Raw genomic sequence first — 144179 nt, 5'->3', positions numbered from 1 at the left:
CTTATAGTTCTTAAATTCCGCTTTTCACGCATTTTTTTTTTTGCTAGTTGTTTTACGTCTCTCCGACACAGATAGGTCTTATGGCGACTATGGGACAGGAAAGGGCTAGGAGTGGGAAGGAAGCGGCCATGGCCTTAATTAAAGTACAGCCTGGTGTGAAAATGGGAAACCACGGAAAACCATTTTCAGGGCTGCCGACAGTGGGTTCGAACCTACTATCTCCCGAATACTGGATACTGGCCGCACTTAAGTGTCTGCAGCTATCGAGCTCGGTCACACACATTTTAACCACATAGGAGCAGAGAGTTAAATACCAGTGCTGACACACACACACATTCCAGTTCGTACTTTCAATGACATCAAGTTGAGGAATGTTATGAAAACCATAAAAATTTTCAAAGTAAAATGTAAGGTAAGGTAAGGTAAGGTAAGTTATGTAATGTATGTATGTATGTATGTATGTATGTATGTAAGGACGAAGTTGAGAGCTGAATACGTAGGCTGGTGATTTGCAGTGACGAAATAGTTATTCATGTAGCAGTGTAGAGCCTCCGTTGCTTAGGCGGCAGTGCACTGGCGTCGCTCTGCTGGGTTCCGTGATTCAAATCACGGTCACCTCATGTGCGATTTGTGCTGGACAAAGCGGAGGTGGGGTATTCTTTTCCTCAGGGTATTTAGACTTTCCCTGTCGCTTTTCATCCCAGCAAACGCTCTCCAATATCATTTAATTTAATTTGTCAGACATTAATCATTGCCCCAGAGGAGTGTGACAGGCTTCGGCAACCGACACAATTCCTATCCTCGCCGCCATTCCTGACCAAGTCGAAAAACTGGAAGCAGGCTGTGGATGTTCATTTTCTTCTGTACCAGTGCATGTGCTGTATAGTGTGCGTCCCATCCTTAGTCGTAGAAATATCCTACTTCCATACTGGCATTATTACTTATATTCTCAACGTTTCACTATCTTTTAATTGTCCTTCCTCCAATATAGCCAGTGGTGAGACTCAGGTAATTTTCTTGTTCAATATGAAAGTGTGCCAACGGCCGTAGCCGTGTTGAAACACCGGATACCGTGAGATCTCCGAAGTTGAGCAACATTGGGCGTGGTCAGGAGTTGGATGGTTTGCCACGCGCTGTTGGTGGGGGGTAAGGGAATGGAGGAGCGGAAAGGAACTGGCCACCCTACCGCACGTAAACTCTGGCTCAGGAACACCTCTGCGGAGGTTCGGACCTGCCTTCGGCCAGAATAACCCTTACCTACCTATGAAAGTGTCATAATAGCATTGCAGTAGCCTTGCAAGGGTAAGTTGAGAGATGATATTTGGTGTTGTAGTCCTGGAGCGTAGTCATGTTAAAAGTTCTGGGACTTTTCTGGTTATGTAAACAAAATTTTAATCATCACAAAATATCATTCTGCTTGGCTCAGGGTTGAATATTCTAATTGTGCGTAGGAATTTCCTGGATTTGTAATCTGAGAATATTCCAACAACGTTAGAACCCGCTGAGTATTATAATCTCTTGGTCTCTTTATTTCAGTGTGTTTTCCGTAGGTTAAAAACTCTTAAGAAGGAGTTCGTATTTCCCAGTGGGAACTCCCCTCCCCATCATACATACCCGCAATACGTTCCATTATATTAAGTTGCACCTGAGATGAAACTTGTCCTAACTTTCTCGCTTGAAGTGCCCTCCCGTGTTTGGTGAAGATTAAGGCTGCACAAGGACATAACTACAATGGGCGTTAAGCACTTGACATTGTTTACAATTACACTTTCCACATTGCCTTGACGTAGCAAGGAGAATTTCTTCAGACACGTATCAAGGAATACAAAGGAGAGATTTTTCCGAAAATTATTGAGCGTTTTGTGTAATCTCGAGTATCATTTATGTAACGTGACCTCCTTTCTGAAGCTATTCACTTCTTGAACTCCAAGATCATAGTACGGTATTCAATGATTAAAAAGGAAAGTTTAGAAAGTCTCTGGTAAATATGGGCAGCAGCGGCGATTGGGGTTAGAAGTGGGAGGGCACAAAATTTTATAGACAATAAAAAATACCCGGTTTTGAGGGATATAATGGGCGGCGGGGGGAGTGGTATGGATAAAAATATATAAATTTAAAAATATTAGAAATTAAAAAAATGGCATATGAGGGAATAGCCGCAGTTACATTATAGGCCGGATGTGTGGCGCCATTTCGCTTGCCCAGGTTTAAAGATAGTTCCACGTGTCAAGGTCATCTTATGATGAAATGGAAAGCATTGGAATATTCCATGAGGTGTGATGACCAAAGTCACCAGATTTAAGTTGGCAACATTTTCAGGCAGCGAATCGCAGCAGAGCAGGTTTTGGAATGATGGGGGTAAATTAAAGATGGGTGCCACATAAATGACTTCTAAAATAATTAAATCCACCAGGGGATAAGGTGAAAACAAGATTAAACCATTTTGAGAACAATAATTAAAGACGGCGTATTTGCAACAATTTATTGGAATAAATAATCGCAGGCATATGTGACGGGATGTTACATCATTGTTAATGGGGTTCCCCGAGCTCCGTATCCAGAATCCGGCGTGCATGGAGAGGACGCGAGCCGCTAAGAACAGACACTCTGCTACGGAAATTTGAACGTGTCGGACGTACGTGTATGTGGTTCACGAGAACCCTAATCTAGAGCATTTCCTATCAAATAACTAGCTGTCGAAGATACTACGGGTCCGATAGACTTTGCATTTAACTCAATAATGACCGAAATTTTTGTAAATTCAAGAAGGTGAATTTTTACAACATTAACTGGAAAATTAGGATCGGAGCGAGATCAAACAAGGACGCGTCGCAGTGCCACGTGTAAACTCGCGGAAAGCAGAGACAAAGTGTATATTACAATTGTGAATAAGTGTATGTGCTAGAATAATTTAACTATATCTGTGTTTTTTTTATATGTATTTTAGTGTAGTAGGAAGTGATGAGCGTGTGATTTCATGAAAGCAACAAGAGTGAAGACCATGGTTGTGGAGAATGGTATGGGTTCAGGTTTTGAGGCCGTTAGCATGATGGCTTAAGTACATCATGGGGCCGACCTGAAACCATGAGGCCGTGGAGCTGAGTATGGAGCGTCGCCGAGTCGATAAGTACCCTGATTCATTATCTAGCATGTGCATGATTAGCTGTTAACTGTAAATAAATTAATGCATGATTATTCGTTTATTTTCCATTTTTAAGTACTGTAGCAAGGATAGTTAGGTTTTTTTTTTTAGGTTTTATTTTATGCTGATGCCTAGGGGGGTGTACATATTGTGATATTAGCGTGTGTTAAAATATGGTCTTCGCGAGTGTGAAAATAATGTGTGTAAATAATGATCTTCCATTACGGGTGTGAAACATGGTTTTTTTTGTTTTCTTCTCAGTGCGTGATCTTCTAGCAAATATTAGCGTGTGCGTGTGTGAATATTTAATGACGTAGGAGGCATCAGTAAGGATTAGTTAGAGGGAATAGATAGATTAACCTGGCATGTCGCATGAAAAGTTCGTCAAGAAAATTTTCACTGACCCAAGTTTCGAACCCGGACTGTCTGGCACATTACAGTGTGATTTTGGAAAATATACGTCATTAGTAAGTAACGTGCACCGTTAATCATGAGAAATTTTGTGCTATAGGGAATAATTGTCATCCTAAAATTTTTCCGAGAAGTAGTTAGCTAGTGTTGAAATAGGGACCTCTAAGACACAAAATGCCGACCGCAAGAGTCGAACCAATGATTGTGTAGCGCCATATATATATGCAAATACCGGCATAATGATATACGTGTTCCTGATAATGGAGTGAGAAATGTAGAATAATACGTGAAATATGAAATGAATAAAATATATTGAGAGTATTATATAATTAGTAACTGTTCGCACAGGCGCATGATATTGTGGAGGAACATATGGCTTCATTTAGAGTAGAGAGAGAGAGAATTTAAGTGGGTGCGAACATGTTAGAATGCCGTGTCAATGAATCATCCGTAAGAAAATTCTGTTTGTGGAACTCAGGACAGCACAATTAGATTAAATAATGATAGCTAGACTTCGTGACAGATCATTGCGGCAAGTGTAATGATAGGTCACTGTAATGGTGCCATGTTGAGGGTCGGAGTTCGATGCCCGGCCGAGCCAGTGTATAATGATTTCCCCTGTGACTATATGATTGAAATTATGTTGTGTTTGTTTATGTTATATGTTCTTCAATATGTGGGCAATGCAAATTTTGATTTTGCAGTTGCAATATTTCTTGTGATGTTGAATTCAGTTCACGGTGGTTGTTTATACTTGCGGCAATGAGGTTCATCCCATTGTCTGTAGAATCAGTGTAGGTTAAGATGTATTTAACATTATAGTATAGGGTTTCTTGCTACAGGGTAGGCATATGTTTTGTGTATGATAAAACAGCTAATTAAGCATATGTGAGATATTTACCATTTTAATGAATCGGTAAATTAATTTAATTTATTTATGTCAGGGTTACTTTTCGATTTCGTGCGTGCGTTCCATATTATCAGCATTATATGAGGGGAGGATGGTACTGAGAAAGAATAAGTTAAATAGTTTCGGACTCAAATAATAATAGGGACTATTTTTTATATAAATTTGTGATGAATAATTTTATGATATATAAAATTTTGGATTGAATTACCAAATCTAACAAACGTGATTGGATAAATTTATGATTTTCAAGGTAACAATTATACCGACATTGATAACTGCGAATTTGTAAATTATAATGAATTTAATGGATTTAATTAATTAAAAGATGAGTTGTGAATTACACGGCGGATGTTGCTTAATGAATTTACACAGCCTCATACATTTCATTTTTAAGAGTGTATTTAAATAAATAATTTGGTATCTAGTGAATGGTAACTACAAGGTTTATAATGGTGAGGAAATAACTTAAAGGCATGGAGAGCAAATACGAATTTGTTATTCAAAGAATGAACGGAAGAAGTTTTGGTTGTATTAACATTTTAAAAAGGTACTTTGACAAATTAACAAAGGTCATGATGATAGATTATTATAATATTTATTATTGAAAATTTTGAAATATGGTGGTACCAAAATATGAGTGGAATGGAATTGGATTAAAATTTTTGAAGTACTGAAGTAGAGTTGATGAATAAGATGAAAGGGAATTGTAATAAAGATGAAGTAATGTGTTTAGAAGGATTTGAAATCTATGAGTCATGAGGTTGATATTTTATAGTCGAGGGTGATAGAGGTTGTGAACAATATTTGGTCCGAAGAGTTTATTGTTTGTATAGAAGTATATTGCTTTGCCAAAGTTTAGCTTTTTCAATAAATTTTGCATTCGTAAATGTTCTCATTCGGATTTTATTTAATTATTTTATTTCTTCTCTTTTATCCTTCCCGCTTGATTAATTTAAGGTTAGTTTATAATATCTGAAGATATCTCTGAGGGTAGTACCCAGTCAGCGACCCTGGGATGTCTCGAGCCGGCGCCACATTTCAAAGGCAGGAAGGGTAGAGGGTTGAGTTGTCGCCCGTGACGTGGGGCACGATTGTGTGTTTACCCATTAAGTGGAACCAAGTTGATCATGGTGATGATAGAAATTTGGAAATTTTTTTTGGAAAAATCCTAAATTTCGGGTTTCACGATTTTTGTTAGATATTTTATGAGTGACATGTAAATGTAGATTATTTTGCGAAACTGAATGAGAACAGATCGTGAGTACCATTGTTATGGACATAGGCTCATGGCAGTCACTTAATAGAAATGCCCAAAAGAATAGAGGGATTGGGTTAAATCCAAACGAGGTTAAAAATGTCTGGTTTATTCTTCAAATAAATTCAGCCAGGGGCAATAGTTTAAGAAATTGTAGATTTTCGTGGAAGGATGAGATGACCTCGGTCTCAAGTTGTGGAAGATGGCAGTAACAAATGTTATGGTGTCAGTTTACGACGATATGGGCCATTGTTTCGGTCATATCCGCCGTAATGCTGAGGGCATGTGTTTGTATACTGGCATGTACTGTATGTGAAGTACTTAATAATTCGAAAGCCCAATGATAGTATCGCGATATTCGGTGGTTCAATGTTAAATTTCTTTGGGGCTGTGTTAATTATTTGTTAGCGAATTTATTTCGGGTTTTGTTTTCTTTGTATAGAACTTTGGCAAAATGTAGATGAAATAGGGACAGCTTCTAGATGGCAATGTTTGGCCAAATTTTTGATTGATATTATCCACGTAACGTAAAGTAAAGAAGCTGGAATTAAATTATATGATAATGATTATGGAGATTTGAACTTATTCTTTCTCATATCCACGGCACATGGTTAGAGGGAAGGCCCGTTTTCTCAGAAAGATAATATGGTAGATGTGGAGGTGATGAAGGGTCTTATGACCGAACTCATGAATGAACTGAGGGAGGACATGAATGAACAATTTAGGGAAGCGAAGGAGAGCACTAATGAACAATTTAGGGAAGCGAAGGAGAGCACTAATGAACAATTTAGGGAAGCGAAGGAGAGCACTAGTGAACAATTTAGGGAAGTTAAGGAGAGTGCAAATGAACAATTTCAAGGTGTTAACCAACAATTTCAAGGTGTCAATGAACAATTTAAAGAAGTTAAGGAGAGTGCAAATGAACAATTTAAAGAAGTTAGGGACCAGATGGTCAGTATCAAAGATCAGCTATCGACAGAGATAACTATAGTTAAAGAGGGCTGCGATAGGAATGCTCAAAGATTAGAGAAGCAGATAGAAGAGGTCCGAATGGAAGCAGTTACCCGCAGTGACAAGTTGGAAGAAAAGATAGATCAGGTCGCTTTAACAGTATCGCAAGTAGATGCCAGGTTGTCGGAGAAACTGAGTCAAGTCGAAATAAACGTCGAGGGTCAACAGAAAGCTGTAAATTCGATCAAGGATAAGATGGTTGATATTGAGGAAGCGATCGTATTGACGGACGCCAAAGTTACCAAGTTACAAATAGAAACACATGAATCGTTTGTTAAGACTGCCGAGGGATTTAATGACCGGTTGTTGCAATTAAGAGATAATGTCCATGGAGAAGTTAAGAAGGTAGAAGACCAACTGAAAGAAGAGATGGCTGAAAATAGGAAGGAACTCTTGGAGGAAATAAATGGAGTGCAAGCGGATCTTCGAGCTGAAGGTTGTGAAGTAACGAAGCAAATTAGTGAATGGGCTCATAAATGCCATAAGACGGAAGTGAAGGTGGACATACATGAAGAATTAATGAAAGAAATGAAAGAGGAGATCGGACAAATCAAGGGACTTAAGGAAGATGTCGAGATATTGAAATTACAGGAGACTAAGGGAGAACTGCTCATGCGATCGATGATAAATAAACAAAACGTCTTAGAGCAAGCAGGAAGCCATTCTAGTAGTGTAGGATTGGGAAATGGAGTAGATCAGACCCGTTTACCTGAAACTACCAACCAACCATTTGAAGAACGAACTTCAACGCCACAGATTATGGGACCAATTCCATATTTTGAATTGATGAGATTATCAGAGGGAAAGCCAAGGAAATTTACTGGTGGACCCGAGATAACACCGAAAAGTTTCCTTAGAGAGATGACAGAATATATTCAGGACAATAGAATTCATCCGGATAGACAGTTGAGGATTGTAGAGCGATTTCTAGATGGACAACCATTGATCTGGTTTAAAGCATTCAAATATTGTTTTGATGACTACGAAGGTTTCAAGCGTGCCTTTTTACAAAAATACTGGGGTCAGGAGGTTCAACAAGGACTCAGACTTGAACTGTATTCACGAAAATACCAGAGCACAGTACCCACGAGATACGCAGACTTTTTCAGTGGGCAACTTTTGAAGCTTAGGGAGTTAGACTGTCCGCCTCCAGAAGAAGAGTTAATCGCATCAATCGAAAGACAGTTACCTGTGGATGTGCAAAGGACATTGATAGCTGCGAACGTGAAAACAGCTGTAGAGGCCGAAGTATTGTTAAGGCAATTAGATCAAACATCGAATTTGTATAATCCTAGGAGTCGGAACATTGAAACAGTCCATACCATTGACTTGACCAAGGAAGAAAATTCAACAGAGAGGAAGACCCAGGGAACCAACACGTACAGCAACAAAAACGATGATAATCAGAATAGAGGGTATCGAGGAGGATACCAGGGAAGAAATTGGAAAGCTCAATCATTTGGAAGAGGACGAGTCAACGACAGAAGTCATGAATCCAATTATAATCAGAATTATGGAGGAAATAGAAGACAAGGGTACCGATATAGATATGGAAGGTTTGGAGAGATGAAAAGACCATATCCACCATATAATAGATCAGGTGATGCAAGAGGTCGACCAAGAAGAGAAGAAAATGACAGAATTGATCTTCAAGAACGCAGGAATGAGTCTAGAAGATATGTTGAGGAGTTGGCCACGAAAGGAGTATCGTCGGACCAGTGGAAGAGTGCGATTCAACAAGGGAATCAGGACAGAAGTCATGGAGCTGAGAGTAGGGAATATCAGGCTCATAGACGTAGAGAGGAATCTGGTGGATTAAATATAAATGCCCCGAGGTTTTCAATGGAGGGAAGTGGAGCTAAAAAAAAAGCCGAAATGTAGTATTCCAAGATAGTGCAACCGCAGGATGTCGCCATCAGGATAATCATGGATGGGCAATTGCAACCATTGATTCTTGGATAGCTAGACCAGAAGATCTTGTAGAGGATAAAGATAGATTTGTAAATAATGAAATAAAGAAGTTACCTGTCATTTATGTCAGAGTTGGGAGTCTGAGGGTCAGGTGTTTGGTGGATACTGGGGCCAGTGTCAGCGTGGTATCACAAGTTTTAATCGATGAATTACAGAGGAAATGTCAAATACCAATTATACCAGTAGCGTCAGTTAAAATTCGAGGCATAATACCAGACAAAGTTACAACATGTAAAAGTCAAGCTTATGTAGATGTAGAAGTTGGGAGTAATATCATGTCTCATCCATTCATTATAATGAACCGAATGGAATTCAACATGATTATAGGGGCTGACTTTCTCCGAGAATTTAAGGCAGTTATTGATATGGAAAAGGATGTAATAAGCTTCAATCTCAGTGATGATCAGTCAGAAATTCAGTTAAACCAACTACCAAACGTTGAGGGAGAAGAAAGAATTTGGTTGGCAGAACAATCGGTGGAAGATATAGTTAGAAACATACATCAAAATCAGGATGCTATTCTAGAAGAATTTGAGGAAATGATTTTCGTATTGGAAAGGGAGACTGAGTTACCAGATTTCGGGGACAAAGTCAAAAATAAAGTATCAGAAGCCATGATAGGAGAAGAAGATAAGTCAAAATTAAAGGGGATTTTAGGCCACCATAAAACAGTATTCGGATCCAAACCGGGGAAGATTCCAAATTATAAATATGAGCTGAAAGTAAATAGTTGGGAACCGTTTAAACAAAGACCTTATCCAGTAGCAGAGAAGTTTTACCCTAAAGTTAAAGAAGTAATCAAGGAAATGGAGGATAACGGTTTAATATCTAAAAAACCTACACCATTTTTGAATCCTTTGGTGATTGTTGAAAAACCTAATGGAAGCATCCGTGTTTGCTTGGACGCAAGGGCCATAAATCAACGACTTGTGCCTGAATACGATAAGGCCCCTCCTATCAAGGAATTGTTGAAAAAATTCCGAGGCAAACGTTATTTTACGACTATTGACTTAACGTCATCGTATCACCATGTTGAGTTGGATGAAGCTACTAAGGTTTTGACAGGATTTTTGTTCGACCAACAGACGTATATCTTTAACCGATTACCTTTTGGTTTGAAGACAGCTGGTTCTGCTTTGATCCGAGCCCTAGATAAGAATTTAACGCAGGAAGTCAAAGATTCTACGGTCAGATACGTAGATGATATCATGATTGCAACGGAGACTTTGGAAGAGCATTTTGATGTATTGCACAAACTTTTGGAAAATTTAAATCGTGCAAATTTTAAAGTAAATCTTGAAAAGTCTCACTTTTGTCAAAGAAGTATTATGTTTTAGGTCATATTGTGGACGGTAATGGCGTCAAACCTAGTCCTGTAAAGATCAGATCAATACAAAATTTCCCCAGACCCATGAGAATCAAACATGTTCGTCAGTTCTTGGGAATGTGTAACTTTTTCTCAGACCATTGTCCTTTGTATACGGAAGTTGTTGCACCTCTTCAGGATTTGTTAAAGAAGGATAAGAAATGGAAATGGGATGAAAATTGTGAAAATGCATTTTTAAAGACGAAGGAATTATTGGCTAATAGTGTGAAATTGGGGTACCCAGATTTCGGAAAACCATTTATAGTTCAGACAGATGCTTCAGCTGTGGGAATTGGAGCGGTCTTATATCAAGAGTCGGAAAACAAAGATCACCAAGCAAATTATTTGGCTTTTATGAGTCGCAAATTGCGGTCTCACGAAATTAAGTACACTACGACGGAGTTGGAGATGCTTGCCATTGTTACAGCATTGGGACATTGGAGGAAGTATATTTATGGCTATCCTATTATCATTCGGACGGATCATAAAGCCTTAACCTTCCTTTTCAAGACAACTATGTCAAGCGAGAGGGTTAGCCGATGGGGCTTATTTGTTCAGCAGTATGATGTTACCCTTGAACATTGTGCTAGCAAGTTAAATGTGATTGCAGATGCGTTGAGTAGAAATACGGAATCTGGAAAAGCAGAAGTAAATTTGATTGAAATTACACAAGAGGATAATCAGTTTTTGGAAAAACTTAGGAACATGTCGGAAGCACAAGAGTTGTGGGATGATACCAAGAAATTGAGGGATTATTTTCAGAAGAAATTGCAGTCGGGAACAGTTGAATATAGAGAAGCAGAAAAACAAGCTATAAATTACAGTTTCTTTAATGGCATACTTCACAAATTCATTGATGAAGAGCACACGAAATTGAGAATTGTTGTACCACCACAGTTGAGATGTGAATTGATCTGGCTTACACATCATTCGATAGGACATGCTGGGATTGATAAGGTGACGGCGACCATTAAGGAAACCTTTATTTGGCCAAATTTGAAAGACATGGTGCGGAAAGTCATAATGACATGTGATATATGTCAGCGAATTAAACCTTGTCCATTTTTAATGAGACAAATTCCTAGGCCAGTGCTACCCTCTAAGCCTAAAGAGTTGTTTGCAATGGATTTCTACGGCCCTTTGCCACGTGCAAGTAGAGGATTAAAATACATTCTGGTATGCGTTGATGTGTTCACAAAATTTGTGACATTATGCCCTATCCAAAGAGCAACTACGAAAGCCGTTATTAGTCAAATAAAGAACAAAATTATACCTCAGATGGGAAAGCCGGAATTTGTACTAACGGATCATGGGACTCAGTTTACGTCCGAAATTTTTAAAAGGGATACTCAGAATTTGGGAATAGGACATGTACTCAGTTCAATTAGAAATCCCCAGTCAAATCCTGCTGAGAGAATTATGAGAGAGATTGGGAAGTTTTGTAGAATTTATTGTCGGAATGAACATTGGAAATGGATCAGAGTATTGCCAATCATAACTGAGAGTATTAATTCAACGATACATGAATCTACAGGCCAGATACCCGCTGTCGTACACCATAATGAGTATCCAAAAAGACCATGGGAAGGTATAATCCCGTTACCAAGTGATCCAAGACCTTCACACGAGCTTTGCGTCCAGAATACATCTCAACATCTCAAGGAACAAGCTGAACGACGTTTACGAAGAATGCGTAATAAGAGGTTCCACCGAAGTTTACGTGTGGGAGAATTGGTGCTCGTGAAGAAACCTGCAGTCTCAAATCCTAGTTCAAAATTTTATCATAAATTTGCTGAACTTTATATTGGGCCATATGAAGTCATACAGGACTATGAGAATAATTCTTATAAAGTCAAAAACTTAGAGACAGGAGTTGAAAGCACTTATAATGCTGGAAATTTGAAATTATATTATCCCACAAGGAGAAATATTGACCAGGAAACAATGGTTGACGAAGACGATCTTGAAGGACATCCTGAAGAAGATGAAGGAGGAGAAGAAGATGGTGGAGAAGACGATGAGATGGAAGATGAAGAAGAAGAAGATGTTATGTTAACCTACGATACTACATACGAGATGCCCAGAGGAGAAATGGATGAAAACGAAAGTTCTGGCGGAGAATGTGCCTGTGAAGAATTAATTGAATTAAGAGGAATGATGGAGAAGGTGGTTACTAAGTTAACAATGAATAATACTCGTCTTAAGGAAGAAAATTTGAGTCTAAAATCTGGATTTGTTAAGTAAATAATGGAAAGACAATGATATATTTGGAAGATGTGTGGTTGGAAAAATCCCTTGTCAGTAATTTTTCCAAAAAGAAAGTGGGGGAAAGATGAGCCCAATTGGCTCATATCATTGTCTTTAAAAATATTAGAAATTAAAAAAATGGCATATGAGGGAATAGCCGCAGTTACATTATAGGCCGGATGTGTGGCGCCATTTCGCTTGCCCAGGTTTAAAGATAGTTCCACGTGTCAAGGTCATCTTATGATGAAATGGAAAGCATTGGAATATTCCATGAGGTGTGATGACCAAAGTCACCAGATTTAAGTTGGCAACATTTTCAGGCAGCGAATCGCAGCAGAGCAGGTTTTGGAATGATGGGGGTAAATTAAAGATGGGTGCCACATAAATGACTTCTAAAATAATTAAATCCACCAGGGGATAAGGTGAAAACAAGATTAAACCATTTTGAGAACAATAATTAAAGACGGCGTATTTGCAACAATTTATTGGAATAAATAATCGCAGGCATATGTGACGGGATGTTACATCATTGTTAATGGGGTTCCCCGAGCTCCGTATCCAGAATCCGGCGTGCATGGAGAGGACGCGAGCCGCTAAGAACAGACACTCTGCTACGGAAATTTGAACGTGTCGGACGTACGTGTATGTGGTTCACGAGAACCCTAATCTAGAGCATTTCCTATCAAATAACTAGCTGTCGAAGATACTACGGGTCCGATAGACTTTGCATTTAACTCAATAATGACCGAAATTTTTGTAAATTCAAGAAGGTGAATTTTTACAACATTAACTGGAAAATTAGGATCGGAGCGAGATCAAACAAGGACGCGTCGCAGTGCCACGTGTAAACTCGCGGAAAGCAGAGACAAAGTGTATATTACAATTGTGAATAAGTGTATGTGCTAGAATAATTTAACTATATCTGTGTTTTTTTTATATGTATTTTAGTGTAGTAGGAAGTGATGAGCGTGTGATTTCATGAAAGCAACAAGAGTGAAGACCATGGTTGTGGAGAATGGTATGGGTTCAGGTTTTGAGGCCGTTAGCATGATGGCTTAAGTACATCATGGGGCCGACCTGAAACCATGAGGCCGTGGAGCTGAGTATGGAGCGTCGCCGAGTCGATAAGTACCCTGATTCATTATCTAGCATGTGCATGATTAGCTGTTAACTGTAAATAAATTAATGCATGATTATTCGTTTATTTTCCATTTTTAAGTACTGTAGCAAGGATAGTTAGGTTTTTTTTTTAGGTTTTATTTTATGCTGATGCCTAGGGGGGTGTACATATTGTGATATTAGCGTGTGTTAAAATATGGTCTTCGCGAGTGTGAAAATAATGTGTGTAAATAATGATCTTCCATTACGGGTGTGAAACATGGTTTTTTTTGTTTTCTTCTCTGTGCGTGATCTTCTAGCAAATATTAGCGTGTGCGTGTGTGAATATTTAATGACGTAGGAGGCATCAGTAAGGATTAGTTAGAGGGAATAGATAGATTAACCTGGCATGTCGCATGAAAAGTTCGTCAAGAAAATTTTCACTGACCCAAGTTTCGAACCCGGACTGTCTGGCACATTACAGTGTGATTTTGGAAAATATACGTCATTAGTAAGTAACGTGCACCGTTAATCATGAGAAATTTTGTGCTATAGGGAATAATTGTCATCCTAAAATTTTTCCGAGAAGTAGTTAGCTAGTGTTGAAATAGGGACCTCTAAGACACAAAATGCCGACCGCAAGAGTCGAACCAATGATTGTGTAGCGCCATATATATATGCAAATACCGGCATAATGATATACGTGTTCCTGATAATGGAGTGAGAAATGTAGAATAATACGTGAAATATGAAATGAATAAAATATATTGAGAGTATTATATAATTAGTAACTGTTCGCACAGGCGCATGATATTGTGGAGGAACATATGGCTTCATTTAGAGTAGAGAGAGAGAGAATTTAAGTGGGTGCGAACATGTTAGAATGCCGTGTCAATGAAATGAGTCGGACGTGAGATAAGGCAGCGGACCAGGACGGCGCGTTGTGTATTAGAGAGGCTATGGCAGCTGTAATAAGGTCTTATAAGTAACAAAATATCGCATTCATCCGTAAGAAAATTCTGTTTGTGGAACTCAGGACAGCACAATTAGATTAAATAATGATAGCTAGACTTCGTGACAGATCATTGCGGCAAGTGTAATGATAGGTCACTGTAATGGTGCCATGTTGAGGGTCGGAGTTCGATGCCCGGCCGAGCCAGTGTATAATGATTTCCCCTGTGACTATATGATTGAAATTATGTTGTGTTTGTTTATGTTATATGTTCTTCAATATGTGGGCAATGCAAATTTTGATTTTGCAGTTGCAATATTTCTTGTGATGTTGAATTCAGTTCACGGTGGTTGTTTATACTTGCGGCAATGAGGTTCATCCCATTGTCTGTAGAATCAGTGTAGGTTAAGATGTATTTAACATTATAGTATAGGGTTTCTTGCTACAGGGTAGGCATATGTTTTGTGTATGATAAAACAGCTAATTAAGCATATGTGAGATATTTACCATTTTAATGAATCGGTAAATTAATTTAATTTATTTATGTCAGGGTTACTTTTCGATTTCGTGCGTGCGTTCCATATTATCAGCATTATATGAGGGGAGGATGGTACTGAGAAAGAATAAGTTAAATAGTTTCGGACTCAAATAATAATAGGGACTATTTTTTATATAAATTTGTGATGAATAATTTTATGATATATAAAATTTTGGATTGAATTACCAAATCTAACAAACGTGATTGGATAAATTTATGATTTTCAAGGTAACAATTATACCGACATTGATAACTGCGAATTTGTAAATTATAATGAATTTAATGGATTTAATTAATTAAAAGATGAGTTGTGAATTACACGGCGGATGTTGCTTAATGAATTTACACAGCCTCATACATTTCATTTTTAAGAGTGTATTTAAATAAATAATTTGGTATCTAGTGAATGGTAACTACAAGGTTTATAATGGTGAGGAAATAACTTAAAGGCATGGAGAGCAAATACGAATTTGTTATTCAAAGAATGAACGGAAGAAGTTTTGGTTGTATTAACATTTTAAAAAGGTACTTTGACAAATTAACAAAGGTCATGATGATAGATTATTATAATATTTATTATTGAAAATTTTGAAATATGGTGGTACCAAAATATGAGTGGAATGGAATTGGATTAAAATTTTTGAAGTACTGAAGTAGAGTTGATGAATAAGATGAAAGGGAATTGTAATAAAGATGAAGTAATGTGTTTAGAAGGATTTGAAATCTATGAGTCATGAGGTTGATATTTTATAGTCGAGGGTGATAGAGGTTGTGAACAATATTTGGTCCGAAGAGTTTATTGTTTGTATAGAAGTATATTGCTTTGCCAAAGTTTAGCTTTTTCAATAAATTTTGCATTCGTAAATGTTCTCATTCGGATTTTATTTAATTATTTTATTTCTTCTCTTTTATCCTTCCCGCTTGATTAATTTAAGGTTAGTTTATAATATCTGAAGATATCTCTGAGGGTAGTACCCAGTCAGCGACCCTGGGATGTCTCGAGCCGGCGCCACATTTCAAAGGCAGGAAGTGTAGAGGGTTGAGTATGCTCTCTGAGAGAATTTCGACAGAGATTTAAAGGTTGACAGTATATCCACGTATGTACGGTAATAATAAGTCTTGATATTTTGATTCAATACTATACAATAAAACTTTCACCAAAAGAACAATAATTACATATGTATTAAAATTTAATAGAAGTACGGTGAGATTGTACAACTAAAAATCATTTAGTATTTGACTACACATGATAAATTATTATTATTACTATTATTATTATTATTATTATTATTATTATTATTATTATTATTATTATTATTATTAACATTATTATTATTAGTATTGTTGTTACCGTGTTTTGGTCGATTGCAGAGGTGTAGGAAGGTGCGGCCTTGAATGGGTGGACATAGAAAAGATGTCAGCATAATTTATATAACTAACATTTTGAAATTTTATTTTCCTTTTTTTACTTAAACTTTGACAAATAGTCTGAATGAGTAACAATAATAACAGTTCAGGAACTTGTCAATTCAGATAACAGGAATGATTTACGTCAAACATCAGGTACACAATAATTTACAAAAATGAGCTAGTAGCTTCAAAGTTACACTATTTGAAAGACCACTTTGCTCCACTCAATTTATACTCCACCGAGCTCGATAGCTGCAGTCGCTTAAGTGCGGCCAGTATCTAGTATTCGGGAGATCGTGGGTTCGAACCCCACTGTCGGCAGCCTTGAAGATGGTTTTCCGTGGTTTCCCATTTTCACACCAGGCAAATGCTGGGGCTGTACCTTAATTAAGGTCACGGACGCTTCCTTCCCACTCCTAGCCCTTCCCTGTCCCATCGTCGCCATAAGACTTATCTGTGTCGGTGCGACGTAAAGCAACTTGAAAAAAAAAATACACTCCAGGAGACAGAGCTCCAAAATTTGCTACAGTCCGGCCTCTCAAAGGCAAAGGTTTCTTATCCAAATGTTACACTACATAAACTTTGACATCAGTGCACACTGTCATTTCAGCTCGATAATCTATTACACACTCATCCAGAATTAATGACGCTTTAAACAGAGACAATAAGTGCCCATTCTAAATGGCCTTAATGGTCAGAAGAAAAGGTTTAAGGAAACGGCAATAAACGAAATTCTAGGAGGCGAAACACTTGCGCTCCTTTTGAAATACACTTTGAAAAACACTGAAAATCCTATATAGGCTTATGGCCCTAAGTTACAGAGGATAAGCCTATACTACAGAGGGTGACTAGGTGGGAAAAAGTTCCGAAACGTTTCGATGAATTTAGAATTTAAGTAAATCTTACTGACCCCCGTACCAAGTTGAATGGGAATTAAAAGAGGATGAACACCCTTTATTCCATAAGTTACATCTTTCCCAGCAGGAATTTGAATGGAGTCCTTAGACTTGCCTGAAAATTACATTTAAACGGTGATATTGAACTTTAGAAATTTACATTCAGAATAAATGTTGAAACCTTCCCCTCAAGTTGACTTTCTGGAGTTGTCACATAGTTAAAAGATGTCTGCCATTATATTGAGCTGGTGGGCCTTCCGACGACGGGCAAGACTGCCTCCGCTAACACCGTATGCACTCGACTGTTCACTCGGGCGACGAGGAAGACAACATGACCCATAAGCTCCGCAGCTTTTATACTAGAGGGGAAAGTTCCAGAACTCTCCATGCCGAATGCTTGTACACCCCCTCCCCCCATTTTAATTCGCTACAAAAATATTTACAAAAATTTCTGATTGGCTAATAACATAAGGAAGGAGGAAGTGATACAAGTGCTGACAACGTTAGCACATAGGAAAACAATTCGAAAACACATAAGGTTTACCAACTTAAGCACTAACAAATTCCCTTAAAAATTAATTGTCTGTCCTCCCACCAGAGGGAGTAGGGACGTCTAAAGATGAAAGGTCCAAACTTCTTCTAATACGTCGTTTCAGACTGATAACACAGATGGCCCTTTAAAAGGCATACCTCCGGTATTATTATTATTATTATTATTATTATTATTATTATTATTATTATTATTATTATTATTATTATTATTACCGTCACATGGGAATTCGTCTTACCGACCACACGACACCTCATAATCTGCAGGTAATCGGTGTGAGCAACGGTCGCATGGAAGGCCAAGGTCATCCGGACTCTCTGCACTCTGCACACAGTGCACTCTGCACTGCAATAGTATTTTGACGCAGAATACAAGTAAAATTATGTAAGTTAATCGGCTTTCATAGTGTTTGGGTACACAGAAGTTAATAAAAACATGCTCCAAAAAATCAGTCACTAGTTATTTTCCTTTACAAAAGAATGTTTTTCCTGTTTGGTTATTATACTCCAGGCTTCGTAGTTTAGAAATAAACGCGGCCTCAGAGCTGGTGAGGAAAACAATGGCAAACTACTTCACTCCTAACCTGGTCTAGTACGCCAAGTTTTGGCACCGCCATTATTTTTATTGTTGTTTCTGTCAATCCAAAAGTTAGCCAACCGGGCGAGTTGGCCGTGCGCGTAGAGGCGCGCGGCTGTGAGCTTGCATCCGGGAGATAGTAGGTTCGAATCCCACTATCGGCAGCCCTGAAGATGGTTCCCGTGGTTTCCCATTTTCACACCAGGCAAATGCTGGGGCTGTACCTTAATTAAGGCCACGGCCGCTTCCTTCCAACTCCTAGGCCTTTCCTATCCCATCGTCGCCATAAGACCTATCTGTGTCGGTGCGACGTAAAGCCCCTAGCAAAAAAAAAAAAAAAAGTTAGCCAATGTGTAGGAGTCCTTGTTCCAATTACTTTGGATTAGCGGGACTATTACTGTATTCCAGAATGTTATTGGAGTGTGTATTAGCATATATGGGTCAGTACAGCAAGAAAGAAAAAAAATCTAATGTTTTCAGCATGGATATCGTTACTTTGCTTCTTAACTCTGGTGTGGAGAAAATATTGCAGAATTCCCGAGTGTCTGGTGGGTGCGCGGAATATGTCAGGAATGCTACAGTTTCCAGTCAACTAGAAAAGCATCTCTCAACAAAATATTCTCATCTGGAAACGGGAGACCTCAAATTTTTCCCTCGATTCTAACTCCAGATCACCAAGAGGGCATCTTGTATTCTGTTTTATCAGTTTATATATCAAGCACATAAATAAATAAATAAATAAATAAATAAATAAATAAATAAATAAATAAATAAATAAATAAATAAATAAATAAATAAATAAATAAATAAATGAATAAATATAAAATAAATAAATAAATATACTTACCGGAAATTTCGCGTGTGTAACTAATGTCAATAAATATTCATTACAGATTGATATGACTTTTAACGTTCAGTCTACAAGCCTGTGTGAATTAACTAAGTGCTTCCACAATCCTCTATTTGCAACTTGAACTGTCTGTCTGTCTGTCTGTCACTCAGTTAGGTGATCCACCCATAGGCTAGTTGGATCCTCAAACATCACCACTAAAGGTTATGAAAATTATATGGAAACAACAATAAAAATAATGGCGGTGCCAAACTAGGCGTACTAGACCAGGTTAGGAGTGAAATAGTTTGCCATTGTTTTCCTCACCAGCTCTGAGGCCTCGTTTATTTCTACAACTCTTATCTTTAAAATATTAGCATGTGAATCAAACCATCGTCACCGTTTTCTCTATTTATCATATTTCCTTGGCCGATTCTCCTAATAATAAATACTAATATTATTTGCTTTACGTCCAGCTAACTACTTTTACGGTCTTTGGAGACGCCGAGGTGCCGGAATTTAGTCCCGCAGGAGTTCTTTTACGTGCCAGTAAATCTACCGACACGAGGCTGTCGTATTTGAGCACCTTCAAATACTACCGGACTGAGCCAGGATCGAACTTGCCAAGTTGGGGTTAGAAGGCCAGTGCCTTAACCGTCTGAGCCACTCAGCCAGGCGCCGATTCTCGTATACTTTATTTGCTTTAAATGAAATCACCACCGAATCTGATTCATAGGCACGGTTTCATCCACCAAATTCATTCCTAACTTTTCCCGTATCTCCTCATGCATGTGCCCTCCTCCCATTTTTTTTTCAGCTGCTTGTTTCGGAAATCATTCCCGCTGTTTTCACGTTCTTTACGTCTTACTAATGAATTAGATGACCAGAGCTCAACCCAGCGTTTACTCCCATGTAAAAAAGTGGACACGGAGAAAGTATAATTTCGTCAGAGCTTTAATAATAATCATAATAATAATAATAATAATAATAATAATAATAATAATAATAATAATAATATGCACTGGACGACGTCTAAGCTGCTTAATATTTTGAAAGAAGTCGCAGTTGTTTACACACTAGAAAATTCTAATAAATGTTATCGGGACTGAAACTTATAAATTGGTTCAAAATAAAGCAATTTATACATTCTACCTGTAATTAAAACTTTCTTAATTATGTGCGGGTAACGAAAGGGCTACGCTGGACCCTGAAAAATCAATCTAAATTTCACATATACCACCGTCAATTGGTATTTTTTTTTTTTAAATTCAGATTATCAGCAGAATCAGTACGATGATGCAAATAAAATTGATGGGTCTAATAACGTTACGCGTCATGCTAAGTTTTTGTGTATATTTTTTTCACTGGAGTAATACATTACTAAGCGATTTAATTTCTTAATTTTTTTTTTTGCTAGTTGCTTTACGTCGCACCGACACAGATAGGTCTTACGGCGACGATGGGACAGGAAAGGGCTAGGAGTGGGAAGGAAGCGGCCGTGGCCTTAATTAAGGTACAGCCCCAGCATTTGCCTGGTGTGAAAATGGGAAACCAGGGAAAACCATTTTCAGGGCTGCCGACAGTGGGGTTCGAACCTACTATCTCCCGAATACCGGATACCGGCCGCACTTAAGCGACTGCAGCTATTGAGCTCGGTAATTTCTTAATCAAAATACTAGACAAACAGGCTGCGTATTACTAAGCTTTTCATTATACTGATATATACTAACGTACAACGCCTCGAAGGAGATGAATATGAACGATCTTATTTGAATATGAACCACTCGAAGACAACTGATAGGATGATTAATGGTGCAGCACCATGAGGAAATCATAAATTGAGTATTTTTCTTAGATTATCTTACAAGGGAGCCCACCGGAATGTGGAATCGGATTCAAAACTAAGACTCTTTGCATCTTAAAGAAGACATCCTCTTGTTATTTCTTTTACGTCGCATCGACGCAGATAGGTCTTACGGCAACGATAGGATAGGAAAGAGCTAGGACTGGGAAGAAATCAGTTAAGGTACAGCCCCAGGATTTGCCTGATCTGAAAATGAGAAACTATGTAAAACCATCTTAAAAGTTGCCGACGTTCAGAATCGAACCCACTATCTCCCTACTCCCTATTACTTCATCCCAAACACGCACCCAACTCATTCGGTGACTGAGGATGTAAAATTGTGTCTATATGAAAAATGTTACCTGCTCAGCACATGGAGGGCTATAATTCTTTTGAGAATTCTGAGAAATGTGAACAGTTCGTGGATTTGGATGAGAAGGGGCGACTATTATGGAGATTCATTTCTTACGAAATTATGACACGGTATATTAATATGCGTAGGCCTGTGTTGATTATTCAGCACGAAGGCTGGTTTGATCCTCAACAGCTCCACCGTCAGCTCCTATATAATGCTTAGACGTCACTGAAGAGGCATACTAGTGAAATGGGGAGTGACGTAGTTCCTTATTGCTTTCCTCACCGAGCCAGAAGTCGCTATTACGTATCAGTGTGGCAGCCCACTGAAATTTACGCACCAATCATCCCTGTGAGCGAAAGTTTTACCCCATTCAACAAAGACTGGCCTGATAAGCAATAGCATTACTAGCATCGATAATACTTCAGTCAACTTCATATGGTGAAAACCAAATTGAGAATGAAACAAGTCAATGAAAGTAACAAATTTGTTATAGCCCATACCAGAAGACACAATTAATTGCGAACACTCGCCGGTAAAGGTATGTAGCAACTTACAAAATGAGAAGTTATATCCGTGTGGTTCGGATTCCACGTGAATCTAGAGGTCCTATAGCTATTATGATATCAAGAGGTATGTAAAGCGACAAGCTTGTACAGTGGGTTGCCAAGTTGTTCGTGGCAGTGAGGTAAAATATATATTCACGTGAAATGGTCTGCAGTCTGTTTTAAACTACAATTTTTCCCGCATTCTTTATTGTCTCTCTAATAAGCAACAATGGCCGTGGAAACAAGGACCTGCGTTAATGAAGCTAACAACGAGCTCTTGAGTGTGAGGATTGTTGTTCAATGTGTTCACCGTTCTATTACAGCTTCAAAGTGAAAAGTAGAAGAATGTTTGTTCTACTGAAGGTAAATAATAGTTTTTTTATTCCTTTTGATACGTATGTGAAGAATAATTAACTACTTTCGGTAATATTCGCTGTGATTTGCTTTCGAGAGTAGAACAATGTGAGCATAACATTGGACCTGACTCCAAGGAAAACTGCAGAACTTACGACACTTTTGCTGAACAGCTCCCATTTCTAGAGGCAAATAGCATGAGTTTTCAAAAGGTTACCAAGTTTTATATGATCAGATTCAAAATGAACTCTCTCACAACAGAAGACTGGTATGTGTGGCAGGAAAAGAGGAAGTCAACACCTTGCACAGATTGTAAGATCAAAGCAATCTGCCGTGCAAATAGGAAGAAGAGCGTTAAATAAAAACAGCTGGAAGACACAGGAATAGTTATTTATAAAATTCCTTTTCAACGGCGGTTAGTTAAAGTAGATTTATTTTGATGCTCAACTGTTACGAAGCCAAGTTTGACAGACGAAGTGAGAAAGAAAAGTGTGGACTGGAGATGTGAACCTCGCCCCCTCGCCTCTGAGGACGGGAACGAGTATGTATGCAGTTTCTATTACTATTTATTAATAAATATTTGTTTTCATCTTCATTTCATTGACTTTTAATGTTTTTTTGTATTCCAGTATTATTTTTCAGATAAATCGGCTTTGATATTTTAATCGAAAAATTACCTTTCTCGCGGCAACGACCAAAGGCTGAAAGGGTGAAATATCCGAATAAAATCATAGTTTCGTCTGCGATAACTTCTAGAGGTGTTGGTAATTGCTATACTGTGAAAGGAACAAGGAACCAGAAAAGTCTTGCTAGACCACCGCTTATCACAGTTCCAGGAATGGTTCGCAAACGGTGAAGAATGTACTTTTATGCATGATTCTTCACCTTGTCCTAAAGCGTCTTAAAGACTCATGCAGTAATATGAATATTTTGCCCTGGCGCGGCAAATCACCCGACTGAATCCTATCGAGAACCTTTCCGACCATACAGAACAACAAGTGTTGAAAAAAGTCGTCACTAATAAGCAACAGAGTGCTGAAGAGGATTTGAAATGACTCATTATGATTTAAATAAACTGCAAGAATATGCTTAGAATGCATGCCACGCCTTTTCGAAGCAGTCATTAATGCAAAAATTTCAGCGACAATTTAATAATGAATAATGCAGAGACATGTCAAGCTCGTTCTGAAAATGGTTTTTTTGAAAGCAGTTGTTTTACAATTTCTTGTTTATATGAGTGTGGTTAAAGAAAAAATAAACTATCTCATATGTTGTATCATCTAAGATAACTGTTTTGTGTTATATATTCCGTAGTCCCTCAAAATCGCAATCATTTCTTGTTCCACTGTCAATATGGCACCCACTGTATGAGCATGTGCTTGGTGGCAGTATTACCTACCATGATGATCGAACTGATGGAAGGAGTATGTCGCATATGTTGATGGTAATTTTTTGTGTCTGAATATTGCGATTGTGGCTAACTGTAGACATTGTCTATACTACTACTGCATAGTTTGTAAGGGTCTACTTTTTGAATGCATTGCTACAAAACTTATTTTCTCTTCTCTATTGTTTCAGGTGAGTTGATAGGCAGTGACTGGCAAGTCTGAAAAATAACGTAAGTAATGGCTCCTAATTTTATGGAAGCACTCAGAGATGTACATGTCAATGATAATATTCTATCTCCGACTAGCTCACTTCTCTCAACATTTTCCTTTACTAACATATAATGTAAAAGAACGTGCTCCTTTAGCAATGAAATGTTGAATATAGAGCAAAGAATAAGTTTGTTGAACCACGTACGTCTCCTAAGACGAATGAATTGAAACCATGACCACTTTGTTGGCTCGAACCAGAATACCCTGCCTCCTGGACGAGTTCGTTATCTGATTTCACAAGGACGACCAATACAAAAGAAAGAAAAAGCGCTTGACAGAATGTCTCCGACCAACTATGCCAGAAAGTGATGTAATCATTTGTAAAATAAAAGGGATGGTTTTAGAGAATTGGTTTTCTTAGATGAGTCGTTACTCTACGACAAAAGAGCTAAAAGTGTAACAGTCATCACACACCCAATACGAAGGTTAAACCATCGTTTTGCGAATTACACCCGACTGGTTCAAAACTGGTGGGACAATGTCTAGAAATGTCGTCACGTACGGGAAAAATGTAACGCATTAAGTTAGGTTTGTGACTGGTATGACATTTTAGACCTGAATCGTTCACTTATTGTTCCCCTGACCTTCATTTTAAATACTATCACTTATCACTCTTTGGCACTGCATTGCCCAAGGAAAAAAAATGGTCACGTCTTTAGTTGTTCCTAACTATATTGTACGAATACATAGTGGGATAGAGATAGATATATTATAGCAATTACATGTCCTGTTTACACAACACTGGCCTCCACTGACATGTTTGGGAGGTGACAGTGTCAGTTGAAAATACGAATAACTCATTTCAAAGTGTGGGTGAAAGTTCCTTTCTGTGTAGTGTAGTGTTTACAAATTATGGTTAATCGTGCAGACCGAGATAAGTAACGGGAGAAACAGTTGTCATCAAATGAAGTCACTCGTGCACTTACACTGCTTCAAGGAGGCTACTCGCAGAGGTACGTTGCCAGAATACTATTTGGTATCTATTTAAACGTTTCCAGGAGACTGGAAGTGTTACCAGACGCTCTCTCTCTCTCTCGGGCCTCCAAAGGTAAACGACCCAAATGAAGGATCGTTTTGTGTGTCCACAAGGTCTTCAGCACCACCAAGTTACAGCACGAGCACTGCTGGTGGATCAACAGCAGGTTGCTGAAGTCTGATTTAGTGATCAAAGAGTCAAGAACAGGCTTTCAGAGGCCATTTTAAGATCCCGGCGACCAACTCAAGTAGCTGCAATGGACATTGTGGAAGGAGACTCGAGTTTGCTAGGGATAAAATGCACGGGTACCTAGCGTCCTGTGCAGTTCTCATATGAATCCCGTTTCAGGTTATATCGTCGCCTGCGAGTCCCGAGAAAACGTGTGGACCACAACCTACCGTCGTTCATGGAGGAGTATCTATTGTGGTGGGGGCAGGCGTATGTCTTGAAATTAAAACCGAACTCTTGATTATTCACAAAGAATTATTACATGCTCGACGGTATATTGCCGAGATCTTAGTGCTGTAGTTGGCAACGATATCTGACGATTGGCTCGTATAATACGTTTTAGATTTCAGCGATTCCTGTAAGTTAATTCCTTAGGCCTACCACAGCAGTTATTGGGTCAAATGCTTCCGTGATATTTCCACATCACATAATGTCAGTAAACAATGGACCTGGGCACGTGTACAGGATTCGCTGATACATGAACGAGTGGGTGACGGCACTTAGAGAGGAACAAACAACATCACCATTGGCCTGTGAAGCAGTGGAAGGCTTCGTGGAGTGAAATGGCGTATGGCTTTTAGTGCCGGGATGTATCCGAGGACTTCGGCTCGCCAGGTGCAGATCTTTTGATTTGACGCCCGTAGCCTGCGCGTCGTGATGAGGATGAAATGATGATGAAGACGACACATAAACCAAGTCCCCGTGTCAGGGAAATTGACCAATTATGGTTAAAATTCCCGACCCTGCCTGGAATCAAACCCGGGACACCTGTGACCAAAGGCCAGCACGCTAACCATTCAGCCAAGGAGCCGGACCATGGAGTGATGACAACGGTAGGCCTAAAAGCTATGGCGCTCAGATTGACATGTGCAAACCTAGCGGATGCTTAGCGAATGGTATTTGGCTGAGTGTGTTGTGGCGACAGTGAAATTTGGAGGTGTGATGGTCTGGGGCTACTTTTCATGGTTTGAGATCGGCCCATTAGTTCTAAGCTTTACAACAATGACCGCAGACATACTTTGACAAAAGTTTGGAATCGGGCTTTTCTTTGTATCAGCATGATAATGCTCCTGCACACAAAGCTAAGTCCATTGCGTTGTGATTCGAAGAAAATCAGGAGGATGCACAGGAATGGCCTGCTCATAGCCCCTACCTGAATCCCATCGAAGGAACTAGAGCATCGACTGCTTACCAGACCAATTATCCCAACAACCCGGCAACAACAATTCACTACGCATTAGGGAGAATGGAAACTAATTTCACCTTCAGTGTATCAGAACTTAGTGGAAAGCCTTCAGCGAAGATTAAATGCTGTAGCATCGTACTCAATATTAGTTAAATGGCTGACGTCTTCGAAACGAGTAACAGGGTTTGTCCAGAGTTTTTTTTTGGTCACCTAGTGAACATGACAAAGACAATTTCATACAGAAGCGCAAGGTAAAGAGCGCCTTAAACACCAACAGCATTAGATTCACCACCAGTGAACTTACATTCATAAACCATAGCTTGACTCCCTACAGGACAGGGGTATTTGCTCCGGCGAGACGAGTAAAGCAGGAAAAATTACGCATATCTCTGAGTAGATAGAGCTGGCAATATACAATTCAAGAAAAAGGAAACTGTCAGATATGTGTATACCTTAAAGTCAATGAAGTATATTAAGAATATCTCTTAATGAATAAAAATAGGAGATATAAACTGTACTTTGCGTATTTACTACCAGAATTTTAGATACAATCGAAATGTATACTGTTACTAATGCAACAGATTTTAACAAAATATTATTAACTGTAACTTGGCTCCACACCGGGGTGTATGATCATGACGTAATTAGTGAAAAATATTAACATATTACGACGTAATCGGAAAGACAGAAGCAGGGGTGGTGGTTTAGTAGCAGTTGGCAAGGACGTGAATAGAACATCTTGAGACACTTTGTATAGGAATCAGGTTATGGTAATTCAGAAGGGGGTATTATATACATTAGTAACCAATTTTTCACCTCATTCTAATAATAATCTCTGCAATGTTTTAATGAACTATTCGATAACAATACAGCGAGGTAACTCAATAACTCTATTAGATTTTGAACTTCATTTACTTTCAGGAAATGATTACCCATGTAATCTGATGCAAGTAGGACGTAATTATACAATCCTTTCACATTTCTTACAATTTTGTAAAATGTCATCAATGGATCACGTTCAGAATTCTCATAATATAACACTGGATATAATTTTAGCCATTTTAAACGAGAGTTTGAAACTGAAAAGGGAATCGAAATCTCTTCCACCGGAAGATCCTTACCATCCTTTTTCGTCTGTTGAATTACATGTGAAACAAATTGCAAAATCAATTAAACCTTAAAGGGTTCATGAAACTTACAATCAGTTATGTGACTAAGATTGCGGTGAATTAGAAATTCTCAAATATCTGAATGAGGCATTCGTTTCCTTTTAGGGGATTTTTGCTTCAGTAATGGATTGAACTGTACCTAAACGAAAATATTTCAAGAAAACAACGTGTACGTGTTGGTTTACAAAGGAAATTATTTCTATAATAAAACTGGAGGAGTATTATAGGAAACACTCCAAATTTTTCTATTTTATTCTAAAGAATCACAAAGAGATATTAGAAGTTACACTAAAGCTTAAAGTATTAAGGCATATAGATCCTATGTTTTAGAATCATAATGAAGTATTTGCAGTAACCCTAAAGCCTTGTGGAACTTTATTAAATGTATAAAGAAAACCAATGTACTGTCAGATCCAATGACGTTAAATGGGGCTATTTTGAATAATAGTAAAGAGATTATAATGAATTTGCTTCATCTTCAAAGGAGTGTATTCTCAACACATTTTTACTCTATTACAGAGTCGGATATGTCATAAACGCCTCATATTTGGCTCCATTTTAATATTGATGAACATTAAAATTCCAAAGCATTAAATAAGCTAAAGCATAGTAATTCAAGTGGCCCCGGTGATATACCACCATATATGAAGGGTTGTGCTCAAGTACTAAGGAAAATTTTATGTATTAATTTAAATCTAAATACTCAAATCTTCCCCGACATTTAGAAACTAAGCAGTTTGTCTGGTCCTCAAGTCAGGAGATAATATCAAAGTTCAGCTTCATAAACTAATGTATATAATTAAATCTCCAGCGAAGGCTTTTGAGCAAATATCATTCTGTAGGATTCTAAGATAGGTTAAAAAATACATTTAACCCCTAAGCAACATGGCTTTTATCCAGAATGGTCCACTGTAACTGGACTTAAACTTTACTCAAGTTATTTGTAATGCACTGGACAGACAGGCAGATATGATCGATTGAGATTCTTCAAAATCCTTTGACAGGCTGGATCATAATATTACCTATATAGCTACGCAAACTATCAAACTATGGATTATAATCCTCCCTTTTGACGCTAATATCCTCTTACTTGGCTTGTAGGCAACATATATTAACGTGCCATCAAACGAAATCGTATGTGTATATTGTTAATTTCGGTGTGCAACAGGTTCCAACGTAGGACCTTTCCTTTTGACGATTTTAATTAAAGACCTCGTTCGGGTTAATAAACATTCAAATTGTCTCCCATATGATGATTTAAGCTAAATCATTACTACTTGCAATCATTAATTGAAGCTGTAAAAATATATTGGCAGTATCTTTATTTGGAAAATCAACAATATAATGTAGTTTAATGATAATAAATTTACAAGGAAAAATACACTGGAATATTATTTGATAATAAAATAAATAATGTAACCCTTCGGAAGACGAACTCGATAAGAGATCGAGGGCTCATAATGCACAGTGATTTTTTTTCAAAACGCACGTTTAAAAGTCGTTATTAACGGATACAAGTCCTTAGATTTCCTAGCACCGAGCTCGATAGCTGCAGTCGCTTAAGTGCGGCCAGTATCCAGTAATCGGGAGATCGTGGGTTCGAGCCCCACTGTCGGCAGCCCTGAAGATGGTTTTCCGTGGTTTCCCATTTTCACACCAGGCAAATGCCGGGGCTGTACCTTAATTAAGGCCACGGCCGCTTCCTTCCACTTTCTAGGCCTTTCCCATCCCATCGTCGCCGTAAGACATCTGTGTCGGTGCGACGTAAAGCAAATAGCAAAAAAAAAAAAAAAAAAAAAAAAAAAAAGATTTCCTAGCAAGGAATTCAAGAGAATTGAAAAGATACGTCCTATGAGCACATCACATAATACATTTGCACGAAGCAAACTTGAATACGGATGCGTTGTGTGGGATCAGTGTTACCAATCTTACAAGAATTATACTGAAAAGTTTCGGAAGAAATTTCTTAGAGTTTGCTGCTATAAAACTCATAACAATTTCGGCTGTAAAGGGAAGAGTCTCTTATAATGACTTACTTTAGTAATGTAAATTTTCTACTCTTATTAATCCAATAATGACGAGATATTACTAGTGAAGGAACCTATAAAGGCCCAGTTAGTAACGGGTTACGATGAGGGATAGTCGTATTTATTGTCTCTGAGGTATTCTTCTCTATGTCCTTTTGCAGTTTTTCCACAGGTACCTATGTACTTGTGTACTTCTATGTACTATTTGTATATAATAGCCGAAATATTATGACTGTTATTGTAGAAAATTATAAAAATGTTTTTCTGGACATTTTCAATATAATTTTTGTGTGATTGGTAACACGGACTCCACACAACGCATCCACATTCAAGTATATTCTCATATAACTTAATATTCCTTCTTGTTATTCCCCGTTTCTTCTCCTGTATTTACTGTAAATGTATTTTCCTTTGTTATTGCCGTTGTTTACTTAAATATGTATTATATAGGATTGCACAGTTTTTATTGTGTATACATTTGTCCTTTGTACATATTTATATATCTTTCGAATTGTAGATTAATATCTATTGTGCATACCTCGGATCTTTGTAACTCGGCGTTGTGCTGTTGCTGATCCTGAATAAATAAATAATAGATGATAGCGATTTGCTTGCTATGATGAACTGGAGTATCAAGTTATCTAATATGAGGACAAGCCAACCATTCTACTGTGAACGTTATATGTCCGTTACTCAAACAATTCGGCACTGATTAGAATATTTGAAGAGTTTAATCAGATAGCCTAAAATGTTAATGATATTGATTGCGCAATGCCAATTCACGAACTTCTGTTCCACATTGGTTTACAATTATCTGGTATGTGAGGTTCCTTTATAGTTAATTTTCTTCTTCTACCGCTTTTCCCATACTTGTGGGGTCACGGGTGCAAACTGCATAGCATATATGGATTTGACCCTCTTTTACGGCCGGATGCCCTTCCTGACGCCTACCGTATATGGAGATATGTAATCACTATTGCGTGTTGCTGTGGTGGTTGGTAGTGTGGTGTGTTGTCTGAATATGAGGATGATAATATTTGGACAGACACAAACACTCAGTCGCGAGCCAGAAGAAATAATCAGAAAATGTTAAAATCTCCGACCCGGCCGGGAATCGAACCCGGGACCCTTTTAATTGAAGAATAGTACGCTGACCAATCAGACAACGAGTCGGACTAACTTTATGGTTAATGAAGAAAATGAAAACCTACAACCTGCTTTTCAGTCAATGACCGGGTCAGGGATGGGATGAATGAAGCCCCCACTTGCGGCGAGGACTTTATGGTTAATATTTAGCTGAATTTACTAAATATAATTGTTTACAGAATAACATATTGTTTATTTGGCTGCATGTCCAATTAACTTGTATATACCTGAACACATGTTTTTCTATTGAGTAGAGTGTTCCTGTTCGCTGTAGTCTTGGTAGTGATAACATTATTTAAATGCGCTAATTTTACTAAATATAATTGCTAACAGGATATTATATCACTGTGTCTTCCTGCATGTCCAATATACCGAAATTCATTAAATATTTTATCTGACGCGCAGAACATTTTTTGTTTATTATAGTTTCGGTTAATATGCAATAATTACATATACTAACTAACGACATAGAATTTGTTAAGAGAATAACAGTCTTTGTTAGCTTGTATGTCCAGTATGTTGCTATATATGACACTTTTTACCGTACATTTTGTCTAATGCCAAGACAATTTCTTATTACTGATAATAATTAATTCACTGATTAGAATTTCAAAATAGATAACGTTTGTATAGTAAGATGATATTTTGGAGGAACGGACTCATTTATTTTGTTCTGTTCTTTTTTGTCAGCCTTTGTGTTATTTGCTAAATTTTCTATGCACGTACTCTAACTGCCTTTTGTAATTGAAGGTAAGCTCTGTAAAGGGCAATATTGAAATAATTAAATAATATATACAAAATTCGATTTGCTGGAAACACCGTTCAGAGTGATTCATTATGAATACTCACTAAAATAAATTTGCCGGGCTTAATTAATGGCGTGCGGCCTTTGAAGAGGCCTGGTCTTTTCGATTTGACGCCGTGTAGGCAACCTTCGCGCCTTTTGAGGATGGGGCTCTACCTATGGTGAATTCTGATTATGAAGGTGGCACCTACACCGAGCCCTCGAGCCATCGGAATTGACCAATCGAAGTTAAAATCCCCGACCCGGCCAGGAATCGAACCGGAGACCCCTGTAATGGTGAGCACGCTAACCATTTAGCCAAGGAGCCGGAGAACTGACGGGCTGAGTGGCTATGACTGTTGAGGCACTGGCCTTCTGACGCCAGCTTGGCAAGCTCGATCCTGGCTCAGTCCGGTGGTATTTGAAGGTGCTCAAATACGCCAGCCTCCTGTCGCTAGATTTACTGGCACATAAAAAACTCCTGTGGGACAAAATTCCGGTACCTCGGCGTCTCCAAAAATGGTAAAAGTAGTAAGCGGGTCGTAAAAACCAATAACAGTATTCTTCTTCTTCTTCTTTTCCTGCCGCTTTTCCCACACCTGTGGGGTCGCGGGTGCGAACTGCGTCGCACATGTGGATTTGGCCCTGTTTTTACGGCCGGATGCCCTTCCTGACACCAACCCTCTATGGAGGGATGTAAGCACTATTGCGTGTTTCTGTGGTGGTTGGTAGTGTAGTATGTTGTGTGAATATGACGAGGAGAGTGTTGGGACGGACATATACACCCAGTCCCCGAGCCAGAAGAATTAATCAGAAGCGATTAAAATCCCCGACCCGGCCGGGAATCGAACCCGGGACCCTCTGAACCGAAGGCCAGTACGCTGACCATTCAGCCAACGAGTCGGACAATAACAGTATTATTATTAAAATAAATCTCCAGCACTTGAGAGGTTTAGGAAACAGATGGCAATTAAAGGAAAAGGAAAAAGAGCAAAGTCATTTCCCTGAATCCCATGGAGGAGTGGGACGTAAAGGCCTCAAACATCCGTACCTTTAAGTGAGATGGAGTAGTTAGCTCTAAGCTCCAGCTACTTTTGCTCCCAGGAACTAAGAGTACTGATTTGTATTGTAGGCAGAACGAACCGTAGGGCCATGTCCCTGTTCTGAAGTAGAAATCCCGTTTCCAAATTTTTCTAGTTTACGGGTAATCGAACCCACGTCCTTCTGGGTGAATCATGATTGAAGATCACATAACGCACCAACTCAGCCAGATATCTTGGTGACGATGAGAATGGAATGAGCTAGGACTAGGAAGGAAATGACCTTAGCCTTAATTCAGGTACAATCCAAAAGTAGGAAATTATGGAAAACCATCCGCAAGGATGCCTATTATAGTGTTTGAGCCCACCGTCTCCCGTATAAAAGCTGACAGTTGCACGGCCCGAACCACGCAGTCAACTTCGTTGAAATTTCAAAATTAGTCAGTTGCCGTCATGTGATCTGTAATCGTTGGTTCGATTGTGTTACTTATATCGAGTTTGAGTAGGTGATCTGGAATCTGAACGGGGAATGATAATTTTGATATCGAACTAGCAGGGGACACAAGTTGTTTTTTGTAAATAAACATGTATAACTCAATTCAACCTCCGTACGTACTCCTCGTAGTTACTGTAGGATGGAAATATATTTCTTGGTCCTCCTCTGTCATTGCAATACACCTGTGATACATATCATCTCATCCAATTACTGGATTATAGGCGGAGCAAATCTCCCCTCTGATTGACGGACACGGATAGTTAAACACGTACAATGGAATATCAGTTGATGTTCAAACCACAGCCATTCACCCGAGCCCTGTACTTAGCTATTTACACTAATCTAGCCTGTGTACTCGGTTGCAGTCATATTATTGCTCCATTTGAGCGGCTGTTGTAATAAGCACAGCTTAACAAGTACAGTAGAACTCAGCGCACCATGCATTGCTTCTTTCTCTCCTTTGTTTGTACAGTAATTAAAAATGTTTTTCAACTTCTAGTTTAGTACGTATATTATACGCCATGAAGCGTGTATCTGGTGCCCCCCCCCCCCGCCCTTTCGTTTTTGCTTTTTGGAAATACGCAACCAAACAAACTCGTATATGATAACCAAACTAAAAATATTTGTACCTGATCCTATATTGTTTTATTACATTTATACCGTTGTTCATGCTCGAAAATATAGATGAAATCATTAGCTCCAATGCTATTTCAATGACGTAAACTAAAATGAATGTTTAAAACGATCACAGCTACGAATAACAATACCTTACGTTTGGAGAGAAGGCGTCTATTTGTACTACGAACAGATACCATACGTGTCAGTCGAGGGTGGATGCTGTTGCGGAGGTGTGATTCGAACATGCCATGTCCCGAATGCAAACTCACAGCTACGCGCCCGTAACCACGCGGCTAACTCGCTCAGTGACCGTTTTTACGTAGCCAGGTTGGACTGCGCGACGATGGTCTGCAGGTAGGTACAGGGATTTGGCGGAAAATTCGTCCACACAAAAAAGTCCATTCTGAAATTTTTTTTTTTTTTTTGCTATGGGCTTTACGTCGCACCGACACAGATAGGTCTTATGGCGACGATGGGATAGGAGAGGCCTAGGAGTTGGAAGGAAGCGGCCGTGGCCTTAATTAAGGTACAGCCCCAGCATTTGCCTGGTGTGAAAATGGGAAACCACGGAAAACCATTTTCAGGGCTGCCGATAGTGGGATTCGAACCTACTATCTCCCGGATGCAAGCTCACAGCCGCGCGCCTCTACACGCACGGCCAACTCGCCCGGTCATTCTGAAATTTGGTCCGCACTGAATAGTCCATAGTTTTGAAAGGTTCATAGATGTAAAACGACCACAGGTTATAAACTTAAATTAAATATGTAAGAGACATGTTCAGAACTGATTAGAAATCGTGTATACATGGATTATTTTTACATATCGTCTTCTTCGTCTTCCAGAGCAGCGGGAATAATTTCAAGCCGATACGCAATTCCCCTTAGGTATACATCAAGTTTGTATTCGTTCTATCTGTTTACGATATGTGTTTGATTTTCCCGGAATCGTCTTGAAGTTGTGTGTTGTATTTGCGTATGATCTCCAAGGGCCTGGGTGATAAGTTGCTCGTTAATTTCTTGTGTTTAATAGAAGAACTCTTATAAATTGCCAAACAGAAGGAAGGTGGACCACTATCAATTTCTGGTATTCATCGTGCCATCCTCTCACTGCTTTGTTTGTTCTGTATTCACCAATCAAAACATTCCAAATATCAGGTGGGAATCCTGAAGTTCCAGGTTGTCTTCTGCCTCTGCTGCGTCTACCACGCATGAACTTTCTCCCAACATAACCAAAGAGATCATCTAAACTTTCTTCTGCTCCCTCAGTGATGAAACCGAATACTTCATTTACCTCATCCAGTCGAGTGAATGAGAGGCCAAACAGCACTGATGAACATTTACAGGTGTTACCTTCAACTGTGATGAACTCGTGGGTTAGGCCTAAAGAATAAATTTTACGCCACAGTGATTGAGAGGAATGGTAAAAGAAACCCATTATTTGTGCCTTTTTAATGTCTTATAGCATTAATGTTTGATATCTTAAAATCTTGCACAGGGTTTATTTCAAAGCTTACTGGATTCGAATCCCACTGTCGGCAGTCCTGAAGATGGTTTTCCGTGGTTCCCCATTTTTTTGCTAGGGGCTTTACGACGCACCGACACAGATAGGTCTTATGGCGACGATGGGATAGGAAAGGCCTAGGAGTTGGAAGGAAGCGGCCGTGGCCTCAATTAAGGTACAGCCCCAGCATTTTCCTGGTGTGAAAATGGGAAACCACGGAAAACCATCTTCAGGGCTGCCGATAGTGGGATTCGAACCTACTATCTCCCGGATGCAAGCTCACAGCCACGCGCCTCTACGCGCACGGCCAACTCGCCCGTTCCCCATATTCACATCAAGGCCACAGCCGCTTCATTCCCACTCAGAGGCCTTTCCCATCCCTTCGACACAATAAGACTTATCTGTGTCGGTGTGACGTAAAAACAAATTGTAAAAAAATGTATCTGCCTCATATATTTGACTGTAAGTATATCATCTACTTTTTTGTAGTGAATGAAAATACTAATGGCAATGTGAAACCGTACACTACTCTATCTACAGTAAATAATCGTGTAAACTGGGTTTGGTGCTGTTTTCGAGGTGCCGTCCGTGAACAGTTTGGCACTCACACTAAAATATCCGATATTTTGACAAAGGCATTCTTGATCGTTGTAACATGTGAGGTGTAACAGCTTGGCATGCCTCAGCGATCAGTTGCTGAAGGTGACCAAGATTTTCAGGCTCCGGCTTTATGTGACCCTATGGGAAAAATTATAGTAGCGTAAGATCGGGCAATCTGCGGCCCAGGGATCGGGTCTTGCCCATCCTATCCATTTATTAGGATATGAAAGGCACTTGAAATGCGACCTGTCATACCAAAGGGAGTTTCCCCGCGCTCCAATAGTGCAACTTGTTCCGATTCACAGTGCCATTCTTGTGAAATATTGATACATCCGTAAGGAGGAAGCAAAGCGAAGCAAAAAGCAAAGCCACCTCAGTACAGGTCATGAAGGCCCTTGGAGGAGTGAAAGGTAAAGGCTTCCACCATTGTTAACCTCGGCACGTGATGGGGTAGAGTGGTTAGCTCTACGCCCGGCCGCCTTTGCCCTCAGGAATTAACCTGGTACTCATCTTTGGTGTAGGCTGAGTGAACCTCAGGGCCATATGCACCTCCGGAAGTGGAAATATCGTTTCTTAAATTTTACGACTTCCTGACGGGCATTCGAACCCACGTCCTTCCGGGAGAACCGAGCACGCCTTTACCGCCTCGGCCAGGTAGGCTCTATCCGTAAACAGGACTCTTGGATAAAGGCTGCATCATTGGTCACACTGCGAAATTCACATTTACAAAATGTTAATCGAGCAATGGAATCACGTCCGTGGAGCTGCTGTATAACTGCAGATGATACGGGTGAAATGTATTGCTGAGCAATATTCGCATAACAGACGACCGGTTGATGTTGGTCTGTCGTGTGCTAATATGAGGATTATTCCGCAGAGCGTTCAAAACAGCCTCTTCATTTGGACCAGACTATATAGGAGCGTCTCTAGCAGGAGGTACCCTTCAACGTGTCCTAGTTGACCGCAATCGTTCAAGGTGTCGGATCATCTTTGTAGACGTCAGTCTTATGTCTCGTATCGCTTGTGATGCAAGCGATGCGACTCTAGTGCATTCTGCCTTATTTCACCATAAGTTAGCAACGTCTGTAATACATCGCGAGTGAAGTGCTGTGATGTGACCTGGTAGGTGTGAACAAACACTGCGTCCCAGTTACAAATGAGGCACGATATGTCGTGCAAAGAGAATGGATTAGGCTAGTTCGAAAAACTACACTACTGATACTCAGACACAACAGGTGAATGGCATATTACCGATTCAGCCATAAGGACAATGTACATGATACTCGCTAGAAGTGTAGCACTGAACTACGGACCTTCAATCATGATTTACGGTGTTCATTTAACTTTAACTTTCTACTATCAATAATTATCATGTGCTATAACCTAATAATTCGACCTATTACGGGTACATGTTTTAGTCGATGGAACAATAAATCGCATGTTTCTACAATGGTCTGTAGGATTGGGTGGGGAAAGTGTACATAGTCGTTTATCCATAACTCATTCCATGGCAAGATGCAGAGCAATATCGACATTAAGGAGAAATTTACTGTTGGTTGGGTTACACAAAACCAAATAATAAGGGTCGGTAGGGATACCCAGTATAAAAAGAAACACAACCTGCAATCACGTATGAAAAATCAACAAAATACGCAACAAAAGCACGAAGTTGGTAATGTGGGATTTTGAACTCAAACTTTTTCGTGCATTGTGTGGCAGATGAATCCCGTGCATAGCCACCTCACGCCCTGATGCAAGTTTTGAACACGAAGAGAGTTATTTAGCACAAAAGAGTCAAATTTGTTTTGAGCCAGATTTTTCCACTCTTGGATAGCATCTCCAGTCAATGAACTGATCGACGTCTGTGGTTCAACGGGCACCAAAATTATCATCCTCTAGTGTAAAGTCCTCGCCCACGGTGGCAGCGAATCCTATAACTACAGGTTGGAGAATGCTAGTTTTATACGCCAGACTTATGTTACCATGGATAGAAAGTAGAGTGGAACTTTAGACACAGGCCTCCTTGATATTAGTCCTCCGTCGTAGAACCGATTTCGCACTTTCTAATCTGACACATTCACTCAGGTGGCCCTCTGAAGATCCTGGCGAAATGACGTGGTAGTAACAGTTGGCCTACAACGTACTGAAAAGTACTAAAGACCGATCCATTCTGCGAGTTGTTTCGGGTGAGCGTCCCGTCCGTTGTCAATCAGCAACCGTTTGTATTTCTCTGAACTTTATATCCAGACTCTGGAGACATAACTCTGACTCACTCAAATAAGAGTGGTGACATCCACTTGCCGAAATCTTAGTTGCATTAATGTACACAACTTGAATGCGTTTAGTAGTAGAAATTGTTTGCCTCGGTCCTACACGTGCTGTCTATACGCTACTGACCTAACAAGTAGGACTAATATTGTTGAACTTACCGACAAGACTAATACCTCCTATCGGGCAAATACCGATCTTGATCTGGTTTTAAGTTACTATACGTCTCGGCCATTGGCCTCCAGTGCATACGGTAGATACAGTTAAGAAAATGGAAATTGCAGCACCATGAAGACTTTGGCCGTTTGTGTTGATTTTCAAGATATGGAACGACGCCATGCAGGTATGTAAACTGTCAAAATTTCAGACCCATTGGATTGTTGCTACAAGTCTCCCCACGTGATTGGTCGCTGAAGAATCAACTCCAGTATACGGACTCTGGTGAAGCGTAGTTGACTTGTAATATGTGCAGTGAAGTGTTCCCCGTCAAACATGCCTCGACGACAGAGAAGAGCACGCTATCAACAACTGTCGCCGTTTGAGAGGGCTCGGATAATTGGACTGTGTGACGCTGGATTATCGCTAAGGACTGTCGCTGCACGTATTGGCCGACAGGCATCTACGGTACAACGTGTATGGCAGCAGTGGTCCAATGAAGGTACCCACACTCGTAGACCAGGCACAGGCCCAGTGAGACAGACAACTGTGAGAGAGTATCGCCGCATCATTCGGATGGCCCGGATGGAACCCCATGCAACAGCAGCGCAAATTCGAGCAGCTGTGGCACCCCACGTTACACAACAAACAGTTGGTAATCGCATGCGTGCAGCTGGCTTATGAGCCCGTGTCCCTACAGGTGTTCCATTGACCCCACAACAGCGACGTGTAAAGCTGGCCTGGTGTCGAGAAAGATAGGCGTGGGTCGACGAATGGCATAGGGTCGTCTTTAGTGATGAATCGCGCTTCTGTCTTGCCCGCAGTGATCGCCGGAATCGTGTGCGCCGACGTACCGGGGAGAGGGGCCGCCCAGATCTTATTGTCGAGAGGCACACAGGGCCAATACCAAGCATTATGGTCTGGGGAGCTATTGGCTTTAATGTGAAATCACAATTAGTGCTTGTTGAGGGTACTATGACTGTTCGACAGTACGTTGATAGGGTACTCAATCCAGTGGTTGATGGCGAACATTACTAATGGGATGTTTCAGCAGGACAATGCCCGGGTTCGCACTGCACGCATCTCCAGAGAAGCTCTCCACGACATCACAACCTTAGAATGGCCCGCCAGATCCGCGGACCTCAGTCGTATTGAGCATGTGTGGGACATGATGGGTCGACAACTGGCCAACCGTCCTCAGCCACCCACATCACTAGAACAACTGACCCGTGCAGTGCAGCAAGCATGGGTCACAATTCCTCAGGAAGCGATCCAGGGCCTTATTGACTCTATGCCTCGACGAATTCATCAATGTATTGCAGCTCGTGGTGGGCAAATCCTCTATTGATTGTCGTCCAAACTTGCAGTCAGAGGGACCTGAAAATGTAATCGTCGAAGCACAACCAAACACTCGTCCTGTATGTTCAATTGCAGCAATGTAGCACTATTCCTTCTGAGTGTTGCAATTTCCATTTCCTTCAGTGTATGTTTGAGGTACCCTGATACATACAGAGTTAAATCTTAGTAAACAAACCTTATTTTGAGCACTTCTTATCTTTATAAAATCATTTTGATTAAAGCAACATTTCACAAACTTTAGAAGTATAATACAGGAGGTCTAAGAGTAATAATAATAATCATAATAATAATAATAATAATAATAATAATAATAATAATAATAATAATAATAATAATAATAATAATAATTGTTTTACGTCCCAACTAACAACACATACGGTTTTCTGAGATGTTGAGGTGCTGGAAATTTGTACCACGGGAGTTTTTCTATGTGCCAGTACAGGCGTACCGGCACGAAGCTGTCGTATTTGAGCTTTTTGGGATACCACCGGACACAGCCGGAATCGAACTCTCCAACTTGAGCACAGAAATTCAGTATTCTACGTTCTGAACTACTCAGCTCACCTGGTATAAAATATTCAAAGTGACCATATCTGGAAATAATGTGTATATCGGGATCGATCCGAGTTCCACACCTCAGTGAACAGTACCAGGTGGCCCGTAAGCGTCGACAGGAAAGTAAATATAAACAACCATTCAAACATCGGAGAGTGTGAAGTGTTTTATGTATTCAAGGGGCAATATCACAGGCGTAATGAGTAGAGCAGTTGCAGAAATCAAACGCGTAACGAGCTTTTAAAACATTTATTTTTACATTCCTGACAGACAGAAAACCACCTAGATATTACAGGATACATTTTTGTTACACATTATATCTCAATTAAACAAGTTTGTACATACGTAAAATTGTTCATATTAAGCTACCTTTTTATGAATAAAACATATGCATACCAAATTTATATTATCCTTCTATGATATCAAAATTACATTCCTGTAACATTTCTTTTCACAATACGTTTCAATTGTATATACATCAATATTTTTACTTTTTACATTTCGATGTTTCACAAATATATTCAAAATGCAAAGCAAAGTCAAGAAGGCCCTGGGAGTGGTGGAAGGTAAAGGCTTCCACTATCCGTAACCTCGGCACTCGGTGGGGTAGAGTGGTCAGCTCCACGCCCGGCCACCTTCACACCCAGGAATTGACCTGAGACTCATCACAAATGTACGCATCAAACACAAACACACCTTTGGTTTTAGCCGCCCTCACCGTAGCGTACTGGCTATGGCGCGATCATGTTACCTCGGAAGTCCGTGTTCAAATACCTCCAGTGGCGAAATTTTATTGATTTCATCAATTCGTGCTCTCGAGCCATTCTTACACCACGTGCAGATTTAGCAAAACCGCTCTGCAAAGCCCATTTTAATTCATCCGCAAAGCGATCTGATTGGCTAACTTCAGCAGAAGATAAAATGACAATTTCAGTTTATGTATCAGTATGACCTTCCCTTTAACTCTTACGTACCCGGTTCACTTTGTTTTCCACCACCTTGTATAATAGCAATTGCATCTGTTGTATGTTCTGGAAAATGAAATTATTGAGCTTCGTGTTATGCAGGACAGTAGAATGCACATTCCACCGCACTTATTGGTATTTTGGAGCCATCAGTATAAATCTTAACAGAGGAAGGAGGCCGGAGATTCAAATCATTTTGACATTTCTGCGCCAGTGTGTGATACCTTTTTTTTTTTTTGTAGACATGTTGGTAATTGATTAACTTAGAGAGTTCATGTACGTAACAATTTGTAACGGGATATGTATTTGATACAGTAAATGCAGGCCTTATCCGTCTGCTTAATGCCGTAACCTTCGGAAAGGTGTAAGGGTTGTCGATCGTTTTAGAGTGCTTCGCTTTATAATGAACTTACCAGAAAGGAAATATGCACGAATATTTAAGGGCACTTCTGCGGCTTCTAATAGAAGTGCATTAGTTGGCGTGGATTCCACACCTCTTAGGCAGATTCTAATGCTCTGAAACTGAAGACTGTCTAGTTTATTTAATAGGCGTTTGTTGCCACTGAAGTAATACATTCTTCCTTATTCCAGCTTTGAGTGAATAACTGTGCGATAGAGCAGTAATAGTATAGGTCGATTATCTCCCCACCAAACTCGTGTTTATGCGGGTAAGAGATTGAGCCCTTGTTCCACTTTTGGGATAATGTGTTGAAAATGACCCGTTACGTGAGACAAGTCCGGAGAATTTGGTTTGTAATTCGACCAAGATAATTTGTGATCCCAGGATGAATTTGTAGATTGTTGGATGAATTATTCTTCTTCTTGTGAACATTACCGTGGACAATTTACCTGCAGAGAAGTCCAAATCACTTGATGCAACCACTGATTCACATGTTTCATAGCATCTGAAAACCTACTCTTGGCAGCAGATCATATCGTCGCTGAAATAAAAATGCAAACGTCGTCATCATACTGAAGAATGAGAAGTCTAGGAGGCAGAATATTCTCCGAGGCTCGGACATATATGGTGTATAGTAGGAGACTAAGCACAGCTCCTTGAGCGAGTTCACCAAGCGAGTTGGCCGTGTGGTTAGGGTCGTGGAGCTGTGAGCTTGAATCCGGGACATAGTAGGTTTGAACCTCACTGTAGGCAGCCCAGAAGATCGATATCCCTGGTTTCCCATTTTAACACCAGGCAAATGCTGGGACTTTACCTTAACTGAGACCATGGCCACGTCCTTTCCACTCCTAGCCCTTCCCTATCCCATCGTCGCTATAAGACATGTATGTGTCAGTGTAATATAAAGCAAAATTGTAAATAATACTAATAATAATAATAATAATAATAATAATAATAATAATAATAATAATAATAATAATAATAATAATAATTAAATGAGCGAGTTCTTTCGTGGATTGTCGTGGTCCAAGAAGGCTATGCTTGTGGCGTAAATAGAGCCGTCTAAGATGTATAAATCTATATATATAAAATAGCTTGTCCTGACTGACTGACTGACTGACTGACTGATTCATCATCGCCGAGCCAAAACTACTGGACATAATGAAATGAAATTTTGGGGATACATTCATATTAACATGTAGGTGCTCGCTAAGAGAGGATTTTTGGATATTCTGTCGCTAAGGGGTTGAAAAGGGGGGTGAATTTTTAAAATGAGTAACTATATCTCAAAACTATTAAAGTTTACAAATGTAAAAATTGGTATTTGGAATCTTCTTTAAAAATAAGGAAACACGTATATTTTGTTTTCAGAAAACCCCAATAGGACGTGTGAAAAAGGGTGAAAAAGTGGTTGAATGCCTTTAATCAGGATACCGGTAATTATATCTCAGAAACTGAAGGTATTACAGACCTGAAAATTGGTACTTTTGATCTCTCTTAAAGAAACACATAATTTTTGGTTTGGGAAAACCCAATTAATGGGAGGGTTAAAAAGGGGGTGAATTTTTAAAATGAGTGTATCTATATCTCAAAACTTTGAAAGTTTACAGATGTAAAAATTGGTATTTAGAATCTTCATTAAAAATAAAGAAAATCCCAATAGGAAAGGTTGAAAGGGGTGAAAAAGGGGTTGAAAGCATTTAATGAGGATACTTATATCTCAGAAACTGAAGATATTACAGACCTGAAAATTGGTGTTTTGGATCTCCGTTAAAGAGAAAGAAAAACGAATTTTTTATCTTGGAAAATCCAATTAATTGGGGGTGAAAAGGGGTTGAATTTTTAAAATGAGTGTATCAATATCACAAAACTTTTAAAGTTTATAGATGTAAAAATCAGTATTTAGAATCTCCTTTAAAAATAAACAACACGTATATTTTTATTTTCGGAAGATCCCAATAGGAAGGGTGGAAAAGGGTGAAAATATGTTGAATGCCTTTAGTGAGGCTAATTATATTTCAGAACCTGAAGATATTACAGACCTGAAAATTGGTATTTGGGATCAACTTTAAAAATAATAAGGAAACAGGTATTTTTCGTTTTCGGAAAATCCAAATAATGGGGGGTGAAAAGGGGGGTGAATTTTTAAAATGGGTGTATCTACATATTAAAATGTTAAAAGTTTACAGTTGTGAAAATTGGTAATTTGAATCTCCTTTAAAAATAAAGAAATATGTATTTTCTGTTTTTGGAAAATCCCAATAGGAGGGGTTTGAAAAAGGGGTTGAATGCCTTTAACGAGGATACTTGAATCTCAGAAACTGAAGATATTACAGACCTGAAAATTGGTATTTGGGATCTCCTTAAAAAATAAAGAAACGCGAATTTTTTGGTTTTTGGAAAATCCAAATAATGGCGGTTAAACAGAAGTGACATATTGGGGCGAATTTTTTGAAAGACTATATCTACATAATATCTGAGAATCGTAGAATGTTACAGACGTAAAAATGATATTTGGAATCTCCTGTGAATGTAATGAATGTAAAGAAACAGTGGCGATTTGTTTTTGGAAACTCCTCTTAAGGGGAACTAAAAAGGGGGTGAAATATTAAAATGAGAATTTATTTAGTATATCTCAAAAAACTTAGCATGTTACAGAAGTGGAAAATGGTATATTTATCTCTATTAAAAATAAAGAAACGTGTATTTTTATTTTTCGGAAATGCCATTTGAGTGGAAGGTGGGGGGGGGGGGAAGTGACTGAAAATGGTGTTCAATTCTTTTAATTAGGCTACTGTTATCTCAAAAATGAAGATGTTACAGACGTGAAATTTGATATTTGGAATCTGCTTTAAAAGTATAGAAACACGTATTCTCGGAAAATCCAATGAATGGGGGGGGGGGGGAGGTGAAAGATTTTTAAAATTAATTGACTTAATTGTATGAAAATACTTACATCTAATAAAAACTAAAGTTATTAGTGCCTACAGACGTGAAAATTGGTATTTGTATCTCCTTAAAAAAAAGAAAAGCCCTTTTGGCGAGATATTCTTGGGAGGTGGGAGTGAAAAGGTATTGAATTCCTTTCATGAGGACACATAAATAAAAAACTGAAGAAATTACAGTCGTGATAATTGGTATTTAGAAGATCCTTTACTATTAAATAAACAAGTAATTTTTGCCGGAAAATTCACTTGGGGGGTGGGGAAGTGTGAAAGTGAAAAAAGTGAATTATTTTAATCTCAAAACTGAAGGTAATAGACGTAAACAATGGTGTTTGGAATCTCCTTCTTTTAGTTTTTTCTTGGGGGGGGGGGGGTAAATAAACTTAACGGCGGTGGGGTGTAAAAGAGATGAGGCCACTTGATTTTACTGTTCATAATGCATTTATAAGGAGCCTCCGTTGCTCAGGCGGCAGCGCGCCGTCCTCTCACAGCTGGGTTCCGTGGTTCAAATCCCGGTCTCTCCATGTGACATTCGTGCTGAACAAAACGGACCGTATACTCCGGATTTCCCTGTCATCATTCATTCCAGCAACACTGTCCAATACAATTTCATTTCATTTGTCATCCATTAACTATTGCCCCAGAGGAGTGCGACAGGTTTCTGCTGCCGGCACAATTCCTATTGTCGCCGCTAGATGGGGGCTTTATTTATTCAATTCCTGACCCTGTCGAATGACTGTGTAAACAGGCGGTAGATTTTCGATGTACTTATTCTGATCATAAACCGATCATTTTTTAATCTTTCCTGTGTTCGTTTTCAAGAGCCATCTCTTCCTTCGGAGAACGTTCTTAGATTACAGTAGACTCTCCTGGAATATAAATAAACATTTAAACACATATGAAATAAACGATAGGAATGAGATTGACCGTCCAATTTTTCGCCTCTATAAGAAAGTCAATAATGCACGGAAGTATGTCATTCGTATGGCCAGAAATCCCCCACACTTGTCTACGCGCGACAATGGTGCTGGTCCCATTCTCAACAATGACAATGGCAGCAGATGTAATTTACCGCCAAGTAGCGGTCTTGCATCTTGCTGTTGGGTCCAGAACATCTATAATAATAATAATAATAATAATAATAATAATAATAATAATAATAATAATAATAATAATAATGTTATGGACCGTCGTCAAATGTGCGGACCGTGCTAGAAACGGGTCCTGGACGGGTAATGACTAAGAATGAAGTCCGGCCGCGGGTTCAGTACCGCCAAGGCACTCAAGACGACACCATGCCGGATCTCCTGAAGGATTTGTTCCATATTAAAAATGCTTATAGGGAAAGTTGGCAAAGTTTTAGGGACCCAAGTGACCGGGTGGAATACCTGGACTTAGCCCGGGAAGTACGAAATCGATTGCTGGAAAGAAAGATTGAATAATGGGAGGAAACTTGCCGTAATCTATTAGAAAAAGAGTCAGATCGCGAATTTTGGCGGATTCTCTCAGAAAAAGAGTCAGATCACGAATTTCGGCGGATAATATATAAATCAATAAGCATTCAAATATAAATTTCAGTATAATACCGTAGCGAAGCACGGGTATCTTGCTAGTCTATATAAAATAACTCGATCTGACTGACTGACTGACTGACTGACTGACTGACTGACTGACTGACTGACTGACTGACTGACTGACTGATTCATCATCACCGAGCCAAAACTACTGGACATACAGAAATGAAATTTTGGGCATAGATTCATATTAAGGTGTAGGTGCTTGCTAAGAGAGGATTTTTGGATATTCCTTTGCTAAGGGGGTGAAAAGGGGGTTGAAATTTTAAAATGAGTATCTATTTCTCAAAACTTTAAAAGTTTACAGACGTAAAAATTGGTATTAGGATCTTCTTTAAAAATAAGGAAACGCGTATTTTTTGTTTTCAGAAAATCCCAATAGGAGGGGTAAAGAAAGGTGAAAAAGGGGTTGAATGCCTTTAATCAGGATACCGGTACTTATATCTCAGAAACTGAAGATATTACAGACCTGAAAATTGATACTTTTGATCTATTTTAAAAATAAAGAAACACGTATTTTTTTGTTTCTGGAAAATCCAATAAATGGGAGGGTGAAAAGGGGGGAGAATTTTTAAAATTAGCGCATCTATATCTCAAAACTTTTAAAGTTTGCAGATGTAAAAATAGGTATTTAGAATTTTCAATAAAAATAAAGAAAGACGTATTTTTTGTTTTCAGAAAATCCCAATAGGAGGGGTGAAAAGGGGTGTAAAATGGGTTGAATGCCTTTAATGAGAATACTTATATCTCAGTAAAGAAGATATTACAGACCTGAAAATTGGTACTTTTTATCTCTCTTAAAAATGAAGAAACACGTATTTTATTGTTTTTGGAATATCCAATTAATGGGAGGGTAAAAAGGTGGGTGAATTTTTAAAATGAGTGCATCTATATCTCAAAACTTTTAAAGTTTACAGATGTAAAAATTGGTATTTAGAATCTTCATAAAAAATAAAGAAACACGTATTTTTTGTTTTCGGAAAAACCCAATAGGAGGGGTGAAAAGGGGTGAAAATAGGTTGAATGACTTTAATGAGGATACTTATATATCAGAAACTGAAGTTATTACAGATCTGAAAATTGGTGTTTGGGATCTCCTTTAAAAATAAAGAAACACTTACTTTTTGTTTTCTGAAAATCCAATTAATGGGGGGGGGGGGTGAAAAGGGGGTGAAGTTTTAAAATGAGAGTATCTATTTCTCAAAACTTTTAAAGTTTATAGATATAAAAATTGGTATTTAGAATCTCCTTTAAAAATAAAGAAACACGTCTTTTTTGTTTTCGGAAAATTCCAATAGGAAGGGTTGAAAAGGGTGAAAATGTGTTGAATGACTTTAATGAGGCTACTTATATTTCAGAACCTGAAAATTGGTATTTGGGATCTCCTTAAAAAAAACGAAACATGTATTTTTTGTTTCTGGAAAATCCAATTAATGGGGGAGGGGTGAAAATTGGGTGAATTTATAAAATGAGTGTATCCATATCTCAAAACTTTTAAAGTTTATATATGTAAAAATTGGTATTTAGAATGTCCTTTAAAAATAAAGAAACACGCATTTTTTTGTTTTCGGAGAATCCCAATGCGAAGTGTGGAAAAGGGGGAAAAAGGTGTTGAATGCCTTTAATGAGGCTACTTATATTTAAGAACCTAAAGGTATTAAAGACCTGAAAATTGGTATTTGGGATCTATTTTAAAAATAAAGAAGCAGGTATTTTTTCGTTTTTGGAAAATCCAAATAAGGGGATTGAAAAAGGGGTGAATTTTTAAAATGTGTGTGTCTACATCTTAAAACTTTAAAAGTTTACAGATCTAAAAATTGGTATTTAGAATCTCCTTTAAAAATAAAGGAACACGTACTTTTTGTTTCCTCTAAATCCCAATAGGAGGGTGTAAAAGGGATTAATGCCTTTAATGAGGATACATATATCTCAGAAACTGAAGATATTACAGAACAGAAAATTTGTATATGGGATCTCCTTTAAAAATAGAGAAACACGTATTTTTTGTTTTTGGAAAATCCAATTATTGGCGGTTAAACAGGAGTGACAAATGGGGGTGAATTTTTCGAAAGACTATGTCTACAGAATATCTGAGAAAGGTAAAATGTTACAGACGTAAAAAGTGGGTATTTGTAAGTTCCTGTAAATGTATAGAAACATAGGTGATTTTTTTTGGAAAATTCCCTTAAGGGGAAATAAAAATTTTAAAATGAGTATTTCTGCAGTATATATCTAAAAACTTAACATTTTACAGAAGTGGAAATGGTATTTTTTATCTCTATCTATATATATATAAAATAGCTTGTCCTGACTGACTGACTAACTGACTGACTGATTCATCATCGCCCAGCCAAAACTACTGGACATAATGAATTGAAATTTTGGAGATTCATTCATATTAAGATGTAGGTGCTCGCTAAGGGAGGATATTTGGATATTCCGTTGCTAAGGGGTGAAAAGGGGGTGAAATTTTAAAATGAGTGTATCTATATCTAAAAACTTTAAAAGTTTACAAATGTAAATATTGGTATTTAGAGTCTTCTTTGAAAATAAGGAAACACGTATTTTTTGGTTTTCAGAAAATCCCAATACGACGGGTGAAAAAGGGTGAAAAAGTGGTTGAATGCCTTTAATCAGGATACCGGTACTTATATCTCAGAAACTGTAGATATTACAGACCTGAAAATTGGTACTTTTGATCTCTTTTAAAAATAAAGAAACACGTATTTTTTTGTTTCTGGAAAATCCAATTAATGGGAGGGATAAAAGGGGGGTGAATTTTTAAAATGAGTGTTTCTATATCTCAAAACTTTGAAAGTTTACAGACGTAAAAATTGGTATTTAGAATCTTCATTAAGAATAAACAAACACTTTTTTTTTTGGTTTTCGGAAAATCCCAATAGGAGGGGTGGAAAGGGGTAAAATGGGTTGAATGCATTTAATGAGGATACTTATATCTCAGAAACTGAAGATATTATAAACCTGAAAATTGGTGTTTTGTATCTCCTTGAAAAATGAAGAAACACGTATTTTTTTGTTTTTGAAAATTCCAATTAATCGGGGGGGTAAAAATGGTTTGAATTTTTCAAATGAGTGTATCTATATCTCAAAACTTTGAAAGAACGTTTACAGATGTAAAAATTGGTATTTAGAATCATCATTAAAAATAAAGAAGCACGTATTTTTTTTGTTTTCCGAAAATCCCAATAGGACGGGTTTAAAAGGGTGTAAAAGAGGTTGAATGCCTTTAATCAGGATACCGGTACTTATATCTCAGAAACTGTAGATATTACAGAGCTGAAAATTGGTACTTTTGATCTCTGTTAAAAATAAAGAAACACGTATTTTTTTGTTTTTGGAAAATCCAATTAATGGGAGGGGGAAAAGGGGGTGAATTTTTAAAATGAGTGTTTCTATATCTCAAAACTTGGAAAGTTTACAGATGTAAAAATTGGTATTTAGAATCTTCATTAAGAATAAACAAACTCGTATTTTTTTGGTTTTCGGAAAATCCCAATAGGAGGGGTGGAAAGGGGTGAAAAAGGGGTTGAATGCATTTAATGAGGATACTTATATCTCAGAAACTGAAGATATTATAAACCTGAAAATTGGTGTTTTGTATCTCCTTTAAAAATACAAGAACATGTATTCCTTGCTTTCTTTAAATCCCAATAGGAGGGGTGTAAAAGGGCGAATAATGGGTTGAATGCCTTTAATGATGATACATATATCTCAGAAACTGAAGATATTACAGAACTGAAAATTTGTATATGGGAGCTCCTTTAAAAATAAAGAAACACGTATTTTTTTGTTTTTGGAAAATCCAATTAATGGCGGTTAAACAGGAGTGACATATTGGGGTGAACTTTTGGAAGACTATATCTACAGAATATCTGAGGAACGTAAAATATTACAGACGTAAAAAGTGGTATTTGGAATCTCCTGTAAATGTAAAGAAAGATTTGTTTTTGGAAACTCCACTTAGGGGTAACTAAAAGGGGGTGAAATTTTAAAATGAGAATTTGTACAGTATATCTCAAAAACTTAACATGTTACAGAAGTTAAAAAATGGTATTATTTATCTCTATTAAAAATAAAGAAACGTGTATTTTTAGTTCTCGGAAATACCACTTGTTTGGAAAGGGGGGCGGGTGTAAAAGTGACTTAAATTGGTATTGAATTATTTTAATTAGGCTACTGATATCTCAAAAATGAAGATATTACAGACGTGAAATTATACACTTGGAATCAGCTTTAAAAGTAAAGAAACACGTAATCTCGGAAAATCGAATGAAGTGTTGGGGGGGGGGGTTGAAAGAATAGACAAATTAATTGACTTAATTGTATGAGAATACATACATCTAATAAAAGCTAAAGTTGTTACGGACGTGAAAATTGGTATTTGAATCTCCTTAAACAAAGAAAAACGCGCTTTGGGGGTGGGGGAACCATCTTGGGGGGCGGGAGTGAAAAGGAGCTGAATTCCTTTCATGAGGACACATAAATCAAAAACTGAACAAGTCAGAGTCGTGATAATTGCTACTTAGAAGATCCTTTACTATTAAAGAAACAAGTATTTTTTGCCGGAAAATTCACTTACGAGGGGGGGGGGGAGGAGTGTGAAAGGAAGTGAAAAAAAGAGAATTATTTTTATGGGGATACCTATGTCCCAAAACTGAAGGTAACAGACGTGAACATTGGTGTTTGGAATCTCCTTTAAACATGAAGAAACACGCCTTCTTTTAATTTTTGTTTGGGGGGGGGGTAAATAAACTTAACGGCGGTGGGGTGTAAAAGGAGGTGTGACCAATTGCTTTTACTGTTCATAATGTACTTATAAGGAGCCTCCGTTGCTCAGGCGGCAGCGCGCCGGCCCCTCACAGCTGGGTTCCGTGGTTCAAATCCCGGTCACTCCATGTGATATTCGTGCTGGACAAAACGGAGGCGGGACAGGTTTTTCTCCGAAGACTCCGGTTTTCCTGTCATCGTTCATTCCAGCAACACTGTCCAATATTTCATTTCATTTGTCATTCATCGATCATTGCCCCAGAGATGTGCTTCGGCAGCCGGCACAATTCATATTGTCGCCGCTAGATGGGGCTTTATTCATTCCATTCCTGACCCTGTCGAATGACTGGAAACAGGCTATATAGTTTCGATGTACCTATTCATAAACCGATCATTTTTAATCCTTCCTGTGTTCGTTTTCGACAGCCATCTTTTCATTCGGAGAACGTTCTTAGATTACAGTAGATTCTCCTGGCATATAAATAAAAATTTAAACACATTTGAAATAAACGATAGGAATGAGATGGACCGTCAAATTGTTCACCTCTATAATAAGGTCAATAATGCACGGAAGTATGTCATTGGTATCGCCAGAAATCCCGCACACTTGCCTACGCGCGACGATGGTGCTGGTCACATTGTAACAATGACACTGGCAGCAGATGTAATTTACCGCCAAGTAGCGTTCTTGCATCTTGCTGTGGGGTCCAGAACATCTAATAATAATAATAATAATAATAATAATAATAATAATAATAATAATAATAATAATAATAATAATAATAATAATGTTCTGGACCGTTGTCAAATGTGCGGACCACCCTGGAAACGGGTCCTGGACGGGTAATGACTAAGAATGCAGTCCGGCCGCGAGTTCATTACCGCCAAGGCACCCAAGACGACACCACGCCGGATCTCCTGAAGGATTTGATCCATATTAAAATGCTTATAGGAAAAGATGGCAAAGATTTAGGGACCCAACTGACCGGGTGGAATACCTGGACATAGCCCGGGAAGTACAAAATCGATTGCTGGAAAGAAAGATTGAAAAATGGGAGGAAACATGCCGTAATCAATTAAAAAACGAGTCAGATCGCGAATTTTGGCGGATTCTCGCAGGAAACGAGTCAGATCGCAAATTTCGGCGGATTATATTTCTAAAACAATAAGCATTAAATTGTAAATTTCAGTATAATACCGTAGCGAAGCACGGGTATCTTGCTAGTTAAAAATAAAGAAACATGTACTTTTAGTTTTCGGATATACCACTTGGGTGAGGAGGGGGTAAAAGTGACTGAAAATGGTGTTGATTTCTTTTAATTAGGCTACTGATATCTCAAAAATGAAGATGTTACAGACATGTAATTTGATATTTGGAATCTGTTTTAAAAGTAAAGAAACACGTATTTTTGGAAAATCCAATGAACGGGGGGGGGGGGGGGGGTTGAAAGAATTGAAAAATTAATTGACTTAATTGTATGAGAATACATACATCTAAGAAATAAACGCGTTTAGGGAGGAAGCCATCTCGCGGGGCGGGAGTGAAAATGAGTTGAATTCCTTTCACGAGGACACATAAATCAAAAACTGAAATAGTTAGAGTCGTGATAATTGGTATTTAGAAGATCCTTTACTATTAAAGAAACAAGTAATTTTTTGCCGGAAAATTCACTTGGGGTGAAAGGAAGTGAAAAAAAGTGAATTATTCTTATGGGGATACTTATATCTCAAAACTGAAGGTAATAGACGTGAACATTTGTGTTTGGAATCTCCTTTAAACATAAAGAAACACGCCTTATTTTAATTTTTCTTTGGGGGGGGGGTAAATAAACTTAACGGCGGTGGGGTGTAAAAGGTGGTGAGACCAATTGATTTTACTGTTCATAATGTTCTTTTAAGGAGCCTCCGTTGCTCAGGCGGCAGCGCGCCGGCCTCTCACAGCTGGGTTCCGTGATTCAAATCCCGGTCACTCCATGTGACATTCGTGCTGGACAAATCGGAGGCGGGACAGTTTTTTCTCCGGATACTCCGGTTTACCCTGTCATCATTCATTCCAGCAATACTGTCCAATATTTAATTTCATTTGTCATTCATCGCTCATTGTCCCAGAGGAGTGCTTCGGCAGCAAGCACAATTCCTACTGTAGCCGCAGGATGGGGCTTTATTCATTCAATACCTGACCCTGTCGAATGACTGGAAACAGGCTGTAGATTTTCGATTTACTTATTCTGATCATAAACCGATCATTTTTAATATTTCCTGGGTTCGATTTCAACAGCCATCTTTTCCTTCGGAGAACGTTCTTAGATTACAGTAGATTCTCCTGGCATATAAATAATTTTTTTAGCACATTTGAAATAAACGATAGGAATGAGATTGACCGTCAAGTTGTTCACCTCTATAATAAGGTCAATAATGCACGGAAGTGTGTCATTCGTATAGCCAGAAATCCCGCACACTTGCCTACGCGCGACAATGGTGCTGGTCACATTGTCAACAATGACAATGGTGGCAGATGCAATTTACCACCAAGTTGCGGTATTGCATCTTGCTGTGGGGTCCAGAAAATCTAATAATAATAATAATAATAATAATAATAATAATAATAATAATAATAATAATAATAATAATAATAATAATAATAATAATGTTCTGGACCGTCGTCAAATTGTGCGGACCGCGCTGGGAACGGGTCCTGGCCTGGTAATGACTACGAATACAGTCCAGCCGCGGGTTCAGTACTGCCAAGGCACCCAGGACGACACCACGCCGGATCTCCTTCAGGATTTGATCCATACTAAAAATGCTCATAGTAAAAGATGGCAAAGATTTAGGGACCCAACTGACCGCGTGGATTACCTAGACCTACCCCGGGAAGTATGAAATCAATTGCTGCAAAGAAAGATTGAAAAATGTGAGGAACTTTGCCGTAATCTCTCAGAAAACGAGTTAAATCGCGAATTTCGGGGGATTATGTATAAAACGTTAAGCATTCAATTATAAATTACAGTATAATACCGTAGCGAAGCACGATTATCTTGCTAGTTGTTATATATACATACCCGCCACAAAGGCTTGAGGCAACCCAAGAGCAATCAGTTTGTCCATTAGTATTGGGTATTTCTACATTGTCATACGCAGCTGATATGTTCAAAAGGAGATCGGGAATGTATTAATTATTAAGAAAAGCTGCATGAATCGCTGTGTTTAGCATGGTATGATTATCATACGTGCCGCGAACCCTACGGACTCTATTTTGTGTAGTAGGTAGCAAGGATTGTGTTTCTAGTCGCCGTTCTAAAGTATTTTTATTCATAATTTCCTCCATTTTTATGTGCAAGAACAGAGGGCAATTGCTGAATATCCTTCTGGACCTTCTGACTCTTATTCTGGCTTTAGGATGGGTACTACAATTTGCGTATTCCATGGTTCATGAATGCATCTCTGGGACCAAAGTTCTTTAAAAATCCTGAGCAAAAATTACAACGTCTCGGCAGAAAGATGGTGTAGCATGGGATATGGGATCTCATATATGCACGGTGTTGTGTTGGTGGAGTTCATGATGGCCACTCGGAGCTCGTTGAGTGTAATGAAGAACAGAGAAAATGGTGAGATTGCTCTTCGATAAATGTACGCTGTGGATAACTAGTTGATGGTGTTGTAATTCTGTCAACAAAATCTTCGTCAGGAGGTATAAGGTAGGGTGATATCAAGAGAGACACGATATGATTCCAAGTACTGTAATTTCTGTTGCGCAAGAATCGTATGCCATGCCATACTTCCTTTATCTCAGTTTCCTTGTTCAATGTGGAACGGTAGTTTTCAAACTCTGCGTCTTAGCTTTCTTGAGAAATCTCTTAGTACGAGCGGATGTATTCTAATATTGCAGGTACGTGTTCTGAATAGGTTGTATTCGGAACTCTCGGAGAGCCTTCCATCTGAAAGCAATGGCTCGAAAACAATCTGTGTTCCACCATACTGCTGGAGTGTTCCTCTATTGGCCATTTGGTTTCCGCAGAGGGATACATACATGGGCAACACTTTCCATTATCTCTACGAAGTTATTGCAATCGTCCATTGCAGTTGTGTGGGTCAGGAAACAGCTTGTTTCATCGAGTAATTTATCCAAAAAAGTGTCCACTTCGCACCCTCAATATTCCACTTGCTTGATGAGTGTGGAAAGGGGCTACTCGTAGAAGAAATATCAGATTATAAGGATAGGGTAGTGATTTCAACCACCCGAGTCTTTAAATTGAGCGGATGTGGCAATGGCGGGAAAGCACATTGTAATATTGACTAACGATGGTTTGTGATATAATGACGTAAGATGTGTTAGAGAGCCGTCATTCTATATATATATATAGGTTGTAAGTGTCTATTTTCTATAAGATATTACAACCTTGTCTGTCTGTAAAAATACAACCCCAGATGGTACTGTGTGCAGTGAGGTATCCACATATAAGGTAGGGTGATATCAAGAGAGACACGATATGATTCCAAACTGCCTGTGTTATAATTCTGTCCGGCTTACAATAGATTGAAAGCCATATGAACATGAGTACAGGTGAATGTATACGTGCTGCGAAGGTTTGTAGGTCACGATATACCCTCACTGTGACAGGTAATACCTTAAAAAGGAACTATGTGATGTACGAAAGGAGCTGAGCCTCCTTTCCAATCAAACCTATCGTCTTGTAGAATATTATAATTTCTAAATCTTACATAGTTTTTGATTCGCTGAACCTTGTTTCGGTAATTGCTGCCACTTTGATAGCTAGGTGACCATGCTCATGCTCTTAGCTTTTCTTTATTGGCTATGGCAGATCTAGGATTCCACTGCAGGACATGATAACTCGTTAAATTTATTTATTTAACTGGATATTAGTTGCCAGATAACGATTGGATTTCCTATGGGGTCTGTGACGAGTTGATTATATGCATGATGAGTTACGCTAATTATTCTGCAGTATAATGAAGTTATTTCGATTGATGTGGTGATTCAGGAATGTTATGTGGACGAGGAGGATATGAGTTTTGTCTGATAGGTGTAATTTTTCATTTTTGAGGAACAAACACTCGTCGCTGTGATGGATGGTAAGCTTGGGAGGGAGGGGGTGCACCATGCCGGAGAATAGGACGCAGAGTGGAAAGTGAAGGACATTGTCGTTGTATTGCCTGTTATCGTTCTGTAGCGTGGGCCGTTGTTCCAGTTGTCCTTGTTGTCATGGATACTGGGATAACTGTTAAGTTATGCCGGTCTGAGTAGCTCGGACGTTAGAGCGCTGGACTTATGAGCCTAACTTGGTAGGTTCGATCGTAGCTCAGTCCGATGGTATCTGAAAGTGCTCAAATACATCAGCCTCGCGTCGGTTAATTTACTGACACGTAAAAGAACTAAATCTGTAAAAGTAGTCAGTGGAACGTAGAAATCAATAACATTATTATTGAAGTTTTCATTGATGGCGGAGTTGTTGTGTCGATAGAGACAGAAATTCTTTACTACTACTGTATTGTGGTACAGTAGCAAACACCTGAGCATATCCCTGACTTGGTTGCGCGATTGGTGGGAACGTACGAATTGTGTTATTAACATTTGCCTGTCTGATATGCACCGGACTGTTCTTACCTGAAGCAAAATGTTGACCTCGACAGAGAGCACAACAGACAGCCGTGGTATTACCACAGTTTTTGTTAAACTTGGGCCCGCACACCTATTAGGCCTACATCGGGCTACTCTTGCCTTACATTGTCCTTGCTGATAGGGCAAGCGTAAACATAATATATGTCGCGTGCCGGGCTGAGTGGCTCAGACGGTTAAAGCGCTGGCCTTCTGACCCCAACGTGGCAGGTTCGATCCTGGCTCAGTCCGGTGGTATTTGAAGGTGCTCAAATACGTCAGCCTCGTGTCGGTAGATTTACTGGCACGTAAAAGAACTCCTACGGGACTAAATTCCGGCACCTCGGCGTCTCCGAAGACCAAAAAAGTAGTTAGTGGGACGTAAAAGCAAATGACATTATTAAAAACAATATGTCGCACTGCACTACCGAAGTAACATACGGTTCCACAGCATAGCGAGTTACCAATATGGCTCTACAAGTGGGGAAAGACTGCGATCGAAACATTGCGAGGCACACTGATAGTTATAACTTGGTCTGGGATCGCAAGCGACCTTCTGGAAAAACTCTTAATACAAACAACTTGACATTGAGAGACCATTCATTTCTTGTAATATTTTCTCCTCGCTTATCGTGGTGTCGACAATTCTGATTATACACTTTTGATGTCCGTCTCCATGGCTAAATGGTTAGCGTGCTGGCCTTTGGTCACAGGGCGGGTTCAATTCCTGGCAGGCTCGGGAATTTTAACCATAATTGGTTAATTTTTTGCTGGCACGGGGACTGGGTGTAGATGTCGTCTTCTTCATCATTTCATCCTCATCACGACGCGCGGGTCGCCTACGGGAGTCAAATGAAAAGACCTGTATCTGGCAAGCCGAACTTGTCCTCGGACACTCCCGGCACTAAAAGCCAAACGCCATTTCATTTCATTTCATACACTTTTGATCAATTAAGCAACATGGAATATAATATTTTAAATGTATTTGTTTGAAGACATAAGATTGTACCATTACATTTGCAGATCCTGTCGAACAAGCCACTATTTTAAAGCGACTTTTCCCAATAGATTTGATGTCAGTAATCTCCATTTTTAAGGCATTGCTATGGTGAAAAAGCAGTTTACCTACCGATATTGGGTGCAGCTTGCCATATTTACTGTCCAAACGTTATACTAAAATACAATATGGGCCTGTTTCTGTACGGCCATATCTGTTGTCTTTACTTTGAGAGGCAGGTACTTTCCTATCAGAACTAACATTATTTAAACCTGATTCGATTAGTTAATGCCACATCTGTTATCGTGGATTTGCTACATACTGAAGTACTGTTATCTAATATATCTACTTCTGCCGCGTCTTCCGTTTCTGCTACAATAACATTACACTGTCCTACCGTCTGAACACAAAATCGTTTAAATTTTAGATTAGGCATTTCTCCATTACTTTCCGTTAAGTCATTTCCGTAGTGGGGATAATTTTATATAAGTTGTTATATTCAGATGTGAGTATGTCTTAAAGTAGTATCAGTGCCCGTACTCGTAACTCTAGTATGTTTCTTCTGCTGCTGCTTTTATTAATGTTGAGAACAGCATGGAAACTTCTGCTGACAATAACATGATGGTACTGGTTGGATATGCGGTCAAAATAACAAAATTCACTGAGTCTGACTTAGCGAGCCTTTCAGATAGCGTGTCTCTAGTGCTAAATTTATGCACTGCTCCGTATCTAGGGGTCAGCTATGGTATTTATTTATTTATTTATTTATTTATTTATTTATTTATGTATTTATTTATTTATTTATTTATTTATTTATTTATTTATTTATTTATTTATTTATTTATTTTCCGGCCCCGGAGGGGTAGCGTAACTGCCTCTTACCCGGAGGCTCCGGGTTCGATTCCCGACCAGGTCAGGGTTTTTACCTGCATATGAAGGCTGGTTCGAGGTCCACTCAGCTTACGTGATTACAATTGAGGAGCTATATGACGGTGAGATGGCGGCTCAGGTCTTGAAAGCCAAGAATAACGGCCGAGAGGATCCGTCGTGCTTTCCACACGACACCCTCGTAATCTACAGGCCTTTGGGCTGAGCAGTGGTCGCTTGGTAGGCCATGTGTTTTATTTATTTATTTATTCTTGACTTACACTTGTGGCAAAGTTAGGGCTCACTGCCATCTCTTACATTTAAACACTTTCAACAATAATATCCATGTGTAGAAAGCCAAGGGGCCGATGATCTAGGTGTTAGGCCCCTTTAAGCAACAAGCATCATCTAGAAAGCCAAGAATAATGGCCAAGGGGATTCGTCGTGTTGACCAAACGACAACTCCTCATATTCTGTCTGGCTCCATGGTTAAATGGTTAGAGTGCTAGCGTTTGGTCACAGGGGTCCCGGGTTCGATTCCCAGCAGGGTCTGTTTCACGGAAGAAGTGTTTATGATCAGTCGATGCTTTTACTGTCGCAATGGCAAGTCTAACTGGCTATACATCACCACCCCACTCCAGAACCCCTATCTCACCGTCAGATAGAACCTCAATTGCAATCATGTAGGCTGAGTATACCACGAACCAGCCCTCAGATCCAGGTAGGAATCCCTGACCTGTCCGGGAAAAGAACCCGAGGCCACCGGGTAAGAGGTAGGCACTCAAGTACTACACCGTGGGGCCAGCAAAAGCTGTACGTCAGTCAAGATATATTACAACCTGCCTCTCCGGTTCCTCCCCAAGAACTAATGTGACGAGTTGAGTTTGGGATCCATAGCAAAAGTCCTTCTTAGTGCTCGAAACTTAAAGTACAAGAGTTCTGAACTCGCTCATATTGTTCCGTTTCTCTTTTGTTCTGTAGGCTATAGCTACGATGTACAGTAGCCAGTATACCTTCAGTTTGTGGTGAAATGGCTGTGTTTCTGGTGCGTTTACTAAAGAGAAATAGTGTCATTTTTCTGATGGACGGTGAAACGGGGCAAAATGCTGCAGCTCACAGACTTGACCAACAGAGCTTTTTTCTTGGGTCGGTTACATTCAAAACATGTTCTTAAGCGTACCTAGATGATGTTAGAGACTGATGGAATATTTCATGTCCGAAAATCAACACTGAGGCCTCTATGTGAGAATGAGATTGCTGTTTGTTATTTGGAGGAAAAATCCAACACATGACAAGTACAGTTTCTAATTTAAGTACATGGCATAATAATAATAATAATAATAATAATAATAATAATAATAATAATAATAATAATAATATAATAATAATAATAATAATATAATTATAATCATGGATACAACTTCCCCGGCCACCTGACCTACGCGTCTTCTCTATAGCCATCTATGTCAGTGCACACGAACTTTTAAAAACATTCAAAAACTTTCTTCTTCGACGGTAAGATGGCTCTGTAATCTATTTGCTAGCGACATCTAATGGCTAGACACAAACTAAATGCTGAAGATATTTGGTTTTTGTTGTTGGTAAACGTTTTTCTGGAGGATGCTTTTTTGTAATGTACAGACGTTGTCAACACTTCACCTGGTTCCTCCTCGATTGTAATCACGTGCTTGTAACTATGTTATCTAGCCAAACAAATCCGAGGGTGTGTATGGAAATTTAGCCCATAAGCGCGTTGTATTTTAATTTAGTCTGGAACTTTCCCTTACGGAACTATTTAAGAAGAGAACATTAGGGCCGTCTTGCCTGATTTGCTTAGAGTGCGACTTGACGGAGGCCAGAGAAGGTTAGGGGGAAGGGTGCGGCTGGCTTGAAGAAGATCCAACGCTGCAAGATAATGGCAGAATTTACCTAAACTTGTGATTTTGCCTGAGGGTAGTTCGAGGGGAAGGCTTCTGATGATGCTTGCTTATGATGCTTGTTGTTTTAAGGGGCCTAACATCGAAGGTCATCGGCCCAGGGGGTGAGGTTTCAGTAGTTCTCTTAATACCCAACATGTAATATTTTCTTTTTGGGCTGATATGTAGGACCTCCTGCGAAGTCTTCGGTCTCTATTTATATTCTCTACTGGGAAAATATTTAATGTAAGGGAGTACGAGTGGCTCCCCTCAGATCGCTCCCCTTTAACTTATGAGCTGGGTGACTAAAGTTTTCAACCTCTAAATTTTGGAAATCTTGTCTCTGCTTTTAAATTTTCCCCCTTTAGTCAGCCTTTTTTGTATGGGATTAGGCCCTGCATCATAGGGCCTTAAGCCCAATTAGGTTCTCGTCTCTTCCAGAATGTTCGTTAAGGAGTGCTGTCTGTTCGCTTATTTGCCTTATGTTAATGGCCTGTTGTATGTAACCTTTCCTTTTTATTCATAAAGCCTTGTAGTATGGGTAATTATGCCCCTGTTTATAGTTCTTAGGGAAATCGTGTCTACGTTTTGCTTCCCTTTGGAAACAATTCTTCAACTAATTGTGAGACCTTGTAATAGATAAGCCCACCATGGGGCAACCAGTCTATCAAAACTATGAAGTGGGATCTATTTAGGAGTTGTCGAGTGTAATTAAGATTGCGAAAAGCAATTGATTGCCTGATTGAGACTAGCTTCTTGTACCTTGGAGATGAGACTCCTATAAATTGTACCTGTCAGGAGCAATTATGCTCTTTCGTATGTAAGTTAACTACTGGGAATTCCCCCCAATTTATTTAGTACCTGATTTAGGACTTCTAAGTACAATGCATTGTTGAAGTTGACGAACTCGTTGTTAATATTTCCAACTGTTCCTTGTTATACGATTAAATTTCTCTCTCTAAATTTTAAGAACGGAAGGAAATAAACTTTCCAAATTTGTTAAAGTAAAATTGTTGTAAGTATCCCCTCTCCAGCAATTCACCCCAGGCGCTTCCTATTCCACTGTGAGCCACGGAATCTCCGTAATAATAATAATAATAATAATAATAATAATAATAATAATAATAATAATAATAATAATAATAATGTCCGCCTCTGTGGTGTAGTGGTTAGTGTGATTAGCTGCCACCCCCAGTGGCCCGGGTTCAATTCCCGCCTCTGCCACGAAATTTGAAAAGTGGTACGAGGGCTGAAACGGGGTCCACTCAGCCTCGGGAGGTCAAATGAGTAGAGGTGGGTTCGATTCCCACCTCAGCCATCTCGCCAGTAATTTTCCGTTGTTTCCCACTTCTCCTCCAGGCAAATGCCGGGATGGTACCTAAATTAAGGCCACGGCCGCTTCCTTCCCCATTCCTTGTCTATCCCTTCCAGTCTTCCCATCCACCACAAGGCCCCTGTTCAGCACAGCAGGTGAGGCCGCCTGGGCGAGATACTGTTCATTCTCACCAGTTGTATCACAGGACCCAATGTCTCACGCTCCTAATCACTACACTTGAGGCGGTAGAGGTGGAATCCCTCGCAGGGTCCAAGGGAAAAACCAACCCTGGAAGGTAAACAGATTAATAATAATATAATTACCATTTACCGAGCGAGCTGGCCGTGTGGTTACGTGCGCGCAGCTGAGAGCTTGCATTCGGAAGGTAGTGGGTTTGATACCTACTGTCGGCAGCACTGAAGATGGTTTTCCGTGGTTCCACATTTTCACACCAGGCAAATTCTGAAGTTATACCTTAATTAAGGCCACTGCCACTTCGCTCCCACTCCTAGCTCATTCCTATCCCATCGCCGCCATGAGACCTCTCTGTGTCGGTGTGATAAAAGGAACGTATAAAATAAGTAAAGAATAATTACCATCATCAACAGCGCTGCTGGTAATTACTCTGTGTGTGATCGAAGGTTGATGATGGTAGTGTTCAATTTTTACATTCTTCAGGTTGAAGAAGAGCATCTTATTGCGCTGGACGGTTTCAAAATATCACTGCAGAACATTTTGAAAGAAGGGTGTGCCATTTGCAAAAAATTCACCTCGAGGAACAACACTAAGAAATCGATTTTTACCGCATGTGTGATTGATCCACAAGGGAAATTCACATACTCGATGATATTCTTGACTTCATTCAACGTGTTATGAGTGTCATATCGCCAATAACGCCATCGCCAACAGACATAACCGGACTCCTAAAACCTTTATTATGTTCGAGAGGGGCATCGACATAGACACTGAGGCGTAAACGTCTGTTGTGGTATTCTTTGAGACATTATCGGACTTGTCTTTTTCCCATCTAGATTTGGAGGAATATGTTATCTTCCTTCAAAATGAGTTGGAGAATTTGCTGGAATACCTTCCACTTCGATTGAGAGTACAGGATTTAATCCAGCAGGATGGCGCACCACCTCATTGTTTCCGACCTGTGAGAAATCATCTTAATCAATTGTATCCTGAATGCTGGATTATTCGAGTGGTCCCTTACCTTGGCCAGGGAGATCTTCCGGTTTAACTCCTCTCGAGTTTGTCCTGTGGGGATAAATTAAAACTAAGGTGTCCCAGAGAGAACTCCTGCATATAGAGCACTTACGTCAGAGAATTGAAGAGGTATGTGCGTCTATGATGCCATATATGCTCAGGCGATTTCGCGAAAGTACAGGAAGACACTTGCGCCAGTCTATCGATTAGCAAGGACAAGCTTTTGAACACCTGCACTGTGAATGAACACTTTCAATAATAAAGTCAGAAAGCTGTTTACTAATGCTTGAACTAGTATTAGGCAAGACTTATCAGAAGTTTTTCAGATTTATTATTATTATTATTATTATTATTATTATTATTATTATTATTATTATTATTAGCAGCAGCAGCAGCAGTAGTAGTAGCAGTAGTTGCACTCGGCTTTATAATGTATTATTCTGATAATTCAATCACGTATGTAGCCTGCGTTGTATCCAGTTCCCTTGACTTCGTTTCTCTGAACTAGAGACAGTCTCGTAGATTACTCCTAAATCCTCCACCCTTGCTAGGGCATAACGGCGTTCTTGGTTTTTACGGTCCTAATTTTCTTTCTCCAAATCTGGTGGTCTGTCGGTGCAGAAGTAGCCTCGTGCAAAGATAACCCTACCAGAGACTGCAGCTGGTCCACCCATCTGACTTCCTCGTCTCCCTCGTGGTCTCTTGCAGTTACCCTTTCTCTCTACCATAAGCTTGTCTAGGGTACCTGTTCTTCTGGCTATATGTCTGAAATACCTGAGGTAAGCCTGACTGATCCGCTCCAGAACCCTGGTCTGGATGCCCAGTGCTTCCGGCAAGGTCGTATTGGTTCGATGTTAAGAGAATGTGTGGGTAAAATCACATGTCGTAGCTCTCCTCCTACCACTTATCTGCATGTTTGAATGTTCAGGTTTCAGCTGCGTAGGTGGCGGTAGCAATGTGGAATAGAAGGGAGTGAGCTGTTTGCTGTTTTGTGTTCTTTGTAAATGTAAGGTTATTCCATTACTATTCAGCTTTGTGGTTTTGCTCTGGTCATTGCCGTTCTTCTCTTGATTTCATCGGAACCCCTACATTACATACATACATTATCATTATAGACTGTTATGCCTTTCAGCGTTCAGTCTGCAAGCCTCTGTGAATTTACTAAACGCCGCCACAATCCTCGATATGCAACTAGTGTTGTGGCCCCATTTAGTTCTATACCTCTTATCTTTAAATCGTTAGAAACTGAGTCTAACCATCGTCGTCTTGGTCTGCCTCTACTTCTCTTACCCTCCTTAGCAGAGTCCATTATTCTCCTAGGAAGCCTATCCTCCTCCATTCGCCTCATATGTCCCCACCACCGAAGCCGGTTTATGCGTACAGCTTCATCCATCGAGTTCACTCCTAAATTAGCCTTTATCTCCTCATTCCGAGTACCCTCCTGCCATTCTTCCCACCTGTTTGTACCAGCAATCATTCTTGCTACTTTCATGTCTGTTACTTCTAACTTATGAATAACATATCCTGAGTCCACCCAGCTTTCGCTCCCGTAAAGCAAAGTTGGTCTGAAAACAGACCGATGTAAAGATAGTTTCGTCCGGGAGCTGACTTCCTTCTTACAGAATACTGTTGATCGCAACTGTGAGCTCACTGCATTAGCTTTACTACACCTTGATTCAAACTCACTTACTATATTACCAACCTAAGAGAACACACAACCTAAATACTTGAAATTATCGACCTGTTCTAGCTTTGTATCACCAATCTGACATTCAATTCTGTTGAATTTCTTACCTACTGAAATCAATTTAGTCTTCGAGAGGCTAATTTTTTATACCATACTCATTACACGTATTTTCAAGTTCCAAGATATTAGACTGCAGGCTTTCGGCACAATCTGCCATTAAGACCAAGTCGTCAGCATAGGCCAGACTGCTTACTACATTTCCACCTAACTGAATCCCTCCCTGCCATTTTATACCTTTCAACAGATGATCCATGTAAACTACGAACAGCAAAGGTGAAAGATTACAGCCTTGTCTAACCCCTGTAAGTACCCCGAACCAAGAACTCATTCTACCGTAAATTCTCACTGAAGCCCAATTGTCAGCATAAATGCCTTTGATTGATTTTAATAATCTACCTTTAATTCCATAGTCCCCCAGTATGGCGAACATCTTTTCCCTCGGTACCCTGTCATATACTTTCTCTAGATCTATGAAACACAAACACAACTGCCTATTCCTCTCGTAGCATTTTTCAATTACCTGGCGCATACTGAAAATCTGATCCTGACAGCCTCTCTGTGGTCTGAAACCACACTGGTTTTCATCCAGCTTCCTCTCAACGACTGATCGCACCCTCCCTTCCAAGATGCCAGTGAATACTTTGCCTGGTATACTAATCAATGAGATACTTCGATAGTTGTTGCAATTCTTCCTTTTCCCTTGCTTATAGATAGGTGAAATTACTGCTTTTGTCCAATCTGAAGGTACCTTACCAACACTCCATGCTAATCTTACTACTCTATGGAGGCATTTCATCCCTGCCTTCCCACTATACTTCACCATTTCAGGTCTAATTTCATCTAATCCTGCTGCTTTATGACAATGGAGTTTATTCGCCATCCTTTCCACTCCCTCAAGCGTAATTTCACCAACATCATTTTCCTCCTCCCCATGAGCATTGCTGTTCGCAACACCACCAGGATGACTTCCTTATACATTGAGAAGATGTTCAAAATATTCCCTCCACCTCGCCAGTGATTCCCTGGGATCTATTATGAGTTCACCTGAATTACTCAAAACACTGTTCATTTCCTTTTCCCTCACTTCCTAAGATTCTTTATTACTGTTCAGAAAGGTTTCCCTGCTGCTTGACCTAGCCTTTCCAGATTATTACCAAAATCTTCCCACGACTTCTTTTTGGATTCAGCAACTATTTGTCTCGCTGTGTTTCTTTCATCTACGTACAAATCCCTGTCTGCCTCGGCCCTTATTTGTAGCCAGTTCTGATAAGCCTTCTTTTTACGTTTACAAGCTGCTCTCACTTCATCCTTCCAGCAAGATGTTCGCCTTTTCCCATCTTTACACACAGTCGTTCCTAGGCATTCCCTTGGTGTTTCTACTACAGCATCCCTGTATGCCACCCATTCCCTTTCTATATCCTGAGCCTGCTTAGTGTCCACTGTTCGAAACTTCTCACTAATCATATCCATGTACTTCTGACTAATTTCCTTGTCCTGGAGTTGTTCTACCCTTATTCGTTTGCAGACTGATTTCACTTTCTCTACCCTAGGCGTGGAGATACTTAGTTCACTACAGATCAGATAGTGGTCTGTATCATCGAAAAATCCCCGGAAAACTCGTATATTCCTAACAGATATCCTGAATTCGAAGTCAGTTAAGATATAGTCTGTTATGGATCTGGTACCCCTAGACTCCCATGTGTAGCGGTGATTAGCCTTATGCTTGAAGAATGTATTCGTAACTGCTAAACCCATACTAGCACAGAAGTCCAGCAAACGCTTCCCATTCCCATTAGCTTCCGTATCTTCCCCACATTTACCAATCACCCTTTCGTATCCTTCAGTTCTATGCCCAACTCACGCATTGAAATCACCCATTAGCACTATTCTATCCTTGCTGTTGACCCTGGCCACGATGTCACTCAATGCTTCATAAAACTTGTCAACTTCATCCTCATCTGCACCCTCATATGGTGAATACACGGAGACAATTCTACTCCTAAATCCTCCAACTGACAAATCTACCCACATCATTCGCTCATTTACGTACCTAACAGAAACTATGTTGCGTGCAATGGCATTCCTGATAAAAAGGCCTACCCCATACTCTGCCCTTCCCTTTCTAACACCCGTCAAGTACACTTCATAATTTTTTATCGCTTCCTCCTTATCTCCCCTTACCCGAATATCACTTGCTCCTAGCACATCCAGATGCATCCTCTTTGCTGACTCAGCCAGTTCTACTTTCTTTCTTCTATGAGCCCCATTAATATTGATAGCTCCCCATCGAATTCCATTTCGTTCGCCAAGTTGTTTCCAAGGAGTCCCTCGCCCGTCAAATGGGAGTGGGACTCCGTTACTCCCATAGGTCCGAGGCTTGCTTAAAATGTTCTGAGGTCGGTAAATTCATGAAGCAGGATGCTACCCTACTTGCACATAGTCCAAGTGAGGATCTCTCCTCTAACGGGTTATGGACTACCGGTGGATTGTATAGTCCTAGCCGCCTGAGCACAAGGAGGGCCATGACTCAGAATATGTCCGAGATGCCCACTCCCATTCCGTAGCAATGGTATCCCGACTCTCTGGACCACTTACTTGGCCACTCAGCCGTTGCCCATGGATCACGAACTACGACGTGACTACAGTAACTCACACCATGAACCATCGGAAAACCCTCCTATATTAAAATTGTGGAGACGAAATAGACTAATTTCTGAACGACCTCAAAACCAGCCATCTCCCTCACACCTGGTGTGTTGGCTTTCTGTCTGTCGACAGTCATCATCTTTGTTTTCCTTCCATTGATTTCCCGGCCATACAGAATTATCTAATCATCAACATCAACTTCTACATGAGAACACGGACTTCCGTCGTCATCGTATCTAAGATTGTTGATCTTCCTACCGCTGATAGAAATACCTCCTGTCCCGACCAAGAGCACGTTTTTCATTAAGTTGTGTGTTCAGTGTAGATATTGGAGAGGACGGGTGAGAGAATGCATTCTTGTCTTGTACAAGTTTCTGGATATTGCTTGGTAGAGCCGAACAGTCACCGTATTGCTCAGTTAAAGTTTCCACACAAGTACCAACTGATGCTGTGGGTATCGCCATTTCTAGAAGAATGGTCAGGAGAGGTGTCCATTTCACCGAATCATGTGCCTAGCCTCGTAGACCTTGCCTCTTCAATATAGAAATCACTTCGTGCTCTCTTTTCTTTAACGGTTGTCTATATTTGCTTTTCTGTCGGCGCTGATGGACCACCTGGTATTTTAACACAGATGAAAAACAGAGAAATCTGTATAAATTTTTCCAAACAAAAGACAGATCTTCCAAATTGCACTTAACCGGACATTGGGCAGTTAGCCTACTACACTGTTATTTTATGTTCCTGTTGGAACTAAGCATATTTTAACTCCTCCTTCCGCAGATGTTGTGATATATTGTGCTCGCTAAACATTCGCACGGCACTCACTAGGTATGGCTTCTAACGTTTCACCTTTTTTGCTTGTGATGGGAGGGTATGGCTCATGGTGTTCCTGAACAGTAAAGTAGAAAATGAGATGGTAGTATGCTTCGTTCCTCTGAATCTTCCATTTGAGAGCCGCACTTTTCCAAGGCAGTGCGCTCAAGCTTAATCGTTACTGGAACTCCTGCGAGTCATAACAACCACTATCTGTATTTTCCTTCTGTCGTTCTAAGTAAAAACCATTACTGACCGAGTTTGAATATTTCATCATATTTCATGTTTCCAAGTTTCCAGGCAGCATCATTTTATCTCGGTGCTCATTGCGCTTGCATGATGTCAACTAGCGAACGCGAGCTTGGAATTAAAGCTCTGTGCTCTCATCTATGCAACTCAAGCTGACTCATATCTGCAAGGACACCTTGTAATATTTAAAAGTACAGTATACAGGATAAAAAATACATATCTAAGCAGCGTATAGTCCTCTCGATAATTCGGCACTACATGGCACCTCTTTTAAGGGGAGTCATTAAGGTCTAAATGGACAAATTTGGGCATATTCAATTTGTTTATATTTCATGAATATATGGATCGTTCTGCTTAATTTGTTGTTTGTTTTATTAAATTTTTCTCATATTTACCTATAACAATTTATTTTTAAATATATTGCTGCGATGTTATTATAGCAATTTTTGTTCCAAGACTTGGTGTAAATATCTGAAGGCAAAGGAAGTAGGTACCCTAGAAGCGTTCACGCACACAAAGAAAAAAAACTCACCAAAAACCATTATACTTGCCATAAAACCCGTGTTTAGTCAACTTGCTCATCTATAATAGTTCAGGAACTGTTCGAAAGGAAAAAAAAAATGCCAAAAATTATCCAACAACCTTGTGTGGTCGAGAGTTCCTAAAATGTGCTTGTTGTTATGTCAGCGTTTTGATGCTGCACTGATATTTAACAATGGTTACGCTTCACCACTACAGTTTGTCAGGTACTATGATGTTAGCTTATTCGGTGCCTATTAGTGCCAAATAAATTCATGTCTATTTTAATTTTTAAACCTACTTTTATACATGTTTGCGCTTCGACTGCCATTTGTTAGTGCAGTATATAGATCTTTAATTGCAGGTTAGACATTAAATAAAAGTACATGGAATTGGTAACCGTATATAACACGAATATTGGATGACTTACAGATTGACTATGACGTCTTTTGATATATTAATTATAGTCATGGGACTTACCGTTTTACGTGAAATCTGAACCACAGGGATGTAATTTTCAATTTCAAACATCGTATGTAATTGGTCTGGATTTGGACGGCAGACTCCTTAGTCAGAATCCAATGATGAGGTCGATTATATTTCATGACACCCTCACTCCATTTTTAATAAAGGACCTGTTCGTCCATGAATAGATCTCTTCAGAGTGACTGAGTTAGCTATGTGGTACGTATCGTGCAGCTGTAAGCTTGTATTCCGGAGATGTTGGGTTCAAACTCCACCGGCAGCAGCGTTGAGAATGGTTTTGCATACTTTTGCACAGTGTCTTATTTTCGCACCAGGCAGATGCCGAGGCTATATCTTGACAAAAGCTATGGCTGCTACCTTCCCGGTCCTATTCCTTTCCCCACCCGGTGTCGACGAAGACCTGTACGTGATAGTGTGACGTTAAACCGCTAACAGAATTTAAAATAGAGTAAATAAAGAGATGCGCCCTATTAAGTGAGAGAACTATATCCATCCGATAGACATCGTCCATATTTACCCAAAAATTAAATTAGTATCTAGAACACGTCGGTAGATGCAGAGTGGGTCTCGGCCCTCAAGTGGCCACACCTGGTCTGTGGTCCAACAGCTCTGCACTCTGACCGGCCAACCGAGAAGAAAGGGGGTGGCCACGGCTCTACCGTGGTTCTACGCCTTCTGCATTCGGGAGACGGGACAGGGCTGGACCTAACAGCTAGCCCCAACCGTTGGCTGTCCTGAGAATGGTTTTCCGTGGTTTTCCATTCTCCTACACTGAGCCGAATGCTCAGACTTTCTAGTAGACTATAGGCCATGGCCGCCAACACCATCAACTTCTCCGTGCATCTCATTCACCGTAACAAATCTCCCGGCGTGAGAGACGGCGTTACCGCCTAAGAGGCCCGCCGCCTTCAATGGAGGAATGCAAACGTTTAGTAGTAGTAGTAGTAGTAGTAGTAGTAGTAGTAGTAGCTGGAATATTCACTGTTCCGTAAAACGTTCAGACAGTTGTATGTATTCACTTATTTCTAATTTATATTGGCAGTGAATAGTTCCTGATCCTATCATTCCTCTTGGCAACCTCATATGAACTGTACTCTGGTGGACATTGGAGTTCTCACTACTCACTTTTCCCTTCCGCTGCGCAAATCAAGGATTGGCTAACTTCTATATTGTGATCTTACTTCTTCGACACTTGCGTACGGTGGAGAAAGAAAGCCGTCTGAGTACTTTGTTTGAACGAATGAATGAATGAATGAGTAGTTAATGAAATACTTCCTTCCAGTCATGGAGAATAGGCAACTGGAAATAAAAGTATTCCTTTGTTTCGATTGTTACGAATAAATGTAGTTAGTTGATTATCATGAGAGATACTAAGAAGATTCCAAACAAGCAAATGTTACAAAATTAATTAAAATATTATTTTTCTTAACAAAACGAAAATCCATAGCATGTTTCCAGTCATTCGACCGGGTCAGGAATGGAATGAATGAAGCCCCAATCCAGCGGCGAGGATAGGAATTGTTCCGGCCGCCGAAGCCTGTCGCACTGCTCTGCGGCAGTGATTAATCACTGATAGATGAAATGAAATGAGAATGGAGAGTGTTGCTGGAATGAAAGATGACAGGGAAAACCGGAGTACCCGGAGAAAAACCTGTCCCGCCTCCGCTTTGTCCAGCACAAATCTCACATGGAGTGACCGGGATTTGAACCACGGAACCCAGCGATGAGAGGCCGGCGCGCTGCCACCTGAGACAAGGAACTCATAATTTTTCTTATATCATATGTAAATCTATCTTATAAGTAGTGTGACAAGTATTATAGAAAACTTGAGAGGGAGACACTGAGGACGAGAAGGAAACGAACACGGTTATGTGCCACGTATAAGGCCTAAACGAATAAGCCAGCTTGGGGGGAGTTGAACAATCGACTATGCCCTGTTCGAAAAGTAGCACAGATCAACCTCACAAAGTAATAGGTAGATCGCAGAAAACTAACTATAAAATGAAATGTCGTATGGCTTTTAGTGCCGGCATATCCCAGGACGGGTTCGGCTCGCCAGTTGCAGGTCTTTCAATTTGACGCCAGTAGGCGACCTGCTCGTCGTGATGAGGATGAAATGGTGATGAAGACAACACATACACCCAGCCCCCGTGCCGTAGGAATTTACCAATTAAGGTTAAAATCCCCGACCCGGCCGGGAATCGAACCCGGGACCCTCTGAACCAAAGGCCAGTACGCTAACCGTTCAGCCAACGAGTCGGACGACTAACTGTAGAAAATATTCGTTTGTAAATTGGGGAATTGGTGATTGATTTGCATTATCTGCAGCTGTCATAGAGCCTTTTCCCAAAAGTGTAAGATGCTTCAAGAATGGACTCCAGCATTCTTTATATTGTGTGTAAATTTCTATGTGATGGTGCCATGCTCTAATGCAACGCTCAACCCACTGTAAATTGTAAGTTAGTATTATGGCATCTGAATTATTCAAGGTATGTGTGAATTTGTATAAGCACGTGCTGTATTTACAGTGCTAAGGTGATAGTAAGTGGACCCTCCTATATATTGTAAGTCATAGTGTAACATTTTAAAATACTTAAGTTAGGTGTGAATTTGTATATCGACGGCTTACTTCTAAAACCTCGTATGTCCCGATGTTCTTCCTACGCATTATTTTCCTTAAGGCTGGCCACGCCTCCCGGCCACATATGGATATGCAGTCTATCAGAACAATTTTCATTCTGTTCAATTTCCTATGTTGATGTGTAAAGGAAAATCGACCTTACCATATCGTATAGTAGGGATGTTGTTTGAATCACGTATTTACGCACTCCTACAGTATAATGCATTTAAGGTTCAATTTCCTTTACAGAGTAGCATAGGAAAATGAACACAACGAAATTTGTTCTTATGGGCTGCATATCAATATGTGGCTGGGAGGCGTGAGCAGTCTTAAGGAATATAATGGGTAGAAAGAGCATTGCGAGATACGAGGTTTTAGAAGTAAGCCGTCGATATGACGGCGTTGTGATAAAAAATGGAAATGACGTATGGCTTTTAGTGCCGGGAGTGTCCGAGGACAAGTTCGGCTCTCCAGATGCAGGTCTTTTGATTTGACACCCGTAGGCGATCTGCGCATCACGATGAGGATGAAATGATGATGAAGACGACACATACAACCAGCCCTCGTGCCGGCGAAATTAATCAATTAAGGTTAAAATTCCCGACCCTGCCGACAATCGAACCCGGGACCCCTGTGGTTAAAGGCCAGCACGCTAACCATTTGGCCATGGAGCCGGACGGTGTTGGATGTTAGACTACTAGTAAGCTCAAGGTATAGTATTGTAAGCAGTAGTGCTACGCACTGGAAATATTAAATTGTGTGTGAATTGGCATATGATGATACTGGATTTAGAATGTTAAACTAGTAGTATTTCTTGTAATATTTTCCTTCCATTGAATTGCTTGTTGTTGGGTAATTATGTTTTAACTTTACTTTATTATCACACTACTGTAAGTGATCATAGCCACCGCGGTATTTTCCAATTGCGATGCATTTGCTAATAATAAAGCATCTTAAATTATGAATCAAAACTGGTTAAAATGAAGGTAATTCTTTACAAAGACTAAGCTCATTTGCTGCTTCACTGAAGTCTCATTTAACCCTCTCTATGAGCTACTTCAATCCCTGTGCAACAATCTTCATCGAATCACTCTGTTAATACTGTGTCATTTGTTCAACACAAGGGACAAGGCGTCATAATATAGGCCTAGTTCCGAATGCTCCAAGAAATCTCGGTAAGATAAAAAGTTCCAATGCCTCAAAAGGGGGAATTTCCCTCAATTGCAACAAGCATTTTCTCTTGTTATTGTTTTGATATGTAGCTGTTGTATATCTGTCGTTGATGGGTTAGTTTCAATAATTGTAACAGTAATATCGTACAGTGGAGATGGATGGCACCACAAGCGACAGAGCACACCTCAACTAACAACAATAGTCAGTTTAATGTTATACTTGTTCAGTTTTATGGGTTAGAACATTTTGGGCATTGTAAGCCATCACACTTAGTTTTCTTCTAGCTCGGCAAAATTTGAGATCTAGGATCGAAAATTATGTTTTGTACAACTTCTATTAGGCTAAGTGTAATTTTTCGATTCAGGGAATTATAAAACATTGAAATTGGTCATTTTCTGTTTTATTCCCCTTAATAATGCAACGCCTCTATGTACTAATCAAATAATATATAGCTTAGTGCACACCTCGCCTATTCCCGAAAATAAATCCTGAGTTTCTAGAAATTCTGCTGAAGATTTTTCCAGAGGTTTCGGTACAAAAAACAAACAAACAAAGAATGAACTCAGCCTAATTCCGAATTTTGTACATATTATCCGAGAAAAGTAGGAAGTGAAGTACAAGGCAAGAAATTGAAGTGTACGGACAAAATTGTAATGTAATGTATACATTCACATATTCCGAAATGATCACTTTTGCAAAAGGAGATTTCTATTGTTACTCTTCTGCGAGCAATCGATTGAGAAAACTTATATGAGCAATAAGAAACCTAGAATGGAACATAGAATTTGCTCGTGGTTATTTCTGGATCTCTACTTGCGATACATCTTACTTCAAAGACCCTGCGGACTCCCTTCAATCTACTTACTTGTCTGACATGTAGTCCGTGGACTTAATCTACTTTAGCACACAGGGATACTTTCTGGGCGAAAGACTTGGAATTACGGACAGCTTACTCTGTAATCTTAGCACGCTTGGCCTCTCTGGAACTTTTTATCAGTTCGCGAAAGTTCCGTTGCCATTCCTCATTTATGCATATCATATTCCCCTGAGAAACAGTTAATAAATGTTTGTTCAGAATTTTAGCTGCCTTGATACGGAAATATGTGAGTAAGATTCTGCTTATTATTCTGTTCATATAAATGGTTGCTGTTTTCGGTACTGTCATTGCTTCATAGTGTGGTATTGCCCACCTCCCTAGTGTAGCGGTTAGCACAATTAGCTGCCGTCCTTGGAGTCCTAGGTACGATTCCCGGTGCTGCTAAAAATTTGAAACTGGCAAGAGGGCTGGTATTTGAATAATTTTACATGGAGTTAACCTCCATTGAGGAGGTACCTGAAAAGAGCTGCACTACTTCGAGGACACGTTTTTACTTCGTCCAGATCCTTGGCTGAATGGTCAGCGTAGTGACTTTCGGTTCAGAGGGCCTCGGGTTCGATTCCCACCTGGGTCAGCGCTTTTAATGTTAAATGATTAATTTCCTTGTTCTCGGACTGTATGTTTGAGCTGTCTCCAACATCACTGCAACTAACAAACCACACACACAACACTATCCTCCACCACAGCAATACCTTTCCAAGATATCAGTTTCTGCTGAAATAACGGAAGGTCTGCCTCACAACGGCTACACCAGTCACACGAAATTATAATTAGTTTGACATCTTTGATTATATTAGTTCCATGTGTATGTGTGAGTAAAATGATCAGAGAACATGTGTTATTTTATTTGTGTTAATGTAACTGCAATTATTTGCGGTGAGAATTGCGATAGGAGTCACGAGATATAAAATAATGGGCATTTTCATCATTATCTCACATAACTGTGGGTAAGGAGCACTGCATTTGTCATAGAGTTGTGCAGTTTCCCCGTCGACTCGTGCAGCATTTCTTTAGACCCTTCCCCTTTGGAATGTACTTTGAAAGAAATAGGAAATATGTATGAACGTCCAATGGTTTACTCTAAATATCCATGTAAGTTCTTCAATTCCAACTGAATATTAATTCAGAATCTTACAAAAATATAATATTTGTGACCTTGTCTTGCATTATTCTGCTGAAGTACTGCATCCACCATTCAGCACACCCGTTCTCACTTTTTCATGTATGATTATTATGCCTCTTTTGTCAGCACTTGGAGTTATCGCGTTGGATCTGTTTAGCACTTTTGACAGACCGCGTAATATTAAAGACCTACGGAGTATCGGCATTGGAGAGTATGAGAGATGAATTGAGGAAGGTGCACAAGGAAGTGAACAGTAAGCCAAGTTGGATAGAAGAGTGCATCAATGCAAGGCAAAAAATTGCCAATTACTAAAGTTGTTGGGGTTTGCGTTCATACTGAAGTCGAACGCTCTGTTCTTGAATTGAGGTTCTTTGGTTCGGCTGTTTGGGTGCAATAGGGGTTGCATTTACGTTATACACACAGGGCCATTTAGCTAAGATCTCCACAGGGCTCGTTAGCCGTGCAGTTAGGGGCGCGCAGCTGCGAACTTGCATCCGGGAAATAGTGGGTTCCAGTCCCACTTTCACCAGCCCTGAAGAAGGTTTTCCGGTGTTTCCCATGTTCACACCAGGCCTTAATTAAGGGCACGGCCGCTTCTTTCCCACGCCTACGCTTTTCCTAACCCATCATCACAGTAAGAGCTACCTCTGTCTGGGCGACATAAAACAAATTGTAAAAAAATAAAAAAATATATGTCCACATCAAATAGCTCGTGAACTGTATCATCATTATGTTTTCACTTTTAGTAATGGTATTACGGGTTCATAATTGAACTTGAAATATCTCTCCAAGATGTCAGTATTTGCTGAAATAACGGTGCTTTGCTTTTGTAAATATAACTATCCTGCTTTGTATACTCCGTCTTAAATTTATGGACTTTACTAATTCAGTGCTTGGATTATGTTGAGAATTAGACAAGTACTTCTCAAGAAAATGAGATGTACTCTAGCATGGTACATTTACCAGCTGTAAGCTGTCCTATCCTATCGAAAGACACGCTACGTAGGACAAATGATCTGCTGATGTTCATAGTTCCTTCAACTTCTTCAGACACCTCGGTATTCCCTCTTCTGTGCCCATAAATACACTATGATAAACTTCATATTGTTGTACGTAACACGTAAAAGAAAAACGAATATGCGACGGCTTCTTACGGACATTAAAGTGACATGACATTAAACCGCATAGGACTGAGGAAGCTGGCTGCGCTGTACTGGCCGCTTAGCTGTGCGCTTGCGTTCAGGAGATGGTGGGTTCGAACCCCACCATCGGTAGCCCTAAAGATAATTTTCCATGGTTCTCCATTTTCAGATCGGTCACTACTTCCCTAATTCCTTCGCTCTCGCATTGTCAACGAAAACCTATCTGAGTTAGTGCGACGTTAAGACACAAAATGACCGCACATGGTTGACGTCAGAAACGACATTCAGTCGGAGAAATGGATCAAATCAATATGTGTGACACAGACTGCAATCGCATCTCCAACAGGGTTAGGGGAAAGTGGCCGAGGATGAAGGAGAAACATGAATTAATGAAAACAAGGAGGGAGAGTAGTTAGCATTACATTGCATGTTTGAAAGTAAAGGTAGTGTTGGAAGTGATTATTGTTTTAAAAGACACAACTAGGCACCCACATCACCTTAAGACGTATCAGAATCGACGAGAATGGTGAAGAAGTCTGACGCTTTGAGGAGTGAACAAAGGAAAGACAACGGGCACGAAGGGAGTGAAAATGAAGTCTTCCTAGGCCTCGCAGAGCTCATACGATCTGGGTCGGAAAAGAATAAAAGTTGACCTAAGGAAGTCGGATAAGAAAGGAAAAACCAGCGGATATCCGTTTCTCGTTTACCTGTTTTCTACCGCCGTATTAAATATGTTAAATCATACAATTTACCATAATGTGTTCATGGGCACAGTAGTTATTAGAAGGAGATAGTGGTTTCGAACCCCACTGTCGGCAGCCCCGAAGATGGCATTCCGTGGTTTCCAATTTTTACGCGAGGCAAATGCTGGGATTGTACCTTAATTAAGGCCACGGCCGCTTCCTTCCCAGCCCTAGCGCTTTCCTAACCGATCGTCGCCATAAGACCTATCTGTGTCGGTGCGACGTAAAGCAACTTATAAAAAGCTATTAGAACGAGGGGAAGAAACTCTGCACGTTAAGAGTTCATGTGCCGTATGTAGCGAGTCATGTAGCTGGCCGGTTGGTGACAGGACAGATGGCAGGTGAAACACATTTGATTACATTCCAGTTTCTCGAGAACGAATTGCTCGGTTTTCGAAAGAATCATAGCGCTGAATTTGTAATGTCCGTAAGTTTGAGGCTAATTGTTGAAAATACACAGTAGTTTTATGTAAGAAAGATACTAAGTCAGTACCATTATCTCAGCAAATATCGACGCCATGGAAAAGTACCGCAAGTTCGATGAGCGTCTTGGTATCATTAATGAAAGTGAAAATATTATGTAGATATCCTTAACGGTTCACGAGTGGTTTGAGGTGGACATCTTAGCTGAATGATCCTACTTTTCTGTGAAATGTCATTCACTGTTCGGCGCATACGTGATGCAAAACTGTCTTGTCTGCGATGGTCGTCTTGATGAATCGTTCAAGAAAATGCAACATATCAAACTCGCTGTGAAGCACAGGACCTTACAACTAGACTTACAGCTACAATGATCTCAAGATCTGTTCAGTGTGTCGTTGAACAAGGTTCCAATATTTACAGGCGAGGCAACATGAATAAAAACGAAGAATGATGGTCCTATAAACATTGGTCAAGAACCCATTATCTTCGGACTTATGGTCTGTTACCACTATCATCAATGGTAACCATGTCTTCGATCTAATCTTCACAACATGTGCTCGATGAGACTGCCATCCATTTCAATTGTCTTCCACGCTACGCCACATAGAATCACGTATTCGTTGGAACAACCCTGGCTGTTGCCAGATTGTATCACAGGCATTGAACACGCGTTCTCTTAGTGTATCCACATCTCTTTATGCCCCCAAAACCAACGATCTAAGGGGTTAAAGTCAGGCGATCGGGCAGGCCAATGCATTGGGCCTCCCCTACCAATCCATCGCTCATAGAAGACACATGTTACCTGTTACCTAAACCCAAGATGAAAATGGGGTGATGCCCCATAATGCATGCATGCCTTCCAAATTTGCAGTCGTTTACACCCAATGTTTTTGTAGGAACGTATTTCTGTCTTTTGTTACATACGACCCACCGTAAATTATTCGAATATCGTGATCATTGATAGTAGTGATAGCGTGCCATAACTCCGGAGTTATTGGGTTTGCGACCATTGTTTATAGGACTTTTCATTTGTTCGTTGCGTGCTGCCTACTCTGTAAATATTGCACCTTTTTCAAGGACATCCTGTATAAGTTTTTCTAAATATTGGCTTATAAGTCTACGAAATATTAAGGATTATATCAAAATGAATAGTGCGATAATCTCAAGTTATCATGCTCCGATTATCATGAACTACTCAGAATATTCAGGAAGTGATTTATCATATCTTTGAGAATTTAAATCCAAAATGTAGCGTCTCAGAATCGAGACCTACCGCATACTACTAGCTCCAGGTTGGTTCTCGTAAGCCATCTTATATCGTTATTCTTAGACTAGGATCTTATGATAGTCTAAATTCTCCTACTATTGATTGTTTTAACCCAAATTATCGTATTCATAAATACGCGCACACGAGAGGCTGTCTATTATGTACACTGTTTTATTTACAAACTATATACACATTATACACACACATAAATGAACCACAACCTTGAACTAAATCGAAGAATAAGAAGAAGACTTCCACATTAGTATGTCAACCAACTACCAACACAACAAAATCACAACATGAGTTCAAACACTGAACACACTCACAACTCAACTCAAGTACCCAAGACCGTCCGTTTATAAACCTTGCCTGGCTAGGCTTCTAGAAAAGTATGACAGAACACGCTTTCTCGTATCTTCTCGAATCTCCAATAAGCCATGTACAAATGGATAGAACATTCTGTAAAACTCGAGTGAAAAAGGTGCGTTATTCTAGACTATTACCCTGTGTTGCCCAACATCACATTGGATTTTCACATCATATTTAAAGGTAGTAATAAATTATATACTATTAATTACCTGTTCTTTCATTAAATAATAACAATAACTATTAAACGAGCTCGATATTTCACTATTTACCCTTGGGTTTAGAGAATTGTTTCCGAGTTAAACTAGTCCATTACACACTTGCGTCAATATCCCCCCTATACCTTGAAACAATTTTAACAGTCTATCACACTCGTTGACTTTGCCTTGGTCGTAGATTATATCTTCTCTCTTCTTCGACGTCACTAGATGTGCTCTCATTCTCTTGATCGTATCATGCCGTGTTGGGGGTCGGTATCGCCTTGCCACCAGCCTCCTCCTCGGTGGTAGTCAATGCGTTCTCCTCCTCATGACCAGATTGTGCTGCGTCATCAGTAGCCTCTCTTCCAGATGGACCTGTGGCAGTACTAGGCTTACTCTGTATTCGCAGCGGTTAGGTGACTCACAGCAATTCTGAAGCTTGGACCTTGACAGGAGGGTTGGTCTTTAGTAAGTAGACACCATGGCCCAGCCGCTTATCGACTTCCACGGGACCAATCCACTTAGGTTCCAGGCCTGCGTAAAACCAACCAATCTTATTACTAACTGGGTGGTTACGTCGTAGTACTTGTTCGCATGGTAGGAAGATCTGGACCGGGCGAGTTGGCCGTGCGCGTAGAGGCGCGCGGCTGTGAGCTTACATCCGGGAGATAGTAGGTTCGAATCCCACTATCGGCAGCCCTGAAGATGGTTTTCCGTGGTTTCCCATTTTCACACCAGGCAAATGCTGGGGCTGTACCTTAATTAAGGCCACGGCCGCTTCCTTCCAACTCCTAGGCCTTTCTTATCCCATCGTCGCCATAAGACCTATCTGTGTCGGTGCGACGTAAAGCCCCTAGCAAAAAAAAGGAAGATCTGGGTCTCTTCGATATCTTGAGCCTTGGCCTGAGTAAGGGATATCTTCTCAGCCAATGCTTGCTTTTCCTTGATGTCCTGCTGCTGTTTATGCTGTCAATCTGCTAGGGAAACAGCTGAATCACCTTGACCAGAAGTGGGTGGTGGACGAATCTCCCAATCTCTTGTGCCGTACAGCTGTCGACTAAGGAACAGCTCCGCTGGGGAATAGCCAATGACACGGATGATGCGCCGTCGCAGGGCAAAGTGTGACTGAGGGCAAAATGTGACTGCGGTATCTGATGGGCCGACAGTCGAAATTTCTTGTCTATTAGTTGGACCCGTAACATCCTTTTTAGCTCCTGGTTCCATCGTTCCGTTTGATTGGCCCTTGGGTTGTAGATAGGGGTGGTTCAGTGCTCCACACCGCAATCAGTCATCATTTGCTGCCACTTCCTCGACATGAACTGACTTCCGTTGTCTGGTAGAATGCACCGTGGATACCGCAGTGGCTGAATACCCCATACTGTAGAAGACTAGTGATGCGGCCCGTCGTGACTTCTTTTACCGGACAGGCTTCAATCCATCTTGTGAAGAGGTCGGTGATTACTAGGAGTCCTGTTTTACCCCTCGGTGATCTAGGGTAAGGATCCATCAAGTCCAGGGCTATGACCTCACAAGGGCGTTGCAACCGTCTTCCTCGCTGTCTGGAATCTGCCCTCCTGTTGCTCGCCTTGGTGCATGCGGAGATGTAGCACACTTTCACATAGTCAAGGATGTCTTTCCTCATGCTGACCAGGAAGAATCTTCGTCGGATAGACTGATATGACTCTCCACTTCCTGGATGTCCGACTTCAGTGCTGTCGTGGAACTCCACGAGGATATCCGTCGTGTGCTCTCTAGGGAACACAACTACTGCATGCGTGTCGGATAGGTGAGATCTGTACATTAAGATTCATTCAGGTCAGGCATGGGGTAGGCGTCACTAACGGTCTTCTCATTCAACTTGCGGAAGTCCACGCGCAGTCGATACTCCCCATTCCTCTTCTTCGGTAGGACGACAGGCAAAGCCCAACAGAATGTAGAGGGTTCGATGAGACCTTGACCTCCCATTTCTTGAATCTTCTGAATGACGAAGTTGCGCTTATCCGGGTTGATTGGATATGGGCTTTGCTTGATGGGTGAGGAAGTGCTGAATTCAGTGGTGGGCGTTACAGTGGTAGTCCGTCCTATTTTATTGGTGATGACTTCTGGAAAGACATTTAATGCATGTCTTCCAGGTCTACGCTGACTTCCACATCATTGCGAGTTCGGAGATTTCCATCGTGCCAGGCGACCCTCAGACGTCTGTCTTTTCTCAAAAAGACTTCATGAGCTGCATAGTCTCGGTTCACCTTGTATTCCACCAAAAGTCCCGACCTAATACGAATGTCAGGTATTAGGTTCTGAATCACTGCAACGTTAATTACAATAGGCAGGTCCATGCGTTTAACTGTTAGATTAGTCTGTCTTTGGATGTAAGAGGTTATCCCGCCCACTGCTGCTACTATCCTTCCGATATTGTGATACTTCATAGGCGGTAGTAATCTGCCAACGGTCCCATTTACGAATGAGTGGCTTGCTTGGCTGTCGAGTATGGCTGAGAATATCACGTTGCCTATCCTCAAGATGACAGCTGGGCGAGTTTGGTCTGTCCTGCTCACAATATGACCAATCCCTTTCCAACTTGTCCAGGAATGCTTGTTTGTCTGGTCTTGAGGCGCATTCCTGTTCCCGATGCCATCCTCCTCTATCCAGAATGGGCCGGCCGGACCTAGATTTCCGAATCAAAAGTTGGACATTTGTTCTTCAGGTGCCCCGTTCTACCAAACTGGTAGCATTTCCTAACCGAGCTGGTCTATTCCGTAGTTTTACTCTTGTGTTTTTCTTCCAATCGGCGATGTGGGCGATGATTCTGCGCAGATCAGCAAAGGATCTCGGTTGCGATACTTTCACTAGGGGTCTAATCTTGTCGTGGCGTATCTCTACGATGTCAGGTAGGATCTCGTTCTTGTTTCCTTCAGGATGCAGCCCCTTGAAGAGGTGGTACTTCTGGAGGACGAACGCACTAGCTCTCATTCCGATGGCTTGTGCATCAGTCAGTAGCTTCCTTTTCATAGAGCTCTTCACCCAATAGGAATTAAACCTAGCAAGGAATTCCCTCTTGAAGTCAGTCCAGTTTAAGTTCAAGCCCTGCAAGTTATTGCACCAAGTAGTGGCTTTCCTCACAACTGCCGTGCGACGAATTGAACGAAGATGTATTCCGGTAGAATAGTTCTTCCTAGTAGACTGACCGATCCTTCGATGAAGCTAGTCGGGTTCTCTTCCAGTCTCCCGTGGAATTCCGAAAGGCTGTCTTTAATCACCTTCGGGTCTAGGTGTCCTCTATTGCCTGTTCGTTTTAATTTATCTTTTACCGCGTGAAGGATGGTATCTCTCATATTTTGAACATCCCCCTTGACGGTTGAAATTTGTTTTCCTAACGTTACTTCAATGGCAGATATACTGCTCCCAAAATTTCCCTCAAAGGCAGAGGTACGGCTTCCAAAATTTCCCATGACGGTAGAAATTCTCCCCTCAACCTTTTGTTTGATACTTGAAACCTGGATTTCCACCTGCTCCTTGAGTTTCGAGATGTTCCCTTCCAGCTGGCTTACCGTACTATCGATCTGCTCAACCTGCCCCTGTTTTTACCTGATGTCCAATATCTGCTGCGTTAATTCATAGGTGACGTCGCTAATTTGGGAATAGATCTGCGAAATTTTATCACCTACGATTGATATTTTCGATTGTAGTCACTGTTAGAAATTTAGTATGGTCATCGTCAATGAACTTATGCGGTAGTTTATTGAAGTAATGAAATTATCTGGCATTTTTTCTGCGCCTCAATGAAACTTTCAGTTCCGGGTTAGAGTTCTTTCTTGAAGTAATCAATCAGAAGTCGAGTAGGAGGGTAGTTAGCCTGTTCTTGACTGATATCTTGTAATATATCAATGATGTTCTGATTTTCATTGTCCAGCAGCGCTAGGTTAATAATACCTTCATCTGGGTTAGGGTTTCTGCTAACAGCATCTGCTAATATGTTTTGTTTTCCAGGACAGTGCTCTAAAGTTAGATCGCACTGTTGTACGAATAGTGACCAGCGGCAAATACGGTCATTCCCTACATTTGATTTCAGTATGAAGGTCGGTGCTTTATTGTATGTCCTTATGGTAACAGGAAAGTCATATGTATATTTCCTTCATCGGCTTAATGCCACTGCAATAGAGAGCATTTCCAGCTCCGTGGTTGTCCATTTCCGCTCATGAAACCTCAATGTTATACTCATGAAAGCCAGGTATGTGATTTTATGTTCGCATTCAGGTGTTTCTTGGAAAAGAACAGACACAATTCCAACATTAGAGGCGTCCGTTTGGATGATAAATTTCCTGTCGTAAGATGGGTATCCCAGTTGACTGAATTTGCCAAGAATTCCTTAGTCCTCATGTACATCGGTCCATCTCCATTTGTTATTCGCTTTCAAGTGTTCTTGTAAAAGTGCTACCGTCTCAGTGTGAGCAATGCAATGATCTGCAAAAAAATCGCGCAAGCCAAGGGACTGTCTGATATACTTCAATCGGGTTGGTGTAGGAAAATTTTGTATAGCTGTATTTTTGACTGGGTAGGCCTAATTCTTTTCCATCGATCACATGTCCAAGAAATACCGTCCTCCTTTGCCAAAAGTGGGACATCTCCAAATTTACTTTCAAATTACATCTGCTCAGACCTGCCAACAGTAAATTGATCTTCTTAAGGTGTTATTCTAGTGACGTAGAGCAAAATATGGTGTCACCGATATAGCGTACCGTGAAATCCTTACTGAAAGAGGTTTCGTTCCAATGCTCGGATGAGTGCGGAACTAGATTTCATGAAACCGAACGAAAGCTTTGATAAATGTATGTCTGGTTATCGAACATGAACCCTGTTAGCATACTTGACCCAGCATGTAATGGTATTTGATGAAATGGTAATGTTAAGACCACAGTACCAAAGAATTCCATGCCTCCAAACTTCTTCAGTATGTCCTTAATGGCGGGCGCTTTGTCGTATTCGGATACTAGGCGTTTATTAATGACTCTTGCATCCCGGCATACCTTATAGAACCATTTGGTTTAGGCACAGCTAAAGTAGGGTTTACGAATGGTGAAGGTGACTTGACAATATTTTCATTCCGCTCCATCTCGTCAATAGTTTCTTTGACTAGGGAAATAGTTTTTCAGGTATGCGGTATGGTTTCTGCTTAAAAGGTTTCCAGTTATTTACCACAATATTGTACTCATAGTTGGGGATCTTTCCTCGTTTCTATCCAAAGACTGACTGATATTTCTCTAAAGTTTTCCACGAATTTCATCGTTCACCGGGGTTTCAGTTATCTTTCCGGGCAGTAATCTTCTAAATTTCTCTTCTTATTTTCTTCTTCTAGATTTGCAATCATGGCCTCGAAATCTTCACGAGCTTCAATTTTCATTTCCATCCAGCCGGTCGGAAAATCTATAGACTCCTTTTCCCGATCCTCTGCTGTAGCTATCCAAATCCTTTCTTCACCGAACTAGTTGTCTGCCTAGTCTAATTTCATCTTCACTTGAGTATTTTCAGTCCGAAATATTACGCTGTTGTTCCCATGTTAATCAGTGATTTATACTCTCCCAGAAAATCTGCTCCTAATATCAAATTATATTCCATATTCTGTAAAATTACGCATGGATATGACATAACTGAGCTTCCAATTTCATTGTCTAACAAGGCTTGTTCCTTACATACAGTCGTTCTGTCAGGAATTATTCCTCTCACCTTCCGTCTGGAGATGGGAATAATCGGAATATAAACTGGAGATTTCAGTTCATTTATTAACATCTGCGAAACCACACTCATTGTCGCACCTGTATCAATCAAAATACGAATTCGAATGTTCTCAATTTTTACGTAATTAATGGGCAATCGTCTAAATGATCTGGGATTTAATTTAATGTTTTCATCAATCAAGTCTTCTGGTTGTATAATCCAGCTATCCACGGATACCACGATCCATCCATATTATCTCTCATCCCCTGTCAAATTAATTCCATCCCCTTTATCTAATTTCGAACTTTTTGGTACGCGCCACCTCTGGAGTTGTAAACTGTAGCATTCGGTTTCAATCCCTGTCCTCGGTCCAGTTGACGATAGCTCCGGTATTGGTCGCTTTCAGGACCGTGACATTTATCGTCTGTCTGACCTTAAATCGCGTTTTTCCGCCCAGCCACTTCTTGGTGTTTGTCTCGCAGTTCATTTACTTACCTGCGCGAATCTCTGTCTCTCTGTTAAAAATCGGTGCGGTAGTTGCCTCTATTATTGCCATTCCTATTTTCCCTTTTATTCCACCGGTAACACGGCCTTCTCTGCACTGCGAAGTTGCCATTTCGATAGCGGTACATCCTTCCATGGTGTCCACTTGGGTAATTTCTCTCTAATGGTTCTCCCCTACTCCAGCCGTAATCATTACCTCTCAAATCGTCTCTCCGGTCACTTGTTCTCCAGGTTCCATTCCGTTGTTCCCTGTCATCGCTTCGGACTTCTCAAGGTATGGTCTGAGTTCCTGAATTTTGCCTCTCGGGGTTTCTCCTGACCTTCGGTTGTAGGCTACAGTCTCCAGTCAAATCTACCGTGTATATCGGTTCAGCGTGCCGTATCCTGGGATGACTTCGGTTCGTCGTCTCATCCAGCTGACGGAGTGTTACTTCTGCTTCCTCTGCGGGTTTGACGGTTGCCGCAATTAACGTTCTTTGTACTTCAAAAGGCAGTTGCCCTGATATCGCAATTATGATCTCGCTTTCTGTTGGTGGAACATCTAAATCACGGAATTGAATCATCTGTGATACGAAGAATTTTATGTTATTTGCTTTACGTCACATTAACTACTTTCACGGTTTTCGGAGACGCCAAGGTGCCGGAATTTTGTCCCGCAGGAGTTCTTTTATGTTCCAGTAAATCTACCGACAGGGGGCTGACATATTTGAGCACATTCACATACCACCGGACTCAGCCAGGATCTAACCTGCCAAGTTGGGACCAGAAAGCCAGCGCCTCAACCGTCTAAGCCACTCAGCCCGGCGTGATACGAAGACCTGTGAACATTTTTTGGGTTAAATAGCAGGATACTTCCGTGAATACAGCTCCATTATCAACCTCTGCTGAACAGTAACGTCCCAAAATTTCTTCAGAAATGCCGCCTTGAATTCCTAGTATGTGCTGAAGGTATATCCGAATGCCACCATCCACTCCATTGCCGAACCTCCTAGATGTTTTCTATAGTCCTAAGTCTTCTCTCTGGACGTATCCTGCAATCATGGACGTAATCATCCATCTCCCGCAAAAATGCACGTGGCGTCCTGTCGTCCAGTCCCGTAAATTTTCGTGGTTTATCCTCGGCTGTACGGATAATGTTATACATCAGACTGCCTCCTTGTATATTAGGAGTCGAGATACGACCCTTGGGTCGCGGCAAATACAACTTTGCTGCTGGATAGAAAATTTAATCTTGCTAAACTATTTATTCTTTCGCATGTCCAGAAGTTCCATCTAATCTCTTATGCTATAATTATTTCTCAAATACAGTTAATTTGGTCTTGTTCTTCCCTCTTACTTCCACCCATGCCTGTATAGTAGACTTTATTTCTTGGCTATTAGCCTTAGCAGTTTCACGATCTGACAGGATCATTTTCTGTATTCCTCGTCCCTTATTTGCTATTTCTTCCGTTACTTCCTGCCTTATCAGTCCCTTCATCTCCTTCATCCTTTCCTGGTTTCCTGTTGTCTTTCTCTCATCTCACTCTCTATTTTCTCTTCCGTCTTCTGTTGAGCACTTTCTATACGGTCGCTTACCTCGATTGACATGGCACTAAACCACGATTCCGTATCTTGAGTGAGTTTATCAATCGCATTACGATTCTTCCCGATTTCAGTTCACGCATCGTCGAGACTGGAAGTTATGTCCCCTAATCTCCTGTCTGTGCTTTCTGCACTCACCACCACCTGGCTTTTAAATTCCTCAACAGAATCTCGGAGCGTTTCTATCTGCACATATGCTCTAATTTTCTACTTGTCCTAACGGCTTTTCTAGCCTATCCATTCCTTCTTTACAACACTGTTATACGGTATATATTTTTGACTGTAGTTCCTCGAGCTTATCCTTCGCGAACTTAGTGTCTTGTGTTACATTAGCTATTATTTCATTATTTTCGTCTAGCCGTTCGTACACTTTAGGTAGTTCTCCTGCGACCTTATTTGCATGTTCACTTAACTCATCAGTTTCCTCCGCGGTCTTATTCACACGTTCACTCAACTCTTCATTTCTCTCCGTGGCCTGCTTGAATTTTGCATTCATCCCGGTTATTAGTTCATATATACACTCCTGCTCCCTTCGTGCAGCTTCTTCTGCGGCCAATTCCATCCTCGCAAACAAATCCTCCAACGTTATCGACATAATTACTTCTTTAAAATGCGGCGGAGCTGCTGGTCATCGTCACCGATAGATTAATATTATGTAACTGCATATTCCATATTTCTATTGCTTTGCATTAATTTCCCAGCTTATATCATTCTGTGTTTATAACATCGAACAAATATGGCTCAACATCTCGCCATTTAGAATCTGCCTAACGATTTCATTTCACGTTTTCATAAACTCGTGATAATACTACACATAACCGATCGTATCGGATAACTTTGAAAAAATTTTAAGTATAATATTCCCAAATATATTATAAAAATAGCAAGGGTTACTAATTATGGGCTCATTGCTCTGTGTTAGACATCAGCACGTAACCATATTTACATCTATATCTCCGGCTTGAGGCTAATATATTTCGAACAGTGGTTTATATGCCCTAACCTTCGATATCGATGGAACTATCGTTGCACAATTTCACTTGAGACTGAGGTAATCTCGTGTACCTAATTTACTGTAAATAATCATTTTTCTAACTAACTGGCTGTATAGACTTGTCCAAAACAAATCCTCGGCTGTGTCCTTTTCGATTTATATCGATTTATATGACATCTTCCACTTTTACGTCATATGTGGGGAAATTATTTCCTTCTCCTCGAACTCAAGTTGAGTTAATTTTAATTTGACACGCCTATCTAACAGGCTCAGTGGTTCTCATTCAATTTTTATCTTACACTACAATTTACGTTACTTATTTGCTTATTTATACCCAACGTGACCTCATGTATCTAGGATTTAGTGATCTCTCCTAAACACTCTACTTCAATATAAACCTTGCCCTTTCACATTCGCATACCAAACACGTGGTATAGAACTTAAGACTGCTAGACATATAACTTTGTCTAACACGTTAGGTTGCCAGATTTTATGTCTGTCTGGACATCGAACAAGAGACCAAACTTTCTAATGCGCCAGGTTCGAAGTTACCTACGCCTACTTAAAAATCGAAAATATGTGACATGTTGCCAACAAAAGACTGCAAATGACTGACACACTGGGTAACAACTATGGTCACTTCCAGGGTTCGAATAAATAATGACACTATAGAAATTACCTAAATGGTGGGTGTCAAGTTATGTGATCCAATATGGACATACAAATCTCCCAAAGAACAATACTGCCAACTGTTTCGGCGCTAACTTTATATCTACTAACGTGGATAAAGATTTGCCCACAAATAACTATACTGCCACATGAGATTTGGCGTGCCATCTTATATACACTAACGCGGATATGAGATTTGCCCACCAATAATAAAACTGCCCCACGTTGGGCTCCAAATTACATGTACCGTATCATGTCTTAAGTTCGAACTAGCTCAGGGTAGAAGCGCGTGGAACGTCCGGATGTAGACAATGGAATCTCTACTCACTAAGGAATACTAAAGTATATGGACAGGAAATACGTACATAAAAAACTAGTGAATGAGAACGCAGGTTATTGGGTGTTATAGATTTATTATGCTAAACATGAATTAAAATCACACCAAATAACAAATATCAAACAAAGCGAAGATCCAACCATTAAATTGGTTAAAGAAAGTGACACGCATATTTACATGAATTGACATAGTTAGCAAACGTTTACAAATTAGAAACGGGTCACGAACCCGAGGAAATAGGATCTCATGTTACATGGAATATGTATGGATTACGTTATTTCATTATGTTAACTGCCTCGTTAAGTCCCTAGTTCTTTGCCCGAAGGCCTAATTTACATATGTACATTCCGATCACACGGACACAAATATATATAAAACACATTTGTAAGGACTGCATTTAAATTACCCATCCAAAACAACGCAGATTCTAATCGTGTGGGTCCGTACCTACGAGCAAAGATAAGGACAGAACACTTCCCGAAATGAGCCATCGGGCCAAGTCTCCCCGCTAATCAACAAAGGACAGCATCACAACACAGAAATAAATACACTGGACACAACAATTAATAACACAAGAAAAATATATAAATCACACCTACAAAATAAAACACACACAGAATATGCACTGAAGTTGGTAGAGGCGCCGGGGCTCGATCCTCGTATCCATGCTCCGAAGATTGCATGTCTCACATACACGCAACAGTTCAGCATGATTCGTCATAACAGGGGAGATCGGCTGGTTAGCAACAAACATTTAAATAATTTGGGGTGTGTGGTTGGCATTTCACGGAAATATTGGTGTCCATTGTAAAGAATTTCTCCTAACCATGCTCAGCCATCAGCCTATAGTTGATTCGGGGGTTTCTCCCTACCTGGGAAGCAATTATCTCGTCGGGGCTTGGCCGAATTTGTTGGTGCTGCGTAATGGCACAAAATTCACACTGACAAGTATAGCTCACAGCCAAACACATCCTCCCACATAAAAACAGGCTGGCTAATCAATACATATTTATCATAACTCCAGGAAAATCACCATGGCTTCCATAGCCATTCTCTTATAATTTCAGCCCCGTAAACATCTCGCGGAAATTCTAGCCTCACAAATAATGGATCCTTTTTTCGATGACCGCTGCACTCATGAAATTGCCTGCCACCACATTTGAAGATCCTGTTCTTTTTTCGACGCTGAAAGCTCTCCCGTTAGATCTCCTTGCAGCTGAAAATGCATGCGTCATGCATAGAAACATCCTGACCTATGATGTCTCTAGTCCAATCCGTTTAATATCGCGACGCAGATGGCGTTCAGTCTATTAGGTATTATGAAAAATCTGCGCAACAACTATATCAAAAATCAACTCATACAGGAATAAAATACCATTATTTAATGCACACCTATATCTAATCTACTTTGTCCCTTGTCCCCATCTCATTTATATCCAACACTTAAAGCGGGGCCTGAACATACATACAACCCTGAACAGTTTTACTTAAACTTAGCAAAGCAAACGCCGGACTGGCTTACACTTAATTAATTAACTTTTTTAAGAGTGGCCTAAACCAATGCATCAACTATTACTTCACATGCTTATAGAACAAAAGGCCGTAACTTAGCAGACACCTCTCCATCCGCGACGAATCACATGACTGCTATGTCATGCGTGCCTAGCCCGTGATTACGGCACACGGCACAGGGATGAAGGTCCTCTGTTCTATTCCTGGATACTTCATGGTTGTTGTCTGCTTGATCCTGGTCGAGTCCGGAATTGTGGAGTTAGGTCAGAAAACCTACTTCAATGCCTAGCGTGATCGTACACACGGCTATAACCTTATTGCTCGGTTACTATTTGCTATAGCCTCCGCGCAGCAGAGATGAGTCCCGTCTTTGCTGCACTAATTAACGGGAACCAGCCCGGTTGTAATCAGTTCTTGCAAGCGCTTATATCTTACACGGCGAATCCATGGCGCGCTAAATAAAATTATGCTACAGTGTTATTACAAATAAATTGAAGCATATTATGATATGTTTCAATACAGCAGACATACCGTGACATAACCTCACATGTTTTGTTACACAAGACAAATCATACAACACACAAATAATACGACTATAATATATACCAAATAAAGTCCGTACTGACAACCTATCGTACATAACTACGTAGATAATAACAACAACAATAATAATAATATAATAATAATAATAATAATAATAATAATAATAATAATAATAATAATAATAATAATAATAATAATAACACCTACTAATCGAACTCGATATTTCACTATTTACCCATGGGTTTTGAGAATTGTTTCCAAGTTACACTAGTCCATTGCACACTTGCATCAAAATACATTGTAGGTTTGTTTAGTAACCACCCCAGATGTATAACATTACGAGTTAGCTTTTCTATTTAGTACGTGAAATATTATTTAGATATATTTGAATTATCTAAAATTATGAACCATTATCTCAAATTTCCGTTGTGTTTTGAAAATTGAATAATTTAAATCTAATTATCACTTTGAATTCAGTTAATGACCTGAAATCATAGATAAACATACACTGTACGGTGAACTGTCAGTATTGTGCGCTGTGCACTTCATACCAAGTAAACAGGGTGTACGGAAATAGTGTTAGGAATATAATGCCTTTGAACATTTCTTTTGGCGTCCAAAACGCTGAAGTAGTGGCAGAAACTGCTGTACATTTGGTCTACTTCAGTCCGAATATAAATTTAAATTACGGAGATGTCGTTTTTGTTGCAACGATAGAAATCTTGCTATGGTTTACCCTTGAAGCACAATCATCAACGACAACGCGCCCACTAAGTATTGCTTAAAACGCTCGTAATTTTCTAATTAATATCATTGGCTTTACGTCCGACCAACTACTTTTACGGTTTTCGTAGACGCAGAGGTGCCGAAATTTATTCCCGCAGGAGTTCTTTTACGTGCCAGTAAATCTACCGACAGGTGGTGACTTATCTGAGCACATTGAAATAACATTGGATTGAGCCAGGATCGAACCTACCAAGTTGGGGTCAGAAGTCCAGCCTCTCAACCGTCTGAGCCACTCAGCCCAGCACGCGTAATTTTCTCCAGTGTGTCTTTCAAAACTAATACCTTAGACATGTAAGTAGAGTTATACTGTATGCTGCTGTACGGATGTCCGTGTTCCCTTGAGGTATAGATTTACTTGCAGTGTTTAAGTACCAAAGTAATGTACATAATTTTGGACTATTCAGTAATAAACATTCGTCAGTGATTTATAAGCTTTCTTAGATTGAATACGTCTCCAAAGAAGGGAACCTATATGTAATTTAACGCAGCTGAATTGAATTGCGTCTCCTGTGCTATAGGTTACAGAATCGAATCTTGACAAAGTAGATTTCCATTTCAGAATGTTTAAATAAAAGGGACCCATTTGTATTAGGTTAGAGGATTGTTGAATTGCCAAATTTGATCTCTTAAGTTCATCAGCAGTGGGAGGGACCACAATTTCATTAAATTATTATTATTATTATTATTATTATTATTATTATTATTATTATTATTATTATTATTATTATTATTATTATTGTACCGGGCGGTACACCTCCACGCCGCTTATTTAAACCTTGCGCCAGTTGAAACTCCCCTACTGGGAGAAGTCTGAACTTGGTCTTATGTGTTAATTTTCAAGTTACTCTGAAGATGCCACTACTTGGAAATTTTGAAGTTTCTGAACTGTGTTGTTTTCGATGTATTTTTGTTTTGCTTGTAGTAAGAAGTGTGAACATTCTCTTCTAGAGGACACTACTGAAGAACTACAACGGTGCACCCTAGTGCGGAGTGAAAGAACTGTTTTTGTTGAGAAAATTTAATTTCAAAAGTTTGTTCTTTGCTAAATTTCTTTCAGTCATTGTTTAAGTTGGCAATATTAACCCTTTCTTTCCCCTTGTTTTGAATTTAGCCAATCCCGAATTTCTCGAATTAATTTTCAACCAATAATATGTTTCTTCTTCGTATTGTGTAGGGGGTTTCTTGGTGAACCAATAAAATCCTTGTGGGAGGGTGTTCTCATTCCAAAAACGCCTCGAACTTTCCGCGAGAGTATATAAACTGCTGATTTTCGGGTCTCGGGGCCACTTCAGTACCATCTTTCAGTGTGTAAAGTACATAGCAGGGACGGGAAGCGCCTCTTTCTTCGGGGAGCAGTTCAACACCAAGGTAATGGCCTTTTAATAACTTCTTTTCTTGCTAGCTCAGCAGTTTAACTCTCGGGGCGGGTTCGAAGCGTCTCTACCATGTAACTTTCCCTAAAATGTAAAGACTCTTAGCCTCCTTTGTCTTTCAAAACTACATATTGGGATAGAGAGTGCTTAACCCTCTCGATCTCCCACTCATATTGTTCTGAGGTGAACTTATTTTTCTCAACCGATTCTTCCGTAAGAGTAATGTAAATTGTTTCTTTCTTAAGTCACCTCTTTAGTATGGGATTAGCCCTTGCATTAGCGGCCTAGTGCCAGATTAGGGTTTTAAACAAGTGTATTAGGAGTGCAGATCGCCTCCTCTCAATTGTTATTTTAGAGGTCAAGTAATTAACCTTTTCTCACTTAATAGACCTCAGTAGGTTGGGGATGTTACCCCTGTGTATATGTCCTTAGAGGACAACTTGAAGGTGGAGTTTGGTGTGGCCTTTGATAGGCTTAAAGTTGAGAGCGAGTGGCTCTTTTTCGAAAATTGGGTGTTGTATGCCTCGAGGAGGCTTTACTGTGTAATTTGGAGCAAGTGCTCCTGGGCTTGATTGGGGTCTTCTGCCCCTTTTTTGAATTCTGTATATCGTAAAGTTGGGCTAATTGCTCAGAATTGTGTGTCTGGCTCTCGGAGCCCAAATCCTGTAATTGTACATTCTCGATTAGTGGTTCTGCTACTCTGTACCTGCCATTATTGTTATTTCTTGTTTTTTGCTAAGAAAATATAACCTTGTTAAATTTTATATTCACTTTAATTTCGTAGCCTGAGACCTGTTCACCCCCCGCACCTTCTTTCACCTCTAACTACCACGGAAAACTCCGTAACAATTATTATTATTATTATTATTATTATTATTATTATTATTATTATTATTGTTATTATTATTATTATTTCTAGCTTTTCCCAATTTAGAGAGGTTGGCACATAATGTGAGTTTGGTCAAGTTTTACGGCCTTATGCCCTTCCTGACGCAAGTCCTATGTGGAGGAACTTATTCAGTACTGCGTGTTTCTGTGGAGGATGGTATTGTTGTGTGCTGTGTTGTATGAAGATGAAGGGATGTATTAAAACGAACACAAACGCCCAGTTTTCAAGCCAGAGGAATTAACCATACGCAGTTTAACATCCTCATTTGTTCGGGAATCGAACCCGAAGCCGTGCGAATCGAAGACCAATACGTTGACCATCCAACCAAGGAGCCAGGTAATTATTATTATTATTATTATTATTATTATTAGTAGTAGTAGTAGTAGTAGTAGTAGTAGTAGCAGTAGTCCGGAACAGTTTTGGTGAAGGAAAACCATGAAACCTAATTCTATCAAATAGTACATGTGGTCGGTGTACTAAAGCACTCAGACAGAAACTACGCTCTTTGCGTACAGAAAGGATAGCTTGGCAACGTTAGCGATGACATTTCAGCTGGTCCTTTGTCACCGCTTGTCTTCGCTAATAGGGCAGATGGAAGGCTTCGTCTCACCAACAACGTCAAGGGTTGTGAGAGATTTTGTGTAACAATGTATTTAAAATTACTTCGACTACTATGACTAATCTTAATTAGCCGACCTGGGTAAATAATGCTGTAAGGCAGTGGTATTCAAAGTGTGATAGGCGTACCACTAGGGGTACCCGGGGTCGTCTCAAGGGAGTACGTAAATTTAACGTAGCTTCTTTCTTCAGTTACCAATTCATAAAAAAGTCGAGCCTGCTCACTTTAAATAAAGACTTGTTTTGATTGTTTTTGTCTACAACTACACAGTGTCCCCTTTCCGAACTATTCACTCTAAAATATGTATCAATTTGTACCTCCCTTTACCTTTGTGTGAAAAAATCCTTACTTATGCTGCAGTGCTCTTGTTTTAACTTTTTGTTTCGAAATCCACTTATTCACATCAAGTTTTTGAGTAGTATTGTATAGTCTACAATAATAATTGTTGCGTAAATAATACTCGTACATATGTCGTTGATAAGCAATGAATAGCTCGTAATTCCACTATCGAGAAAACTACGTTTCTCCATCTGTCTTGGTGAAAACTTGTCGCGTTACCTCAGAAGGGAACAGAAGACCCCAGTGGTCGAATAAGTGGGCTATCATTAAGCAACGAAAATGCCAGAACAGTTCTCCGGCCATTGCTGACCGCTCAGTTTTGGGCTGCTTCTGTATACTTTATTCCCAAGGACTTACGAGGTTTCCTTTGCACAGTGACGATTCATATTATTGTTATTATTTGGGAGTGGGATGGTGTTGCGGCTTAGCTGCTTGCCTGTCATCCCAGCGACCGTGATTTAATTGCTGGTGTTGCTGGGGTGGGATTTTCGGGTGAATATCCCGTGGTATCAAGAGGGCATGCGACCTTAAATTCGCGGCCACAACTCTTTCGCCGGGAGCATGGCTGTGAGCTTGCATCCGGGAGATCAATCAATCAGTCAATACTGATCTGCATTTAGGGCAGTCGCCCAGGTGGCATATTCCCTATCTGTTGCTTTCCTAGCCTTTTCCTAAATGATTTCAAAGAAATTGGAAATTTATTGAACGTCTCCCTTGGTAAGTTATTCCAATCCCTAACACCCCTTCCTATAAAAGAATATTTGCCGCAGTTTGTCCTCCTGAATTCCAACTTAATCTTCATATTGTGATCTTTCCTAGTTTTATAAACGCCATTCAAACTTATTCGTCTACTAATGTCATTCCACGCCATCTCTCCGCTGACAGCTCGGAACATACCACTTAGTCGAGCAGCTCTTCTTCTTTCTCTCAGTTCTTCCCAACCCAAACTTTGCAACATTTTTGTAACGCTACTCTTTTGTCGGAAATCACACAGAACAAATCGAGCTGTTTTTCTTTGGATTTTTCCAGTTCTTGAATCAGGTAATCCTGGTGACGGTCCCATACACTGGAACCATACTCTAGTTGGGGTCTTACCAGAGACTTATATGCCCTCTCCTTTACATCCTTACTACAACCCCTAAACACCCTCATAACCATGTGCAGAGATCTGTACCCTTTATTTACAATCATATTTATGTGATTACCCCAATGAAGATCTTCCCTTATATTAACACCTTGATACTTACAAAGATCCCCAAAAGGAACTTTCACCCCATCAACGCAGTAATTAAAACTGAGAGGACTTTTCCTATTTGTGAAACTCACAACCTGACTTTTAACCCCGTTTATCAACATACCATTGCCTGCTGTCCATCTCACAACATTTTCGAGGTCACGTTGCAGTTGCTCACAATCTTGTAACTTATTTATCACTCTATAGAGAATAACATCATCCGCAAAAAGCCTTACCTCCGATTCCACTCCTTTACTCATATCATTTATATATATAAGAAAACATAAAGGTCCGATAATACTGCCTTGAGGAATTCCCCTCTTAATTATTACAGGGTCAGATAAAGCTTCATCTACTCTAATTCTCTGAGATCTATTTTCTAGAAATATAGCAACCCATTCAGTCACTCTTTTGTCTAGTCCAATTGCAATCATTTTTGCCAGCAGTCTCCCATGGTCCACCATATCAAATGCTTTAGACAGGTCAATCGCGATACAGTCCATTTGACCTCCAGAATCCAAGATATCCGCTATATCTTGCTGGAATCCTACAAGTTGAGCTTCAGTGGAATAACCTTTCCCAAAACCGAATTGCCTTCTATCGAACCAGTTATTAATTTTACAAACTTGCCTAATATAATCAGAAATAATGCCTTCCCAAAGCTTACATACAATGCATGTCAAACTTACTGGCCTGTAATTTTCAGCTTTATGTCTATCACCCTTTCCTTTATACACAGGGGCTACTATAGCAACTCTCCATTCACTGGTATAGCTCCTCCGACCAAACAATAATCAAATAAGTACTTCAGATATGGTACTATATCCCAACCCATTGTCTTTAGTGTATCCCCAGAAATCTGATCAATTCCAGCCGCTTTTCTAGTTTTCATCTTTTGTGAGTTATTGTAAATGCCATTGTTATCATATGTAAATTTTATTACTTCTTTGGCCTTAGTCTCCTCCTCTATCTCGACATTATCCTTGTAACCAACAATCTTTATATACTGCTGACTGAATACTTCTGCCTTTGGAAGATCCTCAGTTCATTAATTATTCCTGGAATGTCCTTCTTGGAACCTGTTTCTGCCTTAAAATACCTATACATACCCTTCCATTTTTCACTAAAATTTGTATGACTGCCAATTATGCCTGCCATCATGTTATCCTTAGCTGCCTTCTTTGCTAGATTCAATTTTCTAGTAAGTTCCTTCAATTTCTCCTTACTTCCACAGCCATTTCTAATTCTATTTCTTTCCAGTCTGCACCTCCTTCTTAGTCTCTTTATTTCTCTATTATAATAAGGTGGGTCTTTACCATTCCTTACCACCCTTAAAGGTACAAACCTGTTTTCGCATTCCTCAACAATTTCTTTAAACCCATCCCAGAGTCTGTTTACATTTTTATTTACCGTTTTCCACCGATCATAGTTACATTTTAGAAACTGCCTCATGCCTGCTTTATCAGCCATATGGTACTGCCTAATAGTCCTACTTTTAAGACCTTCCTTTCTATCATATTTATTTTTAACTACCACAAAAACATCTTCATGATCACTAATACCATCTATTACTTCAGTTTCCCTATAGAGCTCATCTGGTTTTATCAGCACCACATCCAGAATATTTTCCCCTCTGGTTGGTTCCATCACTTTCTGAATCAGCTGTCCTTCCCATATTAACTTATTTGCCATTTGTTGGTCATGCTTCCTGTCGTTCGCATTTCCTTCCCAATTTACATCTGGCAAATTCAGATCTCCCGCTACAATCACTTTTCTTTCCATGTCGTTTCCCATATAGCCGACTATCCTATCAAATAATTTCGAATCCGCACCAGTGCTACCCTTTCCCGATCTGTACACTCCGAATATATCAAGTTGCCGATTATCTTTAGAAATGAGCCTTATACCTAGAATTTCATGTGTCTCAACTTTAACTTTTTCGTAGCTTACAAATTCTTCTTTCACCAGAATGAACACTCCACCTCCCACCATTCCTATCCTATCTCTACGATACACACTCCAGTGCCGTGAGAAAATTTCAGCATCCATTACATCATTTCTCAGCCATGATTCAACTCCTATTACAATATCTGGTAAATACATATCTATTAAATTACTTAATTCTATTCCTTTCTTTACAATACTTCTACAGTTCAACACTAACAATTTTATGTCATCCCTACTTGATTTCCAGTTCCCTGTTCCCTTATCACCGCTCCCTAGGCCATCCTGTTTCCCTGAATGTACCTCCCTATTACCCTTCCAAACAAATTTCCTAACTTATACGTACCACGTACGGTGTAAATGAAGGCCATCCGAGCGCAGAGCCCTATCTCCTACCTACCCATTAGGATCTAGAAATTTCACTCCCAGTTTCCCACATACCCACTCCATAGTCTCATTTAAATCCCCAATCACCCTCCAGTCAGTATCCCTCCTACACAATATTCCACTAATAACAATCTCCGCTTTCTTAAACTTCACCCGTGCTGCATTTACCAGATCCCACACATCTCCAACTATGTTGGTACTTATATCAGCTTGCCTTACGTTATTGGTACCAACGTGAAACACCTTCTCCTTCCCCTCCTCCCTCGCTTCTACTTTCCTCAACATCTGCCTCAACCTAATTCCTGGATAACATTGTACCCTGGTTCCCTTTCCTCCACACACTTTCCCCACGTGTCTCACGATGGAATCCCCCATGACCAGAGCCTCAACCCTACCCACCTCATTTGATCCCCTCCCCTCCTGGTCAGCCCTATCTTTCCTGATAGCTGCAGAAGCTACTTACTCCTCCCTTTTCTCCTTCCCATGACCCTGTTCCACCTGTCTTTTCCTATCCTCTACTCTACATTTCCCTTTCCTACCATTTCCCTTCCTCCTACTTCCACACATCTCAGCAACAGTTCCCTGTCCCTCATCTTCCCTCTGTTGTTCTACCTGGAGTGACTCGTACCGATTTCGCACAGACACCTGTCCTGAATTTTGATCCTGAATAGAGCCCTTAGCCTGCAATCTCCTTCCCCTTTGAACATTAGACCACCTGTCTTCTACAACTCCCCCCTTTCCTTCCCCTCCTCTTGTACACCTACTGTAATCTGTACATTTTTTGAGGGAGTCCTATCTTCCTTCCTCTCTTCTGTGAGAATCCTAATTATCTCCCTCAAACTTTCCAACTCCTCACTCATACCCCTCAATGCCTCGCCACACCCACAGTTCGTACACTCGCGCTCCTTAGCCATTCTTTACGAAAAAAAATGAATTTAAAATAAAATAACTTATTTGCAAAAAATAAATGAACGGAGGGATATATTGTCTGGGATAGTACTCAAAGATCACACAGCAATAAGGTAATTAATATACGACAACAACTCTACAATACTACTTAGTCGTGCTCTATTTTTTATCCTACAACCCCTAACAGGATAAAAACTGCTGTTAATTACTGAATATCGAAAGTAATACACAAGAACTACACAATTCCAAACTGCAAATAAGCCTATCCTAATTACAACAACAGTATTTAGTAAGAGTTTCTACGGATACCTCTACTACACCAGTACTACACAAATATTTTACAATAAAAAAATAAGCACACTAAATTCTAATAGGATAGTACTCGTATACTGCTGTACAGTACACTAAAGTAATGTTTAAACTACTTTCAGGCTTATCCTAATTACGATACCGGTACCGTATGTCACTACTAAGCACAACAGAAATGAAATTTGCAAGAACTACTGTACTCAAAGATTACCAACGAAGCTAAATGCTTAGACAAATTATTATTAGTACCGTATTACGGACTAATAGATACACAGGAAAGATAACACATGAATATATCAGGTAAGATACGGCACTATCTAAATTACTGTATCTATACTACAATGTATCTACACTGCACTACACTGCGTTTGGTTAAATGTTTACGTATCGAAAGGACTGCCGTACACGAAGAAAAACACGAATATAACTGGCAATATACTACCTAATATATTATACCTTATCTTCACTACAGTTCTACTGAAATGTGGTTATGTGAGTATTATTGGGTTCGAGCCCCACTGTCAGCAGCCCTGAAGATTTTTCCGTGGTTTCCCATTTTCACACCAGGCAAATGCTAGGACTGTACCTTACATAAGGCCTCGACCCCTTCCTTCCCACTCCTAAGCTTTTCCTATCCCATCATCGCCATAAGACCTATCTGTGTTGGTTTGACGTAAAAAAGCCTCTTTCATTCCTCAGTGCGAGCAAATACGCTGAGCAAGAGGGATAAGCTGCGGATAATGATGATGATGACGGTGATAATGATAGTTAATATTATTTGGCATCCAGCAACAGTAATTTTGTTCTGGTATTACCGCAATATACTAGTACTTCGGGTGTGACGAAGGTAAAACTGTTTGATTTTGGGGATACGACGCCTACCAAACAGTTTGAATACCACTTTTGTAAGGGCCCTCAGTGAAAATGAAAAATTACAACCTGTTTTCCAGTCAGTGACAGGGTCAGGGATGGGATGAATGAAGCCCCCAACTTGCGGCGAGGAAAGGAATTGTGCGGGCTGCCGAGGCCTGTCGCACTCCTCTGCGGCAATGATTAATGACTGACAGATGAAATGAAATGGTAGTAGAGAGTGTTGCTGGAATAAAAGATGACAGGGAAAACCGGAGCTTCCTGGGAAAAACCTGCCCCGCCTCCGCTTTGTCCAGAACAAATGTCACACGAAGTGACCGGGATTTGAACCACGGTATCCAACGGTGAGAGGCCGGCGGGCTGCCGCCTGAGCCACGGAGGCTCTTTGTAATGGACCCTCGGTCGAGGTTTAAAATTCACTCCTAAAGGAACATAAACCAGCGACTTCAAATTAAAGTAATATTTGGACTCTGGTACTGTTTTGAAAAGAGAGAATTTGCTAAATATTCTCAAACTACTTCAACCTTGAGAATAATTGTTTTCTAATACATTCTTCACATTCTCATTTTTAATATCATTAGAGGAATTTTCCGTGGGAAAAAAGCACGACGTGGCACGTGTCACAATGATACAGCCAGAGTATGAAGGGTAAAACATCTTCGAGTTCATTAACTTGCAGAGTTGCATAGTTTCCAAAATTACCAATATTGCAGTATTTGTCACTTTCTACTTACTACGTACATTCAGCAGGATTAAGGTATAAGTATTCGTACACCTGTGCTGACAAATGATGTGTAGCACTGAGTCAGCTGCTATACGATACTTGTTGGAGCTAGAGTTATAGAACTGATGGTATTACTAACAAATATATATATTTTTTTTTTTTGCTAGGGGCTTTACGTCGCACCGACACAGATAGGTCTTATGGCGACGAAGCCAATATATTCTTTTATTTTTATACCTCTAGGATTTGAACAAACCGTGTACAAAGTCTCTAGTATTACAGAAATGATGTCAAGAATCACACAAAGCTATCGTGTCAAAAGTATTCGTACACGTACTATGTTGGGTGTGAACGAACTGAATGCAGTATCCAGAATTTCAATACCTTGTTGGTTTTCCCTTCACTTTAATGACAGACTGAGGATGCCGTGACTTTGATTCGACAAGCTTTTTTCGTTACCTCATCGTAAATAGATGTCGATTCTTCCTGCAAACCCGTTACCATGGTAGCCTTGCTCGTAATTTACATTTTCGGTACCTTTGTCTCAAAATGCTCCATAACCGCTCATTTGATTTAGTATCCAGGGATCGAGGAGAAGTATGAAGCTGTTCTGGAAAATTATACAACAGACACAGTCTTGAATTATGGGCGGCATGCTTGGGATCATTCTTTTGATGGAACACGAAGTCATTTTGGAGGTTCATTTTTGTTCGGTACTGACAGCCAGATTTGTTTTCAGAATGTCAATATATTTTTTGTTATCCATTATACCGTCTATAATATGAAGCTTCTCTACTCCGGCAACATTCATGCATCCCCAAACCAGCACATTTCCTCCTCCGTGTTTCACTGTGAGGCACAGGTTTTTGGGCGCTAACCCAGTACTCGTTTTCAGCCATACCATTTGTCTTCCAGCTGACTCAAATAAATTAAATTTACTTTCATAGGAGGTAATAACTTTAATCCAAAACACAGGTGGTGCATGGACGTATTGTTCTGCGAAATCAAGGCGTTTTTTCCGATTCGTTTCAGAAACGTAAAATTTCTTCCGAGCAATTCGACTTTTGTACCCTTCGTGTTTAAAAGCACGGCGCACTGTGCTTTCAGATACTGCAATACCTTGATTGGATAGCTCTGCCACTATCTTTGGAGAACTGGATTTTGGATCCATCTTAATAAGACCCACCACTTTACGCTTGTCTCTGGGAGTCAGTTTGTCTGGACGTCCACTCCCTGGCATGTTTTGCACACATTTAGTAGCACAACACTGATCTATTATAGACTGCACTGTCGATCGCTGTCTCCCGACAAGCACTGAGATGTCTCTTAAAGATTTGTACTGATTGTGGAGTCTAATAACAAGCTTGCGCACCTCTTGGTTGGTTTTATTCCTTTACGACTCATTGCAATCACACAAACAAACACAGCTGTAAACAATTGCTTGTCGGACGAGTTTTCGCCGGATGGGAATTGCGCTTAAAACCCTATTTACAGAATGCTTTCATGTCTGTACGAATACTTATGACACGATAACTGTTTGTGTTTCTTGACATTATGTACTTAGTACTAGAGATTGTACAAACATTTTGTTCAAATCTTGGATGTATAAAAATAAAGAAATACATTGTTTTGTAATACCATCAGTCCTCTAGCCCCAACAAGTACCTTATAGCAACTGACTCAATGATACACACCATTCATCAACACAGGTGTACGAATAATTATGTCATTAACTGTAAGGAATTTTGATGATTTGCTTCCGGACCACAAAGTGTTCCTAACATCGAATCAATATTCTACCTGGTTTTGAAGGTTTCTCATAATCATCTCTTGAAAATAACGTTTCGGAATACGTACCGATATTTATAGTATGCATGTACAAGTTATTTTAATTTTTGCGTGAATAGTTCTGCTTCCACCAAACCACACTAGAGATCGCAAACAGCGTCTTTCGCACACTGGCATTAAAATATTTCATCAAATATAAAGTCCGACCATCAGCTTAATTTGAAACAATCCAGTAAATCACGTTTCGTCAAACTCGGAGAAGTCGAGTTCACGAGTGTTCCTTGTTAGTTAGTGGTGTTGAGAGAGAAAGAGAGAGAGAGAGAGAGAGAAGGAGAGAGAGAGAGAGACCGTATTTCTCTCTTGTCACCGAAATGGCAGAAGCATAGTTTAAGGCACAGCTTATTCGTATTTGTAAACGGTGCACCTAAACACAGTGCATTCTTGTTTCCTTCGTATTTTCTTTCCCAGTCACCGTAGCCCTATTTGATACGGCTAGTGAATAGTCATAGGGGAGTGAATGTACATTATTTTTTGCAAAACTATTTTAAATGGAAATTTTGATATATCAAAATATCCTTGGCAATTAAGTCCACAAGGAAGCTTTCTGTTTTAACTGCTTTTAGTCGTTTACACATATCAACTGATAGTGCGTTGCAATCTCATGGGTGAGAAGTCAATGTGTTTATTGTTGACTCAGTGAATAATGATGATGATGATGATGATGATAATAATAATAATAACAATAATAAAAAAATATTTCTGAAAGGTGTTTTTATCGCTACGCCATATCATCCTCAATACCTTATCGGAATTAATGATTGAGACATCATTTTGAAGATTACGTTCCCCGCCAATGACGAAAAGTAAACAAATAGTTTGAAATTAATGTTTTCTTAAAATATTTTAGAAACATTACCTGCATAAAGAATGTAGAAGGCACCACCTGTTGACAATATGTTTAACAGGACCTCCAACTGGAGGGCATTCCACACCATTGGAATATGTCACAGATCGTAGACGAAGATATTCCAGAAGTGTAAAAGCCCGATTTGCATAAAGAATGTAGAAGGTGCCGTGAGTGATTCCCTGTCGACTTACCGGAAGAAGAAGTGGTGTACTTTGAGGTCGGATAAGAAGATAATGTTAACCTTCATATGGACTCCAAACCTATGGCAGTTTTTAAATTGTGCAATGAAAAAATTAACGCCCGTAAGTACCATTACCATGAAATACCAGAACATTTCGTGTGGTCAATCGGACAATGAAATATTCACAAAATAATAAACAAATGCTTTGGACAGATCTACACTGTCAATCCGGTCAACATCGCTTGACAATCTACGCACAGTTGATGGAATACTGTGTAACTCATTTCAACAAGCTGGAGAAAGTTACATTTATTCATTAATGCTGCCGATTGTAAAGAATACTTGCAGGAGGCTGAAAGACAAAAAAATGTCAAGATCAAGATGGCAGTGACTTATATGATGTTCGCGTGTAATATTGTCGCTTGGAACTATTGAATAATCGGTAATGTTAAGCTAAAATTTACCGTCTGAAGCACCAGAGTGAAGCTCCTAAGTACTTTTGTAGTGACTGTGGTTTTAAATCTGCATTGTGGAGATTAGTGTTCATTAAAGGATCAATCTCATACCTATAACCTCATCCTGTTAGCTAACCGGTAATGGCCGCCTGTGTTGATGGAGGTTGGCAAGATTTTTCTAACTCACTGAATCTAAGTAATGAAAATCAGCAAGTCTCAAGTAACCTCATGAATCGACAGGATAAAGAAACCATAATTCCCACCCGTACCGGTGAACCAGATAACCTCATGACAACTTATATTACTGTGCCTAACACACTTAACCAATCTCTTAATAATTCAAGGTTAAGTTACTCTGCAGCATTGCAATACTATACTACCAATGATCAAGCTATTGTTACTGAATCTTGTGATAGTATTAGTATCCGAGATTATATTCTAGCAATAGGAAAAGTGACTAGCCCTAGTAACATCCGATTTGTCTCACGGATTTCAAAACATCCCAAGATTCTCATAAATAATGTTTCCTTGGAAATAAGATCTCTCCTAACTAAAAACAAACGAGTTATTCTATCTAATGTTTTCCCTGTGATTCCTAATATTGTTATTGAAGAAGAATTTCTCAAAGTCGGCATTAAACCAATGTCAAGGATATCACCTATTAGAGCAGGTTTAACAATCGCTGGATTTTCTCACATTCTCAGTTTTCGGAGACATATTTATGTTCAAAATGAAGAATTTAACAAACTTCCAGACTCACTCCAAATCGAATATGAGTGTACAAATTACTGGATTTATTTATCCTCTGACACACCCACCTGCTTTCTTTGTAAAACTGACAGGCACTTGGCTAGAAACTGTCCTGATAATGATGAAAAAATAAATAAAGTCTCCTCATTAAATCAAAACAGTCATTCTCGTGGTAAGAACAATCTAACGGAATTTCCCCAACTAGTAGAGAATACACAAAAATTAAAACAAACTGTCAAGAAAATATTACCAGTACTCCCTCACAAACTACTTTTCAGACAACTGCTACATCTACATCTCTTCAGTGTTCTCAAAATCAAAACTGTGGGCCTTTACCCTCAGCCGAAACGACTCTAACCTCTCCTTTGGAATGTCCTCAAAACGCCCCATGTGTTCATCTTTCTGGATCGAAGAGGCCAATATCACTATCTAGCAGTGAAACTACAGACAGAACAGATCTTGATTTTCAGAAACCTCCATTGACAACTGAACCTAAGACAAGTGAACAGGTAGGGAAGGACAAGACAAAACAAACTTACAAGAAACCAAAGACAGAAAAAGAAAGCACAACTATTAGTGATATGCTTAAGCCAATTCAGCAAATTCTAGAAGCCAATCCTCAGTCCTTTCCCCTCAGTTACTTACAACTCCAATCCTTTTATGCAAACAGTATTGGAGTTAATGACATAGCAACAATAGCTTCCAATTACACCAAAAATCTAGAGGGCTTAGCCCAAGCCCTTCAAAAACTATATCCATACTACACTGAAAAATCTATTAAGAACAGGATTACTCGAATAGTCAAGAAACTGCTTAAGGCTAGCAGTGAAAACCGAGGTGAAGCAATTAACAGTTAAGTTCCAGATTACTACAGCGATGACTCTACTTCCCTCGCATAATGATGATAAAATTCCCTCTACACCTGTTTGTCATTCTTATGACCATAACTTTACTCCAATGGAACCTCAACAGTTTTCGATCACAGCGAGAGTATTTACAACTTCTACTAAATAAACATCAGCCTTCAGTTGTCTGTCTACAAGAAACTAACTTTACAGACAACTTTGTTCCCCATTTAAGACAGTTCAAAGTACATTATAAAAACCGAATTAATTCAAATCATGCAAGTGCTACCTATGTTAAAAATAATTTACACCATCAAGAGGTTTCTCTAACTACTGACTTAGAAGCAGTCGCAGGTTTATTATACCTACCACAAGCTATATGCGTATGTAATGTTTATTTTCCTACGAATAATACATCTCACGCTGATGATTTAAGAAACCTAATACACCAACTCCCCAAACCCTTCATTTTGATGGGTGATTTCAATAGCCATAACAGTTTATGGGGTAGTCACAATACTGATGCAAGGGGGAAAAAATAGAGAAGATACTAGATGAATTTACTCTAGTGTTATTGAACTCAACTGCTCCAACCCGTTTTGATATAGCACACGGAACATACACTAGCATAGATTTAACTATATGTACGCCAGACATAGCTGCATTATTTAACTGATCCATTTTGTTCAACTCTACAAGGAAGTGACCACTTCCCCATGATAATTAACGTTGATTAAAGTTCTCCAGACCACACATCAAAACCCCAATACTGTAAATGGAATTTAAATAAGGCAAATTGGCAATCATTTAGAAAGACTGTAAATAACTATTTAAATGATCTAACTCCAACAAATAAATTTCCTTCTAAGAACATCAATGATATTGTTCATGACTTCACTGAAGTAATAATTAAATCTGCTGACCAGAGTATCCGAGAAAACAAATCCTATGCCCTTCAGGAAAACGGTTCCCTGGTGGAATTACTCCTGCAAAGAGGCTATCAAAAATAAAAACCGTGCTTACTACCTGTACAAAAGAAATCGCACGCCTGAAAATAAAATCAATTTTCATAAATATCGAGCAATAGCACGAAATAAAATAAAGTAAGAAAGCCTCCTGGTTAACATTCGCCTCCTCTTTAACCTCCCAAACTTCACAAAAATTTATGTGGAATAAAATCCAAAGAATAAGTGGTAAATACAATAAATTCTCTATTACTTCTCTAAGAGATCCAGTCGCTGGGTCAATTGTAAATGAACCTCAACAAATAGCTGATCAACTGGCTAAATCATTTTCAAACATCTCTAGCGATACAATTATGAACCTGAATTTCTTCACATGAAAACAACTCGAGATCCAGTACACTTAAGTGAGACTGTACCTACACCGAACTATGCTTATAATGACACTTTACAGTTACACGAAATTGTTACAGAACTCAACAAATGCGGCATATCTAGACCTAGCCCAGACACCATTCCATACCAATTTTTAAAACAGCTTCCACATAGTGCACTCAATTATCTCCTTGCTATTTTCAACTATATATGGAGTTCCAAACTATTTCCAGATCAATGACGTTGTGCTATTGTAGTGCCTATACTCAAACCAGGAAAGAACATTTTCATTCCAGATAATTGTCGTCCCATTGCCTTGACAAATACAATGTGTAAGATAATGGAGAAAATTGTTAACAAGAGATTACGCTGGTATTTGGAACATATACACTGTTTTAGTGATGCACAAAATTGTTTTCGTAAAGCACGTTCAACAACAGATACTCTGATATGTTTAGAATCAGAAATCCGAGAAGCTTTCCTGAATAATCAGCACGTCATAGCTGTTAGTTTAGACATTGAGAAGGCATATGACATGGTGTGGAAAGGCTATTTAATTGAAATATTGATGAAACGTAATATTTCAGGAAGCATGCTTTACTTAATTTATAATTTTCTTAATGATCGCCGAATTCAATTCAGGACAAATTGAACTCTTTCACATGAAGTAACAATTGACAATGGAGTTCCCCAAGGTTCAGTCATCAGTGTCACATTATTCCTCGTTGCAATAAATGGCATTGTCTCCAACATTCACCTACTAGTAAAGACTTGCATTTTTGCCGATGATTTGACTATACTAAGTGCAGGAAGAAATAAACTAACTACTCAACAGCTACTTCAAGAATCAATAGATGATATCCAAAAATGGGCTAAAGTTACAGGGTTCTAGTTTTCCAAAACTAAAACCAAGTGCATACTCTTCTCCAAATGTAAACATACTGTACAAGACCCTGAGCTGTACATGGACAATCACAAAATGGGAACAGTAACAACTATGAAAATCTTAGGAGTTTTATTCAACAATACGTTAAGTTGGATACCTCACCTGAAAAACTTAAAGATGACTGCTTGCCAAGGCTGAACATAATGAAGATCCTGGCAGCAAAGAACTGGGGGGCAGGCTACCAAGTGCAAATGAACACGTGCAAAGCCATTATTAGAGCTAAATTAGACTATGGCAGCATTGTATACAATTCCGCGAGAATGTCTTCACTCAAAATCCTCGATTCCATCAAGCCCACAGCTCTTAGAATTGCTCTAGCAGCCTTCCGTACCGATCCACTAGCCAAAATTGAAAAATAGAAGCAAATGAACCATCACTCGCAATTAGACATAAACAACTAAGTTTCACTTACGCGCACAAGGCAGCAACTATGAGTGAATCAAGAATTAAGTTGTATGCTTTTCCTAACAAGCACCAAAGTACACGCATTAAATCAGGATCAGAACCACAGCCCTTCTATGTCAGAATAGCCAAGTTTCTTGAAGAATTAAATATAAATATCCCTCCAATACTCATAGCTGACAACTCTCTTAATGTCCCACCATGGGTTATTACCCTTCCAACAATTAACTTTGAAATAAATTACAGTGCCAAAGATGAAATTGACAGATCTCACTACCATCAATTATTTCTTGAAAATTCTAATAAATACCCAAGGGACACTGCAATCTATACTGATGGATCAAAATGTGTGGAAAGAAATGGATGTGGGATTATATATCCTGAACGTACCATGCTATACCGATTTCCTGACTACTATACAGTCTTCTCTAATGAGCTGTACGCAATAAAGCAGGCTATGCTACAAATATTGAAAACCAGCACCTGCAATAACTCCATCATTTTTTCTGATTCAAAAAGTGCATTAAACACAATAAAAAGTCCATCATCGAAACACATCCTTGTACAAGGAATACAAATGTTGTTTAACAACATCATGAAAGAAGGCAAACAAGGCATCCTTGTGTGGATACCCTCTCATAGAGTTATTAAAGGCAATGAATCTGCTGATCAAGCAGCTAAAGACGCTACTTACCTCCCGCTAGGCGATCTAACAATAGCTACCCCTCACACTGACATTATTGCCTATGCTAAAACAAAATTATAACAACAGTGGAAGATAAAATGGCATCAAACTCAAACAGCAAACTCCACGAAGTAAGAACGGAATCTACAGTACAACACTATCTCCACAAACTTCACAGGCAAGATAAGTCCTAATATCTAGAATACGGATCGGCCACTCCAAGATAAGTCACAGCTACCTCCTTGAGAAGAAACTGCCTCCCATCTGTACAGCATGCAACAGTGTGTTGACTGTGAAGCACATCATTACAGACTGTTCACTGTATGACAAATGGCGCCAGTACCACGGTATACCTAAGGGTATTAAGGGGGCACTCTCATCTCCTTCACTGTGCAAACAAATTATCAAGTTTTTCAAAGACATTGGTCTGTATTCAAAAATTTAACTGTTCAGTTTAAGATAGTAAAATCTTTTATATTCCTTTCATTCTTCACTCTACTGTAATTTAATGTAAATTCTACGGTTAGAAGTCACGATAAGACCTTAGGGTTAAAGTGACTCTAAATTGATAAAAAAAATGTCAATGCAGTTGAGATGACTTTTCGCTACCATCTGCATATTCTGTTCTCGTGTCAATATATCTGAGTTGTGGACAACATTTCACGACGCACTATCAGAAGATTTTTCAGAAACAGCACATCCTACCTTACATTGCAAGAATTGGAGAATCATTTTAAATATCATTGCAATTTGCCAACAATTCAAGCTACCGACCCCTGTTACTGTCGCACAACATTCAACAGAAGCCTACAACGTAGAATAAGACAGTATGAACGGCAAGACAGCTTATGAAATGCTACATACATACGTACATTATCACTAAAGACTGTTATGCCTTTCAGCGTTCAGTCTGCAAGCCTCTGTGAATTTACTAAAAGTCGCCACAATATTTTATTTGCAACTAGTGCTGTGGCCTCATTTAGTTCTATACCTCTTATCTTTAAATCGTTAGAAACTGACTCTAACCATCGTCGTCTTGGTCTCCTTCTACTTCTTTTACCCTCCATAACAGAGTCCATTATTCTCCTAGGTAACCTATCCTCCTCAATTCGCCTCACATGACCCCAACATCGAAGCCAGTTTAAGCGTACAGCTTCATCCATTGAGTTCATTCCTAATTTAGCGTTTATCTCCTCATTCCGTGTACCCTCCTGCCATTCATCCCCCCTGTTTGTACCAGCAATCAGTCTCGCTACTTTCATGTCTGTTACTTCTAACTCATGAATAAGATTTCCTGAGTCCATCCAGCTTTCGCTCCCGTAAAGCAAAGTTGGTCTGAAAACAGACCGATGTAAAGATAGTTTCGCCTGGGAGCTCACTTCCTTCTTACAGAATACTGTTGATCGCAGCTGCGAGCTCACTGCATTAGCTTTACTACACCTTGATTCAATCTCACTTACAATATTACCATCCTGAGAGAACACACAACCTAAATACTTGAAATTATCGACCTGTTCTAGCTTTGTATCACCGATCTGACATTCAATTCTGTTGAATTTGATGATGATGATGCTTGTTGTTTTAAGGGGCCTAACATCGAAGGTCATCGGCCCTCTGTTGAATTTCTTACCTACTGACATCAATTCAGTCTTCGAAAGGCTAATTTTCATACCATACTCATTGCACCAATTTTCAAATTCCAAGAAATTGGACTGCAGGCTTTCGGCGCAATCTGCCATTAAGACCAAGTCGTCAGCATAGGCCAGGCTGCTTACTACATTTTCACCTAATTGAATCCCTCCCTGATATTTTATACCTTTCTGCAGATGATCCATATAAACTACGAACTGCAAAGGTGAAAGATTACAGCCTTGTCTAACCCCTGTAGGTACCCTGAACCAAGAACTCATTCTGCCAATAATTCTCACTGAAGCCCAATTGTAAACATAAATGCCCTTGATTGATTTTAATAATCTACCTTTAATTCCGTAGTACCCCACTATGGCGAACACCTTTTTCGTCGGTACCCTGTCATATGCTTTCTCTAGATCTACGAAGCATAAACACAACTGCGTATTCCCCTCATAGTATTTTTCAATTACCTGGCGCATACTGAAAATCTGATCCTGACAACCCTTCTGTGATCGGAAACCACACTGGTTTTCATCCAACTTCCTCTCAACTACTTATCGCACACTCCCTGCCAAGATGCCAGTGAATACTTTGCCTGGTATACTAATCAATGAGATACCTCGATAGTTGTTGCAATACCTCCTGTTCCCTTGCTTATAGATAGGTGCAATTACTGCTTTTGCCCAATCTGAAGGTACCTTACCAACACTCCATGCTAATCTTACTACTCTATGGAGCAATTTCATCCCTGCCTTCCCACTATACATCACCATTTCAGGTCTAATTTCATCTATTCCCGCTGCTTTATGACAATGGAGTTTATTTACCATCCGTTCCACTTCCTCAAGCGTAATTTCACCAACATCCTCCTCCCCATGAGCTTGGCTGTTCACAACACCACCAGGAAGATTTCCTTTTACGTTGAGAAGATGTTCAAAATATTCCCTCTACCTCTCCAGTGAGTCCCTTGGATCTATTATGAGTTCACCTGAATTACTCAGAACACTGTTCATTTCTTTTTTCCCTCCCTTGCTAAGACTCTTTATTACTGTCCAGAAAGGTTTCCCTACTGCTTGACGTAGCCTTTCCAGGTTATTACCAAAATCTTCCCAAGACTTCTTTTTGGATTCAACAACTATTTGTTTCGCTCTGTTTCTTTCATCGTCGTACAAATCCCTGTCTGCCTCGGCCCTTGTTTGGAGCCATTTCAGATAAGCCTTCTTTTTACGTTTACAAGTTGCTTTCACTTCATCATTCCACCAAGATGTTCGCCTTTTCCCATCTTTACACACAGTTGTCCCCAGGCATTCCCTTGCTGTTTCTACTACAGCATCCCTGTATGCAACCCATTCTCTTTCTATATGCTGAACCTGATTACTGTCTACTGTTCGAAACTTCTGACTAATCATATCCATGTACTTCTATCTAATTTCCTCGTCCTGGAGATTTGCTACACTTATTCGTTTACAGACAGATTTCACTTTCTCCACCCTGGGCCTAGAGATACTTAGTTCACTACAGATCAGATTGTGGTCTGTATCATTGAAAAATGCCCGGAAAACTCGTACATTCCTAACAGATTTCCTTAATTTGAAATCGGTTAAGATATAGTCTATTATGGATCTGGTACTTCTAGCCTCCCATGTGTAGCGGTGAATAGTCTTATGCTTCAAGAATTTATTCGTAACAGCTAAACCCATACTAGCACAGAAGTCCAGCAAACGCGTCTCATTCCCATTAGCTTCCATATTTTCTCCACATTTACCAATCACCCTTTCGAATCCTTCAGTTCTATTCCCAGCTCTCGCATTGAAATTGTTCATTAGTACTATTCTATCCTTGCTGTTGACCCTGACCACGACGTCACTCAATGCTTCATATAACTTGTCAACTTCATCCTCATCTGCACCCTCACATGGTGAATACCCGGACACAATTCTTGTCCTTATTCCTCCAACTGACAAATCTACCCACATCATTCGCTCATTTACGTGCCTAATAGAAACTATGTTGCGTGCAATGGTATTCCTGATAAACAGCCCTACCCCATACTCTGCCCTTCCCTTTCTAACACCCGTGAAATACACTTCATAATCTTTTATCGCTTCCTCGTTATCTCCCCTTACCCGAATATCACTTACTCCTAGCACATCCAGATGCATCCCCTTTGCTGACTCAGCCAGTTCTACTTCCTTTCTTGTATGAGCCCCATTAATATTGATAGCTCTCCATCTAATTTCATTTCGTTCGTCAAGTTGTTTCCAAGGAGTCCCTCGCCTGTCAGAAGGGAGTGGGACACCGTTACTCCCATAGGTCCGAGGCTTGCTTAAAATGTTCTGAGCTGGGTAAATTTATGAAGCAGGATGCTACCCTACTTTCACATAGTCCAAGTGAGGATCTCTCCTCTAATGGGTTATGGACCACCGGTGGATTGTATCAGTTCTAGCCGCCTAAGCACAAGGAGGGCCATGACTCAGAATATGTCCGAGATTCCCACTCCCATTCCACAACAACTGGTATCCCGGTTCTCAGGACCACTTACAAAGCCACTCAGGCGTTGCCCATGGTTCACAAAGTAGGGCGTGACTAGAGTAACCCACACCATGAACTAAACGTGAGAAAGTCTAACGTGCAGTAAGAAATAAAATTCCCAATTTTTATTTCACTGAAGAACCGGGGGCTCCGGTAAAACATTTCTCTAACAAACATTGTGACACATTTTACGAGGTGAAGCAAGGTTGTTTCACTAGTTACATGGACAGGGACACCTTGGGACGCACATCACATTCGATTTTTAAACTATCTGTACGCACCTTGAATACATTGGCCTCATCGATTCTCACTCACGACATATACTCACAAATTCTTCGTGACTCAGACCTCATCATTTAGGACGAGATTTCAATGGTTCCAACACATACGCAAAGCGTTGTCTATTGACTTTTAAAGGACATCATGAATAAGAGATTTCCGTCAGGTGTTAGCCATTGTTAGACATGACAGTAAATTAGCCATCGTTTAAATGCAGTTAAACGAATCACCCTTATGGTCTCAAGTTAGAATTCATAAGTTGACCCAAAATATGAGGGCTATTGATGATCACATTTTCACTGAATGGTAACAGTGAAGCGACCAAAGCTCCGAAACATTGTTATTGTAATTACGGTAATATTATTACCACCATATTTAATGCCACAGAAATCAATGAACTGTAATGTTTCGCAGTTCTATTCAACGTGGTTTTACTCGTATGTCCAAAAAAACGAGATTTGTACAACAGTTAATGAATATGTCATTTCCAATTTGTTATCTGGATAGGAAAAGTTTTACCTAAGTTCTGGTTCTCTCCAATATGAAATAAAAGTTCAATTGTACCCCATGGAATTCTCTAACTCCCCAAATCCATCCGCTTTACCACCTCATAAACTGCTTTTAAAGAAATACTATTATTATGTTAATTAGAAATGTCAACGCAAATGAGGTTTTACTAATGGCGCAAAATTATTAGTAACTCACTTAGAAGAGTACATCATCACTGGTAAATTCGTTCACTCCTATAAATATGTTCTCGTACCCCACATTAACCTCGCACCTTCCGATCCAACCATGCCTTTCCAAATTATAAGAAAACAATTCCCAATAAATGCAGTTGACCATTAACTTATGACAAGGTCAGACGCTTCAAATAGCAGGATTGTATTTAGAGGAACCTGTTTTTCACATGGACAGTTGTACGTAGTTTTTCGCGAATTTATAGATTAAGTGATTTTTATGTTTGTGTTAAAGACACATACCACCCAAAAGTTAACGGTGATCACATCTTGATTTCTATCATTGTTTTCAAAGAATTTTTGTAAATCAAAGACATTTGAAAACAAAATTCACATCTCACAAAGTCAATATCTATTTTAATGTCTACTTTTTAAGTGTCATACAATTAAACGTATTAAAAATCTTCAAAATAAAATACCATTCATTAATAATTACTTGCATTAAATTATTTCCACATACCGGCCTTATCATTCGGTGACTGATCACGATACTGTGCGAAATGTCCGCGTATGTCACCTGGTAATATTAATAACTAGCTGATGTACCCACGCTTCGCTACGGGATTCTCAGAAAGACTGACTTGGTGGTTTTCCTAACTGAATTCGACATAGGTCATTACAAAAACATCAGTAGGAATGTAGCGATTAAAAGCAATGTTATCATATAAAATAATCGATCAAATGAAAAATTGCACATTTTCTCACTTTTAACGAACAGTACTACGGTGCCGATCTAACAGGTCAAAGTTCCAGAGCTGGAATGACCCGGCCGCAGACAGCCGTGAAGATTTATCTGCCATTATTCCGTTAAATATGCACGCTTCTCATTCCAATCAGTGCCACAGAGTAGGAATTGAATAGCTCGAATGCTATGGTGAACCAGTGTGTTTCGTACCAGTAGTATCGGAAAATTTATGAAACAGAGGAATGGCATGCTAGAAGAAAGTTACCTAACTCCCCAGCTACTACTGCCAATATTTAGGCAGACTGTTACAGTCGTACGACTGGGCGGGTTGGTCGTGTAGTGAGGGGCGCGCAGCTGTGAGCTTTTTTCCGGGAGATAGTGGATTCGAATCCCACTGTCGGCAGCCTTGAAGATGTTCTTCCTTGGATTCCCATTTTCACACCAGGCACCATACCTTAATTAAGACCAAGGCTGCTTCCTTCACACTCATAGCCCTTCCCTATACTATAGTCGCCATAAGACCTAACTGCGTCGGTGCGACGTAAGGCAAATTTTTAAAAAAATACTCGGTTCGCAGCAGTAATCCTATCCATCGGAGATGAGTGGTAACAGAAGACAAAGCACATCACAACAAACAATGGTCAGTGTTGATCAGTTTTATGAGCTTTCTATATTGTAGGTCTTCACATTTAGTTTTCTTTCGAGTCTGTGATCTTTAAGCGTCTTATAAAATTATTTATAGCGTAGACTGTAGTTCCTTATTCTCCGACTTTACATACTGATTTCAATAAATCCTGTCTACCCATTTCCTTGTGACTCGGCGTTGATAAGGACTTAGTAACAAAAATCCAAATTCATGAATATCTTTTATCATAGCCGGTATTGTAACAATGTATAAGATATAAATGATCGGAAATATAATACTGTAGAACTTTAATTATGTAGTATTTATCGATACGACCACTAATAACATAAATATTTGGGAATTAAATTTTAGGCTTACCCCTAAACTACCATTTCACTCAGCATGAATATAATTATTTATGGCCTAGATTATTTATTCCCTGACCTTGCATACCGATTTTCATTAAGATAGGACCACTAATAACATATATATTTGAGAATTCCTTTGTAGGCCTTCCCCTAAACTACCATTTTTCTCAGCTTGAATACAATTATTTATGGCCTAGATTGTAGCGACTTATTCCTTGACTTTCCTTACTGATTTTCGTTAAGATACGACCATTAATAAATAGTTGAGAATTAAATTTTAGGCCTTCCTGTAAACTACCATTTCACTCAGCGTGAGTAAAATTATTTATCGCCTAGATTATAGCGACTTATTCCCCAACTTTGTATACCGATTTTCATTAAGATATGACCACTAATAACAGAAATATTTGAGAATTAAATTTTAGGCCTCCCCCTAAACTACCATTTCAATCAGCATGAATAAAATTATTTATGGCCTAGATTGTAGCGACTTATTATCCGACTATGTATGTCGATTTTCATTAAATTCTCTTCAGCCGTTTTCTCGTGATGCGTGTACATACATACAGACAGACAGTCAGACAGACATAAATTACGGGAAAACAAAAAGTGCATTTCCTTGTTACTGTGGGCACGACTGATACAGAAATACCATCCTTTTTAAATTCTCAGCAATGTACAGACAAAACTCTTATTATATATACTGTATATATAATAATACCCGAGAGATTTGGCCGTGCACAACTCTCTGCTAACATTAGGGAGATAGTGGATTCGAACCCCACTGTCGGTAGCCCTGAAGATTGTTTTCTGTGGTTTCCCACTTTCTCACCAGTCAAATGCTGGGACTGTTCCTTAATTAAGACCACGGCTGCTTCCTTCCCACTCCTAGCCCTTTCCTGTACTATCGTCACCATAAAACCTATCAGTGTTGGTGCGACGTAAAGCAACTTGTAAGAAAAGAACGAACTCCTTATAAAGAACCTCCTGAAAATCATCATGACCTGAATTCGAATACCTTGTCTGAATTATTTCAGTCAGTTTCTGATCGAGGGTAGTAACGTGCAGATGGATTTTTTTTTACCAAACTGCGATAGATATTGAAATTAAACTTAAGTATTTTGTCTTCAATCAGTTATAATTATCCCAGGATTAACGGCAATTAACCCCTCCTCCAGGGTTGACGGGCCTTGGCCTACCAAATGGCCGCTGATCACCTCGAATGTCTGCAGGTTACGAGCGTTACGTGCCATCCCAGCCATTATTCCTGACTTTCTGGACCGGGCCCGGTCTCTCACCGTCAGATAGCTCTTCAGTTGTTCTAACGTAGGCTGGGTGGACCATGAACCAGCCCTCAGATCCTGCAAAATAAACTCCCGATCTGACGAGAAATGGAACGCGGAGCCTCTGGGAAGAGGCAGGCTCGCTACCCCTAGACTACGGTGCCAGCCATATACTTTGTACTGCAGCACGTACTACCATCAATAATTTTATGTAACAAATGGCTAGCCAAGTTTGGTATAGAGAAAGGAATATTGCGTTCCTATGCGCAAAATTCAGTGCTCGTTAGATTGTTGTGCCTCTTAGCACATATCAGGAAAGCTGATATGTATTGGCGTACGTGTGTAAAGAAGTAGCCGTGAGCAATTATTAGGCAGTAGTTCGAATATTGTTTTCTAGATAGAACATCACTTACATATGTGGAGAAATGGCTGGACGCCCTGATAACCTGCTCTCTGAGATACAAAATTTATGACCGTTGGCCAATATGTAAATGACGGAAAGTAAACTGTGAGACTGGACCTGCAATGTTGAGAATTCTGTGATAGAGTGGAATATAATGCAAATATTCCAGAACTTCCTTTCTCAAGTTCGGCAACGTTATGCTAACAGCCTGTAGACTCAGTTCAATGTGAACTTGGTTCATTGAAGTTCCCCTTTTCTGGGCGCGTCTACTCTTGACCAGGAAATTCAGGGCATTTAGGTCAGGTGGCACCTGACAATAATGGCTGAGAAAGTCCGTTATAACTCTCTAATTAACCACAGCGTCCTAAACTTTTCCGCTTAAATTTCATGCTTTAGAAGTCGAGATCTGAATACAAAAGAGCTACCTTGACGCTTATGCTATATGGGCACCAAATCTTGGAAATTTTATCGATTAAACATAACACAAACAAACTAATTCCACAGGCTTCGTTAAAGCCGACGAAGCGTAAGGAGATCTCAGTAGTTTTGGATAGAAAGTTGAATCATACTCTGGCATATAGAGAAAAATCGACACGTACCAAATAATAATGTGTTTCTGTGGACTGAATGAAATATTCCTACATCTCGCTTTACGTCGCACGGACGCAGATAGGTCTTATAGCGACAATGGGGCAGGTAATGGCCAGGAGTGGGAAGGAATAATAATAATAATAATAATAATAATAATAATAATAATAATAATAATAATAATAATAATAATAATAATAACAATATTGATTTTACGTCCAACTAACTACATTTTGACGGTTTTTGGAGACGCCGAGGCGCAGAAATTTTGTTCCGCAGGAGTTCTTTTGCGTGCCAGTAAATCTACCGACACGAGGCCGACGTATTTGAGCACCTTTAAATACCACCGGACTGAGCCAGGATCGACTTGCCAAGTTGGGGTCAGAAGGACAGCGCCTCAACCGCCTGAGCCACTCAGCCCGGCAGGGAAGGAATCGACAATGGCCTTAATTAAGTTAGGCCACAGCATCGGCATTTGCCTGGTGTGAAAATGGGAAACCACGGAAAGCCATCTTCAGGGCTACCACCAGTGGGATTCGAACCCACTATCTCCCGAATTCAAGCTGATAGCTACGTGAACCAAACTATGCAGCCACCTTCTCGGTCCTGAATGAAATAAACCAGAGGAGAGTCACGAGCATCACTTCCACTAAATTCAAAGCTTGATGGTGCTTATTTTTTTGAATGAACACGTATTTATTTCTAATTTATATATTTATTTATATATTTATTGTATACATCCTATGGAGGGCCATTTACACTAATAATAATAATAAGAAGAAGTTTATGTAAAAGATAACAAAGGTAGTAACAACAATAAATTAACAATGTTAACAGTAACAATGTAACAACAATGACAACGATAACTGGCAAGTGCCGGTTACAGAAATTAGGAAGAGGGTTGGAGGGACGGAAGAAAATGGAAACCTGGAGAGGACTTCAAAGGAATCATTTAATTTTTTGTTTAAAGGATGCGAAAGGTGTGAATATGTCGATATCGGGCAGTGAGTTACCAAGAGTAGGGAGACGATGGAAAATAGAGCGTTGTTGTAAGGTTAGGCGCGGACGGGGCACATGATAAGTGCGCCGGTTGCGTGTACGGCGGGGAGGAACGTGTATAGGGAAGTACGTCAGAAGAGTATTACATTTGGTGTAGCCATTGATTATTTTGTGAAGGTAACATAGATCGGAGAACTGTAAACGGCTTCTCAGGTCAAGTACAGTATATCCAAGTAGTTCATAATATCAGATTTAGATTTGTTCTTAAAAACAGGATTGCGAGTCTTAACAATGAATGTTAAAAATGCTATTTAGTTGAGATATGTTAGTGATAGCCGATAAGGACCAAATAGAGAAACAAAAGTCAATAATGGGGAGAACATACGAGACAAAGTATAATTTTAAGGCGTTAATATCATTAATTTCAGTGAACCTGTAAAGAATGCCTAGGGTACGCATAGCACGGGATTTTATAGACTGAATATGAGCAGAGAAGGTTCGTTTACAGTCTATTATAACACCTAAGTCTCTTACCTGAGAAGCCGATTGTAATGTATTTCCCTGGATGGTATATGCAGTGTTCATTCCTTGCTTAGCAATGAAAAGGAGATTGTACTGCACTTATTAACATTGGGAGAAATATTCCATTTCTTAAACGAGTCACCACACGAATTTAGAACAGTCTGTAATTCACCACAGTCATCAGGCGTAGACACTTATCTTAGGATTTTCAGGTCGTCGGCATACAAGAGGAGGGAACACTGGCTATTTGGGGTGCAAAGAATTACTCTATGTCATCGATATAGAGAACAAAGAGTAGGGGTCCCAGAATACTGTCCTGAGATACACCTGATGAGTATTCATGTACAATTTGGTCTCCATGTTATAAATCTTATCAAAATCGAATTGAAAGGATGCAGAAACGCTTTTTAAGATATATTTATTATAAAAAATATAAGATATTCCCCTTTAGAAATTATGTTTCATATGGATTTTGGTTGAATGAATTTAAATATGTATCGCTAGCCAGTAGGCGTGTAATAGCTCAACAAATTTATCTCTATAAGATGGTTAATGCATTAATTGACGATAATAGTTCGCTTCACGAGTTATGCTTTAATGTTAGAAAAGGAAATTTAAAATTTCGGCAATGGTTTATTACTCCAGTCTCCAAAACTGTATTTTTTAAGAACTCACCGTTTATCAATATGTGTGAAACATACAATAACTTAATTAATAAGTATCATATAGATCTTGACTTTGCTTATGAATATGACACATATGTAAATATATTAAAATAATTTTTCTCGTCGAAGTGATTTGTTTATATGTATAATATTTACATGATTTTGTTACAAATTTTTGTTTGATTTATTAACAGGCTTCTGTATATGATATATTGTTTAATCCATTTCATACAGAGTATTATCATCTCATTTACATAGCGTTTTCACATTTTATTCTTTTTGGTATTTCTATGTTATTTGTTCCAATAATTTGTAAAAGCCACCTATAATTGGAGCGTGTCTCTGTTGGTGGCACATTTTCTTAAATAAATAAATAAATAAATAAATAAATAAATAAATAAATAAATAAATAACCATGATGAGGCAGATTTAGGGAGTACCACTCTTTGTTTGCTGCCGGAGAGAAAACTTGTTATCAATGATAAGACGAGGCCATGGATATTAAATTTGGTAGCAAGCTTATGAAGAAGCATTGTGTGATCCACTGAGTCGAATGCTTTGGCCAGATCTGTATAGATTACACCTAACTGAGATTTATTTTCTATTGCTGAAATAATGTGATTGAGAACAGTGAGGTTAGTGAGGCATGATTTTCCGGGGGTGAATCCGTGTTGTTCTTCAGATAGGTACGGTTGTGTGAAAAAGAGGAGTCGGCGGTGGATTATTCTTTCAAGGACAGAGGATAGTATTGGAACGATAGATATTGGGCGCTATGATGACATATCATGTCTGTTGCCAGATTTGAAAATAGGTGTGATATCAGCTTGTTTCCAGCTGTCAGGGTATGTACCAGTAGCCATACGCAGGTTTAAAATTGTAGATAACATTGCACAGATAGGTTCAGAATTATCTTTGAGGAATATAGGGCTAATATCATAGGGCCCGGTGGAGGGGTTTGTTGGGAGAGTAATGAGAATATTTTGAACTTCGTTAGGGGTCGTTGATATTTGTGACAGTGAGCAACTGCGAACACTATTGATCTGTGGTAGTTCACTTACACCTTCACTTGGAGTAAAAGTTAAGTTCGCAGTAAAATTGTTCGTCTGCCGTTGACGTTTGGTTCCTCTTCTCCAACTGCGAAATGTTTTCCACGCGTTGAAAAGCACACTTTGTAAAGTACGTAAATGTAAGGAATTCTTGGGACGATTACCAAGATGTTTGACACCTTAAGAAGACAATCATAATCATCCGTATGTAACTTACGAGCCAGCTATCGAAACTTGCACCAAATATTGTAATATGCCTACCAGTTGTATAAATTACTACGGACAATTTAACAAAATACATTTGAAGACAAGTTTCATTCACACGCATACTATGTACGTATATTTCTCCAAAAATGCAAGGTGTGCACCGTCCAAAAATCACTGGTATTGATAAATGCAATCAGGACAATTAATGTGAGCAGAAGGACGATCCCTCAAACTCGAAATTTCCATCAAATTTCAAATGGAACATTTAACGTCGTGTCACCGAGCAAGATGCTCCTACGATTTTATGGGGCACATATTTTATCCAGATTAGACTACGGCAGTGCAGCATATGGATCAGCAAATAAATGCGTCCTATCTAAACTGAACAGCATTCACCACAGCGGAGTTAGGTTGGCAACGGGTGCTTTTCGTACAAGCCCATTTGCTAGCCTGCTCGCTGAATCTGGTGTGCTGCCGTTACACCTGAGGTGCTAGCAAATGCTTCTATCGTATGCTGCAAATTTGTGACAGATGCCACTTCCCCCAAGCTATCCTTGCGTATTCCACAATGGAAACCGTCGGCTGTACACTGCTTACCCTCGAGCAACGCAGCCGTTTGGAATACACTTTGATAGCAGTCACATATTATTTGATGTATCTTCGGTTCCTTGTTTTGTCAGACGACCAAGTAGGGTACCCCCTTGGATAATACGACGATCTGAAATCATTCTAGATTTGCACACTGGCCCGAAGGAGAATACGGACCCCTCAATTTATCGGAGACCTTTCCTGTCCGTTCTTGGCCGGTACACCGATTCGGTCGTTTTCTTTTTCACGGATGGTTCCAGGGCAGAAGCGGGAGTAGGCTGTGCGTTCGTAGTTGAAAATAACAGGTTATTTTCCTCTACCGAAAGTCTGTGGTGTGTACACAGCAGAGCTCTATGCCAACTGTGACGCTCTGTGGTACACAATGTCCGATGGGTGCCGGCAATTTCTGCTGTGTACCGACACATTGAGCGCGCTACTATCTATCGATACATGTTTTCCTCGGCACACTGTGGTGCAGCGGACCCAGGACCTGCTGGCCGGATGCTCGGATGCCGGCACCAGAATTACGTGTATGTGGTTCCCAAGCCACGTGGGTGTAGAGGGAAACGAGTTAGCTGATAAAGCTGCCAAGGAGGCTGCTACATTGCACTCGTTGTCTTACAAAGTTCCATCCAGTGATATTCGCTCTCAGCAGAGACATTTGGTTATGTCCCATTGGGTCCCTCTCCCAAATAAGCTGAGAGCGATAAAACGAACTACTAAAGTATGGAAGACTTCGTTTCCGGCTTCTCGAGAGAAGCAGTGGTATTATGTCGTCTTCGGATCGGTCACGGCATAGTAACGCACTCGTACCTTCGGAAGAGTGACCCACCCTCCAGTGTGTACTTGCGGCGGTCATTTATCCATGGAACACGCCCATATGGAGTGTGTAGACCTGGCCGATCTGCCCCGTGGTCTAAAACTCCCGAGTATCATCTCCCTCATCCTACGAGATGACGAGCAGTCAGCAGACCTCGTCATCCGTTTATTGAGGGAATGTGGTTTGTTTTATCGTATATAAACGTGGTGTTTCGTATTAGTCTTCATATTATTGTTTACTAAATTGTATTCAATTGACTCAGTTTCAGTCTGTGTTTGTATATTTTAATTTTTTTTTAAACCGGGCGAGTTGGCCGTACGCGTAGAGGCGCGCGGCTGTGAGCTTGCATCCGGGAGATAGTAGGTTCGAATCCCACTATCGGCAGCCCTGAAAATGGTTTTCCGTGGTTTCCCATTTTCGCACCAGGCAAATGCTGGGGCTGTACCTTAATTAAGGCCACGGCCGCTTCCTTCTAACTCCTAGGCCTTTCCTATCCCATCGTCGCCATAAGACCTATCTGTGTCGGTGCGACGTAAAGCCCCTAGCAATTTTTTTTAAATATTAGTTTGCATGATGTATTATTGCATTTTAAGCCAATATCTTATTCTACCGTAACCTATCATTTATCATTTTACTGAAAATAAGGCATTGCGAATTAGATCCACTGATGATTTTAAACTCACAATCATTGTTCATTATCAGTTGAGTTAAATTCTAGTCAGTTGATACATTTTAACATTTTAATTATCATATCCATCGTGTACCATTGGGGACCGATGACCTTAGATGTTAGGCCCCTTTAAACAGCAAGCATCATCATCATCGAGCAAATGGCCGCGTGGTGTGTCCACGCAGCTATCAGCTTGCATTCGAAAGATAGTGGGTTCGAATCCCAATGTTGGCAGCCTTGAAGATCGGCTTCCGTGGTTTACCATTTTCGCACTAGGCCACGGTCGCTTTCTTCCCGCTCCTAGCCCTTTCATAACAATAATCGCCATAAGGAATATCTGTGTCGGTCCGACGTAAAGAAGATTATATTACCATCATGTCGTTTTAGAAGAGTACTGCGGTCCACAAGCTTCCAGGATCTCCCACGACGTCTAACATTGCGAAATCTACATTTTCTGTTGGAGTGTAATAGTTATGAAACGTCATGAATCGTCAAAAAAAGGATATCAAAATTTTGCACGAATCTAATACTCTCTTCACTCACACTGTCGTTCAACTACTACTACTACAACTACTACTACTACTAAACGTTTTCAATCCTCTCCTGAAGGGGTAGGCGGGCCTCCTAGACGGTGACGCCGTCACTCAGACCAGGAGGATGCTATCGGAGAAGGTGAGAGGGTTGGCGGCCGTGGCCTACACTAGGAACTGTCCCGGCATTCACCTTAGTGCAGGAGAACGGAAAACCATGGAAAACCATGCTCTGGACAGCCGACGGTGGGGACCAGCCCTTCCCAGTCTTCCGGAAACAGAGGCGTAGAATGATGGTAGAGTCGTGGCCACCCATCCTCTGCTCAGTTGGCCGGTCGGAATGCAGAGCTGTCGGACCACGGACCTGCCGCGGCCACTTGTGGGCCGAGACCCACTCTGCATCCACCGACGCGTCGTTTGAAAGAAAGAAGTCGAACTGAGACCGAGCAGAGAGACTCCCACAGGATACAATGTGGTAGTAAAACTACATTCCTTCCTATCATCCAGTTGACTTTGCATGAAAATTGTGGGTTAGAGGGTTGGTTCCTATCCTCATTTTATCCTGATCAACTTTACCACCATAAGTAATTTCTGGAAGTCATTCTTCCTACACCTTGTGTAATTAATATTAATTTTTTTATTTTAATCATTAATAAACTTCCAACGAATGTGTAATGCTCGATCATCTATTTACATACATATTTTCGTTTTTAAACATTAAAACAATTCCTGAACATAATTCTAGTGAATGTTCATTTGAAAGAACAGAGGTGATTGTTCTTGTTACTTCATCCTGGACTGGAGACCCCTGAACATTGTGTGAAATTTACCTCTGTTACTGTGTGTACTGGTTTGTGTACTTTTTACCATCGCTTGTATATGACAGAAAGGCCATCATCGCAACATTTAACGGCAGTCCTGAAGATGGTTCTCCGTCGTCTCTCATTTTTACACCAGCCTAATGCTGGGGTTGTACCTTAACTAAGACCACGGCCGCATTCTTTCCACTCCTAGCCCTTTCCTCTCCCATCGTCGCCATAAGACTTACTGTGTCGGTGCGACGTAAAGCCACTAGCAAAGAAAAGTTTACCAATAATAAAAGAGAACCTCTATTTCAATGATCAACTTCATGACCTTAGGATTTTTCTCCCCCTTTAGCCAATTGTAAAAGGAAAAATAACGGGAGATGGAATAGGAAACAACATAATGGAATTTCGGAAGAGATAGACGATGGATTTGAAACCACATGTATTCTGAAAATGGAGCTACAGGACACAAAATGATGACCTCATATATAGTAAAAGAGCTAGTAGCTCCCGGATTCAAGCTCACAGCTGAGGGCCTTAACCGCACGGGCAAATCGCCCGATACAGTAAGAGGGAGAGACAAGAGATATTTCGTAATTTGATCAAGGAAATCGTTCCTCGGCATAGTACTACGACATTATCTGAAAATTCATAAAGTATAAAATCTCACCCAAAAATTGAGTTTCATTTACCCCAGAAATTCTTTGTAAACCATGTCTGTAGTATTACCACTTGCAGCTAAGACGACCATGCGACATAGAACTGTACATGTGAGAAACAGTCTTCTCTCAGGTCGAGAAAATATATACATGTTTTTTTTTATTTTTAAAGGAGATTCCAACTACCTATTCCCACATCTGTAACATCTTCACTTTTTAAAATATACATATGTAACCCCATAAAAAGAATTCAACCAGTTGATCAGTACTTCCCCAACCCCACCCTCACCATCATTTAAGTGTATTTTCCTAAAACAAAAATGCATGTTTCTTTATTTTAAAGGAGATCCCAAATACCAATTTTCACGTCTGTAACATCTTCAGTTCTTAAAATATAGGTATCATCATAAAAAATAAATAAACTATTTTTCACTTCTTTTCATCCCCCGTTAAGTGGATTCTCCGGAAACAGAAAGGTATGTACTTTTAAAGACATTCCAAATACCAAGTTTCTTGTCTCCAACGTGTTAAGTTTCTGATATATAATATAGATATACCGGTACTCATTTTAAAATTCACCCGCTTTTCCAATTCCGTTCAGTCGCTTAACTGGATTTTCCGAAAACAAAAAAATACGTGTTTCAAAATTTTTAAAGGAAATTCCAAATACCAGTTTTCAGGTCTGTACGTCTGTAACACCTTCAGTTTTTGAGGCAAATGTATACTCATAAAATAATTCAAATTCTTCTTCTTCACCTCTTTCCACCCTTCTCCCCGTGGACTTTAGGAGAACAAAAAATACGTGTTTCTTTGCTTTGAAACGAAATTCAAAATACCGACTTTCACGTCTGTAACAGGTTGAGTTTCTAAGATAAACATATTTAAAGTCCTTATTTACTTATTTTCAACCCCACCCCTCTTACGTCGATTTTCCGAATAAAACAAAACAAATGTGTGCTTCTTTATTTTTAAAGGAGATTCCAAATACAAACTTTCACCTCTGTAACATCTTCAGTTTTTGAGATATAAGTATCCTCATAAAAGTAATTCAATTCCTTTTTCAGCCCCCCCCCCTTTCCTACCCCTTAAGATGATTCCTCTCCCCAAAAGTGCGTGTGGGAAGTAAAGCAAATAACATTATTATTATTGTTATTATTATTATTATTAAAAGTGCGTGTTTCTTTATTTTTAACGGATATTCCAAATACTAATTTTCACGTCTGTAACATCCTTAGTTTTTGAGATATGAGTATCCTCATACAAAGAATTAAACTAATTTTTAATTTAATTCACCCCTTAAGTGGATTTTACAAAGACAAAAGATTACGTGTTTCTTCGCTTTGAAATAAAATTCCAAAAACAAATTTTCATGTCTGTAAAATGTTCAGGTTTTGAGATATATGTATCCTCGTAAAAGAAATTCATCTCCGTTTTCAACCCCGCCCCTCTACCAAGTTGATTCCCCTCGCCCCAAATGCGTGTTCCGGTATTTTTAAAGGAGATTCCAAATACCACTTTTCACGTTTCTAACATCTTTACATTTTTTGGTATATATTGTACCAGTAAAAGAGCCCGACTCTCAGATTAAATTTTAAAGTAGCATGAATATAGTTCTCAGGGCGAAAAACTGGATTAATTGTAGCTAGGGCTCGGTACAGGAGGTAGGGTCCTATCTACAGAAAAACTTTGACTCTGATTGCACAAGAGTTTATTCAAATAAGTCATGAATTTGCACATCACATCTAAGTAGAAACGGATTGTCTTCCTCATATTCCAATAGTATGGCTCGGGTTCTCCAGCTCACCAAGCCAAGCTGGTTGAAGCACGTTCCAGAAGACTCCAGGGATTCCAGGGACTCCAGATACTCCAGACAGAGGCAGCTGGACTGTCTGGATTGACGGCCAGTAGAGATGTCTCGAACTCTGAGGCCCGGGTTGAACCCCGGTGATCTAGGCGATGTTGTAGATAGTCATGTACAACCTCAGCCCAATGAGACTGAGAGGATTGATGTTCCCAAGGTCACTAGTAGCACTCTGTCCATGAAAACCTTGGATGATCAACTTATAAGCAGAGTTCTTGATCATTGTACATCAAGACTTCCAACACTCCTAAAACGATATGAGTGGTATTAATAATTTTAGAGTTCATCACTAGGAAAATCGTCGTCCCTGAATAACTTTTGGCAACGAAAAATATAAGTCCCTTCTTGTGAAATTATAGTTAAACTCAAAGTTCATTACTGGCGAAGGTGCAAGTCTTTGCCTAAACTCGAATGAAAAACACAAGTCCATTCACTTGGAAGTTTGAATATATTTAAAGTTAATCACTGATGAAATTCATAAAGTCTTTGAGTGACCACTGACGGAAACAGAAGTCCTTCCACATAAGTAAATTCACTGACGAAATTTATAAGTCTTTTAAACCAACACTGGCAAATGTACAAGTCTTTGAGTAAATGTAAGTGAAATCCTAACTTCGTTTAAAGCCGTTGGAAAGTTAAAGTCCATCACTAGCAATGGTAATCAATCACTGTCTATTAGAAGGATGAGTTCCTCAACAGTCGCAAATATTCCACGTAAATAATACAAGTCCATTTCTCGAACACTTAGAAAAATTCCAGCTTCGAAGACACGTAAATAATACAAGTCCAAACACTTAGAAATGTTTCAGTCTCGAAGGCACGTAAATAATACAAGTCCATTCAATTAACACTTGTAAATATTCTAAGTTCAATTACGAAGACTTAGAAAATTTTCTACAACACTCGTAGTCTTATGAGTCCACTTTATAGTACTTGGAAGAATCGTCTTCCCACACTTGTAGAATGACAGAGTTCCACGATGATAGTAGCAGCAAGAGTGTCCCCGCTGACTACTCAGCTGAGACTGTGTGAATAGACTACAGTAGGTCCTCCTTTTATTCAATCCGGGATGTCTACGTCATAAAACGGTTTGATTGAATATCTCCCGAATCCCTCGATGGATCTGCTTGTAACTCGAGCATTGGGACGTTTAGGTGATCCCAAACAAGATGACATATCGCTCGACTCGCTAGCATCATTATTATAGAAATTTCAAAATTTTCTCCATCGAACTCTCTAGAACAAGTGACGTGGAATCCAGAAAATACCAGTCAAGGCTGGTAACACGTGTTGAGACGAGCGGGCGGTCTAGCTAGCCCCTGTGGCTACGTCACAGCTCACAGTCGTCATACACTCGCTAGCTGGTCCTCGCTGCTGGTAAACAAATCAGGCGCGCTCGGAACATTACGCGTGGTAAATAAACGTAACTTATGCTCAATAAATACTTATGTACAGGTCGTAACCGGTACAATATGTATATTTTTTTCATACAAATACTTCAACTAATTTTTCAATACCTTCACCTCCGCCCCATAAGGGTTTTTTCCGAAAACAAAAGGATACATAATTCCTTATGTTTGAAGGAGGTTCCAAATACCAAATTTCACGTCTACAACATGTTAGGTTTTCGAGATATACTGTAGATATGCTCATTTTAAAAATTCACCCCTTTTTCAGTTCCCGTAAGTGGATTTTCCGAAAAAATATTTATGCTTCTTTAGGAAATTCCAAATACCAGTTTTCAAATCTGTTATATGATACGTGTCTGAGAGAATTTTCAGATATAGTATTTTGAAAAATTCACTACGTTTGTCAATCCTGTTCACCCCCTATTCATCGGATTATCCAAAAACACCAAAATCCGCGTTTCTTTATTTTTAAAGGAGATTTAAAATACCAATTCTCATGTCTGTAACATCTTCAGTTTTTTAGATATAAGTCTCCTCATAAGAGGTGTTCATTCCCTTTTCCCCTTTTTTCACCCCGCCCCTGAATGGGATTTTCCCAAAACAAAAAATATGTTTCATTATTTTTAGAGGAGATTCCAAATACCAGGTTTTACGTCCGTAATCTTTTAAGTTTTTCAGATATAGATATCCTCATTTAAAAAATTCACTCCCCTTTTCACCCCCTTAGCTATGGAATATCAAAAATCCTACCTTAGTGAGCACCTACAGCCTAATATAAATGTACCCGCAAAATTTCATTTCTTTATGTCCAGTAGTTTTGGCTCGGCGATGATGGATCAGTCAGTCAGGACATGTTATTTTATATATATATATATATAGATAGATAGATGAAAGTTCACAGCGGCCAACCAGTGCGCTTTCTACAGTTGTGCTAGTGGTAGTACCAGAGCTGTAGCTTAGTTTCTTGCCAGCAGAACAAGAATAACGGCCACGTACGTCAATCAGGTGACGCGAAATCATAAGTTTTAAGTTTCAATTCTCACTGGTGTCCGATTGGCCATTTCTGTTAAGTATTTATTACACGTTCGGCATATGTACTATATGTACTTGACAAGTCCTAATAAGCTGGAAATATATTTCAAGTACACGGTCGTGAAGGATAAATATTCAGTTTTGATCGTGCTTGAAGAATTTCGTTTGTCAGTGGAGAATGTATTAAACTAAACCTTGTGCGATCTTATCGTCCAATTAATGGCCGGGTTTGATATACAATACTACATAATACTACAAAATTTATATACTTGATCCTTGCGTGCCGCTAAAATTATCTCCGCTGTCCAGATAACACAACTACAAGTATAGTTGAATTTCCATTGCATTAATCAGCTTTTAATAGGAGCATACGATCATCTCTGGGGTGTTTTGATGGATGATACCATTACTCTGTACTCGGTAGTAGTCGTTGACGCCAAGCCTGAAGCAGTACGGTGAACCTTCGCCTTCAATGCGAAAATAATCTAATCGACGCCACAGTTAACCCATCTGTCCACTTTGTTCAGCTCGTTGACCAAGTATAACAAGACCAAGCGAGTAAGTCATTTCTAGAGAGTTGCTTGGAGCCCCTTGGGCCTTGTCAGCTGCATTTGCGTGATAGTGGGATCGAAGCGTATTCTCAGCAGCCCTGAAGATGGTTTTCATTAATTTTCCTATTTTGACACCTGGCGATTGCTGGGGCTGCACCTTAACTGAGGCCACGTTCCCTCCCTTTCCACTCCTAACCCTTCCCTATCCCATCGTCACCAGAAGATCTAGGCCTATCTGTGTCGGTGAGACGTAAAGAAAATTGTATTGGTCTTGTCAGCTAAGCTCTTCAGTAAGCTGGAGTTTGATTCCAGAAAAAAAATACATACCTACTCACTGAGAGTACTCAGTGTACCAGGAAATGATTGCGGGGCCAGAGCATGGGAAGGATCTCAGGTAGTGTTCGGTTTCTTATTGGAGCAGGTACAGAGATGGATAGTATCGCAGGGCGAATAATAGATGGTAAATCTTTTTGATAGAATTTATTAAAAATATTCACAGAAAAATCACCCTGCAATTGGAATTTCAAACACAAATTTCCAGCCAATATTTTCAAAATAGTGCAAAATAAAAGGTCGATGCTATTATCTTCTATGACGTATATTTGCTTCGGAAAGTCCAAAATAAATATCACTCTTTTAGAGACCATATACTCCCTACAGTTCATCTAATATGAATTCAAATACAAAAATATCACTTTGCACTTTGAATTTCATCAAGTTCATCACTTATGGTGCAGACCTACAGTCCTTCTAATATTTTGAACACAAAATGAACACACACTGTCATGAATAAGGTGATAGTTTAAATGAAAATATTTTATCACTTGCTGTATGTCTCTACACTTCATTTAAGTTGAAAATAAAGCTAAGTAGTGGATTTGCAAATCCTAAAGTTCATCTATGTGAAATTAATTCAATTTCTGAAAAGGAATTTACAGTTTAAAAGCAAGATGTGAACCTTCCTCGAATTATTGCAAATTACAAGCTGAAATTCACACGGAGCACTTGTTGGAGCACTGTAATTAACTAAGTACTTCGTTAAAAGTCAGTCAGTAGGATTACTCACTCAGAATATGAGAAGATCACCTGGAATCTGCTTACAAATGTTGGTGTTGTGCTGTACGGCGACTTGGGGCCTGGAACATTCCGCAGCGTGCAACCAAGGCTCGAACTCAGCAACGGCGACGCGTTCAGTGAAGATACCACGTTAATCTCCCTCGTCGACGTCCCTCGATGGGTACCATAACTGAAGAAACCACGTAAATCCCACGTTGGAAGCGACGTTCGATGCAGCAGAGTCTCACAGCACTTTGCCAAGATTTCCGTTGTTCGTTGAGGTAATGTCGGAACACGGAAAGTTCAATTGCCACTATAGAGCTCTCAAACATCACTAATATTGATATAATACACCGACACAGGTTGTAATGCACAGTTCTATTCTCATATTAATTTTACGGAGTTGAATGTGTGACTTAGAATTCACAGTCCATGCTACCGTATGGTCTGTAAGTCAGGTAAATGGAGTAAGGACTTACAATCGTTTTCACTACGGAAAACACAGTTTATTATATACACACAGTTTATGAAATTAAGATTTAACACTGTCACATTTCATAATTGTCAATAATTATGTCTGAGGTTCGAGCGTAGAATAATAATCACAGTCCATAATCACTTAAAAAATGTTTATTAACAACAGTCTCTACAACAGCCTCTGCAATAACACTGTTCATAGGTTAAGACGATTTTATGGCTGGATTCATAACACACGAGTCTGTACTACTTAAAATAGTCATAAAAATTCTTAATGTTCACTTAGTTTCTCATAGCAGCGATCGAAAGATCGAGAAAATGCAAAAGACATAAAGTCAATTCTAACCCTGTTATTGGACGAAGGTCTAGTGAAATAATGTCTCACACAGTTCACTATTGTATTATTGTAGTAGAAGTACGTCTCAGAATGATTGAAATGGTCTCAAATTAGGATTTTAGTTCACCATACGCAATGACTTAGAATATTGTCACAGTTCAAAGACACAGTTCAGAATTACGTGAAATTGGCAAAGTTCACAATGTCGTGTACTGATAAATGGAATACTTGACACTTCACTTCACTATTTCTATTATTACCTCATTCAGTTAACACACTTCTGAATATTATCTAACGCCGATTTAGTCAGAGAAACTTTTAGAATATTTCCTTCGTCGCGGCACGACAGAAACGTGACTTACGACGTCTTCGTTTTATTTTCAAAGAGTTCGAGTGTGAATACGATATTCTCGCGGATCGCGACGGGGCATACTGTCCTTCATAATAGCAGAACACACTTACGGCGAACTTACAGCACACACTGGCTATAACCTTGGTTCACTGACCTATTTATACCGGTCTGCGAGCAGCGCTCGGAATCAGGTGATGAAGGGGCGATAATTCTTACCAAATTTTAACTTATTATATCTCAGAAACCACTGGACGGATTGTTCTCAAACTTGCAGGGTTTCACTTCCAGAATATTGGCTACAATTCAGCATTGGTCTCATGTTAATTGGTCCAGGCGTTAAAAGTTCATAAAATAATTTTCGAGAGAATTCTGAAGGGGAGGGAACCTACAGGCAGTGGTGACGTCACTTGACCTTGCTCGACTTGCGCTCTCACTCACGCAGCGCAGTGAGACGAGAACATTCCCTCACACAGCTGTTCATGCATCGGAACTTAACTGTACGCTCATAAATAAAATTTATAACTCGTATGTGCCAGGGCCTATGCCTTCCTGGTAAATTAGCTACTTCCATTATAACTACTTATGCCTCTTAGTGTGTAGCCTGTAAGTTTATGTAAATGCGGGCGAGTTGGCCGTGCGGTTAGAGACGCGCGGCTGTGAGCTTGCATCCGGGAGACAGTGGGTTTGAATCCCACTGTCGGCAGCCCCGAAGATGGTTTTCCGTGGTTTCCCATTTTCACACCAGGCAAATGCTGGGGCTGTACCTTAATTAAGGCCACGACCGCTTCCTTCCAACTCCTTGGCCTTTCCTATCCCTATCTGTGTCGGTGCGACGTATAGCCACTAGCAAAGAAAAGTTTATGTAAATTATTAAAGTGACCTCCCTGAAAACCGTAAAAGTAGTTAGTTGAACGTAAAACCAATAATATTGTTATAAGACGGTGTTCTACAAGCCATGGACTTTCTGCCTCGGGAATGTCAGTAAGGAAGAATGATCGAGGTCAACCCCCCGCAGCCTCATTCACATCTCCGCTTTCACCGTAAAACCATCTGCCCATTTTGTCTGGTACAAGCTGAACAGTCAGTTGTGACACCGGTAGAATTGCCTCTGTTCTACATAAATGGGTTGGATAGTCTCCCCTTATTGTAAATGCGGTGCTGAAATGCAGATCATCAAGTATATCGTGTAGGAATGCGCACAGTGTGCACTTCGTAGTTCTCTGGAAGACCTACATGCGGCAAACCCAGAACCGATCATCTGCATGGTAGATTTCAAGCAAAAATTTGAGATAATAGCCTAGTCCCAATAGCAAGAACTTTATATATTTGTATATATTAGCTTGTTAATTTATGTTGTTAACATTCGTTTATCTAATGTCATGAACACAGCATATATTATTATTATTATTATTATTATTATTATTATTATTATTATTATTATTATTATTTGTGTAAAATTTCTATGACTTTTAAGGGACAGTGGAGGCTCGTAAAGTTTAATGTAGGAGGGGCACGTTGTGGTTTAAATACAAACTCGGATAATAAAAGTCTAAAGTACACACAAATATTTACACATACCAGTATTAACATTAGAAGACAATATATCAAAACACACCGAGGTGTACCTTATCACTAATACTTACGACAGATTCACCCTTCTTTCTTTAGGTGTAGCAAATCTGTCGATCATAACCAGTGCAGTGCCTTTTTTACTTCCTAGTTGCCACTGGACTTCTCAGGAATGTCATTATTTTATGTAATATTGATAAACACCTATCTGTTTCCACAGTAGACACTGGAATGGTTATAGTATTATTTTAAAAAATACCACATTCGGAAATACAAGTCAATGGACTGTGTACCTTTAGCTTTTACCTTTCCCTTTCCCTTTTCCTTTTTCCCTAATCTTCTCGGGCACAGTTTGCCTGTGGCCGACATTCTCTCATTACAACAAGCCTCATATCCTAGAAACATATCCAATGGCGACGTTTGGAGTCCATGTAACTAAAATGTCAGCTCAGCGGTCACAAGGGGGATGTGACCGGGAGATAATATAAAGGATTTAATGCTCTATCCCGAAGCGAGATTTTGCATTTTAGAAGTACTGATCATATTCCTTATAAGCTTAAAACCTGTGTGCTTGGGACAATGTATTCTTCTTCTACCGCCTCTCCGACAACTGTGGGGTCGCGGATGCGAACTGTGTCGCACAGGGAGGTTTTCCCTATTTATACGGCCGGATGCCCTTCCTGGCTTGAACCCTGCATGGAAGGATGTAATCACTATTGCGTGTTTCTGTGGTGGTTAGTTGTATAGTGCGTTGTCTAAATATGAAGAACCGGGTGAGTTGGCCGTGAGGTTAGGGGCGCGCGGCTGTGAGCTTAAATCCGGGAGATAGTGGGTTCGAACCCCACTGCCGGCAGCCATGAAGATGTTTTTCCATGGTTTCCCATTTTCACACCAGGCAAATGCTGGGCCTGTACCTTAATTAAGGCCACGGCCGCTTCCTTCCCATTCCCGGGGCCTTGATTCTCCCATCCTCGCCATAAGACCTATCTGTGTCGATGCGACGTTAAGCAAATAGCAAAAATAAATTTATGAAGAGGGAAGTGAAGTACACCCACTCTCCGAGCCACAATAATTTATCAGACCCGATTAAAGTCCCCGACCCGGCCGGGAATTGAAGCCGGGACCCTCTGAACTGAAGGCCTCAACGCTGACCATTCAGTCAATGAGTCGGACACCTGCGGATAATGAATCGTGAAATAAATATTAAAATAGGCCCATTAATTTTTATCGGGAGGGCATGACCCAGTGACCTTATGGGCCGGCCGCCACTGTGATTGGCACTCACGGGTCACCTGTTAAAAGGTATAGTAAAACTTTTGCCGTCCGTTGCAAACAGATGTCCACGAATGTCTTCCTTCAGCTCCCCAACAATGTGAAAATCGCATGAGGAGATATCAGGGCTGTAGGGACGTTGCTGAAGAGTTTCCCACGCAAATATCTGAAGCGCATACCTCACAGCATTGGCAGTCTGGAGGCAGGCGTTGTAATTAAGAAGGATAATGCCGTTCGATAGCATGTCTGAGCATTGATTTGTCCTCCATGCTCGAGCAACGAAGGACATTCGTGGATATCGATTTGCATCGGACGAAGACGTGTGTGACTGGGATTGACCGTCCCATCAGCGTCTTGGTAATGTGTGGACCCAACTGACGAGCCCACTGCCACAATGGGGAAAACTGAGGCAATTTCCCGATTTAAAAGACCTAAAGAGCTTGAATATTCGAAATGTTGTTACATATCACAAGTTCAGAGTCCATATATACTTGCGGAAAATTACATCCCAACACGAAGAAGGAGTTGACAGGCTAGCGATTACTTTTAAGGTATGAAATGTTCTGCTACACTTTTTTGACACGTGACCCGTTTTCATTCGACTGCCCGTTATATAATCCTGTCCTGAATAGGAGAACCAGTAAATCTACTGACTCGGTGGTGTTTCGTGTATTAAATGAGTCAAAGATTGAAAATGTTTCTTTCTTACAATCTGCTTTACGGCGCACCGACACAGATAGGTCTTAAGAAGACGGTGGGATATGAAAGGGCTAAGAATGGGAAGGAAGTGGCTATCGCCCTAATTAAGGTACAGTCCCAGAATTTGCCTGGTGTGAAAATGGGAAACCACGGAAAAGATCTTCAGGGCTGCCGACAGTGGGGTTCGGAACCACTATTTCCCGAATGCAAGGCCTTCTCTTTCCTCTCCAGCTATCAACGCGACAAGACTTTTACCTGTTTTCTTTTTCTTCGGTATAGAAGTCAGAGGGCACAATCCATCGGCTAGAATTGCACAGGACTTGGACGCTTCTGAAGGCTTCAGTCGACCGGATCTTACAGTACCTAGTGCGTCCTACCTTCCTTGCATATCTCATCTCTGGCGCTGGGTTGTTCTGACTCTCTGCATACATCATGCAGCTACTTTAACGACTTCTTTCAAACCGCATTTGTAAAATTTTGGAATTCTGCTGTGCGTTTCAATCTGGTCAGAAGATATCTGTATAATCCTGTGGATGACGAACTAGAATAGAGGAATAGTAAAAAAGAAACTTTATATTGATTTACAAAATGCTTTTTCAACTTCATGTAAAATGTAACCATGTTCACAACTCAGAGCAAATCAAACGGAAGCACATTAACCACTATTAAAGCCAATGATTTCGCTAACGCTTTTCATCTTTTGTGATATAAGCTTCGTAGTGACGTAATAAATTATGATCCCCATGCTCTAAAAGATAAAATGGAGTCGTCAGACTTACCATTCAACATTGCCTGTGATATATTTCCTTATAAAAATACACCAAACAGACGGAAACTCCTAACGTACAACTCAACACACGTAAAATAAATGCGACGTTGAATGGCTATTATTTATTTATTTATTTATTTATTTATCATCAACAACCAAATTAAACGTAACCATGCATTAGATACGTTTGATCATCAGAGACGAACGGTGTTTGAAAAATCGTTCCAATGGAGTTATTATCAGCGCTGATCAAACATATAAATGCCATATGTACAGGGGCGGGACTACATCATGCACGGATGTTCACAATGAAATTCCACTTAATTACTCTTTATCCTTGATCAGGAAACGTCAGTGTTGCCAGAATATTTAATTACAGAAATATCTTAATTAGTTCATGAGAAAATGCCAATCGAGTATGAGTGATTTGTGAGCACGTTGTGAGTGCTTGACATCACAAGCCACACCTCCTGGAAGAATAACACATGTGACGTTGCCCCGCTTGCCTCTTCTCCATGGTGAGGTTTGGCCAAGCTCTACGCCCAAACGTTACCTGATTCCCGTCTAATCAGAAATTCTAATGATCGCAAGTATACGATCACTCGAGTGGGGTGACGTCATGATCACTGTTTGTGAGCGCTTCAGACGAAGTGGACGGTGGTCGGGTACGATCGTGCTCCTTTGACAGAAGTCGGTTCGAGTGCTTTGGCTGGGGCGTGTTTCGAAAATACACGTCCGTAGCAAGCAGAGAGAATTTCTCGTTATGCTTAGCTGTCATGACGTGTGTAAAATTACTAGATATGAAAAGTCAGGATAATTTCACAAAATCCCCTCGGGTATTACGACCAATCGTGTATTCATTTCAACTCAGAAAATAACTTCTGTCAATTTATGGAAACCACACAACGCTCGTGCCTGTATCAACACATTTATTTTATATTTCTCGGTAGCAACGATACAGTACTATGACGATAAACTATTGAGTTAATGAAGTTTACGTGTAGGCCGATTGCATTAATACATCAATGTTCCGTAATACGTTTCATTGAGCTATTGGCGAGGATAATAATGAGCATTACCAAAAACAAACCAAACCCCATGGCGCATCAGCCCCGAAGGGCCATGGCCTACCAAATGACCACTGTTCAGCCAGAAGGCCTGTAGATTACGAGGTGGTGTGTGGTCAGCGCGACGAATCCTCACGGCCGTTATTCTTGGCTCTCTAGACTGCGGCCGCCATCTCACCGTCAGATAGATCCTCATTTGAAATCACGTAGGCCGAGCGGACCTCTAACCAGCCCTTTGATCCAGGTAAAAGAACCCTGACCTGGCCGGGAATTGAACCCGGAGCCTCTGGGTAATATGCAGGCACGCTACCCCTACACCGCGGGGCCGGCACCTAGCATTACCACCAGCAATATTTCCTAAACAACAAAGAATTCTGAAAAACAACTCTCTCAGAGAGAATGTTAGGCGAGAGTCTCGTGGAATTTGTAGATACAATTAATTTTTTAAAGATGTACGGAGGCACAATTTTCAACACAAATTTTCGCATTTCAAAATGGAAACACACTAATATCTTCAACATCATTGAAAACAAATGAAAGTTATTAATAATACCAAGGTTGGGGCAAAAGTCATGGCAACTATTTTTTTCTTGAAGATACCAGTCCGGTTAGAAAATGTGACAAATAGAGACGAAAGGACAAGGTGTTAACTACATGTGTGGACAATGAATAGCACTGAAATATCGTAACACACTAATTTATTACGGTAGTATACAGGCCAATATGGCAAAAGAATGACAACACATTACACATAAAGTTGACATGACTAACCTGGGCCTAAAGACCGTCAAAGTATTTCCCTGCTACTGACACCACACGCTGCCAACGATGTGGGAGGCGCTGAATACCATCTGCCTCAGCATTTGCCGCACCATGTGTGAATCGGGTCACCTGTTGGCGCACAACATTAGAAATGTCCTCTCGTGTTGCAAACCTCCTACCATGTAGTGGTCCCTTAATTTTCCTAAAGATCAAAGTCACAGGGAGAAATGTCGAGAGTTGACGGTGGGTGCTCAACACGGGTTACTTCCACCTCGCACGACACTCACCAACTGACTGATTGTACAGCCCTCCCTGCGCTACTACCAGCTATCGCAGAGCCATCTGTTGTTCTGCATACACACTATGCCTGCAGAACTTCCACACGACACATATACGTTTGTGAACCGTTCACATATCTACAAGAAAAAAATAGTTGCCATGACATTTACCCCAATCCTCGTATCATTTGTTACAATGTAATATGTTTATTTAGTCCCGAGTAATTGTAATGTAAAGTTGGCGCTTGAAATACACTCTTCCGCAGTTACAGCTCCACAGGACATGAAACATCGCATAGAGGCAGCCTGCGGTAGGATTATATCAGACATGCTACGCCATTCGTTACGCGGCCGATTACACGTGTGTGCGGAAAATAATGGGCAATACATTGAACATTTAATCGTGTAATTATATGTGCACAATACTCTGACATAGGTATGCCATGCAGTACCGAATTCTTGCAAGAACAAAGGTAATAACATGATTGCTTGTGCACGTATTGCGCTGTTCAAGTTTATTTCATAAGAAACCATTCATACTACTAAGTTACATCATCAGTGTTCTTCCTTCATCCCATTTTCCCCAAGAGACAAATAATTGAACTAATGTGGAGAGTATCTCCAGCGCCAAGTTCACATTAAATTAGGCCTACTCGTGATTGAATTCAAGTGTAACACTGTAATATATTATTACAAATTTAATTACGTCGCACCGACACAGATAAGTCTTATGGCGACGATGGGATCAGAAAGGGTTAAGAGTGGGATGAACGTGACCGTGGCCTTAATTAAGGTATTTTCCTGGTGTGAAAATGAGAAATCACGAAAAACCATCTTCGGGGCTGCCGCCAGTAGGGTTCGAACCCACATTCTTCTGAATACAAGCTGATAGCTGCGTGACCCCCAACTCGCGCAGCCACTTGCTCGGTACATTGTAACAAATGACATTATTAATTACTTTTACTTGCTTTTAATTATGTTGAAGATAATAGAGTGTTTCCATTACATTATAACACACAGCATTCATCATTAACCTATTTTTCCTGCTTTCACTTATCCTGAAGGTAATAAGGGGTTTTCATTAAAAAAAAACTTAAGTTTCATGTGGCTATGGCTAACCTGATGCAGCCCTTGTAAGTCAGACCCTCCGACGAGGGTGAGCGGCATATGTCGTATATAGAAATCGGCGTGTTATCGTTGTTACGATAGTGTAGTGTGTGGTGTATGAATTGCAGGGAGAGAGCGCAAACACGCAATCCCGAAGTAAAGTGAAAAAACCATTTAAGGTTAAAATCCCTGATAAGGCCGGGATCAAACCCGAAGCCCTCAGATCAGCAAGCCTCTACGCTGACCATTCAGCAAGTTTGTGTTGAAAATTATATTTCCGTACATTTTTATTTAATTGTATCCACTAATTTCGTGATTATCTCTCGTAACATTTTGTGTGTGAGAGTAGTTTTGGAAATTCCTTGTTGTACGAGAAATATTGCTGATGGTAATGCTACATGATTCACACTGTATACGAGTACGCTCTATGGAATACACAGAGTTAGTCCTTTGACGGTACAGATATGAACAACGGCCATATGCGCAAATCCTGCTCAGAGATGGTACTGCCGTCAGCTTCACACTCCAGCATCACCCGACCATATTCGGATTCTCCTGCACCGAGCGAGTGGCTGCGTCGTATGGGTCACGTAGCTGCCAGCTTGGATTCGGAACATAGTTGCTTCGAGGCCACATTGTTGGCAACTCTGAAGATGGTTTTCCAATTTTGCCCTTTTTTCACACCACACTGTGCCGTTATCAAGGCCACGGTCACTTCCTTCCCAGTTCAAACCCTTTCCTATTCCATCGTCGCCATAAGAACTATCTGTGTCGGTGAGACGTGAAAGACTCAATAATAAAAGGAGATTTCCTTGCATGGTGACGTCACACTCTCGACCCGTTCGAGAGCTATTCAAGGTCATCCCTGATTACAAAGCTCAGTGAAAGTGGACGTTTGCAAACGTCAGAATGCTGCTGCATCACTGCTTTTGGAGAATGTGACAAATGAACACAGCTTATTGTTGCGGTGAGGAGAAACATTTTCCGCTTTTCTACTAACACTTGTCGCTTGTTATAGTTGGAGACAAAACATGACGGCCTCAGTTCCTAGAAGCGAGCTGGAAGCCAGTAGTCAATCAGACCCTGCACCCTGCTGAGTTAACGAGTTCTAAGTGATCCTTGTTTATTTTGGAGAGGCTGCCAAACCACTTTCTTCCTCACTCTCTGTAGTATTTACCCTTTCTTCGTGTAGAGTGCAGTAGCCGATTTGGCAACTCGGGCTGCAGTAGAGGTAGTAAATCCTATTAAGTCGCTAATAACACCGAGCTGCCAATGGAAAGTAGTGGTGTGAGGCGAGGTCGTCATGATTTGTCCTCAACTATACCCCAGGCCTGCTGGTCGTTAACGAGATTAGTGCATAAATATTACGTTTGGATTCGGTGCACTCAGTTAGTCAATGCCTTTCTCTTCCCGAGAGAGTGGTGTCGACCTCGGCTGAGGTCGATTGCAATTGAGGCTGACTATTTGCGAAAACTCCGTGTCGTGTGCTTCCAGCACACTCAGGGAAAATTTCCCTCCACCCTGACGTCTCATACTCATCATCATCATCTGTTTACCCTCCAGGTTCGGTTTTTCCCTCGGACTCGGCGAGGGATACCACCTCTACCGCCTCGAGGGCAGTGTCCTGGAGCTTCAGACTCCTAGTCGGGGTATACAACTGGGGAGAATGACCAGTACCTCGCCCAGGCGGCCTCACCTGCTATGCTGAACAGGGGCCTTGCGGGGGATTGGGAAGATTGGAAGGGATAGACAAGGAAGAGGGAAGGAAGCGGCCGTGGCCTTAAGTTAGGTACCATCCCGGCATTTGCCTGGAGGAGAAGTGGGAAACCACGGAAAACCACTTCCAGAATGGCTGAGGTGGGAATCGAACCCACCTCTACTCAGTTGACCTCCCGAGGCTGAGTGGACCCCGTTCCAGCCCTCGTACCACTTTTCAAATTTCGTGGCAGAGCCGGGAATCGAACCCGGACCTCCGGGGGTGGCAGCTAATCACGCTAACCACTACACCACAGAGGCGGACACGTCTCATACTACCCATAGAAATTGAACTTAATTTGAAAGAATATTATTTTAATATAATCATTACTATAATTTTAGTTGTGTTTTCTACTGAGCGATCCCAACCACTCGCAACTCTGAAAATGGCTACCCGTGCTTTTAACTTTCACACCGGGCAAATGTCCGGCTAAATTACTGTTTCGTCAGCGTCTTGAGTTACGCTCGTCTGAATCGTTGGTTTGATTCGCCACCGGGTAAAAGAATTTTAATCGTAAACGATTAATTCCCTTTGCCCAGGGACTGGGTGTTTGTGTTTTCTCATATCGTTGCAACTCATACACCACACACAACACTATCCTCATCCACACTAACACGTAGGTTGCTATATACGGCAGACGCCGCCCACACTCGTCAGGAAGTCTGCCTTACAATGGCTGCACTAGTCTAGCAATTACGTCACAACCCAATACATTATATACATCAGGCAAATGCTGCGGATCCCGGCCGCGCGGTGTAGGGATAGCGTGCCTACCACTTACCCAGAGTCCCAGAGTTATTTACTTTGATCTGAGGGCTGGTTCGCGGTCCACTCAATCTACCTGATTACAATTTCACGGTGATACGGCGGCCCCGGTCTAGAAAGCCAAGAATAACTTCCGAGAGGATTCGTCGTGCTGAGCACACGACACCTCATCTACAGACCTTCCGGCTGAGCAGCGGTCGCTTGGTAGTTTATGGCCCTTCGAAGCTGTTGCGCCATGGAGTTTGGTTTTTAAAATGCTGGGGATGTTATTTAAGGCTATGACTGCTTCGTTTATCCTATCGCCGCCAAAAGTCTATTTGAGACGTTAAACTGCTAGCAAAGAAAGGTATGCTTTATTTTGAAGAAATGAAATTTACCAACGAAAAGTGAAAATGCTTCATGTGGATGGAGTAAAAACCGATATATAAACTTGGAGAAGATTGCCATGTAGCTAAGTATCTATTCACGAAGAAGAAAGTGATTTTTCAGTGTGCGCGTTAGGTCGAGGGATGTTATGTGGTCTCACGAAAATCAGGTGCATGTAGGCTGTTCAATATCATTTTTGAAACAGTTCTCGATGTTAGTGCAGGCAGCAGTATTGGTTCGACGAGGTTTATATGCGGTGTTGGTGTACAAAGATTGATATCGCGTCAAGCTTCAGACTCAGTGCTAACTGCGATAGTTGACGTGTATGCTCGACCGCCCACAAATTACAGACTCTAACGTGTTTAGATGCTCTTCCATTGCTGGAATATTCGGAATTCATCCTCCATGAGAATCAGGTAAGGCATCAACATTGGTAAACGATAGTGTACCTTAGCGGCTCAGACGGTTCAGGCGCTGCCTTTCTGACCCTACCTTGGCAGG

This window comes from Anabrus simplex, chromosome 2 (assembly GCF_040414725.1).
Source record: "Anabrus simplex isolate iqAnaSimp1 chromosome 2, ASM4041472v1, whole genome shotgun sequence".
Lineage (NCBI taxonomy): Eukaryota > Metazoa > Arthropoda > Insecta > Orthoptera > Tettigoniidae > Anabrus > Anabrus simplex.
Note: the sequence above shows the minus strand (reverse complement) of the source record.